The sequence below is a fragment of the Lutjanus erythropterus genome, chromosome 3 (genome assembly GCF_056507025.1).
Source record: "Lutjanus erythropterus isolate fLutEry1 chromosome 3, fLutEry1.hap2, whole genome shotgun sequence".
Taxonomy (NCBI): domain Eukaryota; kingdom Metazoa; phylum Chordata; class Actinopteri; order Lutjaniformes; family Lutjanidae; genus Lutjanus; species Lutjanus erythropterus.
Window position 1 is genome coordinate 13,173,692 of NC_139319.1, and position 144,179 is coordinate 13,317,870.

Below are 144,179 nucleotides of genomic sequence, written 5' to 3' on the forward strand. Positions count from 1 at the left end.
ATGGGTCCAGTGTCTTCAGTCGACATCCTCACGGCTTGATCATAGCAGTGACTTTCCCCTTCAGACGCTCAGATCAAAGTTTGGAGGTTTTGTTTCGTGCAATTTGTGTTGATAGTGTTACTTTGAAGCACTGAGATAAGATGCTGCCTGTTTGTAAAGGCACAAGTATTTATTTTGAAGTGGACTACAAGCCAGACAACTTTGGAAGATATTTCATTTTAAAGTGATTTTTTTTTTTTTCTTCCTTTTTCAATATGCTTCATGTTTACTGTCATCATTCAGCATGTAGCCCACAGATAGCCATGTCTTGATGGAACTCCACTATGTTCACTAGGTCTTTAAAATTCATGGTGTGTGTGACACTCAATTCAACTCAACATGTTTTCCAGTAATTATTTACCATTAGTTTGACAGTGATATGAAAAATAATTAAGATTATATGTTTGGAGGTAAAATGTAAAAGGATACCTGAAGGCTGAGGCACAGCTGTGAGGGTGTTGCACCTTTAAATAGTAAGAAAACAATAAGGAGGATCATATCAGCACCGTGATCACATGAAAGTAGAGGACCCAGCTATTTTCATTTGCCAGAGTTTTACAATAGGAAAAAATCAGGTTTGATTCCTGAATATTTCCTGGCATAGTTTGGTGTGGTTGGCTGCTGCTGGCTTTGATTATTGCAAGAAGTTCCGTGTCTTAAGATGCTGTGGCGAGCTGGAGGCACTGTTTGACAAACTAAGTGGATCATTTAACTCTGGACTGAAGTGCCAGGAGTTCATGTCCTGGGTAAAAGCTAGGTCCAACCTAGCACCAGAATTTTGACTCTCATGCCAGTATGCCATTTCATTATATTTGAGCCAGAGGGTTAAACATTTATTGCTGTTTTTTTTTTTGTTTTTTTTTTTATGAAATACCTGATGATCCTTGAAAAACCCCATAGGTCTGTTAACAACAAGATATTTATAGTATCATCAAATACTTTTCCAAATACTTAAGTGTACAGCATTCACTTGAGGAAATTTTTTTTACCCTGTTTTTTGTGAATTAATAAGATGTTCCAAAATCCTGCTTTCACGTCCATGTAGGACCCTGTATACAGTGTTATATGATTTCAAGTACAGGATCATGACAGGTACGGTATCTAAGCTTTAGGTACGGGGTCAATACAGGTAAGATACCTTGGATCACTTACCTAAGCCTTACATATGGCATCAGTACATGTAAGGTAAGGCATAGACACCTTACCTGTACTGACCCTCTACTTGAAGTCATATAGCTCTGTTGGATGGTCAGGCCAGCCCTGTTCATGTACCTGACAAGTCGTAAAAATGTTCACAGACAACTGTCATATTTTATTTTCTCTGACCATACAGGCAATCTTTCAATACACTATCCGCTTGTAGTCACTATTTCATTATTTAAAAGTGGCCAGTGACTTGAGATATGTGACTTTTTATTAACATTGAACTGAAATCACAATATTACCTTACCTTAAAAATGTTCTCATCTGCAGGAGTCTGTACTTTTTATGCCTGCCACCCCCCCCCCCCCCCCCCCCCCCCCCCAGCCACCTCTTTGACAAGTTGTTGTCACCACAACTTAATTATGAAAACAGTTGAAACAGGGTTGGTCAGGCTGATTCGCAGCAGCAGCTGTACTCCATGCAGGTGAGAGCTTCTCGCAGGATTTTGAGGTATCATTGATTCAGAAAAGCTTTTTTTTTTTTTTTTTTTCATGAAAACCTTTCTTATACTTAGATAATTAATTCAGTAAAATAGAGAAAACACTTTTTTTTCTCTTTTTTCTCAAGTGAATCTAACAATCTGAGTGAAATAAATACTCAAGTTTGCTGCAAAATAATAAAGATTTTGACCGGTATCCCAAATTGAAACTCTTATTTTCTTAAACCTAACAAAGTTGCTAGGCTAAAGTAGCATTTCTCTTTCTGAAATTTTTACTTTTAGTTTTGAATACTAAACTAAATACTAAAAGTATAGAATAGAATACTTTTCTTGTGTCATGCACAACAAGTATGGAGATAATTTATAGCTACCTGGAAGGATTTAGAGCTGCAACTTGGAAAATAGGTTAAATGGTTTTAGTGACAGATGGCAGGTGCAAAGGATCAAAGACCCTTTACTGGAAAGCAAATAAAGAATCCTGTACAGGAGGGCTGCAACTAACAATAAATCTGTTGATTTTTTTTTCTTAATTTTATTGTTTGGTCTATAAAATGCCAGAAATTGTGTCAAAAAAATGGTTAAAAATATTGTTCAGTGATTTTCCAAAGCCCAAGATGACAACCTCAAATGTCTTGTTTCGTCAGCACCCCAAAAATGTTCAGTTTACATCATAAAAGTGTAAAGGAATCAGTGAATTTTGACTTTTTTCCTGAAAAATTGGTCAATCTGATTGATCAGTCAACAGAATAGTTGGTGATTAAATTAATAATCGATTCTTAATTGATTAGTAGTTGCAGCTCTGCCTCATATTTTCTCACACATTGCTGTCTTCCTTAAATAATACAAGATCTTTTCAGGAGTTCTGTAGGATGTTAATTTTAACCATTTCCTCTTCAGTTTTCCAATTGTGTAGAATACACCCTTTCCTAGCTGTGGCTGTTAGTATTCGCTCATTACTAACATTTCAATCCTCACCTTTCGTTTAACAGACCTTCTGAGTTTTTCAAATATTCCCAGGTATTTATTGTTCAGAAAAAAAGATGCTTATCTTAGCTGTGACTCAAATGTAATGGTAATACATGAGAGGCACAAACAAGGTTTGTATCTAGCCTTGGTATAGGAGGACAGTCAATACAGTAAAATAAACTACAGTCTTGTGAAGGAAGGACTCAGAGTGCAGATGCATCATACCAGTGTGATATGCGTGTGTGTGTGCGTGTGTGTGAGAGTGAGAGAGAGGGAGATAATTTGCAGTGCATGGATGGATCTTTTGTTTTTATTTTTCATGTACAACCATCTATGTAACACATCTCCTACATGGTAGAAGGAGAATAAAACAAGATTTTTGTTTTGTAACCCTTTCCGGTGTGATGTGACTGTCTAACACAGTTGGTGTGTGTGTAAGCGGGGGAACAGTGGCGAGTGTTTGACTGAAAGGAGTCACTGCAGGCTCTGTTCACAGGGCAAACACTGCACTCCACTGTTCCCCTTCAATGGGCGCTTGGAGGGGTAGTCTGTCATCACACACATTCACACACACACACAGGGACTTTTTCTGATAAATTATCTGCTTCTGGATACGTGAGCTGTGTTTTCCTAATTACATCGACATACTTCACATTTACATTTAACCTGTGTAGTGTCGTATATCGTGTAAAGTGACGGTGAGCCATGTAAGAGAGGATCAAAGAGAGCACCGCTGACACATCAAAGATTTCAAAGCTATTTGCACAACTTAACCAGGCTGTAACTGAACTCTGGGTTTCCCCTTTTTTGAACTCGAACCTTGTGCACTTGGCAAAATGTCAGTGGCCTTGACCAGATGTTTATTCAGCCTTAGAGCTAAAGGTCAGCTGCTGAGTGACCGCAGTATAGAGTCAATGACTTTCCTCACATTCATGCAGAGATCCAGTGAGACAGATAGGATCATTCAGTTGCTCATTCGCGCGTGCAGTGTTACTGTGTAGCTCAATTAATTGGATATTGGTAAAGACATGGGTAGAGGTAGTACTGAGATTCAAATTTGTAAGTTAGTGGTAATTATTAAGACCTCACTGCAACATAGTTAACCATGAGTAAAAAGTCCTGCACTGGGACTGTTACATAAATAAAATCAGGAAAATGTTCGATTGTTATTGCTCATGCATTATGATGTTAGCAGCATGCTGTTATAGTTGTTTAAGGTGGACTTGAATCTTACTTAAGGCCGCAGCTAATGATTACATTCATCGTGGATGATTGTCCAGATTACATGCTCAATTGATTGATTGATTGACTCGTAAAAAATCTGTAATTAATGAAAAAAAAATGCTGTCACAAAAGCCTGAAGTGACACCCTCACAATGCTTGTTTTGTCCAACCAATAGACCAAACTTTAAATTTCTTGAAGTATTAAAATAACTAAAAAGAAAAACAGCAACTCCTCACATCTGAGAAGCTGCTCTGGAAACATGAATAGTTTAATATTTTTGCATGGACAATGACTTTTCTGTTATCAAAATAATAGCCGACATTTTCTGTCATTGGATTTATTGATTAATTGATCATTACTCGTTTTAATTCTGTTTATAGTGTTACAAAGTTTGATCCAGTGATGCTCATTTTTTTTTCTCAGCTGAAGATCCGTTACAAAAATAATAAACTGGGAATCCCCTCAATCAAATATCATAGCCCTTTTTTTACACAAGGCAAGAGATATTAGACTTTTACCAAGACTTTAATATGATAGGCTAATAAAATTGTTTGTGGAAAGGAAATAGTTTGTGTTAATAAGTATGGCTTGCTAAGTCTAAGCATAAAATAAGTGCAGGCTAAAATAAATAAATAAATACAATAAAATAAAATAAAAACATAAAATAAAATAAATCTAAATGAATACATAAGAATAAATATTTTATATTTATATTTATATCATGATAATTTAAATGAGTGTATTAATTAATCTAGGGCTGGGTTTGATTGATTGCTCAATTATTTTCTCAGTAAATCAATTAATAGTTGTTTTTTTTATGTCAGAAAATAGTGAAAGGTGTTAATCAGTGTTTCCCAAAGATGACGTCCTCCAAAGTCTTGTTTTATTCACCACCCAAAGATATGTTGTTTACTGTCATAGAGGACTAAATAAACAAGAAAATATTCACGTTTAAGAACCTGAAATCAGAAGACAGAATTTTTTAGAATCTTAAATACTGAAACTGATTAATCGATTATAAAAATAGAAGATTTATTTAATAATCGATTACTTGTTGCAGGACTTACTTAACCAGAAAACTTTTCGCAGGTATTATTTGAGAATGACTGGTTTAATTTATAACAACCCATTATATTTCAGAAGATGTTCGTATATATACACATATGAGGAACTTACAAGAAGGCTACGTCATATTTGTAATTAAGTGCAAAAACTACTTGAGTAAATGTACTTCGTTACATTCCACCACAGGCTGTAGCAAACAGAGAGAGCGCGAATGAGGACCTGGGCAGGTGATTGGATCGCAGTGTCGCGCGCCACAGAAGCGCACGGGCGAGTTTTCAACGGTCACGAGCACGAGCGTTCTTGGACTTGCCGTGCACGATGGATTAGGCAGCAGCAGCAGCAGCCGGTGAGAGTGAGGACAGGACACCGAGACAAGGACCACATCCTCGGCCACTGTGTCCCCTCGCAAAAGAAGACCCCTGTCTGTGAAGATGTCTGTGAAGAGTCCGGACCGAGAAACCAGGAGCTAACGGCTGCCAGAAGCTCGACCGTTGGATGTTAAGTTCAAAAGTTTTCTTTGGGACGGTTGTTTGTGAGCTGTTTGTGCGGATTAAAACCACCGAGAGGGAAGGACAGGTGTCCTCTCACGTCAGCAGCCCGGCTCCCTTCTCCATCCCCCGCTAGACTGTAGGACAACCGGGGCTCGGAGTTTTCTTCTCTAGCCTTTCTTTTCTCTTTAAAGCTGGACTTTCTGAGCCATGTTGTGGACACGGTGGCTCGTCCTGTTGCTCTGCTGGGGGGCCACAAGCGGCGAGCAGCAGCGGCAGCAGCAGGCGGAGGAGAGGGACGATGCCTCGGTGGTGGTCCGGGCGGACTCCCGCAGACAACGGTCTCCTCCACCAGTGGAGCCGTTGGATTTTGGGTTTGTACCGTCGGCGGTTTATGATACCCACGCTTACTACGAGCCAGGGGCCGTAGGGATCCTCTTCCACATGGTCCACGCTTTTCTTTACGTTGTTCAACCGAACAGCTTTCCCAAAGGTGAGATTATCTCCATCCCACACCTCCTCCACCCAATCTAGGTATGCCTTTCTGCCCTCATCACTGTTAATATTTCTTTCACATAAGAGTACAGGAAAATATCTGGGCATTATTTTTTCTTCTGAATGCAGGACATTCTGGATGAACACACAACTCAAATTCGTATTAAATATAGGCTAATATAAAATGTGTGTGTGCGCGACCGTAACAGGTGTTAGAGTAAAATCTGTGACCCATCAGATTCAGTGACCCGATTAGGAGGTTTAGCTTTATTGTCGCTGCAAATGTTTAGCAAATGTAGATAGGATCATAATTAAGACAGTGGTAAGCTAAGTAAAGATAAAAAAAAATAGATAAGATACAATAAAAATAGATAGAACTAACCCCAAACATATTTTTGTGCCACAGATGCCAGTAGAAAAATGGCAAAAATGCAGATGATGGTGCAACACATGAATGAAAGTGCACATTATAGATTACAAATTGACAAAAAAATATACTGACAGGTGCATATCCTGTACTGGGTGTTATCATGTTACTATAAAAATGAACGATCAATGCTATTTTACAAAGGAAGTACAGAAATTTAAAGTTTGAATGGACAAAAAAATGTATGGTCTGTACTAAAGGGTCCATTATACTGCAAGCAGGATATGTGGTAAAACAGTGGATTCATTTGAGGTGTATGATGAGGATAATAATGCATGATAATCATCTTTGTCAGTGTCCAGTGCTAGTGTCATTATGAGTTGCTGACCAACTCAAGAGGCTCCAAAATAAAAGTCAGATGGCAACAAGTAGGGATGCATGATATTTTTCAGCTGATACTGATAACCAGTAGTTATCTGCTTGCCATGGTGATACAGAACAGAAAACAGAAATTTTCACGTTTTAGCATTTTAAAGAGATGTTCATGTAACCTGTAGTGTCTGAGGGTGAGAAAGGCCAAGACCAAACTAAATTTAACTGACATCACTTTTAAGGCAAAAACAAAGAACAGCTCTGACTCCTCAAATGTTCATTTATTTTTCTGGTAAAGTACAACAAAAACTTGCCTTTTGAAGGTAATTTGCCTACAAATTCAAATTACATGTTTTGACATAATCTGTCAAATTTCTTCTGTCAGGATAATAAATAATAATATAAGTTTCCCAAAAATTGTATGATCTGTATTAAAGGACCAATCACTCTGCAAGTAGGAGATGCATAAAAAGTAGTAATAGGACTGAACAACATTGGATTCAATTGTGATACATGATAATGATACATGATAATGATACATGATAAAAATCCAAATCAGTGTCCACTGCCAATGTTATGAGTTTGTGGATTGTAGTGGTGCTAGCAGAAACTGGGGCCAGTAGTACAACTCTGTAAAGTGCTAACATCTCACCTGTCTATATTAGGTTACACCATCAGTCTAAAGCTCTAACTAAATGGTTACCAACCTGGGGATTTAAACCCACCAAAAAGGTCCCAAGATAAATTGAGGGATGACACAGTAAAGTGATAATAAGCCAGAAATGTTTAAGAATGTCAAAAAAAATGTTTGTATGACATTCTCCTTTTTTTTTTTTTTTTTGTTAAATTCTGTATATTTTAACATCTTCAGGCATGAAAAAATCCTTCAAATGAAACAATCTGAAAAGAGACAAATTGCTCACCGCTTGTGTCCACACTGGGGCCAAACCCTGTTTTGAGGGGGTAGACTTTGCTTTGTAAGGGGTCACAAGTCATAAAGTTTGGAAACCTCTGACTTAGCTGTCTATCCCACATCACAAACTCTGACTGACCTGTTTGACGTAATAAACTAAACAGCAAAGTCCAAAAAGCATTGAAAACCTCAAAGAGGCTCCTGTGGCAGGAACTATTTGCACACTGCTGCTGTATCCATATTCTCTTTGAGAATATAAATGGGTGACTGAAAGCATGACTTCCAAAAATCACTCCCTTAGCGGCTGCACCTAATTAAAATACTATTGTGGTAGTGGGTCAGAAGAGCGTGTGTACGGAATGACTGCATGCATGGATGGCTTGTGCTTGTTGAGCCCATAAACCAATGTTATGAGCAGATTAAAGGGATCAATAGCTGTCATAGCTCATAAGTGATCCTCTTGGAGTCAATGCTTGAACATTGTTGAAGTGATCAGTTCTGGGATGTGATCAATACGTACATAGTGAATGTTGCTTTCTTGGCCCATGGGTGTAGTACAGTAACGTAATGATGGCTATTCAGAGCTACAACCAACTCAGAGTGGTTTGTTTGTGTGCTGTAACTACAACTATGAGTGTCACGTTGGAGGCTGACACAGTCCAACAGGATTGAAGGGTTTAAGTTGCTGCCATTTTGGTGTCCAGGGTTAGAGCCGCTGCCTGGGTAATCAATTAGCAGATCAGCGATTAGAGGAGGCTTTCTCAGTCACCTGCATCACTGCATAATACCTTAATCCACTGGACCATATGCTGCTACTGCCAGGGACTTTCCAGTATGGTTCACTGTCACACACGCACAGGTAGAGACCACCTGGATGTGACACACTCCCACATCACATATCATGCATACACAAAATCATGCATGTTGCTCACACGTATTGAACACATGCACATACCTTGAGATTAGTTATTACACAGCTTATAGCTGCATTACTGAGGGGGATGAGGTTTGGCAGGTGACCAGCTGCTGACCATGATGAAACCTAAACTACCAGTTCCTCTGAGCCATAAGCAGGTTGATAATTTTACACACATTTAAAGTTAGAAGCAACAGAGTCAAGGAAAACCCTTTGTTTAGGTTGAAAACCTAAATTAATTGCTAAAGGGCAGCACAAGAATCTTCTTTATTAAAAAAAAAAAAGAAAAATAAAATTTAAAACTTCAAATACTGAACAAGCTGAACATCTTTGTTAAGACAGATAAAGCAGTTTAAACTGGGAGTAACTCTGAATAAATAAATTTGATTGAGTTTTACCTCTATGGCTGGGGCAATTTGTCGATGTAATCGATGTCATCAACATCACTGATTACGAAAATACGTCGATTTGCATATTGTGGGGCGACATGTCTATTTGTGCTACTACGCTTGGTCAGAGTGTGGATTCACCCAGAGAACAAGCAGCAGAGAGCAAGACCTGCCGTGATCATCTGAAGTGTGAGAGTATTTTAGACGGAGACACATCAGTTTGGCTCTCTTTAGCTCCACAAACAGGACATATGTTATCACAGCAGGACAAACTGCTCCACAGGAGTGCTGGAAGTGAAGCACCGAGTGACCTGTCCTCGTCCTGTTGTAGCAGCAGCATTGCTCTGTTTACTTTCTGTCAACATGATATATGAGGATTATCAACACATGGAACATGTTTCTGTTAGAGGAAGTCACTTAAGATAGATTCTCTAGAAGTTCCTTCATCACCCTGTATTAAAAGTGATGTCTGAACTTTACACCATGCATCATTAGTGTTATTCTGCTGTTTTGTACTTTCTGTTCACTTTATCAGCCACATATGAGACAGAAATAGAATCTAAAATGCATTTCAGTTGGGAAGAAAAACAACGAAAAGTGTTTTATTTGTTCCATATTCATACAATTTAAGTTTTAAGTCAAAATACTGATTGTCCAGTTCAGTGAAGGGTTGACATTGATTAGTTATTAAACTAATATGCATCACAGTTCCTTTTGAATTTGAGGTCCGGATCAATTTTCTGATCAGGCATCTGACATGAAGTCTATTAAATAGGATGGAAATTATTCAACAAATTATAAGCATGCCACTATTATCATTATTCTAATGTGATTTATGTGTCTATTTTTCAGGATATGATTGAATAAAATATTGAAATATTAATGTGGATTTTTTATATGTGTTTTACGTAAAATAATTGTTATATGATTTCATAATAAAAATATTAATTGCTAAATTAATTGAAAGATTATTTGATTTATTGAAAAAATAATTGATAGATTAATCGTTTAAAGAATAATCATTAGGTGCAGTCCAATTTACTTCTTAATTTAAGATTTATCATTATGCTAATCATATATGCATAATACTAAAAAGTATGGTGTGAGTAGTTTTATAGAAAAATATTTAGCTGGTTTTGGTATTGGTTTTGTTAGGATCTGTTCATCTTGAGAAATGGCATAACTGGTAGCATTTTAATTGTTTTTGTCAGATCAGACAAACAAACAAAAATTATCTTTTGGTATCATTTCTTTAGCTGGAGTTCAGTAATCTAAAGTTCTTCATGGTTCTCTCCTGCAATTTTATTGAATCCTGTCAGATTGGTTCGAACAAAGTGGATCTGTGGAATTAAGTGTTGACTTGCTGAGAATGAACAGCATTAATGTCAGTTGATTCAGGGAATGAATTGATTCATAGCACGCTTTTTAAATAACTTCTGTTTTAATTTTGGGCTTTGGGGGAAGATATCAAGTATTTTCAATTCAAAAGGCTCAAATCCAAGTGAAGTCACAAGTCACTGGTGTTAAAGTCCAAGTTGAGCTGCAAGCCTTCAGTTTTGTCTAAAGTCATCAAATCTGTGACTCAAGTCCACACCTCGATAACTGCCAAAGACTTCTGACTTTATGGAAACACCATTTTTATGACCACGGCTAGTTGGATACATATTCCCAAGCTACTTTTGCAACTGCCTAGATAAATGTAATATTTCTATTTTGAAGATACTCCTATGTGAGATAAAGCTTGCTAAATTATCCTTAGCACCTGTGGCAATGTTGTACGTATGTTATGTTTACAACATTAAACTGTACAAATAGGCTACAAAATTACTACTAAGCAAGCATGATGTGTCCAGTATATATACAATTTATTTAAGAAATATCACATCCACTATGGTTTGAGTGTAAGGCTTGTTTTTATTAATTAATTAATTAATTTATTTATTTATTTTTGCCAAATAGAGATTTGCTCATCACATTTCAGTGTAATTTTAGAAAATGCAGACGTTTCCTTGGGAGGACAGAATGTCACACTCCAGTCTTGCATCAAAAGATGTTTCCCATAGTGATGCAGTCCATGGTTTAGGTAAGGGCTTGAGTTAGGTTATAGTTAGCTTTTGCAAAGGGGGTCAGTTCTAAGGTTGAGTTGAAAAACTCAAATTAATGTTAGGTAAACTGAGGAAAGGTTGATTGAGCTTATCATTCAGTTGGATTGTCTAAGATCTCACAAAACTGAAAGGCATGGTAAATGAGAACGTTCATTGTTGAGTCTCATTCTCAGGTGGTGAAATTACCAACCCTTTGAATTGGGGACCCTGCTCGTCAGATACTCGTGATTTGGAAATGAGACTCAACAGTCAACTATCTTGCCGCCTTGTGACTGACCAAAGTCTCATGCTATGGGCTAGATTTTCTAAAGCCTCAAAACAGAGCCAAGAGGAGGAGTAAAAGTCTAGTTTTCTCTCAGACTCGAGTGACATTATGCTGGAAGATTACTGTGGAAGGTCTGGTCTATCCCAGCTTTAACCATATAATAATGCAGCACAAAGTCAGTGGCAAAATCCCCACAAATCCCTATCATATTATATTACTATATTAATGTAATTAATTTTTCAGGTTTTCAATAGATCTGAATGTCAACAGAAAATGACATGACGTGAGAATGACTACCAAAGTCATCATTATGCTAAAGTACTTGACTGGCTCTCGCTTCTTCTCTCTTCTCTTCTTTTCTGGACTCACTCATCCGTCTTTACAAATCTGAGTGAAGGTTGCTTTTACGGTGAAGAAACATTTTGGATGCAGTGTCTTATCCCTCTGATACACACAGGGTAGATTAGAGGATTAGCATCCGCATGGCTAATGCTAACACTGCGCAGCTACCACTGCTACAGATGGCATTGTCGCACACATACACACATAAATGTGCAAGCACGTACGGCCATGCACACACTGAAACACATACACGTACTGAAAGTGGGTCATAGTCCTGGTATTTGTCTGTTTGCCTTAATTACTGTGATTGGTAGTAGGCAGGATGTTTATCATGTAGCAAATGTCTTAAATCAGATCACACTCCAGAAAAACCCAAATTAGTTATCTGATAAGGATAAGACAAACATGTAAGACAAGGGAGGAATTACTCCCTTCAAAAAGTCTAGTTTAACATTTATTGATGCTTTAAATATGCCTAAACAAACAGACAACAGAGGAACAGCACTGGGTCTCTGTAAATAATGGAGCTGTGCATCTCACATTAGCTGCCATTCATATGTCATGCACCTTTGATTATGTGTATTAATACACATAAGCAAGGAGTTTTCAATATTTATATCCAAAGACCTTAAATTGGTCAGCATATACTTGAAGAGCTGAAACAAGAGACAATTTTGAAGATCACTTATTTAAGTAATTCACTACTTCTTGCGTCAAATATTTGCTTCTTATGATACAATAAATATCTTTGGGTTTTCACTATTTGCTGATATTATATAGACCAAACAGTCACTCAGTTAATCAAGAAAATGATGGAGAAATTAATCATTAATGAAAATAATTGTTGCAGTCTTTTGTCTCTCATTATCTTTTCTTGAAATACAATTTCTTGTGAGCAGTGTCTAAGAAAGTGTCTAGAGCAAAAAGGGAAAAAAGACATTCATAATCCTCTTAGTTATTTTGCTCCAGCTTACAGTGGACTGTGTAGCTTTCTTTAGATCCTGGTGCCATTAAAATACATACTATGTTTACAGTCTTGTGTAATACTAAGAAAAATATACTGTACAGTTAGACGTATTTAGAGTAACACACTGTAAGTGCTACGTAACTGTGCTTTGGCAAACCTGACATGACTTATGTTGTAACACCTTTTGAACCGCATCCCACAACATCACTTCTGATTAACTTTGTGTCTTGTAATGAAAATTGTAGTGAAGGAGTGATCTCTGGCTCTTTTAAATTTTAGAGACACACACTCACTTTGTCACCCCAATGTTATAGACCTCTTTCAACAATCATTCCAGCCAAGGCTATATCTGTCCTATAGACCTTATCAGATGTGGATATAGTCTCTGGCAGCACTCGTAGGTTTCTGAGGAGTCATTGTGAAGTTCACAGTGTGCCGTCGCCATTTGGCAGTGCCTGACTTGGCCAATCCCCAGTCCTAAAATGAGCAAAGAGTTGAGTGAGGGTGGAGCTCATCTTAGGCGACTGCCTGGCAGCCACCGATGATGGTACCCACCCATCAGTCAAAGCTGGCACACCCTTAATTCTGGTATCGTGACAAGTCTACTATAGAGATTACAAACATTTTTATACCAGGCTAGAAAACATTTTTATTTCTGCTGTAAGAGTTGGGCATATTAATATAGGGTCTATGGAGATTGATTTGCTTTTGGAGCTGGCCACAAGTGGCAATTCAAGGAACAGCAGTTTTGACACTGACTGGCACTGGCTTAATTTTTCAGCCCGGGAGGCTGCTGCTTGGTCTGTCCAAATTTTGTCTCATGATAACTTAAAAACAGTGGTTATCAACCTGGTTATCGAGTCCCCTCCCGAAGAGACATATTAAACTTATTAATTATAGCTTTACCAGCTTTTTTCCAGTATTTGTTCTCTACCAGTGAGTCCAACATGGCATGTCTTTTGTTTTAGTTTTTTTCAAATCAATGAATATAATCTAAAACTTTTCTCCTGTGTGATAATTGCAGAGGTGGAAACAGTAGGCTACTAAAAATCTGTATTCAAGTGCTGTTACATTACGGAAATATTACTCAACTACAGGTAAAACTACTAGGGTTAAAATGAACTTTAAAAGTAAGTAAGTATTCTTTTCAATTGCAAAATCTGCTTATTAATTATTTATGTTTGATGCATTTAAATTTAATAGCAGGCATTCAATTCAAAGGGGTTTCTGCTTCTTCAGATCTTCAGTCTCAACTCTGAACCCCTGCACTGGTTTGGTCACCTCTTCAAATATGTGTCTGATGAAAAGTGAGGATATTAATTAAATTTGTAGGCCTACGCAGTATCCAATTATGATTATAAAAGTAGTGAAGCAGATCACATAGTGACATAGTGTAACGCATTACAAACCCACAAATAATACCTACAAAAATGAGTTTATTACAGTAATGTGTGTAGCTGTAATTCGTTATTCCATCTTGTTTCTTTTCTTCTGATTAGTTAGAAAAAAACACAAAAAGCTTGAGTAATTTAAAGTGTTTTTTCTAAAAAAGACCTCATGATAAGTAAGCATTTTAACAGTCAAGTCAAGTTATAGCTGAGTTTTAAGCTTTTCTGTAGGTGAACAAGTTGGCTAATCCATGATTAACCGTGTCACAGAGTGGATGCTGTCATACAAATGCTTGTTCCAGCCCTCTGTGTTTGGTGTATGTGGGGCTGAGAGTTTTACTTTACTTTAAATGAGGGGTATAATGTAAAAAGTAGAGATGGTTGTTGGGTTGCATAAGGCTCTGTCTGTCCACACCTTCCAGTAATCTCTCAGAGGAGGTCAACGTAGAGGATTGGGCTTGCCTATATTTATACTTTACTGTAAGAGGGTTGTAGGTTCTGACTTATATATGACAACAGCTAACTAGCAGCAGTGTGTGATGGTTTGTTGACATTTTCTGGTCTCACAGTGGCCTTTATGAACCTGTATGTGTTTGCTTTGCCTTCTTTAACTTAAGTAGTAAAACACTAATGGTGTTTCTTTAAAGGCCTTTGATTATGAAACAGTCAAGAGACACACAGAAAAATGTTAAAAAACTACAATGATACTAAAAATATTTGGTTAATCAACGGTAGCTCTTCACAAAAGACACTGAAAACGTGAAAATGTCACATTTTCTGTGCAGAAAACGTATATGTGTGTCAGTAAAAATTAGTTTTCCTCCCCGACTGTTGGAGTGGACAAGATTAGTTCAACTTGGGCGGTGGTCTCTTCATCCTTTCAGGTCTAATTCTGATGGTTGTTTATCCCCCGCTCTTCCTTTCGTTTGCAGTAGCTACCTCTTATACTGGGTCACTGAACTAAGCTGTCTAAGCTTAACTGCCCTCGGTGGCTAATGCTAACTAAGTAGCTGAGCAACAGCAGGTGGCACCGACACGACTCAGATGTGCTTGTATGCTGCATCTGCACAGTTAACAGAGGTAGATGTCGTCACCTCACATGACAGACTGAGGTTACCAGCAGGTGAACCAGTTTTTATAAACAATTAGAAAAGATCTGAACGCAGCAACCTCCCAGCAGGAGAGGAAGATGGTCTTGAGAGGATTATCCATATGGTCACAAAAGATATCCAAAATCTCCTTTTACTCACCTCAAAGGCCTATTCAGGGACGTTTTTACTTTCACGAACAAAAGTTTAAAGCACAAACTGAAAATCTCACATAATTAAAGACAGCTGGTTTATGGCCAATCATTCAAAAAAAAAAAAAAAATCTCATTAAACATTCAAAAGACATTGATTGGTATACTAATGAACAAAATGTTAGTTTTTTGTTTTTTTGAATTTGTTTCCATAGCATTGAGTTCACAGACAGAGCTGAATGGATTGCTTGATTGGCAATTATTTTGATAATTGATTTGTTTCAGGGTTTTTCTCAAATGTCATTTATCACTGTGAACTGATTTCCCAGTGACTTTAAATATGTCACCATGGAGTAAGGGAAATGTGTGTTTTTAACATTTCCTGACATTTATTGACAAAAAGAGAATTGATTAATCAGGAAAATAATTGACAGAATATTCTGTGATGAAATATTTATGGAATATTTATATATGTAATGGGGAGAAAAGGGATGTGTAGTGTACAAAGTATGGATATTAACAGTACTTTAATTCATGAAATTTACTAGACCATTTTAATGATGAGAAAAACCAAAGACTACAAACAAATCTAGTCTTAGTACACTAACAGTAACGCGTTTTCTTGCCTCACCTTAGGGTCAGCAGGTGTGCAAGCAGAAGGCAGAGCAGACAAAGAACAGTTCAGTGTTTGTGTGTGTGTCTGCGTCTGTGTGTCAGCTGTGTCAGCATCTACATGCTAAACTGGCCTCCATCTGCTTGTCCACCTACTGCACTGTACCAGTCTGATAATACCTGCTGTATGACAATAGTACATTCAGAAAAAAGAAAAAGAAAAGCTAGCCAGTACCACTTTCTTTTGGTTCGGTGTTAGGGATCTAACAAACTGATAATAAACACTGCACCAGATTGATTTTACTGTCGATGTAGCTTCAAGCAAGTAGTGTCCAGCGGACAGTACTGTATAACTGTATACAGTATGTCCTCATAAAAATGACTGTGTCACTGGAGGAAGTCTTCAGATGTTTTAGTTAAGGCCCGACGTCTTTATGGAGAATATAGAATATATGCATGTATACGCACACACACACACACACACACACACACACATATACTGTATAACACTTGCAACAGAGATATGTAATGAAAGCAGGATATTTTATAAGGCTGATAATATGAGTCAACCAACATATTGTTTGGACTCCAGTTTTTGTTTGTTTCTGTAGTATAAGTATATTAAGTAAAAGTTTCTACATTCTAAGAAAAGGTTTCTAGCACTTCTAAGTGTAAAAGTATTATGAGTAAAAGTGATGCATTCCAAAAATCAACTATTATATTAGTTGCATCAAAATATACTTTATTATGAATTATTAACTATTTATTGATGGATTAATATGGAAGCAGTAATACTATCGTCAGTTACAGTAACCTTTAACGGAATGAAAACAGAAGGGCTTTTTTGCTTAAACAAACATTTTGTTATAATCTCACAAATTATTATGTCTTATATTGCTTTAATAACATTAACACAGTAGAATTCAATACTGTACTGAGAAAATGTATATGGTATGATTACTCATTAATTTTTATACCAAGATATAGAATGATATACTGTTGCAACCCTAAGTAACCCATAACTATAGCTGTCAGATCAATTTAGTGGAGTGAAGAGTAACAATATTTCCCTCTGAAATGTAGTGGCGAAAAGTACAAGTGGGCCACCTCAAAACTGTTCTTAGGTACAGTACTTAATTGAATGTATTTAGTTACATCCCACAAGTACACACATTTGTCTTTTTCAGCTATAGAGTTACGCAAATCTGTTTGTATTTTTATCTTATACTGTACATTTTGTCAATCGGAGCATGGGGTGAAAGCTGAGTAAACTCAGTTTATCCACCTCTTTGAAATGAGGTTGAGAGTTTATTCAGCTATATTCAGATCAACTGTATAATTTAATGAGGGGGAAAGATAAGTAAACTACAGTGTACCTGCAGTTCACCCACCTCTGCATTTACCCCTTCACCCCTGTTGTCACCATTTCGTGCATGCACACAAGTTTTCTTGTTTGTGTGTATGTATAGGAATCAGTGCTTACCTGCTGAGTAACAGCGTGTGTGAGTCACCATCCAGGTAGGCTTAGTGTTAGCTGACCTATATAAACACACAGACAGCTGGACCAGACTGCAGTCCTCATTGGCTGTTCGAACAGCTTCTGCAGAACACGCAGCTGTCAGATACACGAGGAAACAGACTCACAATACTGTCCTCGGAAATTAAAAAACGAATCCCCATAATCTGTGTTGTCTGCTCATGAATACATAAATGGATTTTTCACTCCAGTGTAGTATCCTGCCTGTAAAACACTGTTGTGCAAGTCTTACTGGACAATTTCTGTGGATTGAAAGACTTTAAGTGCTTATCTATCTGTCCTATTTTTTCAGATCTGATTGTTAAAGTCATTCAACAAAACATGGGGGGAATCAAAGTAGAAGAATGGAGAAAGGTATGTTTGATTTAAGTGATAATTGTGATGAGCTTATCAGGATAGTCCTGATTATTTGAAGCGGGGTTGTTCAAGGTACTTTCTGATTATTAGTGTGTTATCTTCAATAGATAGTAGTCAACATGTCCCCATTTTGGAGAATCAGAGAGGAGCATCAGTGTGGAAGCTAAGAAATGTACTGCTATGGACAGGGTTATAAGCAAAACATATTTTAGCCACTTTAAAAAGTCCCACCTAAAAAAATCTATATCACTTTAAGTATACACTGTATTTCTAATGTTGTCACCACTTACCCTTACTGTCAGACAGCCTTTTCTGATGGGAAACCTCAGTTATAAAAACCAAATATCGCTCTCATTCAGCCAAACTCCTTTGGCAATTTTACATCACAAAACATGTCAGTCACTGGTGCACTGCTGCCTTGATCTGTTAGTTTGTGTTATTTTGTGACTTCAGTGAATCCAAACTTTTTTTTTAAAACACAGAAGTCACACAATCCACAAACAAACTAACTGATCAAAAGTGGTAGTGGTACTGACTTTGCCAATGGAGACTGGTTGAGCAAGAGAGAGCAATATTTGGTTTTGGTACTGTGGTTTCCCATCAGCCATCTGACGGCAAGGTAAGGCAGTGAAATTGTTCTAAATACAGTATAAAGTGATATTAATTGTTTTTAGGTGGTGAAAATGTATTTTTCTGCTGACCCTGTCCACAGCAGTACATTGCTTAGCTTCCTACACCAGTACTCCTGCTGCTTCTTCAAACTGGGAGCTGGTCAACAGCCATTTACAGTTGGTAAAACACTTATTATCAATATCAATATCAATTATCAATTGACATTGCAATGCTATGATACTTTACTCAATGGTGATAAATGTATTTGTTGATTTAACACCTTTAAACGATCATGTTCTTGCACATTCTAAAAAAATGTACCTCATGTAGAAATGTTATTTTCATTAGATTTTATGGCCTTAGAATGTGTGTCATTTGAAAACTGAAACTGAAAGAAGAAAAAAAGTTATCTGATAATAAAACTAAAAAATTAAAAAATTAATATTTGTGCAGTATTTGGTCTATCAAATACATTGGACACATAACAGTAAGAATCAGACAGATTATAGCTAGCAACTGTGATGTTAGCAAGATGTTTGGGGTCCCTTTGGGCTGAATTGAACTTGGCAGTGATTTTGTCATTTTTCTTCCTTGACTCTTGATGTTGCCGTCACATCCCACTTTAGAAATTGGAAATCTGCCTCCTAATCTCTTGGCTGTCACACTGACCTTGTTGTGTTTCTCTTTGTTTTCCTTGTGCTACGGTGTTTTGTGTGTGTGTGCACATGCTCTTGTTTTCTGCACTCATTGGCCATGGGATTGTAGCCAGAAAATGTGGTCCTGTTACTACAGGTAAACTCATAACAATGTGCCAAAATCTCACATAATACAAACTACAGTGTCTCAAAATGACTATTTGTACAATGACAATTGTATGAATTCTGTTCTCCTGCAGTGGATCTACTATGAGTCGGGATTCATCATATGTGCGACCATTGGTATCTTGTTCGTGGTCCTCATCCCCATCATAGGCATGTGTTTCTGTGTATGTCGATGCTGTGAGAACTGTGGAGGGGAAATGCACCAGAGACAGAGAAAGAACGCAGACTGTCAGAGAGGTTTCTACACGGCCTCACTCATCGCCACCTCCATCTTCATCATGTGAGTTGGCATCGTCTTATTTTCTGTCTTTATCATCTTGCTTGCCATCTCTTTGAGGATTATGTTTTCTTTTCACCAGAGAAGGTATTGTTAGTGTAATTCTGTTGTCACTGTGTGCATCCTGGATTACTGCCCTCTGATGCGTTGTTGGACGGTTGAGACTGTTAGACATGCCCAAAGCGTTATATACATGTGACCCAAAGCGACCGGTACACAAGTGTTTTCTGAATTTGAATCCACTGTAACATGCTAAAATGAACTATTAGGGGGCGCCCTGTAGGGCTGGGTAACAGTTACACCACCAGTACTAATTCCAGTACCTTTAAACAAAAGAGTACTTTATACAATACATTTTTTTAATTTCATACTCATCACATGAATAGAAGAATTCCTGGAATTCCTGAAATAATCCCTCTGAATTTTTTTTTGTGGTTTTTTTTTTTTTTCATAGTTCAGCCATATTATTGAACGCTTTGCTGGCATTCTGGCACGCTCAACTGCCAACTCTGTCAAATACACCTCACTCAACTTGACCACACCACTGACTGTATGTGTTGCAGCTGCTGTGGTAGTGGGCCAATCAATGTCGCATGAAACTGAACAGTTGCTGTAATTGGCTGCAAGTAAAACCATACAAACATTAATTTATGTCCAGACCTGGGTACTCAAAGGATTGAGTGCAGGTATATTGTTTGACTGGAGAACTTTCAATACAAGTTGGTACTGGATTATTAGTACCAATACTCAGCACTAGTGTACTACAAGGCTTAAGAGGTTAATATGGACAATGAACCACAACATCCCTGGTTGGAGTCAGGCCAGAGACGTATGTTGCATCTCTATCTCCCTTATTTTCTGCCATTTCTGTGCTGTTAGGCACAGTCAACAATAAAATTGACTAAAAATTTAAAATCATTATAATGTTAAATTTATGCTATGCATAGGGATGTCTCATTACTCAGTGGTATCAATTCAAAAGTAAACAACTGTGTTGTAAAATAATTTTGTAGCCCAACAAAATACACAAAACCTACTGTATTTGTTGCATTTTTTTTTTTTTTTTTTCATTTTTATGTTTGTTTATGTTTGGGTTCTTAAAGGAGTATTACATTTATTGAGCATTGCTCTTCTAAAACATTGTCAGACTCATGATGAGCAGAAAGATCAGAATTGCTTGTACAAGGATACAAGGCAATTTATTTAGTAGTGACTAATGCCTCGGGCCAAGCCTCAAGCAGAGATGAGGAGTGGGCCACATACGTCTGGTGAGATCATTTCTTTCTATGTCCACAACCCCCATTTTTTTTTTTACATTTTCAAACTTAGAGTCTTCAGCACCCACTGACTCTATGACATCACTTGAGACAATTTATATAATGTTGTACAGCTCTTTCTGGAGCCACAAAAGGCTTTGTACAACTTTTTTTCACATATGTAAACAGACTTGGGATGCTTTCACACCTACCTTGATTGTTCGGGACTTTTCAGACTTTACGTTTTGATTCAAACCAAAATAACAGGTGTGAAACCTCCCCTGGACCATGGTCCAGATCAAACAGAACCATGGTTCAGTTTGTTTCAAGAGTGAAAACATTTTTTTGGATGGCTCAGACTTTTGAACCAGTTACAGGAAGGTCTGGCAGGCTATTGTCAGAACAAGAAAGAGGAAAAACAGAAAATGTACTGCGATAGCACAAGGAGAGGAGAAGACCAGGTGTTCAACTGACAATTGGTTGATGACTTTATAAAGAGACAATTGGAAAAACTCTTCACTTGCTTTCCAAGAGGATGAAAGAGAGAGGAAGAAATGAAGAAAAAGGAAGGAAGAAAACTGACAAACTTTGCAACTATAGGGATATACAGCTCATGTAGGTAATGGTGACAGGACAGAGGGATGTTATGTATAGTTCTTTGGTACACTTGCATAATTGCAATGTGAAACCAGAACTAACCAGATCAAACAAATACAGTGCAACAAAAACATGAACCTTGGTTCAGACTTTCAGTCGTGAAAGCACCCTCAGATGGTTAAAATCCATTTTAACCTTACCTGCTCACACACAGACTGTAATGTGTGTGCAGTTCACCTGCTGTGGAGGAGACAGGTGCACAGTCTGAGAAATATGATCCAAACTGCAGGACAGTTAGTTGTTACTGATATCACTTGGCTGACTGTTAGAGGCCTCTCTGTCTGAATGAGTGCTTTCACATCACAAACATGCATGCTCACACACACACAAACACACTCATGCACATATGCAAATGCATATGCATAAAGATTTTTGTGTCCATCTGGGAATGTGGCGATATTATCTGATCTAGTTTAGAATTTTTTTTCTTTTTCTTCTTCTATTGATATTCAGTCAAATCTTTGCTTCAGGCTCAACAGAGTAAAAGTTATCTGGCAGCTGAATGAAATACCTGAAAAGGGTATAAGATGATATGGTTCCTGTCATTCAGTTCAGGACTAACACTCAGCCAGAATGTCACTACAACAAAAATGCAGCTGAAATTTTACATGTCATTAACTCGGCACCTTTACAATGAACTGTCACAGCATTATCCATCTTGCTTTCTGACAGGTATGTAGGATAGACACTATTGTGACTGTGAAGAAACCTGTGCACTGTCAGTCACTCACATTTTTACCTGGTGAAGGTCTGAACATTAATGCATCAATACAATATTAACACACACATATAGAAATGGAGCATGTGAAGGATTTGTAAGTATATTCAGGTTATACAGTTTGTAATGAACCTCCTATCTGATTACACTTCATTTATCTGTTCTAAAAGGACAAGCGGAGAGAGACAGGCATGGAGACAACTGTCAAAGATAGAAAGCAAAGACGGAGCCTAATTAAGTAGAGGCTCCATGACCAAAAATCGGTAATCCAAAAGGGATAACCTTTAACACCGTTACACATTCACACCTGGAAGCTGCCCAATGTAACCACCGTTTTATCTGCAGGACACTGAGCAGCTCCACTGGAGTGATTGGGTTTTTTTGGCCTTGCTCAAGGGCACCTCAGTGATGGTAATGAGGGAGGGGCAAGTGCTGGTCTTTCACTTTCCCCACCCAGATTTATCCTGCCAGGTCAGGGGATTGAACCACTGAATTTCTGGTCCAAGCTCGCTTCTCTAACCTTTAGGCCCTGTGGTGTGTCGTCACTGTTTGACCAGTGAGGTTGAGACAGAGATGCACTTCCTCCTGAAATGTATAACATTCTATAAAATGAAGAATATTTACTTTGTGAAGTTGAACAAATATATATAGGTTTATATATAGCTAAAAAAAATCATGATTCTTCTGTTTTATGTATATATTTTGAGAGAATTGAGAGAAACTGTTTCTGTGCCATAGTTTGAGATAGATTTATAATGGAAAAAAAATGTGGCTGAGAATTGACATTCTCCAGGCTGGTCACATGTCCCTGTGAATTCTCTGTCAGTGACTTTAAAAACCCATGCTGCAGGAGTAGATTTTAAAGAAGCAATGCTGCCCTCTGCTGGTGAATACTGATCACTGTGTTTCTATGCTTCACTCATCCTATATGTGTGTATGTGTGTTTCAGTCTGGGAGTACTAATTGCCTATGCTGCAAACCATAATGTCAGCACCCAGATTAAGAGCACTCGGCGGTTCATCAACACCAATATGAGAGACTTGCGGACATTTGCTAATAACACACCTGCGGTAAGCCCTTACACACACAAATGCATTCCCTTGTAAAAGACATGCTGCAAAACTCGTGTCTGAACTTTTGTGGTGCTCTAATGTGCTGTTTGTGTTTTCTGCTGCAGCAAATTGAATACTTGACAGCCCAGTACACCACAGCAAAGAACAAAGTCCTGTCAGAACTCGACAGTAAGTTGAACTTGAGACTGTTTACATACAGTATTTGTCTGATGTCTTTCACTTTGTTTGTATGTGACTCCCTTTGTTTACCTATAAAATGCAGTGTTGTAATTAAACCATCTGATACGTCCTGACAGACATTGGACCTTTGCTTGGTGGGAGGATCCACAGTCAGCTGGAGAAAGAAGTGGTTCCCTCGCTGGACACTGCGCTGCGTATGGCAGGAGGTAACACACATTATCTCGTGTTAACTTTTAATATAACCTCCTCAAACAGCTGAGACAATATCATAATGCAACACTGATGCTGCTGAACTGAAACAGTATCTCCTGTTTCTGTTACCACATCTGATTTGTTACATTTTTTTCCAGGGATTATTTCAAGGATAAAACCCTTCAGCCTTGAGACATTTTTGTTACAAAAAATAAAAATAATAAAATGCTGTTGATGCAGGATATCCCCAGGATTCTCCAAATCTGAATTAAGACTTGTAAAAGACATTTTTAATTTGCTTAGAATGAAATTAATGCTAACTTCACAGCCATACTGGTAAAAGTATGAAGGATGTAATGGAAAATCAGTACTTGAATTTAATATGAATAAGAGATAATGTTCAATGAGCAGGTCATTATTGTGAAATAAACCCAAATGCAACTATACATTACATACACATTATTACATTACTTACATTACTTATTAGACACAAAATATGATTTTAAGTATTATATCATGGATTTAAAATTATTGTATTGCTGCTCTAGTGTCTGTGATCAGAACTGTGTCCCTAGCAGTTGCAGCGGTCTGTTTATGTAGAAATATGCTGCGTTCAAATGGAACTTGTGACCTTGTAATTACCACACAAAGTCGTGAATAGAACGTCGTGAACTTGGAGCTAACAGAAAATTTCCAGTTCACAATGTCATGAACACATGAGGATGCTGTTCAAGTGGGCTCATCTCATAGTAAACACAGCCCCATTTGAATGTACCACAAACATACCTTAGAATGCTCTGACTGACCAATCAAAATTGACCTTTTAACAAAGCTGTTACTACAACATTTTACTGTACTCACTTGAAATTTCTTCAGTATTGCTAACAGTAGCCACTGTGCCAGTTTTACTCGGTGCCATTGGTTAAGAACTGTGCTTTAAGCACCTGCCACTGGTGAGTCTAAGCCATAAGTCCCATCGTCCCAAGCTTATAAGATTTTTAACACAAACAACATCAGGCCCCACAATCATAACCTGGAATAGGTTTAACCAATTTATATTTCGGGTTTGGATTCTGCTGCTACTAAGGATAAAAACAACACTAACTAACATTAGCTTGTTAGTAGCAAGGTGCAGGAAATTTTGTTTTCTTTCCTGACAACAAGCAAAGTCAAAGCAATACACTGATGTAAACAGTGCCTGTTTTGTCGTAAAATCAAAGTCAAAAAAAGTAAGAGTAAGATTAAACACACACAAATCATTTTATGCATTTGACAGTTATTTATTATGTTGCAATATTTATTTAACCAATATAAAATTTATCCTACTTTTTTTAAAGATCTTTGTAAATGACATTAAATACAACTAATTAACAACAAATTTAATAAAGAAAAAAAATATATAAAAATAGTATGTAATTGAATAATAATAATTGATTCAGACTGTTTAATTTCAAATACAAAATAATATACTTTTATGTTGAGTATTACAATAAACTGAAATTGTAAAGTTATCCTCATTTTGCAGAACTGAAAATCAAATTGCAACTTATGTATACCTAATCTTTATCTTTGTGAATTGTTGCCACACTTATTGGATGATGCTACATGATTTCTTGCAGTTTCCTCTCCTGTGGTTTTAGTGCTAAAGAGTCCTGGTGTGTCTTTTTAAGAATACATCTTCACCATTATAACTTTCCTTTTCCCTCTCTGATTTCTTAACATTTCCTTTTATCCAAAGCAAAAGTTGAGAGTGCCATCAAAGGTAATTAGAGCTGATGTGGAGTTTCAGTGCTTGTGACTTGGTGTCAGTGGAAACTGGGTGTTACAAACACTTCAGACTCTGAACCACTGTTATACTGTGAAAAGTCTTCTGTTGTGCTTTTCCTTTGTGGACCGTTGATCTGTGGTCAGTGTTATTGTTATAATTTCATTAGTTCTGTGGTGGTTGTGTGAATTGTGAATGTATAGTAATGTAAATCCTGTGTGTCTCACCACAAAACAACACTATTGTGTTTTTTCTTTAGTAAAAGTGTAGTTTTTGTTTTAAAAATAACTTCTGACTCAACGTTTTTTAATTGACTTTGGATTAAATTTAATCTCTTCCTCTCCTGTAGCCATGCGGGAGACCAAAGAGGCCCTGGAGAACGTCAGCTCCTCCTTAGAGGTTCTTCAGGAGGGGACAGGAAAACTTCAGGCCAGTCTGTCGGGGGAACGTGCCTCTTTGTCCAACACCCTGTCAGACCCCGCCTGTACCAATGGAGCTGTGTCTCACACCTGTAATGCCATCCGCTCCACGCTGTCCCAGCTGGGCATCAACGCTGACTACTCCAAGGTACTAAAGATTGTCAGACTCATGAATCAATGGAAACTGAACCTGATAGTGGATGGAAATAAGCTTTTAATTTTTTTTTTTTTTCTCTGCTGGTCAGCTCCCAGATGTCAGTCATGCTTTGGCCAATGTCAATAACGTCCTGAGAACAGATCTCAGCAACATTGTACAAAAGGTTAGTCTGTGCCCAGCTCAACATTACCTTCATGTTTATTGTCTCATTTTCTCTTTCTCCTACCATATTCTTACAAAACACACCCTGGCTTAAAAAAAGTTATATGTTTTTCTTTATCATGTTTTCTCTCTTACTTTCCACCTCCAGGGTTACTCATCATTCAATGACACACCAAAACTGGTTAAAGAACAAACTAAAAACATTGTCGCAGGTACACAAGTTTGTGTGTGTGTGTTTATACTGTATGTTTATATGTTAAGTTTTTCCTACAAATTAAACTGTTCCCCTCTTACATAGTCTGACTGTAGTATTTCACTCTCATATTTTCTTTTCTTATCTTCATTTGCATTCTTGTGAATGATGAAACTACAGCTCTACCTCGTAAGTCCTGCTTTGTCTCTTGTAATGTTCTGTTAGATCTTCCTTTTCTCAGTTTTGTCACAGGCCTTGTTAATATAGAAAAAAAATGTATGTTGCGTTCTGATTTGTTGTATGTCTCTTTGTTCTTAGGAGTGAAAGGCATGCTGGATAAGATTGGCACAGAGATCAATGGCTTCTCTAAAATGTTCCCAGTGGAAGCTTCTCTGGCCAATTTCACCATTTTCCTCAACCAAGGACAGAAAAACATTGAAGCCTATTACCCACAGATCGACCAAATGGATTTCTACAGGTTTGTGCATGTGTGTTTGTCTGTCTGCATGTATTAATCAGGTTGCGGAAATAGAATTCTGTCAAGCTATGGGAGCATACATCCCATCTCTGGGGCAAAAATGAAAAAATTAGGTAGAATTATGACAAGGCTGTGGTTAGGATAAGACTCTACAAAATTCATATGAATCAATACACCACATATCCTCACAAATGACAGCTCTGTGTGTGTGCTGCAGGTGGATCGGCTGTGTGGCGGTGCTCTGTATGGTCGTCCTGGTTCTGGCCTTCAACATCCTCGGATTGCTGTGTGGCACCTGTGGCTACGACAAGCAAGCTACACCAACAACACGAGGCTGTCTGTCAAACACTGGGGGCAACCTGCTAATGGCGTACGTTATAGTACTACTGTATAGTAAATAGGGAGTGATTTCAGATGCAGCTTAGACCTTTCACATAGTAGTTATTTTGACTTGTAATACAGGTGTAACTAGCAGTGATAATATTGGATGCGGTCCATTTAAGTGTGCCAGTTCTGGGGCTCTGCGATTGCCTTTGCCATTGCAAGTTCCTGCTGTCTCACTGCTTCTTCTTTCTGCTACCGCTAAATGGAATAAAGCCATAATCAGTGCTGTCAGACACACCTGTGTGTTTCCTACTCTGACAAGTCAAAGTGACTGCTTTAAGACAGTTTTATACATAAAAATAGACAATGGGTGAAATATAAAATATTTAGTAACAAGGACTGAGTAATTTGTCAAATCCTGAAAATAAGACACTGAGAAAAAGTAGATATTGAACATTTGTTCCTATCTCTCTACAGACAATTTAACAATGTAGTAGAACAATATCTATACATTACTTAATGTTACCTGAGATGCAGCAGAGGCTTGTTCCTGAAGCATTGTAATCTATTAATAGTAAGGTCTGCATAAATAAACCCTTATGTGCCATAATGTAAATTTTTTTTGCAGCTATTTCCCTTTACCAGTAAAAAAAAGTATTAATAGCAGGTACTTTCTGAGGTTACAGTTAATGAAGTGTGAGCCAGCAATTTAAAAATGGAACTTGAATGTCTGTGAATTAGACTAAAGGAGAAACTTTAAACAAAGGGGAGAAATGAAGCAAACAGTGGGAAGCAAAAGATGAAGACAAGAAAAAGAGAGTATAAGAGAACTGATGTTCCTATATGATTGTGTTTCCCACACTCTGTTGCTCTTTCAGTGGAGTGGGCTTCTCTTTCATCTTTGCCTGGGTGCTGATGGGCATCGTAACCACCTTGTTTGTTGTTGGTGGCAACGTGGAGAAGCTGATGTGTGAACCACTTGCTAACCGACAGCTGTTCAAGGTGCTGAATACAAACTCTCTTCCTTCCCAAATCGTCATATTTTTGCTCTCCTCTCTGTGTTTATCTTGGCTGGAGTTTTATCTGAGCAGGATTGTGTTACATAACTTGACAACACTGTGGCTCTGTGCTGATGAATATGCATATGTGTGTGTGTGTGTGTGTGTGTGTGTGTATGTGTGTGTGTGTGTGTGTGTGTGCGTGCGCGTGCAGATCATAGACACACCATACCTGGTTCATCCTGCCAAGAAGAACTTCCTTCCTGGCATGCTGTTTCAGAATCCGAATATTGACTTGACTTTGGGAAGCATGTACAGGTAACATGCCAACAGCCAATACTGTATATACTGTACTGTGCAAAAAGCTTTTTACTTTAACTGACCTTCCAGCTGGCCTTTATGTGTTTGCACATCCAAAAGATGTTTGCTTTCTGCTCCAAGAAAACACTGTATACTGAGATTTACAGAACAGGCCTCTCGAGTAGAGAGTGAAAAGAAAAATGGAGAAAGAATGCTAATGAACCTACTATTCATCAGAATAATTAAAAAAATAGGTTAACTGTTGTTTCTTCAGCAAATTACATTTTTGAAATCCAATTTCAAACATGATTTTATATTTGTATCATATGTATGTTCAAACACCAATGAATTCTGACATTTTTACAAATAAAAATTAAAATAATGAGCTGTACAGTTCAATTCAAAGGGGCTAAATTGGCATGGGAAACAGATGTTTACATTGTCAAAGCAAGTTTGAAATAGATGCAGTACAACACAAAACAATGAATACAGTATAAATACACATACATTTACACCGCTGAAGTTTTAGTGTACGACCATAATGTATTTGTGTTGCAGGGAGTGCTATGAGAACAACGGTTTGTACCATGCTCTGCAGCTAGAGACTATGTTCAACATCAACTCTTTCCTCAACAGAACTGTGGTAAGTGTCAGTTTACTGTGGAGGAATTGCTGATAAAAGTCTGTCTTACTGATGCATTGGTGAAGCAAGATAAATGACAACCTTCAACGTGTGTTTCACAACAGTACAACAAGGATCTGGCCAAAGTGTTTGAGAGCGTGCAGGTGGACCTGCAGGACATCACACTGCTGGAGCAGGCCGGCAGAGACAGCCTCATCAACTTCGCCAACTCTGGAATCGGACAGATCGGCTATGATGCCTACCTGGCTGAGGTGTGTGTGTGTGTGTGTGTGTGTGTGTGTGTGTGTGTTAAGTTATATACACAGGTGAAAAAAGTTATAGTGTTGTTCTCTTCGTATGAATGAGTGTCTTTGTTTCAAGATTATAATTACCTTAACATAAGTATAACTGTTGTGATATGAAATAATATTAGAAACAATATTTCAGCGAAAAGCAAAGTTTCTGTCTATTTGTATAGTAAATATTTATTTATTATTATCATTAGTTACTGTTTTATTTATTCTTAATGTCTGCCTCCTAGTTGCATTCTTGGTTAAATCAAATGAAACGATTTACAACATGCAGACCAGAAAAGACTATGCTTACATTTTCCAGGCAAAGTTACAGTGAGTAGTACGTTAACCAATTAAAAGGAAGCTGGAGGAGATTTTTCTTCACATAATTGTATTTTTTAAGAAAAACTTTGTCACAAAAAATTACATATGTTTTGATGCTATATTCTGTGGTTATGGCGGTGGAAACACTAGCGCTTTTGTCCACAGGGGCCTCCAAGATTTACACAGCATAAAAGTTTCTTTGTGCCTGCTTAATTCTGTTTCAGGTTATGCACTGAAAACTTTAACAGCAACACTAAATCACAACTGAAACCGACTGAAAACTCAATAAAACAGAAATTGAATTGAAAATTGAAAGTTGTGCAAACTGAGGAACGCCAAAACTAAATTATCCCTGCTTTATGCATAAAATCTTTTGTTTTGTTGTTTTAGGTAAATAAGGGAGTCACACTTGTGGATCTCCTGTCCTTCTCTACTGACCTGGAGGCTCAGGCTGACCAACTGGTGAGTTTCCTCTTTATTGTACCAACAAATCACAGCAATGACGTGATTGCTTTGATCATTCAAATGGTAAAATCATAAAGACATGTCATAAGAAGTGTGATGTTTTACACAGAATGTTATGCACATTTAGTTGAATTACAGTAATTGAGGGTTTCCAGGGTAACAACAATGTAGAAAGCTATGCAGGGTACGTTTACAGTACATAAAGTAACTTGACTAACATGAATTATGATACACTTTTATCTTTGTCAGCTGCAAGGATCCATTGAAGTTCAACTTATACTGCTAAAGTATTGCTAACTACTAAGGAACTCTGATGTTCATCACAGACCAAAACTGAATCATCCAAATCCTGCAATTATATTGTTCGTATGACTGGAAATAATTTGGACCAGGCTGTTGAATTTAGAGATTTTTGTGCCTTCTTTTGTTTCTGCTCTGGCAGTACATCTTTCCACCTTTCCACCAGTCTGCAATTCACTTTCTGCAAAGTATCATTGTTTTGTTCATTTTAAATCATATTGATTTACATGTTGTAGACTGTACAGAATATAAAATTTTCTTAAGCCATCAAGTTCATATGTACAGTCAGATAGCACCTCTGGAAAACTATTTCATTTTAACCTCAGTGATCTGGGTTTTTGGACTGAACAAGCTGCCCATTCACCCTGAATACACAAACACACACACGCACACAAATTTATGGCACATGCACAGTACAGGAAGTGTGCCATTTAAAGACACATGGAACATGCCACAGAAGGATTAATGTGTGTATGTATGTGTAAGGCAGGAAAGAATAATAAATGATTGAAGTCATCACTTCAGAACAATAATTACCTAATTATCCTAAAGATTTGAATCATATAATGTGAGTTATTGTAGCAACTCAATGTTGTGCAACTGGAACAAACTGCTGTATCCTCTGCACTTTGTGTGTTTGTTTGTTTACAGCCACGTGGTGCTCTGGAGAATGCACTGAAAGGACACGCCAGCAGTATCAGACAGATTCACAGAGATCAAGTGGTTCCCATGGAGCAAGCAATGGTAGTCACTTCTTCCACAACACTAATACCACACACATTAAACACCCCATACATATACACAACAAAATACACACAGATACTCTCTTATGTCCAGAAAATACGTTTTTATGTATTGACAAAGTAAATGAACATACACTATATAATTTATAGAGAACAACTCAATGCAGTTTTCTTAGATTCATTTTAAGGCTGGTTGTAACAGCTGAAATAAACAATTGCAGATGATATGCAACAAAAATATATACATAATTTATCATTTCTTTCAAACTACACAAAACATATCTGCAAAATATATGTCATAAAAATCAACAAACAACATTTAATAACAAACAACATGGAAACATACATTTCAATCCAATATTATAGACAAAAGACATAATATTAAATATAATATAATGTGTGTCTTGTTAGCTTCTCAGCTCAACTTTGCTTTTTTCTCTTTTTCTTTCGTTAAATGGTGACAGAAATATGTCAGAGCGCGGGTAAGCCGCTGTTGATTCACAGCTATTGTTAAAGTGTGTGTTTGTTGTAGCAGTGTTGTTGCAGTTGTGACAGCGTTGACGTGATGTGATGGGTTAGTTGTTAATGACTATTTAGACATGTGATAATGCTTCTTTTGGTAACACGTTGTCTTCTCACGCAGAGTACCCTGAGCCAGAGTATCAAGCAGCTGCAGAGGATGTCCAGCGACCTGCCGGTGAGGAAATACACGTCCACAAAAGCACCAGTATAACACTACTGTTATACTATCACAGCAGCGGATAGCCACAGTTTATTACAGTTTATGTTACTTTACATTTTATATCAGTCCACTTGAAACATCAACAAGCCATTAAACATTGTAGGATTAATTTAAAGGTCGTGTCTTATTCCATGTTTTGTTCCACACCAAGTAGTCTTCTATATTAAATAACACCATGTTGTACTGTTGACTTCCACACATACACTGAACAACTTAATGGAACAATCACATGTTATAAATAAATATAATAAATACTGATACTGATATATATTAATGCTGTGTATTAGCACACTGAGAATTTATTTAATGAAGTCCACTAATCAAACTATGCAGAAAACATCTTATTAACTTCTGCAGTGTTAAATGAACAACAAAATACAAACAATTTAACAAACACAATTACCTCCATAATTGTTTGATAAGTACAAAGGTCTCTCTCTCACTCTCTCTCTCTCTCTCTCTCTCTCTCTCTCTGTTTTAGGTCAAAGTCACAAATATCCTGAGTGCAATCGACGCAGCAGAGTACCTCATCACTCATAATGCCTCTCATGTGGTCAGACAGGTAAAAAATTACAAGAAACTCAAAAGGCCACTTGAGGCTGGCTGCAGCAACGAGTCAATACAACACCAAAAACCCCCATATTAAAACGTGCAACTTAACAGCAGAAATAAACATGTTTTCAGCCTGGTGCAAAAAACATTTTAGTCTCTAAAGCTAATTTCTCCATTCATGACAGCTATACACGGGGTGATTTCTTTTTATATAACTCACCAGTTCAAATTATATTGAGGATTAAAGTTTTGGCAGCTTGGAGTGACAAGGGGGTGCCATCACAGGTGGCTAGCTGCAAGGTAGCTGCTTATTCAGGCGTCTCAGGTCCACTTCTTTGCCCATTTGTGGATTAGCTGGGAGTTGAGATAGACTGCCAGGATGATGAGATAAAGTACTGTAGTGCTGCAGAGATTCTCTGGCCTATAAATCTTCTTCTCCAGATGTGGAAAAAAAGTTTTTTTTTTGGTACAGACCAAAACAAATTTAACAAATTATCATTATTCTTACTATATTTTACTATATTGAGCAGCACTAAACCACTTTAAACAATAACCCAAGTTTGATTAACTTGAGAAACAGCACTTAACTGGCAACTTTCTGATATTCTCTATGGACTATATGAAATTACAGAGAATCCACACTTTGATAAGAATGTAAGCATCTCAAGGTTTACGAGAGAAGGTTTATGCTGTAAACCTTTTTCACAGCAGCCATATTGATATGAGATTGTAAACATGGTCGTTACCAGTGAAACTAGTCATTCCATTTAGTGAGCTGACATGCACAATAGCCTGACTCTAGTTGACCTGAATGGAATGGAACCTTTATTATTATTATGCAGTGGACCATTAGCTTGTTTGCAGGTAATCTCGCCTACTATTGGACTGATCAGCTTAATTTTCTTTGCGCAGATTCATGAGTCTATGTTGAAGGACCTCTGCGATTCACAGAAGTCTCAGGTGTTCAAAACTTGGTACAAAAGTCGACTGGGACTCAAGAATGAACTTATCAGATTTTGGTGATCAAAGATTAATGTCATGGCGACCTTACTAACATTAATATGATTGATAACACCTGTGTTAACATGACTATTTCATGTCAAAACGGCTACTGTTGAAAAAGTTAGATAGTACACTAACACCCAACAAACTGCAGTCAGACATTTGCTAACATGTTTTTCTCTCTGTTGCTGTTTAGGAAACAAAAGCCTACATACAGACCTTAGTGGGATACTTCAAACAGTACACAGACTGGGTTAAAAACTCAGTAAGTATACAACCAGTTTTTTTTATGATGTATATGCCTATTTTTAATGATTATAGGTTAAAAATTTACTGTAATTGTAAGGTTCAAACCACTCACTTGAAACCCGAAGTGTTTCTGTAGAGTTGGATTTATACTTCATGATAGTGAATGAACAATAAAACTCTTAGTAATCAAGCTGTATTCGATTACTAATGCGGAGGTTTTACTGAAACCTGCATGTCAGCATGTTGTTCAGATTTCAGTAAATTTACAGAAGCTTCAGAAGTTCTCTGATTGTAACCAGATTATTATAACAGTCCAAGAGGCCACTTTGAGTTAAATCTGAAGACTGTAATAAGAAGGTTGAGGAGAGCTCAGGAACTGAAATATCCATAAGTGAACAATCTTTACGCTCCTACATACATACTGTTAAAGCAAGTTCTGGTTTTACATTTGATGCCATTCATGCATACACTGTAATCTATACTTTAGGTTTTTTGGTGTATACATAAACTGAATGTGTGTTTTCTTCCCCTACAGTTGACTGCAGAGGTGGCCCAGTGTAAACCAATCAGTAACATTGTGGACAGCATGGAGATAGTAGCGTGCAGCTTCGTACTCGATTCAGTGGTAAGGCACCAGAACACTGTGGTTATCTGTGTGTGTGTGTGTGTGTGTGTGTGTGTGTGTGTGTGTGTGTGTGTGTGTGTGTGTGTGTGTGTGTGTCTGTGTGTGAGTGTGAGAGGCTGCTGAGGTGTACTGATTCATTTCCCAGCTGGATGTACAGTATGTGTGTACCCCACATGTATTTGGATTTGAGCTAGAAATATAAACGGCTCTTTGACGGTTTGAGGGAGCCCTGGGTTTTTGGGAACACTGAAGACTGTGGAGTCATTCGGCCCACACATATGATGAGAACAGTATGTTCCCAAGTCTCCCGACACACACACACACACACATACACACACACACACACACACACTGAGATGAGATAGACTCTGTTTAGAGGCAGGGCGGGCGGGGAGTTACATACACATAGGTTCTTCACTGTTTTCACCACGGAGCTGAGGAGTTGTAAAGTTTCATATTTACATATCAGCCATATATCATTCACATTAGTTTGTGAGAATTTAATGAGAGCTCAAACAAGCCACAGACTGTGGTCAGTATAAACAGAGGTTTTATAGATCAATGCTTCAGCAGAGTCTGCAGCCACTGTGCATGTGTGTATGTGTGTCTGTATGTGCACACGTGTTTATATTTTTATGTTCCGGCCTATTTATGTCTGGTAACGTGTACATTTCTGCATCTATGTGTATATGGCTGGAAAACTCTGCAGGACTGCAGCTAACTATATTTTTTATTACTGGTTACTCTGTCCATTATTTATTTTGTCTTTTAAGTCTTTAATGGTCGACTGTGTAAGATTTGGGGGCATCTAATCACAGAATATGGCACAAATGAAACATAATAATCATAAGTAAATTTTCATTAGTGTATAATGACCTGAAAATAAGAATTGTTGTATTTTCATTACATTAAAACAAGCCATTTGTATCTACAGAGGGAACGTGTCCTCCAGGTAGCCATGGTATATCTTCATATTTCTACCATAGCCCAGAATGGACAAAGTAAACGCTAGCTTTAGATACAGCTTTTTGGGTTTTTGTGAGTTTCAGAGCCACTGTAGGGTCTCCTACATGCTTGACAGGGGAGGGTGAGGTAAGCAGTATGCAGTCGGTTGCAATCCCTGCTATATGCCATTAACTCTGGCACTTCGGTCTTTTAAAATGTTCAAAAATTAGGAACGCTTCTAATCACAGTTTCTCAGAGTCCATTAAGGTATCTTCATTTTGCTTCAGTAATCAGTCAAAAGATGTTCAAATTGACAGTTGTCGTTTGAGCACTGGTGGAAAGTACCAAAGTGTTTACTGCAAAGTACTGCACTTACATTTTAGTCACACAGGATTAAGACCACAGACATCCTGCACATTTATAACAAATTGCTGGAAGTTGCCAGGTAATACTAGGCCTTACTTATAATTAATCGACAAATTATTTTAGCTCTAAAAATCTGTTAGCTTAGTTGATTTTGACAGGGATGAAACAACAGGTTAACAGGGGAAAAGTGTGGCAAATTTCTTGTAAATGTGTTTTTCAGAACACATTCTGGTTTGGTCTGGGAGGCTGCTGTATACTGCTGATTCCCAGTATCATCTTCTCCATCAAACTGGCCAAGTACTACAGAAGGATGGACACGGAGGACGTCTTTGAAGAGTGAGTCCAAACACACACATATTTTGTATATTTAGTGTATCCACAAAAAGTAATTTTGTTAGGTTGGCTCCTAGTTTTTCTGAATCTTTTCTGTAGATCAAAAGGAAATTAATTAATCCTCTTCTTTCCTTTTCTCTGTTATTATTTCTCTTCATGGTCCTCAATTCTCCTCGTATTTTCTCCTCCCATTATTTCCGCACTCTGTCCAGCTCCTCTTACCCGTGGCTTGTTGCACTTTGATGTTTGTCTGCCTTTAACGCCTCCTTTCGTCCTCTTCCACATGACCACTCCCTGTTTGGTATGGGATTCTTTACGGCTTCGGATCTCTTCACCTCTGTCTTACTTTTCTTATCAGAAATCACAAGCATGACCTTTGTCTCTTTGCATGGATCTTCATTTCATCATCTTCTCTCTTTGGACTTTATTTGCATCGCTCTTCCAAGGATCACTCCATCCTTGTTGCTCTCATTGGAGTCTCTCCATTCTCTTTTTCACCTGTCCACCCTCGCTCTTGTGTTGCAGTATGGGTAATACAGGTAATCATGGTGAACAAGTGTGCAATGTCCATGGAGACCTCGCTGTGGTCAGGTACGAGCAGTGTCTCCGCTTGCTTGCATGCCGCGGTCTTAATTGGTGAAGGGATAATTTTGTCCATAGGACTGAGAAAGTCAGTGAAACATTTGCAACATTTTGTTTTTAGAGTTTATAAAGAATCCCCGACGTGCATGTATGTATGGTATGTATGTACATGTGTGTGTCTGTGCGTATACATGTAGCTCTCCCTATTGCGACACTCTGACCCGGTTCCCTCGGGCCTCTGCTCCCCCGAGCGACTCCGACTGGTGATCCAAAGGAACTCGTGGATGAGGTACTGATTATCACTTCTGACTTTCTACTAACCCTCATCTAACAATAAACAAAACCATCTGAGAACCACCGGTCATCTAATCATCATGAGTCTGACTTCACCCAGGAGATTTTTTCTGTGTTTCTTCTGTTCTTGTTCTTCATCCTTCATCCTTCATCCATCACCATTGTCTCCTTTAACCACTCAAATCCATTCAAACACTGGGATTCAACAAGAAAAAGGTCATGATGGTGTCGGTTTAAACTGAAGACCCTCTTATACACCGGACACTGCTGTATAATCAGAAAGTTTGATATATTTTTATTCAAGAAATAAATACCATTATAATGTTGCCCACTTACATATTCTGATGATGATGCAATGTGTCTTTGTAATAAACAACATATTATATCATTTATAACACAAAAAATACACATTACGTGTACTGTAAAAATTTGTTTATATGAACTCATTTTATAAATCTTTATGAACACATATTTAATGAATATAACAGAAAAAAAACTTGACCTCTCTACGACAGGCAGCTGATGGAGTTGAAGTCCAGAATTTTTTGACTGGGTGGCCCAAGTGGTGCTTTTTTATTATTATTAAAAAAGTTTTTTTTTAAAGATAAACTGCAATATGTCTCGATAGAATTATATCTGATTATCTGTTATTTTTGCTAGATCTTTAGTAATTTTTTGTTACATTACCTTACACAGAGTATTAAAGGGATAGTTTAGACTTTTTCCATAGTCGGTATGATACCTAGAGTAGATGGTGGGAGTATCAGCGGGGGAAACTGATATATATCACTCTCTCCAGCACAACCAGACTCCTTAAGCAAAAACAGTAGCTTTACCTCGCCGAACTTGGCAGCTGCAGGTTCAATCAGTTATTTTGTTTGTGTTATTATGTGATTTCTGTTAATTTAAACTAACCTTTTAAAACACCAAAAACATACAATAACATAAACAAACCTACAACTCGAGGCAGCGGTAGGCCAGCAACAAGGTAAAATGATTGGTTTTGCTTAAGGAGTCTGATTGCTTTGGGGAGAGAAATACTTGGCTCATATAGCTGCAGTTTTGCATCGGAAAAGGCAAAGTGAAGCCTCTTCACTCAATTTTTTATTTATTTTTTGCTCACATCAAAGTCAATTTCTGCTCATACAGTTTTTCTGTATTTATTTGCACAACTGTGGCGGCTTGTCGCACTCTGAACACTTTGGGAACTTGATGTTTTGAATTTTAACTCAGGCTAAAAAAGGATCTCCTACTACTGTGTATTTATTTGTGTTTGACTCGAACTAACACATTGGCTGTGCTGAAAATAAACACCTCTGTAGGTCTTGGGTAGAGGTCTTGGGACAAAGTAAAGTAGCTGATAAACTGATTTGATTTTTTTGTTTTGTTTTTGTTTACAGCGGGCAAGAGAGCTGGAACTGATATTTCCCTGGTGGTAAGTGCTCATCTGGGTACTGTTCTTGTCATAAGAAAAAAACAAATGCTGTGTGACAATTACAGGTTATTTCTGACATGGCCTCTCTATTTCTAGGGTCACTGGACTTTCCAGCTTTCCTATTCAGATCTTGTAACACTTCCAAGAACCAAAGGGAAGAACAGCAACAATCAGGAACTGTGTGGTGAGGGCATCCCACCCCCCAGTACCCCTTCAAGCCATTCGACATGGACCTCTGATGCCAGCCAACTGTAATTTATCAAGTGTTCTCTCATACACACCAGCATCCAGTCACAGCAGAAGCACAGCAGTCCTTCTAGTTTGTCAGACAGTACATGATCAACTATCAGAGCAAAGTTCCTGCATAGTTAGCATGACCTGTAGAGAATACATTTGGCTGTACCTGCATTATCAGTTTTAACATGGTGACACAAATTTACATTTTTTACGCTTTCAAAACTTTTGAAAGTTTTATATATTTTTTGTTTTATAACATGTAAGTAGTTTTTTTTGTAGTAGTAGCCTTTTTTCTTCCTTTTCTTTGTGAATATTTGTAATATAGCTTGTATCATTTTGGCTCAACATGTTGCATGGACCAGGGAATTAGGGAGAAGTCCAACATTTTGGTAAATACCTTATTTGCTCTCTTGCTGAGAATTAGAAGATAGAAGAAACCACTCACATGATTTTTTGTCTTTACTAGCAGCCGGTGAGGTTAATTTAGCATGAAGACAAAGAAATGTTGCAAAACTTAAGGCTCATTCACATTAAACAATGTGATCGTCCTTGCCCACATACTAACATGTGTCCTTTACGCTGCAGTGGATGACTCAGAGTCAATAGTTAACCTAAAGAAGAGGAAGAAAAGAGAACCAGAGGAAGTCTGCTAACAACAAACATGGTGAAAGGGGTTGTGCAGCCATTAAATACATCACAGCGCGTGGACGGAGAATTTTTTTCAATAATGTTACCAATGAGAGAAACTGATGATGAACATCATTTCCAGTACTTATGAAATGCTTAAACTTCATCTTCGTGTCCCGTGGTCGTGTCTTGAAAATGCTAACATACTTACAATTTACAGTTGCCACAATTTATCCTGTAGGCACCGAGGTTATCTGTAGCAAATCTCATGACAATCCATCCATTATTTTTCATGAAAAAACAAAAATGTCTTCCTCGTGGTGGTGCTAGAAAAAAGTCAGGGGATCACCAAAGCCAGTAAGATTATCATTTGGGGACCATATAGTAAATGTCTGTACAAAATCACACAGCAATCAACCGAGCCTTGTGACTAGCATGTCTGAAAAGAACATTCTGTGTTTTTCACAGAAGAACAAGATGTAACATGCTAATTATTGAGCTTTAGAGGTGCTGGTATGTCTATTTTGTTACCTTTGGTCAGAGCCAGGCTAAGTGTTTTCTTGTTTTTCAGTGTTGCTGAGTTAAGCTAAGCGTCTCTATGTTGTAGTTTCAATGTTAGCGTACAGACATGAGAGTGTTATTGATCTTCTCTGCTTACTTTTAGCAAGAAAACAAAAAATTCCCAAAATGCCAAGTTATTCTTTTATAACACTGATGTAAATAACTTATCTAAATTATTAATATCACTGAGACAGGACGGGATTAATCAAGAGTTTGTCCTGGTCCATTGCAACTACAAGAGGAAAAGTGTTACCAGCTATTCAACACACACACTCACACACACACACACACACACACACACACACACACACACACACACACACACACACACACACGCTACATACACATGCTTTAACAAGGTTTTCAGACAGCTAACAAACAAAATATTGTGTCTTAGGCATTTCTCGCCAGACCATTAGTGAGGGCCTAGTTGCTTGTGGTGTCAGAAGTTTTTTTTTAATTTGCCATCCTGTGGTTTGAGAAATAAAACTCCCAGAAGCCTCAGTGGTGTCAGAGGCCTGGTTGAGGAAGATACACACAAGAAAAATAACAATTCAGCTGGAGCTTCTGGTGAGATGCAAATCTGTGAATAAAAATTTAAGTCCAATAAGTGTCTGCTTTGTTTTTTTTTTCCCTTAACACGTGAAACATGAGCTGGATGGATATGGCTAGACTCACACATACACTAAAGCAAAAATACACAGCCATTGGGGAAACTCTTATCACCTTTTTGTGCGTTTGAAGGCTATAAATCACCCAAATCATCAGGTTTTAAGTATGCTCCTTACATAAGCTCTGAGAGCTTATTGGAATGGAGTTGGAATGAAAAAGACCACATTTGATGATATAAGTGAAGCAAATGTTCAGACAGCCAACCCCCCGGAGCAACTCAGCCCGTCTGGCCAAAACACACAGGAACGCAGAGAACATTCATGTAACATATGCAGCGCTGAGTGCACACACAGCAGCTTGAAAGGTTCATGTCTGTTTAGGGGGACTGACAGGTTTGCAGGGAGCGGTGGGGGGCTTGGCGGTGGTTTAGGTGGCGTGACGCGGTTGCATCCTATCAGAAGAGGACTGCTCTAACTTAATTTAGGAAAACATCTGTTCCAGACACCCCTCACATTCACTCTGCATTCCCAGTGTCCCTAACAGGGGAACTTTTTCTCTTCCCCACCAAACTGATGGCTATAAAAACTTCTAACTTCCTGAATGTACCGGGGGCATACGTGTATTTGTACACACACACGCACGTGACTTTGTACACAGCAGCAGGCTATAGATACACTCTCCTCTTCCCCTGTGTCTGTCTGTGCTGGTTCATATGGAATATTTAAAGGCACCGTCTGGTTTTCTGTTTAGTTTCAAGTTAAAACTCACTGTAGAGTGCAGTCAGGTCTGATTTTGAACACGAGACTCGCATACCAACCTGGCCAATGGAATGACACAGGGCTCTGCCATTGTGCAGTATTTATACTGTGCTGTACATTTAGAGTCAGTATGGCATTTTCTTTAGCTCAGTCACTATTCGGAGATTTCGGTGCTTTTCACTGATTTTTGTTTCTTAACCACCAACTTGAGTGTCTTTATTTCACTTTACTTTCCTTACTGCTTTTATCATTCAGAGTTAGATGAGAAAGTTGATACAGCTCCAGTATCTGTCCAGTAAACAAGCCCAGGGAATAACAGATTACACATAACTGGATTATGTAATCTGGATATAAAATAAGGTAACTGTATTCCCTTATAGTTACAGATAAAGACATAATCGCATTACAGATACATTTAGTAAAAATTTATTAGTAGGATTACATTTTTACCCTGATTGTGACATCAGTGGAAAATGGCAGCCATGTGAAATCATGGTGAGTGGTTTTCTGAGTGCTGTGGTGCCATGCATTGTTGCATTTGTGTCTGAAAGGACATTTTTTAGTTAATGTTGTTTAACGCTATTTAACTCACAAAGGTTTCACTTTCTTACAGCAATGGCTGCAGTGGAGTCCATTTGTCTTATGAACAAAAACACATGAAACATGCTTGATTTTTTTTCAAATGCCAAATAAGAGAACATTATTTAAGCCAAGGCATTTTTATTAGTTATTATTAGCCACCATAAGCTTCAAGTCAGATCAAACTATACCGAAGTAGCAAAACAGTGTGTGTTGTACATAGTCTGAGAGTATTTCTCACTGGACTATAAGCCCATTGTCTGACATCCCCTTGTCCTGAAAACAAACACCCATTGCCCTGAAAATACACACCCTTTCTGCAGTTAAAATGTACCACACAAATTTCAGAATAAATCATTCTAAGTTTTATCTAAGCTGGTTCCTGTCTCTGTCGGATGAGTTAGGTTAGGGTTATTTGCAACTGCAAGGGGAGTTTGCATTTTTGGAGCAATGGGCCAACGGAGCAATCATTTGCAGTAACACAGGCTGTTGGACAAGTGTGCTTTCAGTCTAATGGGACATTTTTCAGGCTACTAAGGTTTTGAATAATGGGCTCTTGAAGCAATGCCATTGTATTTAATTTGGCATCTTTGGAAGCTCTGTGATATCTACCAGAACGTAAAATATATATTATTATTATATTATACAAAAATATGACTGTTTGTAAAGACATTACAGCGAACTATCGGTGCATAAAACTATGTTAGTAGTGCAGCAACAAAGTCTCTGCATCTGAAGACGGACATTCTCAGGTTTTTATTATTACAGGGTCACAGATCAACTTTAAATCCTCAGCAAATAACTTCAGGCTGTAATTTGGCTCAGGACCTTGAGTCCTCTCCTCCTGGTCTCCCCCTCATCAATAGTCAAAGAACCTCCTGTGTAGGATTATATAATGTTTCAGGACTCTTTTTTTTTTTACAATATTTGGCTTCATGTGTGTACCGTCCTTCAGCACGCGTCCCCCCCTCGACTCCCACAGACCCATTGACCGCTTCCCCTCTTCCTTTTCCCTCAGTTTATGTTCTGCCCCTCCTTCCATCCATCTCCACCATCACTTTTTTAGTTTTGACATACCATACAAGGCTCATGTGGTCGCTGTATGTGTGTGTACGTGAGTGTGGTGTGAGGGGGGTCACTGCTGGAGGAGGAGTCCTTCAGCTCACCTGAATAATACCTTCTTTGTGAGCTTGAACCTTATAAAGTCACACTCAGAGGCTCTCGACCCTTGCACACTTTAACCCTCTGTGCAGACGCATCACCCCTCATCCACACATCACTAACACACCTAACGCAGCCATGAGAGGCAGGATGAGGCTGTTGCTGCTATTCCTGGCAGCAGCTGTTTGTGTGTCCAACGCTCAGACCCACAACAGCAGCAGCGACAAAAAGGAACAGCAGCAGCAACAACAGCAGCAACAGCAGCAGCAGCAACAGCAACGCAGCATCTGGGATGAGCCAATCCGATTCAGCACCAAGACCAAAGACTCCTGCACGATGGTGGTGTCCGGAGCCGGGGACTATACTCGCCTGCGCGTCTCCTGCAAAGGTCCAAGCCAGGGCCAGACCGCAGGACGCTCCTACTACTGTGACTTCCAGGGCAAACCCAACTTGTGCCGCGCCTACAACCTCAACCCTCGCCACTACTTCACCCAGATGATGTGGGACATGAGGAAGCTGAGCCACGCCTGCCAGGGACCCAAAATCTATCGCCCCCAGATGTGCAAGAAATACCCCGACGAGGCCCAGATGACCTTCCTCGCCGCCTGGCCCAAGACCACCACCCCCAAGCCCTCCAAGCCCGCCCAGGAGCAACAGCGCAAACCGGTGGCACCAGTCCAGACCAAGCCTGTCACTACTCCTAAACCTGCCAAGCCCCAGCCACAGCCCGCCAAGCCCCAGCCAGGCAAGGGCCCCCAGACCAAGAAGACAACCCCCAAGCCTGGGAAGACCACTACACGTCCCACTGAGCAGCCCGACTCCAAAGCTTCCCGCCTCGCCTCTGAGTACTGCTGGAAGAGCTTCCACGGCGTCTGCACCTACTTCATCAGCTGGTTCCAGAACTGAGGCGATACACAGGTGAGTGACGTAAAAACACAGCAAAAGAAAAGAAAAGAAACAATTTTCGTGGTTGTTTTAGTGTGGAGGAATTAAACAGAAAAACAACTTAAAGCCAGAAATCGTCAGTCCAAATCAAAGTCTGTCTCCAAGTTTATTTCTGATCAGGCTGTCTATATCCAAAACAAACAAACTTCATCTTAAATTAATCACAAAATCCCACATCATTCCATGTTTCAGGTTGGAAACGCCAGCGATGGACCCGGTCAGAACTCTTCTCATCTGTCTTTGACCTCTCCAGGCTCTGTGCGGGAGCTTCTGAAGTCAGGTGCAACTCCCCAACACTGCAGCGTCTAACGGGCTGAGCCAAAAACACTCGACCTGCACCTGTGTATGGTTAGCGGACAACTGCTCGTGCTGTCATGTAGGCAGTGTTTGTGTCAATTTTTTTTAAAAAATCTGTAAAAACACACAGCAAGGCAAAGGAAAAATATGGCAGGCATGTGATTCTCTTTGTGTATGATAAAATTTCCTCCTTGTGTCACATAAATGTTTCAAAGACATTTAAGAAAATGTGAAGGTAAAGAGAATAAAGTCTGAGTGGTGACCTCTCTTCTTCCTCTGTGTCGCTTTTTCACATTCGTTCATTCAAAGGGCTCCTTGTGTCTTTTCATCATCGCCGGCTGTAACAACATGTCTGCTGTCTGGCTGAGGAAGTAGTTAAGGGACAGACACAGTCAGAGTGAACCCAGACTGCAGTAAAGATAATACAGCTCAGGCACAGAAGGCGTCTGAGCAGAGCTAAACACTTCTTTGTACGAGCTGATGAATTGAGTCTTAAGAGCTGCCGTGTGAAGGAACAGAGGGGGTCTGTGAGAGAGGAAACCAATGTGGCTGCAGCACCGTGTTGTCTTCCTACAACACACACACACACACACACACACACACACACATCGTGGAGCAGAATGCTGAAAATCACTTCTCAAGACAAACACATTCATGAAGTTCTTTGAAAATTCTTCTGGAGATCCTTCAGTTTCCAAAAACTACCAAATATGTCGAGTTGAATTTTGTGAGCAAGACACCTAAAAGTTGCTATTAACATTTTTCACCCAAAAATTGATGCACATCAAGCTGCAAACCTGTATGTGATAAGATGTAGATAAAATGTAGTTATTTTATAACCGTCTATACCACAAATCAGCAGTGAAGAGTGTAAAACCTATGAACAAAATATTATTTTTTTATAATTACATTGGGCTAACTTCTAGTTTTTGAAATAGTAGTGAAATTAAAATATTCCCAATATTTCTGTGGACCTCTTGGAACACTCCAAAGGACCTCTGGGGGTCCCCGGACCACAGGTTAAAATGCACTGGCCTAAATTTTTTTTCGTTTGATGGCATGTTGCAGCCACATTTTAAATATTTCACTCAGTTTTAACATCTTTTCAATGAAGAGCTGGAACACAGTGGTACAGAACAAACAATATGTGATATAGCGAGACAGTGTTGAATAAGATGATTTTAACAACCTTAAAGCTACCAACAGAAGAAAATAAAGCTATAATTTGAAAGATATCTGCTTTAAAATCACTAGACATATGTATTTTGTTGAGCTGTTACTTACATTACATTATCCTAGCTGTTGCTAGCTAGTTGCTATAACAGGAAAACACGGGATAGGTCAGAGAGCGAGGAAGTGGTCAGTGAACATGATTAGATGTAACATGAATAAAATTTTAATGAATTACTTTCTCCATGAACATGATTTCTGCTTGAGTCATGTCAACAGATTTTCCTCAGCTACATCAGCTGTTTAAAAGTCAAGATAACAACTCCCATGATCCCACACCAGCGGAAAAATTTCAAATCACCTGACAGAGCTTCTTAAATCACCATAAATGGTAGATAAGATGTAAAATGTGTTCTTCAAATGGCTTACATTTAAACATATTAATTCAAGTTAGAAACTTTAAAGGGAAAATCCACCACTTTTCATGTGGGAGCAATAAATTACTCTACTGACCAAGAAAGCTAGTTCTCCTGCTGCAAAATCTGTTGTTATTCCTGCATCCAGTTAGAGTTCAGGAAAAACTACTACTCAGTTTGGACTTCTAGTCTCCTCTGGGTGGCCAGGGGGACATGCTAGATGAGTATTTCTGTCACCTAAACATAGACATATGTTATGTGCCACAGTGTCTGTGTGGTGCTGTACTCTCCTGTGTCCAGGTTCTGCCCCTCCCCCCCCCTTGCAGGTTGCAGTGATTGGCATCAGGTGCAGCTGCTCTGCAATCAGGACCTGGAGCTTAAAAGCCTGGAGAGTGCAGCCAGTCAGGGCCAGTGGGCCCTTCGGCAGATGGAGGTCTGCATTTTGGCAGACTAGTCCTACAGGGGCAGGCTAGACTGCTAGTAGTTTGTGTTATGTTTGTTGTTTTAATTTAGTAGGTCAAGTTAACCCTTTTGTTTAGTTTAATTTGTTAACTTAATTTGACACATTTGTCCTGAACCTTTGTTTACGTTTTTGTCTCAGTTTTTCTTCATTCCTTTTTCTCCCAGTTAAATTTATTTATTGTTACACCCCTCATCCCCTATCCCAACTTGGGGGTCGTAACAACATATTATACATAAATACTGCATTGACTTAAGCTTATTTTTGCATTACAGCAGTGTTGCTGCCATATTGGACAGAGCAAGACTGCTGATTTGACGGAATTTTAATTTATGGGTGAACTATTCCTTTAAAGGTGCTGCAACCGTTTCTAGAGAAAGAGATCAAAGACTTGATTGTTGGATCTCATTCCCAGATCATGAAATGCTGATGTTTTGGGAGTGTAGACATGTGATGGAAAATCTGGAAGTTAAGACAGACACCAAGGCGAGGTTGTCTTTGCGGTGTTTTAATAGAGCTTTGCAAAGGATCGGTACACAGTCACACAGAAAGTGTATAAGGGACTGATAATGAGTGAAGAACGTACATCTGTCTTACAGGGTTAGGAGACGAAGGAGGTTGGGTCAGGATGGACCTGAAGTGCTTATCAGGAGAGTCAGGATGTGATTGTGTTATCAAAAGTTGTTCTTCTGAAAGGAGAACAGCTGTGTGTTCAAGGAAGAGTAACCAGTTAGTGGCTGACAGAACATGAGAAGCAAATATAAGGGAACAAAATATAACTTCAGCTTATAATTTTCCCACTACAGACACATGAACTAACTATCTTACCCACCTGTAATCTTGGCCAAAATCTCCCGTCACAGGTTACATTTTAAAAGGCTTGAAATCAGAGCCAAGAGGAGAAGTCTAGTTTTCTTACACATCACTGGAATTACATCATGCTTAAGGTTATTATCAAATCATTGCATAATGATGGCAAAATACTCCCTGGTCTTACTTTAATTAAGTAAAAGTCGATGAAACAAAACTTTCTTTTTGATCTCAAAATAAAGAAACCAAAACAAAGGAGCAAATTAACCATAACATGAGGTTTATCTTTTATATCAAGTATGAAATATTTAGACTTCTGACTAGACATGTTGTCTCCTGTGGCCACTCACACACAGCGTCATTAGTCAGTGTTTAGTCAAACCACAAGATGGTGCTGCAGTGAGCAGACAGGAAAGCTCCACATTCACCTCACCTCCTCCTCTTTTCTATCCCCACAATCCCAATTACATCACACACACACACACACACACCCAACCTCGCTACTGTTTAGTTACAGTAAACGCTCTTGTACTATTTCCGTCAGTGACTCAGTGATGAACTACTATCACTTGTGAGGTTGTTGGACTTGTGCCCACAGGAGCCTTATATGGTTTCTTCCTCGTCACCGTGACGTGTTTGTTCGTACCTGCAGCAGCTCCGTCATCACGGGAGTGAAACGTGATCGCAGGGTGGAGTAGATTTATCACAGTACAGAAAATCAGTGGTGTGCTGCAGCCTGCATGTGATATGCAGGTCAACTTCGCTGCATCAAAAAGACCAACATTACAAAATAAAATACAATTTAATTTCAAGTCATGAATGTATGATTTAGTTTATAGTTCCTTCTTTTCATGGATCACAAGCTAAGAACAATCTAAAGACTTACTGTGTGTCTGCATGTTGGCTATGTTGTGACTTTGTGGTGTTGAATTTTTTTTTTTTTCTTCTTTCAAAATACAATGAACTTACTGCAACCCTCATTTTTGTCCTAACATTATACACAACATGGACAAACAATTTCTGATTTCTTCTGGCAGTAGGACCCATTTATCTTTGGACCAAACCCATGTGGTTAAAGAAATATCGCATGAGGAAATATATTGAGGACCTGAAGCTGGTAAACCATTTTGACTTATCACAGCCGGTGAAGCACAGGTGTAACTATTAACATTAATGATTGCTTTGTCCCATCGTGGCAGTGAACCAAAAAAAAAATCACAACAGCGGGATCTTTAACTGGAACACCTGAATGGACAGGAGTTATCTTTAATGATATTATTAATGACACCTGTGTTTGACAAGTAAAAGGAAATTTCCTGTTGGAAAAGTCTCCTGAACAGAGTCTGAGTCATTGACATTTAACAGCACTTGTTTAAGTCTCTGGGCATATTTTATTCATAGTTTTTATTTTATCATGTTGAGACAATCTGCTCAGCTTTGACATATCTTGTTTATGAAGGTATACCATTTCTTTGAATGTTCTATTATGTTAATAGAGATATTGGCAATGTTTGTTGCAACGAAACTGAGGCTGCCGTGAAGACTCCTGACTTCTCTTCTGAGTTGAGTCCATAAAGGCCCTCGTGGAGTTAATGTCAAGAGGAAGGACCGACTGAGAGTTTATGGGGAGACAGGCAGCTGACATCTGGTAAATGTGTTACTGTTGGACAGATAACGTGGCTTAAGACCGAACAAAGGCATGTGAGACTGCGGCCAAGGCGGCCAATGTCAGCATCGAAAACAAATGACAAAGCAAATGCAGTCCGATCAGAAAACAGCCACGGCCAAAATAATTTTTAACTAGAACAACCAGGAAATTGTAGTCTCAATAACTCAGTGGACCTTTTGTAGAAAAACATCTTGACTGGGAGCAACTGTTACTATCACAAGTCAAAATGTCTGCTGTGGAAAAAAAAAATCAGATATTTTAGGATTTTTCCAGGATAAACAGACACCTTTAATTAAAGTGTTTGATTCTCTCCAGTTAAAACAATCCTACATTACCCAACTAAACACTAAGAACCCTGAGGACAAATTTACTTTTTAATTATCATTTGTTTATGAAACAGTAGCTTTGGACACTTTACTATTGCAGCCTTACTGAATATAAATGTACTGTAAGTGTGTTTTTATATTGCTGCAGTACAGCAGGTAAGATAAAGCTGAATCTGTAACAGCTGAGAAGACAAGTTATTTAGGTTGGCTCAACAGCGCGGTATGTGATATAGAGATATTGTTTTTGCAAATGACTTCATTTATAATAAATGAAGTGCATTTATAATAAATGAAGTAATTTGAAGCAGTAAGTCTAAGAGTAGCCGAGCAGGCCGCTTTATGGTCTGAGTAATGTAGCTGCTGGGTAATAATTTCACAATGGAAATGAATTCCTGCACTTTTGCCATTCCTTTTTCCCATGCAGCTGTATCATTACATCCAGGACATGTTTATCAAGTACATTTAATGCTTACAGCAGCCACACACACACACACACACACACACACACACACACACACACACACACACACACACATAACACTGTGGAGCAGAACGGGCTTCCATATTAGCTAACGTTAGCTGAGTTGATGTTAATGTTAAAGCATAAAGCGACATGAAAAAACTGTTACTGGCATGCTCTTGTTTTTAGTTGGCTTCAAATCAGGTTCAGCATTCACACATTTTCTTTTGGCTATCCCTCAATGTTACAACAGTAGTCCAACATCAACAAGTTCACCCAGTAAATACATGCTAAAGCACATAAAACATGGCAAAACTCACAGCTTGTAAAAAACTAAGTCGAAGACAGCACAAGGGTTTGACTGTCTAATATTGCAAAAAAGTAATAGCTTCCCAGTTTAAGTCACAGACAGTCGGAATTGATCCTTGATCCTGAACTGTTAGTGGCTCTCGTATCGCTTGTCACTTTTTTTGAAGCACTGATTCATTCATTTAACACACATTTAAGAGTAAACAAGAGCGGTCTAAAGTTAGCCATGAAAGAGGGAAAATAACATAAGAATGGTGGTTGTTGCATTTGTTTTCCATCCTGTGCATATTTGAAAATCGATGTTACTGCGACAGCCCTATTTATAACAGATTTATGGATGTTAAGACCTCCATTTCTGTGGTGTATGTTGGCTTAAAAGTTGAGACTGAAAGTTCATTCTTAGGAAATGGACGTAAGAAAAGGCAGTAACTCTCTTTTTTGACGGCTCTGTTTTAGACAACCGTTGACAGCTGACTACTCATTCTTCTTAAGCAGCCATTAGGCACTGCAAATGATCAAGAAGTCTTGTTTCAGCTTGGGACAACGTATGTGGGGGTAAACTTAATGTTGTGGCGGCATTGCAGTAGGTTCTTCACCATATGTTGCCTGGTGGACATCTGCACTCTGGGTGCACTCTTCAAGTTTGATTTATTTTTGTTTAGACATTTTAAATATTCCATAAGAATGTACTTCTTCAACTATACTCATTTTTAATAATCATTATCATACATTGTATTTTACAGATTTTATTATTATCAAGTTATCATTATCATAATTATTATTATCTGTTCTCTGCTTTGGCAACACAAGTGAAGCCACGTGCTGGTAAGGAGTTAAAAGAGAGGATCTCCTCAGCAGCTGATTGGTGGAAAGTCAGAGTCGAGCCTCCAAGACTGTGTGAGGTGGGGTTAAAATGTGGTTATCGAGCTTGTTTAACTTCTGCGCAGACACGTAGATCCATCACTCGGATTTACGGTCTCTTTGATCTCTGCCGAAGGCGGGAATTCAGTTTGGGCACGTCAGGTCAGGCCAGAACAAAACACACTCCCTTCCTCCTTCCAAAGAAAAAAAAAAAGATTTCTCTCAATGGATCTGCGTGGAGGTGCGTAAGCTACGTCAGTTGTGTTGTTGGGCGGGAGTGGTGGGCGTGCCGCAGCATCTATGTATGAAAGCCATGTGCGAGACCACAGAGAGCCACAAGACGCAGCTTTTACGCACAGAAACACTGGTCATTAACGGTAAGTTAGACTCGCTGTATGTGACTTTCTTGCATGTAGATCTGTTCTATATATAGTACACTTTAGTATGGCTCCGTTACTTTGCACATCAGGCTTTGAATTTACTGCAGGCACTCAGAAACTCGCAGGAACTCCGTTTTAATTACACCTTTTACGATGCGTAATAGAGTGTTTAAAACTTCATCAGCGGAAAAAGCGTTTATTTCTCGCAAAGTCACAATATAAACATTTAATATTTGTCTGGATGTCGTCTTTGCAAACAGAAAACAAGCAAACAAAAACAACCCAGTAGCCTGTAACTCATTGCAAACACCGTTCTGTACCCGGTGACCTGTTTTACTTCCATCACAGAGGCAAACGTGTGCAGTTACTTTCCATTAAGTTCATCACTTTTTATTATCATGTGCAATATTACTTTCCATTATTATTGTGGACACTTGAGTCTGGGAATCATGGACAATATTATTATGCATTATGTATCCTGCATCCTTTGCATTTACTCCCCATATAGTTTATATTTTATGCTCTATTACTATAATTTTGTGTTACTGTGATTTTGGAGCAAATTCCGAGGTTAATAAAGTTCTATCATATTTTATCTTATCTGATAGAGATATCACTTTCTACTAGATAGAGTAGAAAGCGTTGTTGGTAGTCTTTTTTTTCTGATATTGCCTTTACAGCTTGTCAAGGCAACATCTTCACAGATACCTTTACTTTTTACTTTACTGCCATGAAAAGTGTGTTTGCATGCCTTTTAAAGAGCTGTACAAATAAAATTGATTACTATTTATTTTTATCTTATCTTATCTTATCTTATCTTATCTTATCACCTTGTTTTTTAACCCTCCTCTGTCCTTTCAGATAATAACTTGTGTGCTAAAAGAAGACATGTTGCTGCTGAGGACCTTCGCTCCCTGCTTGCTGTTGTTCTTCCTCGGGCAGCAGGTCTGTCTGAGCTCCGCTGCGCGCAATAAGAGCCGAGGAGGAGGAAGAGGAGGAGGAAGAGGAGCGGACGAGACGGTGACCGGAGCCCCGGGTAGAGCGCAGAGGAGCGGGAACAAGTCCGCAGCGAGCGGCCGGGGGAAGTTCTCCACCAATGAGAACATGCAGTGCTCGTGGACGGCAAAAGACGTCGGGGACACCGTCAGTCTGTCGGTGAAATGTGAGGACCCGGAGGCTCGTGTTAAAGGCGGAGTGACCGACCTGAAGTGTGCATACAACGGTAACCCTCACAAATGTCCGGGGTATCAGTCAAACCCTAAAGGCTTCTGGAAGCAGGTGGCGCGCGCCTTCAGGCGGCTGCACGGGAAGGTGTGCAGGGATGACCGCGCGCTCATCAGGACCAGCGTGTGCAAGCGCGCGCCCCGGGACGCGCACTTCAAGCTGGACATCATGAGCTCCGTGGCGTCCGCGCAGTCCGGAGGAGAGGAGACCCCACAGCTGCTGCCAACCCGCTCCACCACCGCCTCCACCACCTCCACCGCCGCCACTGCGTCTAAGGGTCGACCCACCGCGTGCACAAAGCGCGTGGACCACCGTAAAAAGGCAGAGGAGCACTGCAGCAGCTCGTGGGCCAGTCTGTGCACCTTCTTCTTCTCCATGCTGCAGAGTGACGACTGTTAACTTCAGAGAGGAGGAAGACATGAGTTATTTTTTAGGACTGTCTGTTAAACAACGGTGACATCTATCAATCATTTTTAATCAATAATATTCTGATATTCTCTCCACAGTGTGCCTTTTCAGTCACCACACATACCATCATGCCATGGTTTACGTTACTAATGCAGATGAGGATGTTATCAAGTATTTATCAGATGTTTTGATTGAGTCTGAACTGAAGATACAACTTTATTTCCATTAAATGTGGTAACTTACTGTCAGGTAGCCAACTTATTTCAGTACAGTTGTGAGGCACTTATACTTTACTTGAGTATTTCAGTTAGGGCTGGACAAAATGGACTCAATCAAATATCACAATATTTTTGACTAAATACCTCAATATCAATATTGTGACTATATTATAGGGATGACTATTGGTGCTTTCACAAAGTGGATAAAAGCAAATAATAGAACAGCTAGAAAAGTCTGGTAAGTTCACATCACTTTACTGTAATGCAGCCTATAAAACAAGGTAAAGACAACACTTATGCCATATTACGATACAACAATATGCAAAATCTAAAATGATATCTAGTCTCATATCATGATATCAGTATAATACTGATATATCGCCCAGCCCTGATTTCAATTTTATGCTGCATTATCTGTCAGTTTCAGATTTCAATCATCCAAAACCTGAGATGAGAAAAATATGATTTATTATGACTAAACAGACGAAATTAGCTCCACCATGACCAACATCATCATTGAAATGCTGCTCACACATCAATTCATTAGTAACAAAAAGATTAAATAATTTAATATAATGATATAACACTCCAGAAGTGACCATTCTGTGTAGATAGTACTTTCACCTTTTGATACTTGATGTAAAATTTGCTGAATCTCCTTGAGTAAATTTTTCTTTAAATATTTTGTTTTTGTACTTGTCAGCTTTTTTTAATATAAGAAACATTAAGTTGAAGCAAAAGACATGAAACGATTATAAAACACAACAGCTACAATAAGTCATTGACCGACTCACCACTCTGGGAATCTTTCAAGTGCACATTTGACACCATAACATGAAAACATAAGAAGATACAAACACGCAAAGAAACTGCACGGGAAATTCATGTTTCAAAGTTTTGGATCTTGATGTTTGTTTTGTAGACGGTGAACTTGACTGTTTTTTATTTGTAATAGAGTTTTTTTTTTTAATGTGTTGTTTTATTCAAGCCAACAACCCTGAATACTTCATGCGCCGCTGTTAATCACACAGAACTGGAGATTGATTATTATAGTAGAGTGGTACTTTCTACTACCTCTGGTGAACCCTATCAGTCAACCATGTAAACACCACTGTACTGTATTTATGCACCACAAATAAATATTTTATATTTATATAACGTGTCCTGTTCATTTGAAGAATAAGAGGATTTGTCCTCTCATTGAGTCCTGGTACAATTCAGCTTGTTTGAGATTACCCAGAATCAAGTGTCATTTTTCTCCATTATACTGCAGACACAAGTTTTAACAGGCGTGTTCAACAGTGTTGCAAGTCCTTGGGAGGCAGAAGTCCTCTTGGTTTTTCATATATAAATACATAACCCACTCCACTCCCTCGCATAGACCCAGATTTGTCTTTTTGCAGGGGGGACAGGGGACCTTCATGGGTCAACAGTTATGACTGAAAAATATGATCACCATTCCCATACTTTATTATGTCTCCTGAGTTATAGATATCTGTGGTTTGAGACCATTTATTACACATATTTGTTCAAAATATAATATGACCACTTGAGAAGTGACAAAAATGGTTTAAAACAGGAACATCAGAGAGAAATACTCGCTGTGATCTGGTGTCAAAAACGTGAAAAGACATAACAAGACAAAAAAAACAGTAAAAGACATAAGACAAAAGAGACGTAAGATGAAAAAGACATACCAAGACAAAAGCAATGTAAAAGATGTAACAAGATAAAAACATATAAGACAAAAAACAGCATAAAAGGCAGCTACTTTTAATTTTGTACTTTGAGTTTACTTTCAGAGCCTGTACTTTTTCACTTTTACTTGAGTCAAGAGCTTGAATTGGTACTTCTACTTCTACTTAGACTTTTTTTTTTTTTTTTTTTTACACAAGTATCAGTACTTATACTTGAGTAAAGACTGTGGATTTTTGACACCTCTGCATACTGCATGCAAAAAAACTTAATGGTTCTTGACAAGCTTGCATGACATGGTTGGATTCCTTAGGTCAGAGGTTTTCACAGTGGGAGTGGGGCCTCCCCAGTGGAGCTCCAAACAGTTTCACGGGAGGCTTGATGAATGGAAGTGACAAAATATTACGCAAGTTATCAAAAGGAGATCACATAGAATAGCCTCGATGTGTGAGATTAAATTAAAGAGGCAGTTCAGAGATAAAGACGCTTGGGAGGGAATTTCATTGTTTGTCCCACTTTTCCCACAGTCAGAAACTAATAAATATCTTTGTACAGACCTTTTTGTATGTATTTGGTGTTATGTCAAAAATTGTTTAGTGTCATAAGTGACAAAATGGGCAAATAAAATTAAGTGGGGCATCTTTTACCAAGCTTTATCTGAGGGGAGGCTCACAGTCTCAGACTTTGAAAACCCCTGCCTGAGGACATCTAGGTTCATGATACCAGTATCTTCACTCTGACTTCAAAGTCTGCTACAGCCCCTAGTAATCTCGAGTAATGTTGGCCGATCACGTGGACATCCTATTGGAGTTGAGGAGATTCAAGCATGATGGTTAGATAGTCTGTACTGGCAGATTTTCTGACTTGCTTTGAGAAAAATAAAGACCTTTAAAGATTGAATAAAGCAACAATAAATGTGTATTCTGTATTTGTCATGAGTATATAAAGTTAGGTGTGAAAATCCTGAAAAAATGAGCAGCTGTCTCTGCTCTGAAATGCTGGGGGCGTGTCTGCTCTGCTATCTCAGTGTCAAACACCACTACGACCTGAAAACGACTTGAAACACAGACGCTCGGTCTAGCAGCTTTATTGGACAAGTTTGAGCCACCAGAGCCAAAGGACGGTGACGGGATGGTATTTTTTTTCTTCTTCTGTGTTGGGTTGTTGGAACTGAAGCGAGGTGAAGTGAACTGCTGGTCTGATTTGGACTGAAAGAGTCACTGAGGGTACGTTCATAACTGAGCGCTGAGGAAAGTGAGGGCAGAAATCGTCTTTGCCGGTCTAACTTCACAATTCAGTCCTGCACAGTTCTCAGTCTTTTCACGTTTTCAGCAGCTATTCTCTAAGATTTATAAAGTGTTTAGAAGAAAATTCTGAATTCCTTTTACACAGACTTAATTAATAAACCAAATTTACTTGATTAGTTGGAGATTTGATCAATTTACAGAGTATTCAGAGCAAAAACTCCCAACTGCTTCCCTCTCATTATAAACTTTATGTAAGAATACGCATTTTTTGGCAGATTAAACTGTGTGTATCATCCTGCTTACTCTTTCCCATCCACTGCTGCCATGCCCTCAGGTTACAGCACCACACACTCATGATGAAAGACTCTTTTTCATACACACAAGTGGAGTGATTGTACATGGCATCCAAATATAAGGCTTGTTCCCCTGACTTCCTGCAGCACTCTCTAATTACTTTCTCAGTGACAGCAGCCAGCTGCATTACGGCCCATTTATATATATATAGGAAGACTGGAGGTAAGAACTGCTATGATCCAGCTGTGTGCACGTGTGTGCACATGTGTGATTGTGTGTGTGTGTATAATGTGAACAAGTGCAACCCCAGATGTGAGTTTTATGCTTTCCGGTCTACTCTTGACCTCCCTCACCTCTGACCTGCTGCTCTTTGTCCCCTCTGTCAGACACTTAAAAAAGCCAACTGGAGAGTGATTTCCACCTTTTAACGGAAGTCCGCTCTCTTTGATGGCACAAAGGGGATATTTTTTGTAGACATATTGTTTTACCGACTCATTCTGCAGGGCTCAAGGACACATTCCAGGAAGGAGGAAGTAGTTAGAGGTTAGAGGTCAGGGGTGAAGAAGGAAATGAGGATACCATCCAAGGGTCTGTACTGTCTCCACTCCTACTAGTCATGTGGGTTTATTTATTTTATCTTCAGGCTCCTCGAGGCTTGATTAAAAAAAGAGGAGATCCACTGGCAGAATAATGTACTCCTGGATCAGTTTAGAAAGAGAACAAAAGAACTGCAGCGCTATAAATCAGACTCAGGGTGGGCTTTTAACCTCTCTGTTCTTTACAACATGGAGTTTTGTAGTTTGAGATTCTGATTCTGATATTTGTGCTGAAATGATAGTAATGTATGTAAGTCAGCAATTTAACAGATAAAATTACTAAACATTCCTCTCTTTCATATCATTGTAAACAGAATTTTATTGGTTTTGGACTGTTGGACAGACAAAACAAGCTCTTTGAGCCTTGGAAACTGCAATTAAGCAAACAACCTTCAGAAAAGTTCAGAGGACAACCTGGTAGCTCAGTTGGTAGAGTGTCTATCCTATATACTGAGGTCAGCTGGCCATTCACACTCCCCTGTTTCCACTTCTGGTGACCATTCGGACTCTGCTCTCCTCAGCATTCCCTGCTGCGCCTCCCCCATCCCGAGCCTGAAACATCCTCCTCCTAGCAGTCTAAAGCTCCTGCACTAGTGGTGTGACCATGTCAAGTCAGCTAATATGACTGCTAACTGCATGGCTAACTGAGATAACTGGCTAACTTATTAGTAAACAGTTGCTTATTTACACATCCAGCAGATGAAGCAAACTTGTCATTCATCGGGCGCCCAGTAGCTCAGTTGGTAAAGTGTGCGCCCCATGTATCGAGACTGTCAAACCTCAGCAGCGGCTTTGCTGCATGTCTTCCCCCTCACTGTCTTCCTCCATTTCCATCCATCCATCCATGTTCAACCACTTATCTGAAATCGGGTCACGGAGCTAACAGTTCCAGCAGGGGACCCCAGACATCCCTTTCCCTGGCTACATTAACCAGCTCTGACTGGGGGATCCCAAGGTCAGGCATCCCAAGGTCAGGATCCCAGGCCAGGGTGGAGATATAATCCCGCTACATAGTCCTCAGTCTGCCCTGTGTCCTCCTCCCAGCTGCACATACCTGGAACACCTCCCTAGGGAGGCACCCAGGTGGCATCCTTACAAGATGCCTGAACCACCTCAACTGGCTCCTGTCTACACAAAGGAGCAGTGACTCTACTTTGAGTTCCTCACGGATGACTGAGCTTCTCACCCTTTCCCTAAGGAAGAGTCCAGCCACCCTTCTGAGAAAACCCATTTCGGCCGCTTGTATCTGCGACCTTGTTCTGTCGGTTATGACCCAACCTTTTTTGTCACAACAATGCGGTAAAGCAAACACAATACCCGACTTCCTGTCCTATTAAATAAAGCCTAGTGAATGTCAGATGTCTCTTTTAGCTTTGTTTTTGGTCTCCACCACCTCCTAAGGAAAATTTCTGGCTCTTTAGCTGCTAAATGCGCCTCTATATTCACCAGCTAGTAGTGTCGGTCTGCTGTTTGGTCCTGAACACGTAGTGTGCATACAGTTTATAGAGCTTTTTCACTGAAAAAGAGTTGACTGCTGGGGCTGAAAATTATGCTATGAGAGCAGTCAGAGTGAACCAAAACAAAGACGCTTACAGACAGCTGGACAGCTAAACAATAAACTGAAACTCGCTGCAAAGCTCCTTAAAGGAGAAGGGAGCAGTAGATTCAGGTGATAATTCTCTGATAGTTTATCTCTGACTGAATCTTTTCACATCATTTGATACCTGGTTATTCTACAAAAAAAAAAAAAACATTGATGAAAGCTTCTTTAAAGTGCTCGGGAAAAAGTGGAAATTTGAACGCGGTCAGAAGCTCCAGAACAGTTACCAAAGTAAATGGACTGTTTACTCAAAAGCATTGTGAAGAAGTCACTCTGGGAAATTGTAATGGGCACCATTTGCTGGCCTTTTATGAAATAAATAAATAAATAAAAAAAAATCGATCTGAATCGATTTTCTAAAACTTTGACCGCTCCAACAACTGAAAAGTCCCAAAGATGTAAAGACTGTGTGTGTGTGTGTGTGTGTGTGTGTGTGTGTGTGTGTGTGTGTGGTATGTGAAACCTCTAGAATGTTCTGTGAGAGAAAATGGAAAGTGCTTTAAGTGGTTTAGTGGCAGTTGGATTGTTTTGTTCACTGTAAGGATGTGAAAATCAAGGAGGGTGAGTAACTAGAATAGAATCAAAATAAAAAAAACAGAAATTTCCTCAAACACAAACTCGCCACCCAAGACGTGGTTAGTGAGCTGTTAAATTGTGGGCGGGTGTGGTTAATGGGTGGCTTCCTGTCCGTAATACGAATGCTCGTTTCACACACTCAAAGGCCGACAAATCTGTGGGGCTGATTAAAGATCTTCTAAACAGATATGGGATTGTAGCATTAGTAACATGTTTGCTCATGATAATAGGGTGTGTGTCTGTGTGCAATTTCTGCCTCTATCATTAGTAGGTATTTGCAGTGGAATTTCTTTGTAGGCCGTGCCAACTCTGTTCAGCGTACTATCAAGATAAAAACAACACACAAACGCTCACAGAATTTCCAAACCACATCATCATAGTGAATAAAGATCAGAGTGGAGAAGAGATTTTCATTCACCATCACAATCTCTATTACGAGCTTTGTATGACTTATCTTATTATCTACGTCGGGCATCGGTGTTTGGTCGTGTAAGTGTCTGTATGTCTGTGTGTTCATCTGTCCACAGCTAATCTCACGTATTACTGGACCCATCAGCCTAAAACTTTTTGTGCACATGTATGACTGTGTGCTCAAATACCTCTCATGGTTGCTGTGTCCTCACTGTCTTGCTCCTTATGCTTCTCCTGTCGTGGCGCCTCCTAAAAATAGTTGGAATGAGCTGCTTGCACTTTCGATCAACACATGTTTGGTCTGGTGAGGACTGGCTGGTTTTATACAGACTGCTGACTCCTCACTCCTCTTAACTGGTCTTCAGGGACCACAAGTCATCGACAACTGCTAGGCTGAAAACAAGGCTTACCTAACTAGTCCGTTAGAGGCCAATTATTTCCCTTTGTCGTGTCTAAAAAAACGACATCCCTTGAAAAGTTTGATGTCAGCTTGAACTGGAGAATAATTTCATACCTGATGTTTTGTCATTGACAAAAGTTAGGCACAATATGAGATGAATAAATCCCTGTTTTTGTTTTATTCGCCACCATCTTGACTATAAGGTCCAGAGGAGCTAATTAAGTGAGATTCAGCTCTTCTTTGTTTGGGAAGAGAGAGGAAGGCAGGCAGGGGTTTTATTTTGTGTGGCGCTTTAAATAGATAACAAATTGTTCTAAATAAATAACAGTGTTTAAATTGAAATGTTTGGACTTGTCAAAGTTTCGATCTAAGAAAAAGTTTCAAATAAACAAGCAATTTAAAAAAGAAACCCAAACCAAGATTACTAAACTGTCACTTTTCTCTGGTACTTTTCAAAGCCCCCTCACAGCCACAAAAAAAAAAAAAAAAAAAAAAAAAAAAATGTGTTCACATGCTGAATAGGACTCCCCGTGACTAGTAAATCGACTTTGACATGTGGTGGAGTGCCCCTTTAATGCTCATTGTACAGTTTTCAGTGATGTGTAAAGCCTCTAAGTACACTAGGAACCCAGTCAAGACAAATACTCTCAAACTGTCAGTAATATCTTAATGAGGCAGGGAAATCCCTGAAGGAAAACGTATTATTGACAATAATCATCATCTCATCTGAGTCATATTTAGGTATGTGTGTCCTTTTTCCTACGCTTATATCCACTATAACTAGGTGCATGTCTCATCTTGTCCGGTTTTTTTTCTCACACAGGAAGGTCGAGTCAATGCTTTACAAACTAAACAAACACGTGTGAAAGCACTAACCTTTATCTCCTCGACTCAAAACAGCTTTGAAAAAAAAAACCTTTGAGGTTTCAGGCCTTTCAAGTAAAAGCATGATCCCACAAACAGCAGGTCTACCTCTGATATGATGCTCTCTATCTGCACATTAATCAGGGATTTAGACTGATGGTTTGTTTAGTTTGTCTTTTAACACCGACATTTTTCATGGACACATTTATACTGTAAGACTTTGATGTCAAAGCAGCTTGTCTTTACTAGATCTGGGACACAAAACAGGTTAAAATGCCACACAGATCCCAAGAAAAATATAAGATGTTGAAGTGTTTGCTGGATTTGCTGCTACAGAAAAGTATAAAGCAAAAACACAAGAGAAGGAGACTAAAGTTGAAATGACAACAATAAAGTTAAAGTCGGACTTTCAGTATTTGTGCCAGGCAATTAAGTTGAAATGTTCAGAATAAAGTCAAAATGTTGACAATTAAGTCGCCATATATAGAATTAAGTCGAAATTATGTTAATAAAGTTGAAATGTTGAGAATTAAGTCGAAATTATGTCAATAAAGTTGAAATGTTTAGAATAAAGTCGAGATATTGAGAATAAAATCCAAATCTTGACGATGAAGTGAAAATGTTAACAAAGTCAAAATGTTTAGAATAAAGTTGAGATGTTGATAATAGAGTTGAAATTTTGATGATAAAGACAATGTGTTGAGAATAGAGTTGAAATGTTGCCTGTAAAGTTGAAATATTGAGAATAAAATCATATTGTTGACTCCATGCACTGCCTTGTTTCTCTCGTTGTCGACACTCACTGCCGAGCACACAGGGTGATATTTTGCTTCTTGTGTGAAGGTGTTTATAATGTCATAATGTAACAAAAAGGGATCATATGATGTACATAACAATCGAAGGTCTGTCTGTACTCGGATTTTGCAACTGTGCATCAGTTAAAGGTCAGCTGCCCGCCTCCGAGGGAAACAAACTGTTCTGTGATGTTTGAAAACTGAGGTGGAAAAACTTCTGACAAAAATTCAGCAATCTGCTGCTTTAGAAGCCGTGAGAGTCATTATATTTAAATAAACCTCTGAAAGAAACGTTTAATTTAGGAATTTTTTTGTTGGTTGCCCCAAGTTGGTGCGTATTTTGGTTTTGAGTTCCATGTCTAGTATCTTTTCTTTTTTCAGTTTTCACTGTTACTGTCACAATGCCAGCCAGCTCTCACATTCTCACGTTCTCTTGTCTGCTTTGTTTTCTCTGCCATACACCAAATCTCTCCTCATTTCAGTTTCTGCCACTCCCTCCTGCCCTGCAGTGACTCCTCTTCCCGCCAGTCCCCATCACCTGACCGTCCCCACCGCCCACCTGCACACCAGTTCTCACTCTCTTCATCAGTCCTGCGGTGCAAAACATCAGCTCACTTCATTCATTCAGTTCTCTGATTGATCGTCCTGATTGTTCGTTGTGCTTCAGCCTTTTACAACCTGCCTGCTTCATGAACTTCTGCTCCCCTGTCTGACCCTCAAGTTTACCTGTAAAATGGGATAAGAACATTGAGAAAGAGAAGGAATATTGAACAGTAATACTGAGATAATTTAAAATGTTTTGACATTTTTTCTTCTCTCAGATGACAAACTTCTCTCAGCCCTCATTTTCCCATGTACACATACACCAAAATTATGAAATATGGAATTATGTTGCAAGCAAAAAAAATAAATATTAAGCTCAATCCCAGATCAAATGTATGTTCAAGGGCCTTGAATTTCATCTTCTGTATTTATTTTGTTTCTTGTCCTAATGTTTGTTATTGATGATGTTTCAAACGGAGCTGCTATGAGACAATTCCCAACTTATTATGACAATAAAAGTATTGATCAATCAATTAATAAATGTAAAAACAATGCAAAATAGATTTTTGCTTTCAATTTAAAAGACTCTTGAACACAGTTTTCTGCACTTACAGTCAAAGAATTAATAACATTGCTGTATTTAATCTTTGATTGCAAGTGCAGAAGACAGCGTGCAAGAGTCTTTTTGCACAAGTTTTTTGCTCTTTGATATTTTAGATTCTCCAAAGTAGCCATGCTTCAACAGCTTTTGCACACTGATGGTATAATCTGAACCATTTCTTGTAAAAAAAAAACTAAAGGAAAAAACACTGAATGAGAAAATATGGGGTTGATATATCTTTCTCTAGTAGCAGAAAACCCGCAGTGCCAGAGCACTGCTTTAGGAATTTGGGTATTATGGATTTATTGTAACTACCCACCACCAGATTACTCTCAAATCTATGGATTTGTGGTCATGACTTTATATCAAGTCATTAAAGTAGCTGAGAAAATCAGCTAGGGAGTCATACTCTTTGGCAGAAAACAACATTTGGTGGGAATGTCAGAAAACTGTGGATGCCAGTTCAGACAATCACAGACAAAAGTTTAGCAGGATGATGAAAAGACAGAAAACTTCCCACTAATGAACTTGAACTTGAACTACTATTTGTAGCTCAGCCTGTGTGATGAAGCAGAGGAGGGGCTGCTGGATGTCAAAGAGTGAGGGAAAGAAAAACATCAAAACACGACTCAACGCTCCACTAAGTACTTCAGATCTGACCTACAAAGCTGACCGGACACATGCCCACCCACAGACACCCAAAAACACGCGAGGCAGCAAGGTGGGAGGAGCTGGAGGTATTGTTCTTCCTGTGGCTCGAGGTGGCCTGACCCCACACCCTGCTGTTCAGACCTCGTTATTGGCTGCCTGTTTCTGTGGCAACAATCAATGACAACCGCCTCTGTGAAAAGAATAACAGAAAAGTAGTGTAACAGGACCTGGGATGACCCCTCCTTCAACCCGACTCTGAAACACACAGAGCAAAACATTTCAAGTAATTTTACTGGCAGCAGCCACCTCATCATTCAGCAGCTAGTTAAAGAAAGAGAAGGTCAACACAAGAAGTTAAAATCTAAACGAGGGTATAAAGAAAAGCTGACAAGGTTCTTTAGGTACAAAGACTAAAAGAATTAGACCTCACCACCACCGCCAAGAGATGATCTGCAGAACATCATGAGATGTCTCTACAGTGAATTATAATGCATTCAGAAGGCCTTACAACGGCGCTCATAAACACACATAATGCTTTCTAATGCACCATATCAACAGCCATAAAGCATTATAGATGTGATTTTCAATGACTTATAAGTTCAAGACGCTCCTGAGAGCAGGAGTCTGCAACCTTTACTATCAAAAGAGACATTTCTGAACAAAAAGGAACAAAGAAAATCTGTCTGGAGCTGCAACTATTTAAGTCTGTATTTTCCTCTGAGACTTTTCTTTTAGATTTGGCATCCATAGCTAGCCTAGGGAGACTGAAGACTAGCCACCGGCAAAGTGAAGGGAAAAAGGCACGGAGCTGTAGCAGTAGGATATGACACACTTGCCAATCCTCCCAGTTTTCCCGGGAGACTCCCGTTTTTCATTGACCTCTCCAGGCTTCCTCTTTGGATCACAGTTCTCCTGCATTTCTCCTCATTTATGACAAATTTTCAGACCTTTCTTTTCTTATGGAAAGCTTTGAAGTAAGAGGCATATTTTTTCAAGAGCAGTCTGAAATTATTATATTATTATTATACATGTTATATATTGTTATTGTATTGTATTGTTATTGGCCCCATTGTGTATTCCAGCTACTAACTGTTATTTATAAGTCTTCTGAAAAAAATGTGTAACACTGCTTGTTATGTTATTTTCATTCTTTAAAAGTAAATAAAGTCTATGAAACTCAAATTTTCTTCCCTGCTGTGATTTAGAAATGTTCCACATTTTTGAGGTTTCAAGGTTGGCAAGTGTAGGCTGACATACACTTTAGCTGATGAAAAAACTTTTTTTTGGTGTATAGCCTACACATTTTTACAACTGAAAGAAGGTGAGAATCACTATTGGCCAACAAAAATTATAAATAAAAATTAAAATGTTAAAATTAAGTGTTATTCAAAGATTTTTTTTTTTTTCCACTGGAGCGGGGCAAAATAGACACATGTGGCTCTGGGCCACAGGTTGACTACTGGAGTTGGGACTCAATTATAACAATAATATAATTATCTGCTATAATAATCCACAATGTTGGTTAGTAATTACAGGTTACAGGTTAGATAAGTAACAATTACAAGCCCAAATAACGTTTGAAAACATGTAATTAGATTATACTTGCATAGTCAAGCACTACTTGATTAGATTTTTCATTATGTCTTTAAAATGTGGCAATTATTTTTTATGATATCAAGCCTCTGTCAACTCATGAAAGGCATGTCTGGGTTTCTTAGACAATTGCTCCACTTTGTGGCAGACCTAGTCACAGAATAATGTAATTTAATTTTAGTATAAGGTGCAATGTTCAATGTTTCCTTTTGAAGTCATCCAGAAGTAACCCAAAAATATTTAAATATATATATATATATATATATATATATTTGTAATCCAATGGATGACATTCCTATTTGCAAAAAATGTCACATAATTTGTGTTCAGGAAGTGACTACCTTTCAAAGTAATCTAACCCTGATAGTCCATGCAGTATCATGGACTATTGACTAATAAGTAAAGGCTATTATTAATTACAAAGTTCTTATTGTGTCTCCAGGTCTATCAATTAGACAGAAATCATAATTCATTATAAGTCACATCTATGTTTTCTGTGTTTATAGCATATCAGAAAGAATAATTTGTGTTTATAAGTGTAGTCATAAAGGTTCATGAGAGAACAAATGCGTCCATCAGTTGTTATTGTTAAATCTTTTAGACACATCATGCTATCAGGACTTTGACATAACTGACACACAAAACATCAGGCATCTATGTAACAGGTGTTATGTGTTGTTTCAGCAGTAGATGTTATAAGATCTGTTAGGTTTTTAGTGGTGGTCAGATCCTCTTTTTGACTAGTGACACCATGTAAAACAATGTAAAACTACTCCACTACAAGTTAAAGTCCAGAATGAACAATTTTACAAACATATTATGTGAAGATAGTGTGAAATATATTAAGAAAAGTAAAAGTATAAATCATGATGAATACTGTCTTTCAGAGAGCTGAATACTTTTATGCATTATATTACATAATTATTATTAAAACTGCATTAATGTAAGCTGTATTTTAACATTGTGACTGGTCAGTGGAACTGATTTTAACTTTATACTTTATTTATTATATATAATTTGAAAATGTACCATTTGTTTTGTATGTAAAGTCTTGATTTGCAAAGAAAGCAGCTAATGTAACTGTATTTATACTGAAGTGTGGTATTCACTAAATGTACTTTTACTCAAATACTGTCCACCTCTGTTTACTTGCAATGATGTTGAGGTGCTTTAACTTTCTCCACGACCAACCTCTATTAAAGCTGCTCTATCTCCCTCTAGTGGCTGTGAGGGTTCAGTGCATGGTCGACAGGTACTTTTACATGTATAATAAAGGACAGAAGTGACTGAAACATAGAGACAACACATATTTTATCATTGTACTTCATCAAGTGAAATGTTTATTATTGTATATATTGTTTCTGCAAACAAAACAATTGTGGTCTGATACTTTAGCATTACAAATGAATTATATAATATTCATATTGAAAATGTTAGCTGACCAAAAGCGTGGACATGAACAACATGTTAGCTACCTTTCAAAGACATTATTTGGAATCATAGTTTAAAACACCTGATGGGCCGTCTCTCTCTCTCCCACACTCACACACAAAACAAAGTTTTGATCTGATGAACTTTGACTGTGTGTTAGCTTGTTGTTTCAGCGAGCCGACGGGGCCACAGGGTTGACGTAGAGAAGAGGCACTTCAGGTGTGGTTTCTGTTATTGCTTGTTGCCGTGGTTACGCATCATCTCCACCGCAGAGCAGCAGTAAGGCCTTTCTGTAGTCGCCACCAGTATCTCCCTACAACACAAACACACACACAATTTAAGGAAGGGGAAAAAACTTCACAGGTAGTGCTGCCATACAAAGAAAAGACACAGTATAGTGTTCATGCAGTTTTCAAGCATTTCAATGTGCTATTTTTTCTGTTCCAGCAAGAGCCGATTAATTCTGCCTAAATGCAATTATTTTATCTAATCTGTGAAGTAGGCGAAAATGTCCTACATTGTTTTCCTGATGAGACAAAATAAAAACAATGTGAAAGCCTGTTAACTCAGCCTAAATGCATTTATATCTTGTTCATAAAATATTTAACATGCATATATCTTCTGTAGCAAGCATCAATAATATAATTATATATTATATGTTGTATATAACATACATATATATATATATATACATGTGTGTTGTGGAAAATGGTTAGACATTTTTATTTACTGTATGTACGATTTAACTCGCCTGTTGTGAATTGAGTCACGATGGTTTGCCATTTTTTAAAAGTGGGTCCACAGAAAAAAGGTTTGGGAAACACTGCTCTAAACTATGTCTAAATACCTCACACTCTTTCATTGCTTCTGTAGTTACTGATGTCTGCCGTTACAGAGCAGTTTGGTAACTTGTGTAAGTGCCTGTGTGTAGTTTTGTGTATTTGTTTATTCGTGTGTGTACCTTGACCATGGAAAACAGAGAGCAGGCAAACATTCTCCTGAACTCGGTTCTGATGTCCAACATGTCCACCTCGCAGCGGCTCACCATCACTCTGATCAGGGTGTTGTCATCAGTTCCTGCACCCTGAAACAAACACATTAACACATGATGACTGTACACTACAAAAATGTACAACAATTATCTGAGCGCACAAAGCTAAGGCTCCACAACTCTGTAAATATTTAGAGATATTTAATGTGCATTTGGATTCAGATCTATATGAAAACACACGGTGGTCAACAATTTGATACATGCCCATTTTCATAAGGCAGCTGAAATAAGTTGTGAACACACTTTCATATGCTGATATCGAAATCAGGAAATGAATTTCAATCAAGAAGTTATGGAGTAAGATTATTATTCATTATCACTCCGGCCACCTGGTGGTCTCCACCATCTCCTGAAAGGAAATATCTGGCTCTTAAGCTGCTACATGCTCCACTACTTTTCACCAGCTAGTTGCTAACTGTGTCTTTCTGCTGTTTGGTGCTGTGCAGGTCCACACATACACACTCTGCATCAGGGGAAAAAAACGCCCTGTCTTGTTTGCATTTCTTTAAACTGATAACAAACCTCTTTGGAGTTGCTCAGAATGCAGTGACGGTGCTGCTGCAAAATAGCATTGAGGGAAAACTTGTTTTGGTGGAACATTTGCACATTGGGAGGAAAACTCTGACATTAAAAAGACTATATCAGTGCAAAAGAAAAGGCAGATTTACATTCATACTATTAGCATCCCGGGCGCTAGTTTGCTGTTTTCAGGGTGTAGGCTGCAGCTCGGAGGTTGTTCTTGTTTCCTGGGGAATTTGAAAACGTAGACAGCGGACCCCGTGATGCCACTCGAAACAAGCGAGAGATGGCCAGTGGCAGAATAATACCAGCAGTGTGCATCCGGTCAGTCAAACTAACAGCTATCTGACTTAATTCACTTCAGTGAAAGTGAGCACATTAAACCTACTTAGGGAACTTGATTTAAAGGAATGTGTCCCACCAGTCCCCTGATGCAGAAAAATTAATTATTCTGAGTTTCTGATCTAGATCATGGTGGGTTTTTTTAGCAGCTATGGGTTGCATTTTGGTGTCATTGCAACTGATTTTACAGTAGTTCAACACAGCATTGATTACATTTGTTTCCCATTTCAGACACATTAATGTCTTACCTTCATTGCATAGTAGAGGGTCTCAGCAAAATAGGCTGGAACACTCCTGGCACATTTCACTTAAAAAGAAAAACATAAAAGAAGGCAAAGATTGAAATTTATTATTTTTAGTCACTCAAAGTCACCACCCCTCGAGAAGCTGATGGAGTTTTTCGTACCCACGGCCAGAAGAAGATCTTTCAGGCTTCCAGATGTTTCCCTCTTAATGCTCTCCTCCATCTCATATCCAGTCATCTTCATGTAAGCGTCAAATACTGAAACACACATGTTCAGAATGAATCCTGGCTGTTATGTGAAACTGAAACTGAAATTACAGAGGCTTTCTGCTCGTCACCGCAACTCTCAGACATGGAGACAAACCTCTTCTAAGATGTTCGGCGCTGCGGTTTCCCAGGATGGTGACAAATGATTGTTCATCAGTGCCAAACTTCTGCTCTCCAGCCTTGTAGAGGGCCTGCGACCACAGACACAAATAAAATACACACATCACATCACACACTGTTTGTCCTTCAGAATCAGAGATGCAAACAAACTAGACTCTTAAAGGGCAATGCACCAATTTTACGTGTTTACATACCTGCTGGTATTTGTGATACATTCCAGAGAAAAATAATGATCTTTTTACTTCACAACATCTTTTAAAGCTGTTTATTTTGGATATTTTATGCCTTTATTTGATAGGACAGTTGAAGTAAGGATAGTTAAGGGGGACAGACAGTGAGGAGATAACATGCAGCAATAGGCTCAACAAGCTGGGACTTGTAGTATGTGGTAATAAATCAAGAGTATTCCAATAATATTGCAATGATACAGCAGTCTGAAACAGGTTGTTCTTCTCAAGGAGTAGTTTTACTTTTGAACCTGTTAAAGGTTTGTGATTTAAAATAGTTACTAGTTACAATACAATATCCAAAGTGACAGGTATATATCACTGTATATTTATAGTAAGTATAAAGCAGTAATTTTGACTCAGCTGCATTGCTTGTGGGAATGCACCAGACTGAGTTATTCAGGAGGGCAATATGCTTAAATATCATAACATCAATAGGCCAACAGGTGTCAGCAAATCCACTTTAATGTCTGCTTGGAAATGTCCCTGACTTTCTTACTAAACAATATGAGGAAGTGGGTCAATCGCTTTTAATAGCGGCGAGGAAATCCATCAAGGTGAAGTGAGTCAGGAATGACCTTCTACTTCCATGATGAAATCTCTGAGCTAAAAATAATCTGGACTTGTGACAAATGACTGAATTTGGGACACTGGGCATGAATCTGATCTGTGCATGCAATAATTATCATTTAGGTTCACCATGTTGTGTTGTGCTGTGTTTTTTGTTTGTTTGTTTGTTTGTTTTTTAAAGGAAAGCATGTTTTCTAAACTGGAGCTGTGGAGCTGACACCGGAAAGTACTGTCTAATTAAAGCAGCAAATTAAACTGCCTGACAAATCACTTTCTTGGTCACATTGAAGCAAAGATCACATATTGCTAAAAACAATGGTGCTGATTTGCAGCTTTGCCTGCAAAGGTTAACTACAATTATTTCCATTTTTTCCCTTGTTGCACCTTAACACAAAACAAGTTCTACTTGTTACTCGTCCCTGATTGCATGACAGATTCTTTTCACTTGTTTTATTTGAAAAAAAATTAGAGGCCTCAAATGGGTAAAATACCTTGATGGATCTCTGATGGCAGACACATGTATTTTGCCTCAAATCACTCATCCTTAGTTTGGATTATCTTCTTGTACTAAACTTAAATTGTGCTGAAGAGGAACGAGCTGAACAGGCTCAGCTCTCTCAGAGCATCATCAGACTTTGTGGTCACATGACAGATCAGAGCCAATCTGTCTCAGCAATAATATTGATATAAACTGCAGCTGAGCAAGTTATAGCAGAGTCTCCTCACTACTGGAGATTGATCATGTTCAGACAGATGCCATCCTAGATAAGAAAACATTCAGCAGATTGGCAGCTAGAACTAGAGAGAAATAGTTTATTCATTCTTTAATCCTTTACACTACTGATCCATCTTTTTAACTTCTTTTAAATTAATTCAAGATTATGTTATTGAAAATGTTTCCCTCTCTGTCCACTAGAAGGCGTCATAACAACATATCAGAGTAGCTGTACAAACTGCAACAGGCTTCAAAGGCCAGTATTTAGATCCAGTGCACAAACACATGTGACAGTCACACCCTCAGACAAAAAGACAAAGACACCATTGATGGAAAAGAGCAGGAATATTTACTGATCAGTAACGAACAGCTGACTCACCTGAGCATCACTCTCGATGTTTCCCTCCTGGATCCCCTTCTGCCTGTTCGCCTGAGGACGGACAGAACATTTCTGTTAAGAGACGAGACGAGACGAGGACAGATGAAAGGAGAGGAGTCACTCAGAGAGGAGAGGAGATTTACCTGCAGAAGAATAACCAGGAGCCTCTTGAAGTGACCTGAGGTGTCGCCGGATATGTCCTCCTCCAGGTCGTCGTCATACTCTGGGAAACACAGAAAACACACACGTTAAAGTTTCCTTATATTTCTGTATTTATACACACAAATTTTAACACATTAAACTATAATAGTCTATTGACATGTAAAGTGATTTCATTATGCTTTTTTGTTGAAAGTCCACTGAAAATGTTAATAAATCTGCCTATAAACTAAAAACAACTTTTTAAATTTACAGACAAAAATGAGCTCATGGGTGAAAGCGCGTGTTGTTCGTAGCAGAACAAATCATCACGTAACCATGTTTAATTTGGTATTTTAAAGGAGAACGTTTGCTCGAAGTGCAATCTAGTGGGCTTCAGAGCAAGACATTTTTTATAACTATGAACAAGAATTCACATGAATGTAAAAAATAAAGTGCATAGTTTAAATGACCAGTTTTGATTGAATACCACCTGACAGATTATCAGGTTAGAGACAAACATGACAAAGTGTGAATTTGTGTAATTTGAACATGGTTTTGAGTGTGTGTGCGTGTGTGTGTGTGCGTGTTACCCTGTCTATAAGCAGCGATGATGTCCTTCACCTGCTGGGGTGTTCTGGAGGCGAGGATCTCCACCAGGATTTTCTCATCTGTTCCTGCCCCCTACAGGTCAAAGAGGGTAATGACTGATGACATAACATTTGAGTATTCAGCTGCTCTCACAGATAAAACGTTACAACATCAAAAACTCAAGGCAAAACAATACCATGATAAATGTCCACAATATGATAAAAGGACAACTTGAACAAAAGTCCTTTATCTAATAATTAATCTGATTTGTACAACATGTATACAGTTTGTTTGCATAAAATTGCTTTTTATTTCAAAGTGATTCTCCTTTTCTTCTTTACTAAATAAATCAGAAGTTGCCAGCCATGACCTAAGCATGTGAAAAAAAGTTGATGAAATAAAATAAAAAGAATAAAATAAAAATAACGACTCATGTAATATTGTGGTAGATATCATCACAGTCCTGTACAGTATTGATACATTTTTTTATCACGATATTGTGATATATATTGATATATTGTCAAATCCCTAATATCTCTATACAATAACTCTCCATCCTCAGTACAAAGGAGTCTTTATCTGCCTCATATGTGATAGCAGCTGCAGCACCTTACCTTGATGGCGTTGCGGAGGGATGTCATATCATAGGCGATGGGCGGGGTCATGAGACCCACAATCAGGGTCTCGAATTTGCCACCCAGCTCTCCCTTCAGGTCATCTACCAGATCCTGTCACAGAGATACATTATGTACTTCATTAGTTGTCATGCATCATAAATCCTGTGTGTGACTAAAACACATTCTGAAAGATTTTATGGTTGTCGTGTGTGGCTGGATTATTTTTTTTATGGTTAATGAGTAAACCAGTCATGTCATGTCTCATTTTCTGCATATGATTTGTACTGTAAAGGTTTGACTATGTGAGGTTGGAGCTTTGATGTTGCATGTGGCCATCAGGTTTAAAGGCCTCAGAATGCTTCAAAGAATTTTGGGTAGTCTAACAGCTTCTGCGACCCACTTTCTGACAGTGGATCCAAGAAGCACAGCTTTTCTACGCAGCCATTGGCCAGGTAAGGATATAGCTCAACCTTTTGGGAAATAGCTCACGCTTTCTTGCCAAGAATTAGATGAAAAGATCAATGTCCCCTCATGTCTGTACAGCTGTTAGCTTGGCTTAGCATGAATTCTGGAAACAGGGGCAAGATGGTAGCCTGGCTCTGTCCAACGGTAATCAAATTACAAAATGTCAAACTATTTCTTTAAGTGTGAGTGCAGCTAGGGTAAGTCCAGTTTAGTGATGTTTTCATTACAAAAGGAGCTAATTATGTGTGAGACAGCGAGCAGACAACTGCAAGATATCGCAACAATTTCTTAGCTACTTTGAGAGAGAATTTCTCAGTAGTGTGCACGTGATTGTACTGCCCCAGAATGAGGGGCCTTTCTAAAGGCTTTTCATTGGTTCAACAATGGTGCTTGTCTTTAAAACTCTGTAATTCTTTCCATCCAGTTTTAGCAACAAAAGCTGGGAGATTGTCCTCAGTATCTATTAAGTGAAGTGTTTAGATTTGTGAGTCTCACCTTTGTGTGTGGTGATTCAGAACATAAATGTGGTCAGACAGTAGTTCATTTTGACCATACTGAGACCTTTTTCAAACTGGAGCTCTTGTAAAATGTTTGGTCATGTGGTTTGACAGCTGTTAAATAAATCCAACCTTTCCAAACAGAGTCTTGTAGGAAGCCTTGATCTCCTGCCTCTGGGCGTTGCTGCGCGCACACAACAGCTGCAAGATGGCATCCTCATCGGTTCCTACGACAACAAGCACCATGGTTACTCAGGCAAGCAGCAAGTGTTTGTTTATAACCACTCTTTCATGCTACACATACTGCATTGCATAACGCTGAGCGTGGTCTTTCTTGGTGGACTCTTGATTACAATTTCAGCCACATAACTGCAGCGTTGAGTCGAGGTCAGCAGATGTGTTTGCTCACACTGACTCATCTCTGCTCACGTGGTCGTGACTCACTGCTGTCTGGGTGGAGCTCCGCACAGACGGCAGGGATTACTGCAATAGTGTTCAGAGAGGAACTCCCCCAAAAACGCTCGTTCTTTGGTCTGTTAGAGTTGTACTACAGACTGACACACCTTCTGTGAATCAGACGACACTGTGCTGACAGCAGACATGCACACACACAAGCATCTTACCGAGCCCCTTCATAGCCTTGTACAGGGTCTCAGCATCTGCGCTGGCATTGAAGTTTCCACTGGCTTTCACGGTTCCTCTGCCGGACTGCAACGTGGAAGAAACAGACAGTGGAGGGTTATTATGTTGCAGATTTTCCAGAGTTATGTCTTTTTTTTTTTCTAAAAATACGTTTTTGTAGGGCAGCTAGTACATTCCCCAAATTATCAACCTAAAATGTTCTTCCACCTGCAACATACATATGATACACATCATAACATCACTTGTAGACACTGACAACCTGCAGCATAAGACCATGCAAGCACCTGACAATTACATACACAAGTGTGTGGCAATTTTGACATAGATTGCATCAACTTTAACCACCATATGTAGTCAGAGTGTTGCTTGATTCTTGCCTGGTGGCAACCTCAGCAAGCTCAAACCCTCCAAACACACCAGCAGACAAATTTTACTCTCACTAACTAAAGAAAAAACAAAACAAAAACTAAGCATGTTACTTAAATAATCTCATTATTGAAATATAACTAAGTACATTTACCCAAGTACTGTACTTAAGGACAGTTTTCAGATAATTGCTTCTTTCTACTCCACTCCATTTTAGGGGGAATTATTGTACTTTTTATTCCACTTCAATTATCTGACAGCTCTCACTTCTTGTTACTTTACAAATTAATATTTTGCTTTTATAAATATTTTGTTTTGTTATATATCAGACTACCCAAAAGTTTATACAAGTACGGCTGAAATGATTAGTCAGTTAATCAAGTGACTGACAGAAAATGAATTGGCAACAATAATCTCTTATATAATAATATATAAGTCACATTGAGTACTTTCATAAAGGTACAGCGTATATAGTTTTTTCATTTCATATTTTATACTTTTATTCTTTTATATTCTTCTCTTATTTCTCTTATCTTATTTCTTATATTTTCATTTTTATTTATTTGAATAATTTTTATCACCTGTACATCCAATACTTGAGCTGCTGTAACGAGTGAATCTTACAGAGTGATATTAGTAATTTTTACTTAAGTAAAGAATCCTTCCTCCACCACAGAAAAATGTATATCTCTGCCAGACTGGATATGACCAAAGTTTAATAATGATTAATTGGAAATAGCCAGACATAAACATAGATGTCAAATGAGAAGATGTATCTTCATACTGTAAGCAAAGCAACATTTTTAATGCATGTGAAATTTGTCCCAAAACAAGTACATCTGTCTGCTGTCTGAAGTGTCTTATCAACTATAAAGTAAATGCAATAACATTGCAGATCATGCTTAATCAATCTGTACAGTACTTTCATGTTGACATTAATAAGGTTATGCATGTAAGTAATCTGTAAAAATATATATTAAAGACTTTGACCCTGCATAGCATGAAAATACTTAATCAAACTCTACATACTGTTCATGCATACATTAAAATACCAGATCTCAGATTTGTTATGTGCATCACTTCAGACCGTCTGCCTTTCGCCGTTGCAGAACATACGTAATCAATCTCTACATTCATGCTTTAAAAAACTGTGTATATTTCAAATTCCTCATGTGCATAATGTCATGTAATGTGATGTACTGACTTTCCACCACCTTCTTCCCCTTAATAAAATTACAGAATGCACTTAATCAATCTGTACACTCATGCTTAGATAGTAATAAAATTATATAACTCAGATTCTGTGTGAGTATCGCCATGTAATGTAATGTTCTGACTTTCCCTCTTCTTCCCTTTAATAAAATTACAGAACATACTTAATCAGTCCCTTATGACAGAGAATTAAAAACACATTAAGGGGAAAAAAACAGGTATTTATTTCAATTTGAGAATAAAGTTGAAATGTCGAGATAAAAGTCAAAATGGTAATTTTTCCCACTAAAACTTTACCATAATCTCTAGATTCATGCTCTGATCCATGCATGTCACCTAGTGTAATACACTGACTTTCTCTAGTCTTACCCTTAACACAATTTCAGAATATACTTAATTAATCTCTAGAGTTATGCTTATATTGATATAAATCATTGTATGTCAGATTTGTTATGGTCATCAAATACTTTCCCCCTCTCAGATGTGCTGAATGAACTTAATGACTAACAGACATAGAGCTCCATGAACTGCAGATGTGCTCTCACATCCAGCAGCTTCGTTCATACGCTCCCATTTCATAACATAATGTTCCCACATCATTTTTGCCGCCTACATGTCAGATTTGTTCGGATTTGTTCAAATATGAAGGATGAAGTGAGACAAAATGGCACTTCAGTCTGATTATCAAGCTAATAAATTCGCAGAATGTGGAAAAAATATTTCAAAACGGCACAGTGATCCATACTTAAGACAGTAAGAATGTGATAAGGCTGGAAAAACATTAACTTTCAGATTGATTTTTAGTAAAAGTGTGTTTTTCTCTAACAACGCTGCAATCATGCCAGAGTCGACACTCCCTAAAACTGTGACACATTAACAATAAAATAGCCGAGAGGTTGCTTCTTATTTCAGGAGGAGAGGAGATGTTTAGAGAGGAAAACCACCGGAATGTTTCTGGAATTCTGACCCTGAAAGTGTGGAAGAAAAAAAAAGGGGGCTGGTCCATAGACAAGTTGCTGTGAACAACCAGGATTCTGTCTTTTTCTGCTGGACGGAACGCCAAAATGTCCACGAGCTCTGCGTCCTCATAAACACAGTCATCACCTCAAGCTAAACAAAATCTAATCAGCGTGCAGATGGCTGCTCGGACAAACAGCTCAACAGGGAGATATTTAGAAAACAACTCAACACAATGCAGATCGTTTCCACTGGAATGTTAGAAACGGGTTTAGTTAGGTCCTATATGGAGCGAGTTCAGACATGACCAGAGACTTGGGGCTCCTGGTGGAGGTATGTTGACCCATCATCTGTAAACATCAGCTGTCACATCTGGTATCTCTACTTTAGAACACAGATATAACGTCTTATCACTCTCCTCCTTCATTTATGGACTGTGGTTGCCATGGAGACTGTACACAATCCATGCAGCCATGCCTGTATGAAGGAAAGTCGCCCCATCTACCATAACATCAAAGTATGTGTTTTATTGCTAACCTCACTATTACTGTCCATAAAGTTAAGCTTGAATATCAATATTACTCCCATAAAAGGATCAAAACCAACAATATGTCTCTCATCAGTTCCCCACCATGTTTGTGGCACTTCTCCCTGCAGGCCTGTAGCTGCTCTGTAGAAAAAAAGATCATGTCCTGTGTATTTAAAGTGCAGCTTTACATTTTACATTTTAAAATGTAACATTACACAATAATACTGGAAAGAAACACCGGAGCACACAGCTGTTTTTAAGAGGATAAAAGAGAATGGCTAAATTATTTATATTAGGAAAAAGCATCCAGATTACCAGAACATTTTACAGAACTTCAGGTCTCTTAAAAAATATCTCGGGGTAGGGAGGCTGCTTAGGCTTATGACCTGAGTATTTTCTGAAATTATGGCTACACCGCTGGCCCAAAGCCTATTCCTTCCTACTGAAGACTTACATCTTTAAACAAAAGGTCACAAATACATGACAGGAGTTTTAAAAAGGCCTAATAATTTCCTAAATCTACTGGGCAACGTAGTTGTACTAAAGCACAATGTGTGTATGTGTATTTCCAGCTGAAGGGCAGCGTATAGTATGTAGGATTAACTCAAAATAAACTACAGTGCCCGTGGATATGTCGCTCAGCGTGAAGGGTGTGGCTCATTGATGTGTCTCTAATTCTTTTGGGACAGAAGTTGACGTCTATGGGACAGAGAAACACGCTATATCATACATACTTGTTTAAGGCATAATATGCAACATTCTTCTTAAAAGAAAAATATAGGCTCATATGAACATAATCCTTTTAAGTCATCGCTTATGATGTTTGTGGTGGTGTCTGTATCTGCAGAGTTCCTACACTCTGATGTATTTCCTTGTTTTCTCATTAATCTGCTGTGTTTGGGACACTTTGGTTATGAACATCTGGGGTTGGCAGTCTTATCTTAGCCTCAAATGTATAATAAAGAGCTATTAAACTGACTTTTCTGAGCAGTTCACTCTAAAAAGAAGTTGATTTATAGCCCCAGACGAACTGTCTGCAGAGTGCAACGGTCTAACATCATCACAGCTGACTATCATCACATTTTTCATGTTACATTAATGTACAGCTCCACCCAGTCAGGGAGAAAGAGACTGATTCCCCTTTAAGAGAGGGAGGGCGGCTTTAAACTCCAGGCTAGACGTGGAAATAAGAGTATTAAACACAGAAAGAGGTGGAGAGACAGAGAGAGACCCACCCGAATGGAATAGAGCCCATATGAGTCATACACTTAACTTCCTAACTTCCCCAAATGAAACCTCTTTACAGCCCCACAACCACACACACACACACACACACACTTTAAACTTGACAAACTGGAACGTTTCATCAGTAACAGTGTTCATTTGACCATTTCTATGTTAGAATACGCTTTATTATAGCAGCAAGTTACTTATTAAACTGTACACTCGTCCTTTTCTTTATTTTAAACAGATGTTCTGCCACATCCTCTACATTCACAGAAATTAACAGGCTGTTATGTTTATTTGCAAACTTAAAAGTTATCTAAAGTTTAATCAGCAGTTAAACAGTCACATTTTGTAAACTCCACCTACATTTAGATCAAATCTTGGCATTATATAATATGGAAAAAAGTGGGCGTTGTCTTGGAGTTCAGAGGGTATAAACTATTATGACTCATACATTTGCATAAATAACGGACTTTTGCAAACACTGTTTCAACAACTCATATATAAGTTTTCCGCTAAAGAGAAAGTTTTCCGTGTTTCTTCAGGCTGACAGCTGAAAAAAAAAGTAAACTGAAAATGACTCACCATTTTGACAGTCTGGAAGTTTATTCAGTGGAAAGAAAAAAGTCTGTTGGAGAAAGAAGAAATGTTAGTCCGGATATATTTACTGTAAACCTCTGTAAATAACTTGTTATCTTTGTTTCTTTAGTTTGTCTGACTTTATCTACTCTCTCGAGCGGTGCAGTGGAGCTGTCAAACTTTCCAAAGACCAGACGTGTCTGTCTTTTGTCCTCAGGTAGACCACGTCTGTCTGTCTCACCTGTCTGATGCTGCAGAGTGTAACACAGTAAATATGTCAAAGTTAAAGTCATAAAGATAAACTTACTGTCAGAGGTTTGTTGTTAGATGAAGCTCGGCGTTCAGAGACCCGGCAGAGACAGAACAGAGGAAGAGAAGAAGGACGGAGCCTAAAAACCCACTCGGAAATACTCTCCGCTGCGCGCGTGAGCGTGTGGGTGCGCGTGTGTGGGCCACACCCCGCTGCGCACGGGCTCTGGCACTGCCCTGCTCCCGAAGCACTCTGGGAAATGGTGTTTCAAGTGTGGTGTGATCATTTCAGCTGAAGGACATGTGAACAAAAGACCTGTATGCGTCCATATGCGAGTAGCACCTGACAAATGACGAAATATCACCTGGTGGGTTTCCATGGAGACATTGTTCATTTTACATGTGATGTCACTGAAGGTTAAAGTTTAACAACACAATGCTTAATTTTGAGGTATGTATTCATGGCTACACGTGCCATTATGCAACAAAAAAGTAACAGCAGCCTTAGTTGATTCTGGAAGCCCATTTTGTGATTAAAAATATCCTGTAAGTCATCATAATCACCAGCTTTCTCAAAATAATGACAAACTTTCTCCAAATAAATACTTAGTATCTCAAAATAATGATTTAATTTCTCCTAATAATGAGAAACTTTCTCAAAATTCAATTCTAAGTCATTATTTTGAGTAAGTTTGCCATCAGAATGCACCCTCTGTAGATATAAACAGCTCACTGTTAGGTAACAAAAACACAATGATTCTTATTTTCAGGTGATTGTACACTAATGAAAACATATTTATGAATATTATATTTCTACCATAGTCTGCCAGGAAAACCTCATAAGTCTTACAACTAGAACTTTAAAGCTGTATTGGCTGTTTTTTTTTATTGTTTTTTTTTTTGTTGGGGATAGTGGAACACACTGAAATCACTATCTAATGAAGTTGTGGTGATGCTTTACAATAAGGGTACAAATCATATACTTAAGTAATGCTTAACTAATGCATGAGTCATGATGATTTAATGCATGATTTAGTGCAGGATCATGAAATCCTGTTACTCAACACTAACGATCAGTCACGTGTGTGGCTTCATGTGATTAGTTTACATGTAATAGATCATCACTTGAGAAATGTTAATACACTTCATGCATTAATTGATTTGTGATCAAATAAGTTGAATTCCAGTTACATTAAAAATAATTTCAGTCCCCTATATTTGCTCAGTCTTTCTGAAAGCAGAACACTAACACTTCTTATAGAAATATGGGTGTTCATTTGAATCAAAAACAAGAATATAACAAACATAAAATAAAGTAAAATCAATAAACATGTACTGTTCTTGCATTCCTGCATTAATTGATGCATTAAATCACCATGAGTCATATATTAGTTAAGCATTAGGTGTACTTATGTTTGTTATTGTAAAATGTTACCAAAGTTGTGTTAGCAATTTACAGCTATTGGGAAAAGATATCCTTTTCATTATCCTTTCTGCCAGAAAGCCCTTTTTGGTCAGAGTTTAGGGAAAAAACATGGTTTCAGGCAGAAAGCCCTGAGGGCTAATTTCTCCCCTGTGCCTATTCACACACACAGCAGACACTAACCAAATGAATGCTAATGTTGCTTGTATTTGAGCTCAATATTCTGTCTGTTTTGGTCTCCACCAAATCCTGAGGGAAATTTCTGGACTTTAAGCTGCTAAGTGCTCCACTCTTTTACCAGCTGTAATTGCTAACATTGTGTGTTATTTTGTGTTGGGCAGGGAGCATACAGAGATCTTTGACTTAAAGCAGCTGGCTGCTGCAGCCAGAACATTTGGTTAATGAGACCAAGGTTTAAGTAATGATTAAAGGGTAATAAAACCAAAACAATGAGCTGAAACACAATTTCAACTTCCTAGAACAAAGCAGAATTACAAATTTAAGTGATCATATCTGTGCTTTCGTTGCTACAAGTGACCCCTTGACATTTACATATAGTCATCTGATCCATTGTCAATACTAAAATATTGATTAGTGCAACTTTAAGGTCGGTATCGGAGCACCAAGGTAACAATGAGCTGGCAGACAGCAGGAAAGTCTGTTTACACTGTGCTCACACCTACAAGATAAAGGCAATAAACAACACTCATGCTCCTAATGTCTTGCTATTCCTTTTTGGTCTCCTAGAGAAAATATCCTTTTGTTCTTTTACCTTTATTTAACGAGGCAAGACATTAAAATTTTAATTGAATAAAAAAAATCTCATTTACAATGGCAGCCTGGTAATTGAATCCAAGTGCAACTGAGCACTGTCGAAATAAGTTCAAAGGCAGCAGTAGAGCAGAGAAGGAAACTTATTATTTTGGGGGGATTTGTCAACGGAGTTTGGTCCCTTTAAACTGAGGGATATAGGATCTTACTCTTTCAAAAAAAAAATCACAGTATGACTTTTGTTAGCATATTGTGCAGCCTTAATAGAAATGTATGGATTTGATTAGCTGTGACTGCTATTCATTCTGCCTTTGGCATGTGTGGCATCTTCATACCATGGTAATAAATCACCAAGTAAACTGAACTGAGAGGGACAGATCAATTCAAACAAAGAGCCTTAACAGAGAGAGAGAGATAAGGAGTGAGAGCCAGAATGTGGCTTGGTGCTTTAAAAACACACTCATATAGTTATGAGTGTATTCTGATGACAAAATCATAGACAGGCTTTTTAAGAAGGATGGACAGTCTTTTATTTTGAAAGAGCAATAAATGAAACAGAAAAACAGAAAGAAACCCAAGTGGGTAGTGACAGTCCTGGCCACAGTTGTCCCTCTGTCCCATTCTCATGAACATGATATCTCAAGAACAACTTGATTAAATAAATAAGTGATTAGAATTTGGAGATCAAAGGTCAAGGTACTCAAGAATTCATTGCCTAAAAATTTCATGTAATTTTAAATCCACAAGGTCTAAGGTCAACTTCTCTGTGATGTAATGTTCAGTCCTCTGTACTCCTCTGTAAAAAATAGTCTGTAATACGCAGTACTGGTAGTTTTAAACATGCGTTTCAGTGGAGTTTCACTGATGAACGTTACACATCTGCACATGTTCATTCACACCTGTCGGTACTGCAGGTCCCCAGAACACCCACTGAGCTGTCTGAGCTGTTTATTACTGAGCAGCGCCACTGGGGCAGCTGGGGATTATTTGCCTTGCTCAAGGGAATCTCAGTGGAGATAATAAGGGAGCAGCAAATGCTGCTCTTTCACTTCCCCGTCCTGGTGTCCTGCTCAGCAACTTTCTGATTACAGCTCTAGTTCTTTAACCTGTTGGCCATATTTGCCCCTCATTAGTATTCTTTTCCCCAGAGCTACGTATACATTGCATTTCATAGTGTTTATACCACTTCACCAAAGTTCCATGTTAGGTTATGTGATGACGACTGAGCTATCGCCATGACAACTGAGCAGACTCCATCAGGTGGCATTTACAGACGTTTACATGGCAGCTCGAAACTGTTATCTGGTTAAGATCATATTTAAAGTACACATAAGCAAACCACTTGTAATTGAAGCAATATCGCTCTGAAAACCTTGGTCTGTTTTTGTGTGAAATGTTATCACTTGAGGTGTAAAATGTTTCAAACGTTGTAGTACCCCATGTCAAAAATGTATACATTTTGTTTTATTGGATAAGTGTTTGTATATATAAATATGTATATAATCTATTACAGTCAAACCAGATAAAAAGTCCTCAGTAAATCAGTGTAATATCAAACGTATATGAGTTGGTAAACCATTAATAGTCGTGTCTAAATGGGAACCCAAGATTTGTAAAACCTCCATGAGAATATCAAGTCAAGTCAGTTTATTTATATTATTACAGCACATTTTAAAACAGTGGGTGTTTTCCAGTCAAGGCAAATGGGGTAGTGTCTGTCTCAACACAAGTGAAGAAATAGACACAATAATACAATGTCAGCAATAATACAAAGAAGGCAAAAAAGTACAATAATGCAATAGTACAGAGAAGGCAAGATGCAAAAACAATAACATGGTAAAATCAGAATCAAGGTAATAAAATCAGAAGTTAGATGAAATATGAAACATACCTAATGTTTACTTGATTCATACTTAATTCTAAAAACTGTGTTGAATGACAAAAATGCAAAAATGGCTACTTTCATTAATAAATCTTCGTGTGACACATACAAGTCTTATAAGACATGCCATACATTAAAACAAACATTTAGTATTAGAGGCAATGAATTTTCTCCCCATTTCTTTTCTATATGAGACTATACAATGCATACATGCATATATTAAATATTTAAAATGTTACAGAGTCAATAAAACACATTCAAAGGCGTCCAGTCACACACACTAACTGTCTGTTCTGAGATAGCAGGTGTAGGTCACAGTCCATCGTCACTTTCTGTATCTGTAGCATTGTGATTGTTGAAGTAAGAACCAGAGAAACAGAGTCAGCAGCATGCTGAGTGAGACAAAGAGACAAATGTACACCGCCACGCTCCATCCCCAACCTGCTGGCAAAGGAGGTGTACCGATCGTATCAACAAAATATGCTGGGCCAGGCATGACGGTGTGCACAGGAAGAAGTAGTTCAAAGATCAAAATTAGATTCCTCAAGTTCCTTTTTGACATTTAGGAGATAATAAGTGAACTCCAGTTGTGTTCTGTTGTCCACATGTAAATATTTGGTTTTCCTTATCTTGCGTGGACCACGATCATCACTGTTGCTTTCACCAGCTGTTCATAAACTTTCTGTAGCAGGAAACAATAGTGACAAGTTTCTTCCCAGTCAGATAGATTTCAGAGCAGAGATGCTGATCATAGCAACAAGTGTGAGTTATATTGTCTCCAGGATGCAGCTGAATATCATGTGAGCTAATAAGCATCCAAACTTATCAGTGTCCTCAGTTGTCTGACTGCTTCATCCACATCCGCAATGCAATCGGAGAAAACAAGAAATGAAATAAAGACGGGAGTTCTCACCTTTCTTGTCTTCATCTGCTTCTACAGACCACTGCCTCGCTATTGTTTGTAACAAACCCACAAATATTCTGTTTAAATACCCACACAAACACATGGACACAGACAAAATAAATCAGCAGCTGCTAATATCACGCTGACCCATGAACCCATAAACCTGCAGGTAATCTTTCCCTCTTTCACACACACAGAGCCACTGACATCACCAATACCTCTTGGGATTGTCTGTCTTCACCTCTGATTACCACCCTGCATGAATAAAACATGCATGTTGTAGCTACAGCACAACCCTAATATTTATAGAAAGGGGCCTACTGACTCAATATAAAACATGGCACATTGTTGAGGGAGAAATTATTCAATTAATGTCCACATGCATCACAAAGAAATGTTGCACTGTATAACTGTATTTGGAGAGCCCAGAGAGTTATGGTCTCAAAGGCCTCATTTATTTTACTTCATTTTTTTTTTTAGTATTATCCCAAATTTAAACCTTTAAACGACATAGCTCAAAAGAATCTGAGGTTGCCCTCTTTGGGAATGTCCGGCATGTAATGTGTACTCAGTGTAACAAGGCAAAAACTAGAGGTCAATACAGTGCAGATCTCTGTCAGGCAACAGGTGGTGACGCACCTACTGCAATGCCACCACAACTGCATGACGCAACCAGCTGAGATTTGTGCAAAGTTTTGAATTAAGTGTTTTTGTGCAGCAGGCCTATTCAACTAGCCCTTTATCGACCTAGGTCCAGCCAATTCATCCTTTATGAATAAGAAGAAAAAGCATAAATAAATAATTTCTTCAAATGAGAAAGATGCTAATTTCCCATTCGCTGGTAGTGACTGTACGGAGACCATTTATTAAAATGTTAACTCAGGCTGTTAAAGCAGAGGGACTTAGGGAGAGTCAAACTGAAGAAAAAAGATATTAAATGCAACACTGTGTTTATTAAATCATCAAGCTACTTCTACCATTACAAAGATGCATTGTTTCCCCTGTGCTTTTGTACGTTTCTTTTCAAATTGTGAAAACTAATGAGAAAAAAAGTTAAAAAAAAAAAAAAAAATTGAACTGTTTCACACATTTAAACTTTACTGGTCAAACATAGAAAATCTAAATGTCCTGCACTTCACTTTTTTAATCTGGCCCTTCAAGTAATTGAATAGGCCTGTTGTGCAGGTTTCTTTAAGATCTAGATTCTCTAAGTGTGGTACTAGTACCACACTTTGGTCCTAGCACCATCTAGTGGTACATGGAGGAATGTCTAAAAATTAAAAAAAATGAAATGCATTATTTTAAAAACAATCAAAATACTACAAAATTACAAGGATTACAAAATTACAAGCTAAACTGTGATGGCAGTAAGTCACTCTCAGTGACTCAGCGTTATTTAGTCCCCTTCCTTCTCTCTTACACCTGGCAGACATAATGAAATCTTAACAGAATGCAAAGAGTGTGTGTTTTATAATTATTAAAGTCATCACTGTTCACACTACGATCATCGCCTTAAAAGCAGGTGCAGACAGGTTAAATTGCTACCAGGAGGACGTAATAGTGATGAGCCATGGACCCACAACCAAAAAATAAAACAGACAGGGGAGCACAAAGTGACAGTTCTTCTCACTGTCACACATGTACAAACATGAGCAATCAGGTACTTACACAGACAAATGCTTATACACTAACACGAACAAACAGGTGCAGAAAAACTGGGAAAACAGGACACCAGTCTATAACTGTACCATGAGAGTGAATATGCATGGAATTTTCAACCACACTCTCTCTATATAAAACAGCATATTGCTCTTTACTGGTACAATAGCACCATCTTGGATTATGGTCACATTTCTCAACTGCAGTCTGTTGTGCTTCGGATGATGTTATATTGATTCCAGTAAGCAAGCATGTGATGCCTTGTCCTTGCTTGCATATCATGGTGGACTAAGAAAGATTTCAGTTCCAGTGTTCTTTAAATCCAGAACACCAGGTCAGGATCAGAGTAGATCCTCAAAAGTGAAATGAAAATCCTTTATACACTGTTTAGGGATAAAACAAAGATTTTAGTTAAATTAGCTTACTGCATGCTATTTAGTTCTATATGTGTATGCTAAAACAATTGGTTATGATCCTAAAAAGACAAAAACAACAACAGTAAATTTCCACAGACATTTTCGCATTGGAAAAACATTACCATGTTCTATCTTCTATCATTAAAACAAGTTTACTGAATGCCTGAGTACTGCTTAAAATGTCATCTCAAATCAGAGCTTAAAACATTATTATTTACTGCAGCTTGCCAATAAAGTAGATACATAACCTATTGTTAAAGTAATCTATTACTATTCTCTATACTATATTTCTCTTTTTTATTGTATTTTAAATGCAATTGCTTTAGTCTTTGACCATTTATCTACCTATTTTGGCTTTTTATTGTATTTTAAATGCTTTTTTAATGTATGTATGTGTTTTAATGTATTTCTCTTTATATCTATAGCATTCTGGATGTCTGAGTGGTGCCTGACCATTACAGGGCATACAAACACAGTCCAAAGTACTACAATATTTCTTTATATTGGATGTTATACCTAAGTTACGGAGGAACATTAATATAATGTGCTATCATTGTATTTCCACAAATGGCACAGTTATTTCACTTAAGATGTGGGAATTCTTTTCATACAAGAGCCACTGTATTTTCAAAACAGTCACTAAGTACATGCAGCCACACCAGATGCTAAAGAACTACACAAAAATTAATTGAAAGCTTTTGCATTTACTGCTGTACCTCCGTAGAAGGAGCAACAGCAATTTCTATGGAATAAACACAAGACCTGTCGGCCAAATTTTAAGACGTAAGTCATTTAATGGCCTGACTGATTAACATGTAATCTGCGCATTGCATTTAGCAATGAGATTGACTTCAACTACTAGTCTAAAAAGTCCAATATAAAACTCATGAAGCAGAAGCAGCGTGGTTGATCAAGTTATATCATATTCAATAGGAATTGATAGGGATAGGGAATTATTCTTACGTCACTCCTTTCCTTCTAGAAAAAGCGTGTGTGATTGGAATCATCTCACATTTACCGGTGTGATTTAACTTAAATATGTTTCTTAAAGAGGGTATAGTTCTTCCTAGGCTGTCACTACATAGCTTAACAGTTAGCAAGTAAATTATAGCATTTAAGTCACTCTGATATTTCTCATGAGGTCGGTTGAATATGCGCACCACCGGTTATTTGATCTGAGCCCACCCCCCTGTCTGCCGGTAAGTGGTACGACCGGCAGCATAAAGTGCGGGTACGCTCTGTAACTTCCACTGAACTGACAGCTGCAGGAACCGTCAGAGCACAAAGGCAACAACACATCGTTTAAAACTTGCGAAGTCACGCCGAAACAGTGCCAAAATGGAGTGGACCGCGATGGAAATCAACCCAGAGGTGGGAGATTAACCGTGTTTTCTTAACTTTAAAAAAAAAACTAACGTTTTCACAGGCAGTAAACTCACCTGTCGTCTGTGTTTATGTGTTTTCAGATGCTGAACATGGTGAGTAGCAAACGTAATGGCGACCTGTTGTTAACGGTTCGATTCAACTGTCAGGTAAGTTTTACTGTAGCTAGCTTGCAACTGACACGACCGTTAAAACGCCACCAGGCCACCGTGTCGCAAACCACGCAATCAATACATAGGTTGTATTGGTATTGTGAGCTGTATAGGTAAAAGAAAAAGTGATGGGTAATATCAAAATGAGATGCGACAACAACCAGGAGCAGCTATTATCTCCTCAGCATCATTTCCAGCGCTGTCCCCTGTGTCTAGGCTGAAGGGTGTGGTCGGACTGGACCAATACAACGCAGCATCTTTGAACACCATCATAAAGGATCATTCATACGTGTCGTCTCTGAAGCCTCGATTGTTTCACATCTATTTACGCCACCGTGTTTTGTTTATTGTGTTCCTGGCTGTGTGTTTCAGTTGATGAAATGCCTCGGTGTGGATGAGAGCTGGCGTTTCGTGGACGTGGTGGGGCTGGAGGATGAGCAACTCTCCGCCGTCCCGAAGCCATGCTGTGCCTTGATGCTGCTCTTCCCACTGACACAACAGGTAATAATCAATGGGGTGGTGGTGGTGGAGACTACTTCCTGGAAGAGAAGGACCGAGGGGTGGGGTAAGCTGCTGATACAGGCTGTCTGGGGTGGGGTGAGACTGAGGTGCAGGGAGGGCATGAATGGAGGGGGAGAAAGAGCTGTAATATGTGATGGGTAGGATATGGAGAGAGTGGGATGGTGGCGAAGAGATGAATCAGCAGATGCTCACCTTTTTTTTTGTCAATATGAAGTCTAATTATCTTGTCAAGCACAGACATACAGACTCTAATCTAATGTAGGATTTGTTTGTATTGTCGTTAAGGGTATTGTGATGTACCATTATTGGTGATAACCCTGATATTTAAGTTAAATATTATTTATTTGTTAATTATACTCATATGGCAATTCAGTGCTTCTTAAAACATAATCAGTTTCTTTCCGTTCTTGTTTTCTCCCTCTCCCAACACTCCCTCCTCACACAGACACATTTTCACTATCTATTAAGTGTAATTGCACTTTTTTTTAAATACTTTTTTACAGTTAGTTATAGTAGTTGTGTTGTGAAAATCTGATATCAGTTGATCTACATATCAGAAAACTGTGAAAAATGCCCATCTGAGGAGAGAACAATAGAAGATTGGACGGATCCCTCTTCCAGGACTGGCAACCATGCAATAGATCTTTAGGTGTACAGAATAGATCAGCAAAAAATCACTGTATATAGAACGTTTTATGACAAATATCGATATATGTAGATTGTAAAATTTAAGTGAAGAGTATGGATTCAGTATGACATTGAGTAGCTGATAGGTAGAACCTTAACCAGACAACCTCCTCTCAGCCATGGACACCTGGAAGGAGGACAGACTGTGACCTGAATCCATGTGCGCATTTAAATGGAATAATTGACTGTACTCATGGGTAAATGACCATGATGACTAAGCTCTGTGTTTGTGTGTCTGCCTGTGTATATGTCTGTCTGTGTGTATGGCAGCATGAGTCTTTCAGACAGCAGCAGGCAGACAAGGTTGCAGGAGACTCTGAGGTTTATTTCCTGAAGCAGACAGCAGGCAATTCCTGTGGCACCATTGCCCTGCTGCATGCTGTGGCCAACAACAAAAGCAAACCGATATTTGGTGAGTGCAAATCAAATAAGCATTGGTATCATAGTAAGGAAAAAACAATACAGTTATTAATATATATTTATATATAGAATATTTGTAAAATGAGCTGTTGGTCAGAATCAATGACTCAGCAGTTACTTTTCAAGGTGCAGAGATTTTTTGCTTTCATGGTTCAAATTTCAAGTAATGCATTAATTTTAGTGTAGTTTTAGTTAGTTTTTGGTGTTGGGAAAATGCCCAGATTTCCCCATCTCTGACAGTGACATTTCCCCCAGAATTAAGCTTATAAGCAGGTGTATTATGTACGCATGTATAAACCCGAAATTTAATATTATTAGGGTATGAGAATTGGCACAGAAATGGGTTAAAAATAGATCCACCAGAGTAAATGCTGCACTGTTAGGGCATGGAGCAGAACCCAATTTTTCTGCCAGGTTAAATCACAAATACAGGGTTAGTTCTCCAGTTTATTTCTTAAGAAAAAACAAGTATGTTCAAATGTATTTGTTGAATTGTGCTGGTTGGAGCAGCGAGGATGGCACTAATACGAATTCTCCTTTATTTCAATTGCCCCATGTTGACTGGTTATACAATTATTTGGTGTGGTATGTTGTGAATTTGGATAATTTAATCTTAGATGATGTGAATGAATAAATGAATGGCATCTCTACAATTAACTTGACACTGCATTTGGTCTTTTCAGCCAGTGGCTCTGTCCTGAAGAAGTTTCTTGATGAGACTGCAAACATGTCGGCTGATGACCGTGCCAAACATCTGGAGGAGAACCAGGTTAGATAGACACATACACTGTTGAAGCTGCTATATGTTTTTCTGGCAAAATGGTAAAAATGACAATAAACAGATTTGATTTGATAATTGAATTTGAAGAATGGATATTCAGCTATTAAATAAATTTAGAATTCAATCAGCAGAGGTTTTAATCATTTTAAATGGTATCTGCAAGATTTTAATGTTTATAAGCTAATGATCAGAGGCAGTTAAAAAGGCATCTGCTTGTCAACCAAAATGTGCTTTTTATATCTTTTTTCTCTTTTGTTTGTATATATGGTTACTGTGTTAAATACAAATATAAACTCTATATAAAATGTTGAAATAAACCTAAAACACCTACTTTCTAGAATGAACGAATGTTAGTATTTAATAGTTTACATGTTATCCACTTGGGGGCGCCAAAGACTGCTTAATCCTTGTCTGTGTGAGGGCAGTTTGACAGCTGTTTTAAAGAATGTAAGGTGCTTTTTTTCAAGTTTCACTGCTTAGTTTGTATTTTAAAGAGTAGAATGGTCTGTTTTAGCAGTATTAAAATTACATGTTCTGAATTTCTTGTCTCCAGGCAATTCGTGATGCTCACAATGAGGTTGCAGCACAGGGCCAGTGTAGGGTAAGATTCTTAACCACAATATCAACTACTAATGACTAACATCTTATATCCCTCTCAGGCAGCAGATGTGACGCAGGTGCTCAATATCTGTTTGACCTGCGTTGAACTCATTTATATGAGACAGTTGTCACCTTCCTTGGCACTTTTACTGAGAGTCCATTTGGAATATATTTCCATACATTTAGCTGATAAAAACCTGAGATGCATGTTGACTTATTCAAATAGACCCTTGCAATGACCTGCATCAGTGTGTCTTTGTGAAAGGGGTATTGGACAGATGAGACACTTTGTATTTAAGTTGCATGTGGTGTTGATGACAACAAGTTGCTTTGTTGTGCTATCACAATATTAACTGTGAATATTAATTCCTCATATCTCAACTTTCACAGCCAGAAGCTGACAAAGTCAACTTCCACTTTGTTGCCTTTGTCAATGTAAATGGACAGCTGTATGAATTTGGTAAGCATGTCACCTCCTTCATCTAGACTTGTGTATATGTTTTCATGTTGTGGATTCCTAACTATCTTATTTGTTTTTAAGATGGGAGAATGAACGGGCCAGTGAAGCACGGACCAACTAAAGATGAGTCTTTCATAACGGTAGGTTCAACTGTGGTCATTCAACATTTTGTTTCAGTTCTGGATATGTTGAAATACAATTGTGAGCCAAGTTGCTTTGTGCACATGTCTGTGATGAGTCATGGTATTAAACTGGAAAAGGGAGTGGCTGCTCCTGAGTATCTTGATTCAATCAATAAACTGGGCTAATGCACACTCTCAAATCTCCAGTAGGGTTCACAAAAAAGTGAAGACTGTAAAGAAGACGGTTAACATTAATAAATGGTTTAATACAAATGAAATATCATTGTCTACAATCTTAATGTAAGGATAGTTTGAATTTAAGCAGTGTTGTTTTGTGTTGCAGTGTGTTTACTGGCAGTTGTCGTTCATCTTACACTTGACCTTCAACTCCTCGACCCAAACAAACCAGATCTATTGTTAAATATTAGATAAATAAGCTGCCTAGGAAAGCAGAATGAATATGCTTTCATATCCCACTTTGCTTATGTACTACACAGGTTATTGAGAATCATGCCTGTGCTCAACTCAGAGCCTTTTAGAGTATCACATTTAACTACCACAAGAGGGCTCCAAATGCATTTGTGATAAAATTGCAGCATTAACTGTTAAGATCATTTATTTGATCTCATTTTAAAGAACTACTCGAATCCTTAAGTAAAAGCAGAGCAACCAACATAGATTGATACTACAGTTGAGGGCCCCTATACACAATCCTACTGAAGAGTATGTGTGGGAAATATTAGCAAAATATAATATAATCAGTTGTTCATAATAAGGCTGGGCAATATGGACAATATAAACTGTCAAAAATATTTTTGACCAAATACGCCAATATTGAAGTCTAATGACAATATTGTAGAGATGACTATTGCTGGTTTCACAAAATATTAACACAATGAGATTTCTGAGAAATGATCATTAGTAATGTATTAGCAATTCTGTCTTCCATAGGCCATGATATTTCCTGGGAAAATCATGTCTCCATTATAGACTCAACTGATAACCAAATTCATTGCTTCATTCAATTCATGCTTTTTCTCCTACCAACCGCTGTAGTTACTAGGATAGGATAACATCACTCAAACTATGTTATTAATGTGATGCACATCACAATAATTTACCTCTTTAGTGAACATGCTACTTTCTTCTCTCTTATAATCCAAAGTAGTCTTGATCATTTCTCCATGGAGCTACCTCTGCTGATCGTTGCTATGTACAGGTGTTGTCATTGTGGCAATTACTTGTAAACACAAAGGGGAGTTAAAAAGTTGTCTGCTCCCACTATAAATATCAAAAAACTTTCATCTTTAGGACAGTCTTTCCTACATGATATCTAATCTCAGATTTCAGAAATGGGAGTGTAATTGAAACATTTCAGTTTTTTGTTTATACAGTAGTTTGTGTACATTGGAATAAAAAAAAAAAATAAAAAACTTGGGTCAAAAATTTACACAATAGTATATCTACTTTTCTTTTTTTCTTTTTTATACCTTCCCAGGATGCAGCCAAAGTGTGCCGTGGATTCATGGAGAGAGAGCAAGGCGAGGTCCGTTTTTCTTCCGTGGCTCTTTGTCACAGTTAGATACTTGGTAGGAAGCACCACAACCAAACTGTAAACCAAAATGTCCTGGAGCATTCACACGGCAAACACAATCAGCAGGCACCCATAACAACCTGCAAACACATACATCTGCAGACACTATGCACTATAAAGCACATACTGTTTCCACACACTGTACTCTCATCTCATGAACAAAGCATTCTTTAGCACATGTACACACAAATCCACCATCAAACCTTTTGTTCTGCTGACACTAACTGATACAAGCTTGTCCAAGCGTTTTTATGTGAAATGTCATTCAGCAATGGAAATTGTAAAACATGAGGTCGGGTCTCACCACTGCTTGTGTGCATGTGTTTTTTTTTTGTTTTTTTTTGCTACTTTTTTGTGTGTAGTCATTGGTGCATCTGTGTCAAACTCAAAATACTGATGCTTAATACCTTTTGTGCCAATAAGGATGGTAAAGATAAGTGAGAAGGAAAAGGCAGAAAACTTGTCTGGAGAAACATTTTGCCTGATTCTCTGAATGCCTTCAGTTGCTGTGTGGTTGAGTTTATAAGGATCTGACATTCCTCAGAACAGCCCAAATGTATCCGTAGGAATAATTTAACCATTGTTCGGAACATGCACGCAACCTTTTCAGTGCTGTCCTTGGGTGTCACTGACATTTCTCTGAAAAACTGAAGTTTTCTTTGAGAAGTAAAGTCACTTTCTTTGTTGAGTTTATCTGTTTCCAAAAATGTGTTAATACAATTGTTTGCACTTGCACTTGAAAATGGCTCTTCAGTTAACAATCCACAAATTCTCAAATAGTCAAACACTGTTAGTGTGCAAGTTTAACTTAAATACTCTCCTGACATGATAGGGACCATTGAAATAAGTGCTACTCTATGTTGGGTTGTTGTTGTGCAGTGCAGAGTGATATTGCTGTATGTGCACCAATTGTTTACCTTTCTGCACTTTCTAAATACTATGTTGCTGTAGTTCTACTGGTGATGCAGCTGTGGGAATTAAATAAAGCAAACATTAAACTTATACACTATGTATCTCTGGGTGTGTTTGTATTGGTTAGTACAAAAATGGGATTCCAGCTTGTACCTGCCTACCTGCCAAGGGTGCACTAAGTTATGCTGTGATATAAAAAAGAAAGTGATGTTAAATGTCCCAAGGTGGATGTCAGTGTTATATAGGGTTGTCTTGATGTCCATAACAGCATCAGAAATGCCTTCGATACAGCTTAAAATGCTGGATTGGGTTTCAGCAATTAAGCTAGTCTATGCACAGAACTGATATCATAGAATTTAGCAGATCCTGCTAATTTCCAGCAATTATTCATGAGTCGTCTTTTTTTTTTTTTTTTTTACCTGAGCCAGCCCATATAATAATGATAGCAAATTTTAATGCAGTGTCAGAGTGGTAGTCTGTATTGGCTGATAAGCGAAGTTCAGATATCAGAATCAGCATCAGGAAGGAAAAAATAGTATTTAAACATCTCTAGTATTATTTGTTATATGGTAATGCTGTTAACTGTCTTTATACCTGTTGAAATGATTAATTAATTAATTAATTAATTAATTAATTAGTTGATGGATCGAAAATCAAAGGTATAATATGCAACATTCTCTTTAAAAATAGTGTGGAGACTCATATAAACATAATCCCAATCATCACTGTGAGCCAGTAGATGTGTGTGGTGGTGGCTGTATCTGCAGAGACCCTGCCCACTGCCTGTATTTCCTTAGTTTCCTCATTATTTTGATGTGATCAGGATTCTTTGCCAAACCAAAATGTCAGTGTTTGACATCCTGGTATCTTTCTGTGCGTTGACGAATCTCACCAATTCTACCTTTAATCTGTAACTATTTTGATACAATTGTTTCTTTCATTTTTTGTAGGGTCTAAAAATACGAACAATCCTTTTTGAAATTTATATTTCATAAATTGGATGATTAATCGAGAAAATACTTGAAAGATTAATGTATGATGAAAGTAGTGTTTGGTTGAAGCTCTAAACCTTTCCAACTCTTACTTTAAAACCCACTGATCTATATCCTTGTCTTAGCTTCCCCCAGCCACCAGTGCAGGTTTTAGCTGACACCCATTCATACTTTTGTCACATGAGGTGATGAAGTGTTTAATGTCCTGAGGCCCTCACAGCTTGAGGCTCATCCTGACCGTTCTTGGCTGCAGTTCAGCTGTAACCGGCTAAAACAGGAGGAGGATTAAAGAGCTGTCGATATATTTTCTGGTCACTCTGGATACAGACACAAGACCTTTCTCTGTGGTGCAAAAGAGCAGGCACAGTGTGATATTGACCTAAATGAAAGATTGTGATAAAGAAAAAGTACTCAAGTGTAGCTAGCATTTGCCATCATTTGTCTAAAAGGGCTATTATGTTGCTCAGTGGTGAACACAGATCCTTCCAAAGGCAGGGATGTATACTTAAGTCCTTGTACAAATAAACATAAAGACCGATATCTGTATGTTGAGAAAAGGGTCCTATGCCTTGGTTGTGTCCTTTGTTTAGTACAAGTTTTACTTTGCTATGACCAGCTTGAAAAGGTCACATTTGCATCTAATACTAGAAAACAGGAGCTATAAACCAAGTACACAACTGATATATTAGTTTCAACATTACTGATAACTAAATGGGCTAAATGTATAAATTAATACAGAATTTATTATTTCTCTTCCAGACAATTATACATTGTGTGGTTTAGACTACTATTTTTTTGTCTGTGATAATTTGATTAAACACAACTACGTTTAGGAAAAAAAAGCACCATCTAAGCACAATATCAACCGAAATAATAAAGATATTAAAACTAAATTGACACAGTCATCTAACAAAGTAGTAAAATTACAGTAATAATTCAGTTTAGATTGTGCATATGGTGGTGCATATTCCCACACTAATTTGCAATTAATTAAATTAACAAAACAATAAAACTGTCCTGGGGGCTTTGGGGCTCCTGATGGTCTGAGGGCTCTAGGGTAGTTCCTTTGGGAAGGCTTGAAAACATCATTTAGACCTTACTGTATGCAGAATAAAAATTAAATTGTTTTGGTGTCCTTTGGCTTACATAACATAAATCCTTCCTATAGCTCTGATTGAAGAAGTCACTCCAAGTGGCATAATGATAAACTGTAACTAGATTAGAAGGTATGATTTCCCATTTGTGCTCCCTGTGTGTATCTCAAACTATCTTTGATGGGTTCAAAAAGAGCAACAGTGGTGGAAAGGAACTAAGAACAGTTACTCAAGTTCTGTACATTTTTGATGTACTTGCACTTTAAGTATTTCCATTTTTCTTTACTGTATATTCCACTACATTTCAGAGACAAACATTGTACTTTATATTCCACAACATTTATTTGATGATTTTAGTTGCTAGCTACTTTGCAGACCAAGATTCAAATTAATAATACAAAATATACAACTGTAATCAACAAATAAATTATGATGTATAATTGTAGACAAAGATAAAACTGTATTGAAATTCACACACTACCCAGCAGTAAGTTAGCTCCATATTTATTAGAACCAGACTAGTATCAGTCATCCAATCCAATCCAATCCTTTTTATTTATTTTAAATGTTTTCAGTTTTATAGCTGTTCAAAACACAAGCTGTTCTGTTTGTGTTTTTAAACTTATTTAAAAAACTAGTGAAAGTTTACTGTTTCATTGCCCTGTGTCATTTTGGATTTTATATAAATAAAGAATATCAGCCAATATGATGTTTTACTCCTTTATGTCGTTCTCGGCCCCCAAAATCCAGCATCGATGAGGCTCATTTATCAGCTACATACTGAAGTCATGAACACATTAATGCATCAATAGCTATAATCCAGTGGTTTATGAAATGTGCCAGTCTGCATAATGAGTACTTTAACTTTAAGTTTTCATTCAAGTAGATGTTGAATGCAGGACTTTATACTTGAAACTGTTTTTTAACACTGTGGTATCAACTCAAGTAAATCGTCTTCTTCCACACCTTCAGAGCAATGAATTCCTTAAAGCTCTACTTTTTGACATTGTTTTGCTCTCCATTTTAAAAGCCTGCAGGCTGTCTATTTCTCAGGTAAGCATGAAGCGTATCTGCTCAAACAGCCTCCTCCGGTTGGCGCATGGGAACCGTCAAGTAACGGGACATCTTTTGCAATCCCCCCATCTCTCTCTCTCTGTCCTATCTGTTTCTATCTCTCTCGACCTCCCCCCGCATAGATTCCTGACTGCGCGTTCACGTCTCCTAAATTGCGCGGCAGCGACAGGGACAGTCAGCTTCGCGCAGTCCGGCTGCCAGTGTTCAAGAATCGTTATTTTTAGCGCCTCTTTGGTCGGTTCGTGTTGCAGCGTCGGGGGTCGTGAGGGGCTTCTTCTCCATCTCCGTGCAGCCTCAGTTTGAGCAGGGCTCTCCGACTGCGCAGGACGAGGAGTTGTGGAGTGGTTGACTGTAGAAAGCGAGGATAACATCACACACACGTCTTATCACATATCACCGTGTCCTCATCGTCCGATACTCTCCGGTCCTCGTTGAACGGCCTGCCCGGAGATGGCTACCCCCGCAGCAGGTCGAGATGCCCCGAACGCCTCGCCGCGGGACGACGCGGAGCGGCCGGAGCCGAACCACCCCGAACCAGCCTGTCAGGAGGCTCAGAAATGGATAGAGGTGAGTGAAGTGACCGCTCGGACAGGCCCTGCTGCTGCCACAGCACAGAAAATGGGCCATACTGTCACATACTGCTGGGATATAAATACATACACAGCCCTCCTGGCTCCAGCACCGGTGCATCGTCACCTGTTGTGGGGACGATGCAGTGTCGGGTTACCGTGTAGTGGGACAACGGCTTCACGGCTGCCTGCATGTGTGGACAACCGTGGGCGTATGTGTCAAAAGTTTTCACACATGTGTGGCTGTTAGTGAAATGAAACACCCTGAGCAGCGCCGATGGGACTTTTAAGCGAGAAAATAAGCAACAAACGTGAAGAAAATGCCCAAAGGTAGCCGTTATTTTCCGTTTGTTTGTAGCCCGTTTTCTACTTGCTAGCAGGAGTAACGCCCCCTTTTTCAGGCGCGAGGGGATTCCGGTTGCCATGGTTATGAAACCGGGCCGGCAGCGTTCACACATGAGATACTCCTGTATGTATACTGGACCAGCAGCAGTTGATCGCCTTGGATGAGATTATCATTTGTGGTTTGCTGCATCGCTCCCACCATCATCTGCTCGGCTCAAAACGCCTCCCTCCGTAAGCCTGAGTGGTGAATCATGATTCGCCCGTGGAGCCGCGTTATGACCTATTTTTTTCCCTCTTTCATCACGGTGCTTGTCCCCGCTTCAGGCTAGCTACCTGCCAACTATAATTTCACGTTGGGTAAAAATAGCGTTGGAAGTACAACAAAATGGGTTTTTATATAAAAGTTTTGGCTGTAACTTCAGTGGAGAAGTCCCACAATCCGTACGGCCAGTTTACCACAGGCTGTGCTGGATAGAGAAGATGGAGAGAGAGGTTTGTTTTGACAACTCTAAAGGTAAATAAGAGGCAACAAACAGCCAATTCAGTCCTTGTTGAAAAGATAATAAGATAACAGACAGGTTAAAACAGGCATGATGTCATGCAAAACAGAACAAACAGAAACCTGAACAGACTTAAAGAGATACTTTGGATATTTTGAGGTGGGGTTGTATACATAGATATATTATAATGAACCAGATAGTGAATGCAAACATGGGTTTTATCAGGTATAGAGAAGAAAGTGATGCCCCTTCTGGTGTGTCCCATTGGATCTAACTTAGGAAACAAATGTGAATGGGTGTCTATGGCGAGAGAATGATTTTCACATATGTTGTTTGTCAGTTTAAACATAATTTTACAAGTCAAGAAAGTCTCAGTTTTTTCAGAGCTCCATTTCTCGTCTTGCACAATAACGTCACCACCAATGATCTTGCTGCCCTTTGTGATGTTGTCTTACCTGAAGTATGAGTGTGTGTGAAATCCAGCCATTCCTGGTCCTTTTATCAAACATGAAGAGAAAGAACGAGTAAGATCTGCTCTTGTGTGACTACATCCTGGTACAAAAACACACAGGCGACTTCAGCAGCTAATGTTAGCTTTTGGAGGGAGAAAGTCATGACATCACCTACATGACTTTTGGGTGTATAGTCTCATACTGTCCATCAACCAAAGTTGGCAATAGTCTCCCAGACGCAGGCACAGCAGCAATGTGGGTTTGTTTTGCATCAGTAGAATTACTGACATAGCAAATGACATGAGATTTTAAATGGCTTAGAGATTTTCAACATAAAATTTGGTGAAATGATTGTATCAGTACTTTTAAAAAATGTTCACCACATTATATGCCGTTTCATCTTTAATAAGGTACTTGTCAGGTATTTGTCCATAGGCAGTGTTTTACCTACAGTGGATGGCAGTCATCATGGACCCAGTTTTGAGAAGCAGTAAGCGTACCAGTGTAGAAAGCTAAGCCATGTAATGCTGCGGACAGGGTCAGCGGCAAAACATATTTTTTTGCCAAAAAATTAATATCAGCTTAAGTCCAGCAACTGCTGTGTTCTGCGAGTTAAAATTACTGATTTCTATGGAGTTGGGCTTGTTTGGAGAGAGTGATATTTGGTTTATATAAGGGTGGTTACCTGTTAGAAAAGGATGTCTGATGGCTGGGGAGTTGTTGGCTTTCTGTGCAGAGTTTGCATGTGCTTCCTGTGTCCAAGTTTTCTCCCGGTACTCCAGCTTCCTCCCACAGTCCAAAGACATGCAGCTTAAAAGCTTAATAGGTCAATTGGCGACTCTAAATTGCCTGTAGCTGTGAATGTGAGCATGAATGGGTCTTTGTCTCTGTGTGTCAGCCCTGAGATGAACTTGCAACTTTGCCAGGTTGCACCCCACCTTTGTCAGCTGGGATAGACTCCAGCCACCCTGCAACCCTTCAAACATAAGCAGTTACGGATAATGAATGAATAAAATATGCTTTTCTGCTGACTCTGTCCACAGCAGTTCTTTGCTTAAGTTCTTACACCAGTACTGTATGCTGCTTTTCCAAATTAGGCCCATGTCGACCATCATCTACTTCAGGTAATACACTGACTAAGTACCTCATATAACCCCACTTCAAAATATCTGAGTTATCTCTTTGAGAGGGATTACAAATATATATATATATATATATATTTTACCTAGGAGAAGCTGGATTTCAGTAATGTAATTAATAGTAGACAATTTACCAAAGTGGATATTTTAATTGACAGATAAATGATTAACAGGACAGGAAAGTTAAGTGCCCTGTCTGTCTGTCTGTCTGCCTGCCTGCCTGTCTGTATCTATCAAAGTTAAATAGTTCGCCTGGGGCGGTATCTTTTCTCCATGATTACTTTTAGACTTTCAGAGGCCAGAGAAGTAGATCATTCGTCTCTCATCCACCCAGTTCAGATATGTCAGTGTCCCACATACAGTTCAAGTCCTCAAGTCAAATCAAAATTATCAGCATTTATAAAATGTCTATGTCTGTGGAGAGTTATGACCCATTTAGGTAGCTTTAGAGATATTAATGTGCACAGATAATTTTCTACCAAACTTGCACAATTATCCCTTCAGTGAAAGATGTTGAGCTTAGATGTCTCTTTTTCTCGCCCTTCGTCGATTGGGGAAAAGGATTATAGAAGTTTGCATATGTATTCCAGTTTGAAGAATTAAGTTATCAGCTAGTCTTTTAATAGCCAAATTCCCACACATCTCCATGAAGTATTGTACTGTCCTTTAACCTTTAAAGTTCAAAGCAGGTGAGTGCTTTGTTGTGTTTAGCATACTTTTCCACTCGTATGGTTTTAATTCAGTAATGTTTGAAAATGTTATACAATACGATACTTGCACTTTCAGTATCATGGGTTGAAGGCTATAGATATGTAGTCACAAAATCCCATTAACAAAATACAGTAAAACAAGAAGTACAAACAGTCTTTAGCAATTACCAAAGGTCTGTCAATTTAGATCTGGAAATATCTAATCATAGAGTACGTAAACAAGAACAGAATCTGACCAGACATGTAAATTACATTTTTATATTATGTTAATCAACACTAAGAGTGCAATTAAACATGTCATGCTTTGTTTCACAGTTTTTTGTTTAACTTGCTTCAGTCGTTTTGATCATTTGAGATTGTTTCCAGTTTACTTACATGAAATCGTTTAATCATGTGATTTAAGACATCACTACAAACACCAGATAAATAACAGTACAACCATCTCTTTTCAGAATAGTTTTTACAGAATACAGTATTTCCTCCCAGCTGATGGAAATACTTATGTACAAAAAAGTATGAATAGCAGTAATTATAAGGAAAATATTCTGGGGGAATTTTTCACCTTCATTGGACACAGTGAGGTGAAGAGGCAGACAGGAAATGGGGGAGAGAGAGGGACATGGCATGCAACAAAGGTGGCTGGCTGGAGTCGACATTGCGGTTATATGCAGGGGCGTAGTGGTAAATACAGAGTTGGATAACTGTGGGTAAACTGTGGTTACCCACCTTGTTTCCCCTCATTGATTGATCTGAAAATATGAGTAAACACTCAGCCTCATTTCAAAGAGGTGGATAAACTGAGTTTGTGTGACTTGTATTTATTCCCCTCTATGCCCCTGGTTACATGGCATGTGCTGTGACCATTTGCCTCCCAAGGTGCTCTGTATATACGGATATACAGGATTACAACTTAACACATCACTCTCTAAAGTTCATCTACACTAATCCACTTAAGTCTACAAAAATGGATTAGAAACTTAAAATCATTGACAGTATTCGATACCTGATGCAATGGACACATTTTGGCCAGCACTTAGAGAGATAGTTTTGGTTTATTTATGCAGGGTTGTATGAGCCTTTTTGTAGGAGACATGAACTATCCATCCATAATCTGTGAATTTGAATTAAAACACAAAAGTCACACAATTACGCAAAGTACCAGCAGCAGCTTTGTAGCATCAGTATTGAGCACAAACAGCCTAGTCGAGGTTAATGCTGGCCTCTAAGTCCTAATCTGTCTGCAATGTCTGCACAGTGTTCCTCTTCCTTTGTCATCCTCCTGCCCCTTAATTCTCCGGTTATTTTCAGACGGGTCAGACTGACTCTATTTCTAGTGGTGTATTTACATGATCTCACAGGTGGGGATGATTCAGGGTTAACCATGCCAGCCTGCACTCCCTCCATGCAGCATTTTGAGTCAGCCTGTGCATTGTTAAGTGCATGCAAAGCATATGCACACACACACACACACACACACATACACACGCCGATCAGCTATGCATGATCCTGCTCACACACGCCTCAGACACACCCCGGTTGGGTGACACTGGTCACTATGGGAACATAACATGGACAGGCTCTCAGGTGTCAGTGTTTCCAGGGGGGCAATAGAGCAGTAGGCTATATATCACCACATGACCCGGGCAGGAAGTTAGGCTGGCACAGACAAGACCTTTCTATCTGTTTTTAGATGAGACACGGTGGGATTAGACCGTCTCAAAGCTAATACACACTGCTGAAGGTACTTTAAACCTGTTGGATGTGACACTCAGCAGGTTAAAGTTATACAGGCTTAGAGAAACACAAAGTTAACTTTAGTGACAGCAGTTAACCTCTGCTGTCACCGGCATACAGTACATAGCAAGAGTTAGGGTCTGTCTGTCACACAGAATAAACGAAAGAATGTGTGTGACTGAACAAGTGTGTGTGTTTGTGTGTGTTTGTGTGCCAGATGTCACAGCTGTCCCAGGCAGATTAACTCCAGTGGTCTCAGACAGACAGCCAGCTGTGTCTGCACGAGAGAGAAAGGAGTGTGAGAGCGGAGATTCATGGATTTTCCATGCATCAAATCCTGTATGAAAGAATGTGAAATAATGATGACACAGACTTGCTGTTGGCAGAGATGTCTTTCATGCCCCAGTGAGTTCTGAAGTTTTTGTAAAACCAGGGTAGTCGCATAACACTAAGCATGTTATGCTGTAGTTTTTGTAAAGCATTAGAAGACTGCACACAACTTGCACAAATGGTATATGATTGGTTGGCTCTGATTAGCATTGTGCCGATTTTTCAAGTAGTATTAGTTTGTATTGTGTCAATTTTGACAGTGAGTTGTATAAAAAACGTGGTCCACTAAATTATACTACATTTGGGATGCAAAGTAAGTACAACAACAGCAACTACTATGATCGCACAGTACTTCACAGCATCATAAAACTCAATCTTTTGTAATTGCCTTAATGTGAGAGAGACCCCGTCAAAAGAATTTACCTGTTGTACATTTAGGTATATCAATTAAGTATGACTACATTTTTATATACAGTGTAGAGTGAAATGTAAGTGTTAATTCAGATGTCCCACTTTTAAATGGATTAAAATACCAAAATACCATCCACTGATTACAAGATAATAGATGATAATGATTCATTTTACTGTGATGTAAATGTATATTACAAATATATGTAGCACAGTAAGTGTCCAATAGATATTGGTTGTCAGCAGCTGAAGAGTCTAATGTTGTGGAGTGTCGCATCACTCTGGTTAATTACTTTGATCCAGATTAAACTCATCCTCAATCTGGATTATGACTTTATCTCTCTGCCTTTCACTCTTCTTTCTCAGTTTTCTCTCCTTGTTGTCTTCCATTCTTCTCTATGTGTCACGTGGCCATTAGTGTGCAAAGTGCCTACAGCACATGATAACATTATAACAACAAGGCTAATGCTTCTGCAACACCACAAAATTAAAACACCAGCCTCTCTCAGTGCTCTGTGCACACGCTAACTCTCTAAATCTCCATCAGCTGGCTTTACTGGAAGCACATAGACGGTTCATCATGGACCACTTAGCCCTGGTTTTGTCCCTCTCATACATTCATGTAAAGAAGAGAAGGGCCACCTCTTCTTTACATGAAAATATGCATTTAGGATAACACACCAGATGGCCAGAGTGCAATGATGTCCCCCTCATAAAGGACTATTGCTTCTCATACATCAACATTACGTTTGAGTCACTGAGCCGAGCTTAAGTTTTTCTGAAAAACAAATACCCAGCAATCTTTGAAAAACTCAGAAGGTCGGCAGGTCGTTTAACAACATCTATTTTGTTCTGAAGGTATTTCCAGACTCCTCAAAGACTCCTCCAACCATTTGGACTCTTTTCTTCACAGTTCAAATGATTTTAATTCATATTCCAAGTTGCTACTCTGTTTCTTCATCCAAGCAAAGATGGTAGCAGTAAATGATATACAATCTTGATGTGATAAAAACTGCCTTCTGCTATTTTATATTTTCAATTACACATCTTTTTTTGCTTGTGTATTAAAAAACAGGAAGTAAACATGTCATTGCTGCTGTCTGTGTCAGGTTAGAAGAGCCTTTGGTGATTCTGTCTTTAAAATGATGCCAGCTATTATTAAATGACCTTATTTTTCACTAGGAATTTATTATTTTTGTGAAAAACAGATTATTTGCTCCATGACACGAATAACGTTGGGTACTGAAACACGGTGCCAGTTTGACAGCTACGACATCTACTGGACCGAATCACAACGCAGATTTCGGTGCCTCATTTTGGTTTCGCTTGTGCCTGCTTGTTGAATATTGCCCTCTGGCACTCTAAAACTGACATCAAAGGTAACAGAAGCATCACTCCATGTGCATTTGCTAGTTGACATTACACTTGTTCTGATGGCAGCAGGTAGCTGACTGTTAGCTACTAGCTACCTTAAACATGGCTAAAATGTCTAAAGCTGAACAATCTGTACGGATGGTAAATGGACTCTTTAGCACTTTTCTAGTTTATTGACTGCTTAAGGCACTTGTGCAACTACTCGTCACATTCACCTATTCACGCACACAATCACACGCCGACAGAACAACAATCAAGGGCAATTTGAAGTTTGGTATCTTGCCCAAGGATGCTTCAACCTGTGAACTGGGAACCGCTAATCTTTCAATTATTGGACAGCCCACCCTACCTCCTGAGCCACAGCCACAATTTTCTCAAAATCTCAGACCAGGCATGGTTTAGTAATACTCGAATGATTTAAAAGTATTGTTTTAGCAGAAAACCGAAAACCCAAATGATACCCAGCCCTAGACTCAAATGGTAATAGTGATTCATAAGAAGCAAATTTAGGTTCAGCTCAGAAGAAACATAAACTGCTTGTGTCAGCTGCAGCAGCATGGCCTCATATTATTATCACTTTTAGCCTGGGCCTGCAGAATCCTGGCATTTGTCACTTTAATGCATCATAGCGCATGCTGTGCTCATTAGAAATTACACCACTAACTTGATTTACAGCGCGTTTCTGTTCTTTTGCTTTCTGTTTTTCTAGCCTCTCATTCTTTCCATCTTTCTCCAAAAGTCAAGGCTAGTTTGGCCTACTTCTGCTTCTCCTCTGCTACCCCCCACACAGCCTCACCTCAGGGTTTAAATGGTAGCTGCTGCTGCCATTCACCCAGGCTGAGCTGAGCAGTCTGCCATGAGGACTGAGAGGGAGCGAAGGAGGCTCAAATTACTGTTGCTGGCGCTGAAATACCCCCAAGGCCTTTGGCTTGGTTTTTGTAGGAGACATGAATGCTCAGTTTACACACATATATACATCCTGTCTGTCTTTTTAACACACACTCATGACAATCTTTTCTCCTCTGCTTAAATGTTAGTTTTCTATTCAAAACATATACGCTCACGCTATGCCTAATTGCTGTATTTCAGTTTCAGCATTTTACACGTAACCAATCGTTATCCACCTCCACCCCCGAACCACTGTCTGTGTCCTGCATCCCACACACACACACTACCTACACAAAACTCAGTTGTCCTGCTCTCTCTCAATACAGTACTCTCCTCAGTCAGTAAATTATGCATGACTATGCTGTAAATGTTTCAAAGACCTGGACTCAAACCTTAATAACATGACATATGCCAGCGTGCGTGTGTGTGTGTGTGTGTGTGTGTGTGTGTGTGTGTGTGTGTGTGTGTGTGTGTGTGTGTGTGTGTGTGTATGTGAGAGAGAGAGAGTGTGTGTGTGCGTGTGTGTGACAACAGAATGATGAAAGACAAGAAAAAGAAGAAGATGCCAATGGGAAACATCTGGTCATCACTTATATAACGAAAAACAATAGGCTGTTTTCATCTCTGCAGTTGCACTCTGTGGGTGTGGGTGTGTGAATGTGTCTGTGTGTATTCCTCTCATACATATGGTACATACATATGCACCAGAACTGTACATAAAGAAATAAAAACAAACCATAAATATCACCAGAAAGTCAGAAGAAGACTACAAGGACTCAAATGTTGTGTTACAAGTTTAGATGCCCCAAAAGTATTTGGACTCTGGAGTTGCTGACAAAGAAAATACATTTGCCTCAGATTAAGTTTGTTTCTTTGTGGATATATTAGGAATGCAACTAACGATTAATTCTTTAGTATGAGCTGCAGTAATTAATCTATTAGGAATCAATCATTAAATTAATGGCCATTATGATAATTGACTAATCTATGTGATAAAACAGTTGAAACCACTGATGAGAAAAAAGAGCAACAAATACATTTAAGAAGCAGCAAATATATTTTTGCTTGAGAAATGACTGAAGTGATTAATAGATTATCAAACTAACATGGAAGTGGCAACTTTTTTCTGATTAATCTTATCTTTGCAGCTCTAGGATAGATGTATAAGAGCATATGCTGTATATGAGCAGCAGAAACAGAGAGAGTGTGTGTCCACAGTTTACACTTCTGGTGCTAACTGTAATCTGTGCTAATCTGGATTAGAAGTCTAAACAGTCAAACCTCTCTTCTCCTCGATTCATCTTTGGCTGCTGGTTACACAACAGCTCCAGAGAGCAGCATGTGTGTGAGTGTGTGTGGGTTGATGTTCTGGTAGTATGTCACTGTTGGCTTCCTGACTCCCTCCTCCTCTCCTGCCTGTTCAGGATAGACTGCAAATTGGAGTCCAGGTTAGAGGATTGAGGTTATCGTTGCAGCTCACTCAGGCTAGGATTGCGTGCATCTAAATCAGGGACGTGCGCGTGGGCACATTTTGGGAAAATGGAATGAGGCCACAGAGCAGTGTGTCAGTAGTTTGGCGTCAATCTAATTTGGTTTTCTACTGAAGCAAAATGTTGGGGGAAGGGTGAACCAGGCAGCAGCAGGTTCAGCTGTCAGGGACAATGCAATAGTCTTAAATCACTTAAGTAAATTATATTCATCTAATAAAAAATTTATTCATCTATTGATTATTTTTCATCTTCTTTAAACTAATGAATGTCAGGAACCCCATCATAAGTACCAGGAGTCCAGAATGACATCCGCAAAGTGCTTGTTTAGTTCAGACTCTACCCCAAAATACCCAATTTCTTTGTTTATAAATTTACCATCTAACATCATATTAATCTCAATATATTCATCTATACAATACTAATGGTTTTAATGTCTTTCTAACCTGGCAGCCACATGCATTTGCCGAGATCATGTTTTCTTTTGCTCTGGCAGATAATTCCCATTTGTGAATTAGTCTGATGATGCCAGGCTAATGTTTTTCATGATACTAATAAGAAGAGCAGCATGGCCAAAACAGAAGGTGTTGCTGTTGTTTATGAGGATATTGCAGCACCACAAATGGATGGACTTCAATTAGTTAGATGGTTAGGCTTTGTTAATGCAGGAATGTTCATTGAGATCAAGATCTGTTTTGCAAGCGAGAGGCAGAAAACAAAGTACATATTCACAAAATAAGAGCAAGATTCTGTGTACCACCTTAGGGTGGATGTGAGAGTAGTGTAGCTGCATCTGATGTAATACCAGTGGTTATGTGGTGTGTTATGGTGGCGTAATGGGATTTAAAACGTTGCCTGAATCAATCATGAGTAGTCTGGCTCCTCTGCAATTCTGGCTTTCTCCTTTATGCTGTCTTTAATTCCCTCAACCTGCTTTTATCATCAGCTCTGTCAGGATTGTTTGTGAAGTTTCAAGGCATCAGATTCATGAATGACAGAGACAGACAGAGGTCCCTTCTTTGTACTAGGTGATCATTGCTCAGGCAGGTCTTGTTTCTCTGATGCATCCTCGCCTTAGTCACTATATTTGTGAATGAACATAGCACCAAATACCTCAGTAATTTTTTTTACATTGCATTAAAACAAATGAAAATGCAAATTATGCTCAGCAACAACATGAAACTGACAGGTCTTCACAATATCGTCTTTCCTGTTGATCCTTGAAAGTCTTTTAAAGTCTCTTATCATCTGCTTTGGCTTCAGACATCAATATAACTTTTAATAGCAGAGCCTCGTGAGACGCCTGCTTGGATCCTATACAGTCTCTTAATGAATTCAGTCATAGTGGTACTACAGGGAACGTTAGTTCTGGAGAAGAAATATAAAATATGAAGAATGAACTAATGCATGTGTGGCTATAACATTTACAGTCATCTATGTTACACATCAGATTTAAATTTGAACCCATGCATCAAATAAATTATTCAGTTCTTTATTGTATGAAATAATTAAGTCACTTATGAATCAATTATGTATGTATTATGTATCGTGAACAGCACTTACAGGTAGTGATGCACAAACCCCACATTTTTGATTCAGACCAATACCTGAACTCAGGGTTTTAAGTCTTTTCCTCAGATTTAAAATCTGTACACCTTACTGCATAAAACAATAGAAGTCATTTTCATTGTGTGGTAAAATGAGGACAGTGATTGGTATAAGCTGGTAGTCTGCTGTAACTGATAACTGTGTCCCTGAATTTTTATGTCATTGTCAAAGAAACTATATTGTGAATCAATCATGTCTTGGCCGATGCTCGATTTGCTTAGTAAGGGATAACGTACAGTGAGCAGGTCATTATCACAAAACAAACTCCAACAGGATGATGCAGGACCCTAAGGTGAAATCAGTGAATCATCCTGAAGGGGTTTATTTTGCAATAATAGCTGTACATTTTCCTGCTTGTAATGTGCAGACTATGTGTGCAAATCAGTGGACAGTAACGAAGTGTATGTAATCAAGTGCTGTATTTAACTGTCTGTACTTTTTCTGCACATGTAAATAAATACTGACAAGTACAGATGATAAACTTTTCTAACCTCCAGTGTTTTAGAACAAGCATGTTTTGTTCCCTTAGTTCGCTCCTGCTTCTCCAGTTTGACGACTTGATGGATTGGATTACTTGAAATTTCATGTTGTTTATTGTACTACTCACTATAGCTGTACCTCCAAAATAGCACTTCAGTGACGTCACAGATTAGACACACATGTTACTAACAAAGACTGATTGGATCCTTAGGAAGAAAAATGAAAATGAATCAAAAACAATCATGATTGATTTCCAAGTGTTTAAATTATATTATCAAGCTAAGCATTCTCTGCTTCCACCTTCTCAGTGTACAGATTTTATTCTCTTTTTGGTGTTCTATCTATGTAAACCGAATATTTTTGGATTTTGAACTATTGGTTGGACAAAACAAGCAATTTTAAGACATCAACCTGGACTATAAGAACATCAAATGAACATTTTATATACTGCAACTGTGTTATTCCCATCCACCTCCTTTACATCTGTCTCTTCCTCTCGTCCTTCCGCAGGCTGTAACGGGGAAGAGCTTTGGAGACAAGGACTTCCGCAGCGGATTGGAGAACGGCATCCTGTTATGCGAGTAAGCCTGTGACATCAGTTCCACTCGGTGTTACATGTAGACGTAGAAGTAACATACATTAATACTCCTGTAAGGCTCAATAAATCTCTACGTCTCCCCTCCTCCACGCAGGCTGCTGAGTGCAATCAAACCAGGGCTGGTCAAGAAGATCAACAGACTGCCCACCCCCATCGCTGGCCTGGTAAGGAGACACTTCCCAGTGTGACCACCCTGTTCGTTAAAGTGATGAACTCTGACTGTCTCTGGTCTACTGCTGTCTCTCGTAGGACAACCTGTCAGTCTTCCTGCGGGGCTGTGAGGAGTTGGGCCTGAAGGGCTCCCAGCTGTTTGACCCTGGGGACTTGCAAGACACTTCCATACGGGCCAACCTAAAGTAAATAGGCTTGTGTGGCTTTTTATACCCATTTATGTCCATTTTAGAGCAATATCACATGACAGTAACACACTTCTCTCTCATCAGGGACTCTGACTGCAACCGCAAACTAAAAAATGTGAGTAATTCTTAATTCTTTTTCTTTTGTTGTTCTTGCTTTATCTTCTACGTCAGTGTGTTTAGCATTTATGAATAAACAATAAACCTCTGTATCCATGTTCCTCAGGTGCTGAACACAGTGTTCTGGCTTGGGAAGGCTGCCAGCGGCTGCGCCTCCTACAGCGGCCCTACTCTCAACCTCAAGGAGTTTGAAGGGCTTCTCGCTCAAATGAAGGTGGTGAGTGAACCCAGTGAGGAGGATGGAGCAGGGAGGGGGAGGAGACAGACTGACAGAAGGACAGATAGCGGCACGGAGGAGGTGCGGGGGATGGATTTGTTAGTTTCCTGTCTTTGTTGGGGTGCAGGAGAGACACGCGAGACAGGAGACAAACACATTCTTGTTTTTGTTAGACCACAGCGACTCCTATTTCAGGGAGAGACCAAAACGAGAAACAGGATATGAGTTGAGAAAAAAGATTGGTTGTGCAGGTTTTATCTAATGGATCAATAGGAAATCTATTCAAATAAGTAGGGCTGCAACTAACAATTATTCTCATTGGAGTAAAGAAACTTGAAAATATTTACTTAAAGAAGCTGGAGTAAGAGAATTTTGATTTTTTGTCTTAAAAAAATACTCAAACCAATTAACTGATTATCAAAATTGCTGGCAGTTAATTTAATAGTTGATAACTAATCAATTAGTACTTGCAGCTCTAGAAATAAGTTCTCTTGCTGTTTAGATTTCTTAGATATGTCTGCTTTCTCTGGAATATAATGTAACTAGATGGCACTTGGCTTGAGAGGTTACAGCTCAGCTGGCGAGGACGGCATTATGTTTACATGCTGACAGGAGCACAAGCCTCTTGTCCATGAGTAGATGCACACTTCCTCCTGCGATCTGTGATACGGTTTGAGAGTGTTGCTTGGTAGAGAGAAAGTTTTCCCACTAGGGGTGTTGCAATGAACCACATTGACGATAACCCTGATATTTAAAAAATAAAATATTGAAATCTAGTTAATGGTACAAACATGATAATATCATGTAAATAATCCAGCACCTCTTAAAATACTGTATGCTCTTGAGTATCAGGGTCCTGATTACTGGAAACTGTTGATGTATGTGTGTTTGTAGGAGAGCGAAGAAGGAGGGGAGAGTCCACAGAAGCGCAGTGTTCGAGACAGCGGCTATGACTGCTGGGACTCTGAGAGGAGTGAGTCTCTCTCTCCACCACGACACACTCGCGACAACTCCCTAGACAGGTGAGAGACATCTGTCAGCGCACACACGTGCACACACACACACACACCCCTGTATATATATATACACTCAAATATGTGGATGCACTCACCAGGGTTATATCAGATTATGAGAAGTTAAATACTGCTGACAAAACTGAAACTGTTGACATTTTTAGACCATTAACACTGGTCCTCATGATAGAAACCCTATGTCTGCATTACAGTAAATTCCCCACTTTTTATTTTATAACATTTAACAATAAAATGTTTTTTGTTTTTTTTGTTTTTTTGACAGTCTGGACTCGTTTGGCTCCCGCTCACAGCACAGCCCTTCTCCTGATGTGGTGAATCGAGGCACCAGTGATGGTTAGTTAAATGTCACTCAAATAGGAAATGTTAAAAAGTATCCAGGCTATCTGCTTCCCCCTGCTTTCACTTTTTATGTTAAGCTTAGCTAGTCCCATACTTGACTTACAAACATGACAGTGGATACAGAGCTTCTAACCTAACTCTCAGAATTAACAAAATGAATTGTATTTCCCAAAATCTTGCACTATTCCTTTAAAGCAGCAATACAAAACCACTCATCCATAAATAGTCAGACTGCTGTCCTCTAATATGTTGAGGTTTTAACCTTGGTATGTTTTAGCCAGTCTGGCAGGCTGTGGACAACAGCTGAACGTCTCAGCCACTCTGTGTGTGAGTGTCAGTGTGTGTGTCATTGTGTGTGTGTGCCCCAGATGCAACAGCTGTTAAGTAGCAATCACTAGTGATTTGGACCTGGGAAACTCAGGCTGAGGTCAACATCCTGCCTTTTATCTGTGTGTGTGTGTGCATGTGTGAGTGAGGGGGGGGTATCACAGGCATCCTGTTTGTGTCTTTTATGTTGACAGTGCAATATGTGTGCAGCAGGGTGACAAGAAAAACGCTATTCCAGAGCCAGGAATAGACTCATTCCCTACATTCTCTAGAGGTCACAGAGAACGTTTGGAGCGTTATCATCTAATATTTATTACCTAATAAGAAAAGATGGACAGGAGATATAGTGTAGTTTATCGAAATCCGACTGTATGTCTCTTTGCAGAGTCGATTTATGCACAATAAACCTGCCAAAAGTTTGGCAAGAGAAATTATGAATTGTTTCTCAATGAACAGCCATAATCTGATTGTTGTGGTGACATTAATTGAAAATGTATTCCTTATTACAACTTGGATCATGTTTTTTAGTTTTGTACACTGTACTCACCAAAGTATTTGCTGAGATCTGGGGCCAAATCTGAGAGTGTAAGAAACAAGACAGACTAGATATGCAACAATTAGGTGATTAATACATCAATTGATAGAAAGAAAAGTAGTCGCCAGCTATTTTGATTAATTGTTTCAGACAATATTTAAGCAAAAATGCCAAACATTTGTTGGCATGTCCAATTTCAGTTTTACCTCAAAACAAAATGGCTTAGATGACTCTTTCTTGACAATGGTACAGTATTGTGTGATGATATATTCAGTGACATATTTTTTATGCAAAGAAGACAGGAGAAAACAAACATATGTGGCATAGTGGCAATAACAAAACACACAATTAAAAAAAGAAAACCCTTAATAAATCAAAATAAATTAATAAATCAACTGACAAGATTTAAAGAAATAGTTGGCCATCAGTTATGTGTACATGAAATAAAGAAAACAAAACTTTGGCCAAGTATAGAACTTTACCAAGCAAGCATGACTTTGTCCTTTTGGTGGAACAGCTGGCAATTGAGTTTTGTCTTTGATATATTTAAGGAAGTGATTCTATGCTTCCATACTAAGTCTTTGTGGAGCCCCTTTAACAAGTATTTTATTTGCAATATGTTATTGCTATTATTGCCTAAAATAGTAATGGCCAAAACTATTAAAATAATACCATGATTGTAAAAGTGAATATTGTTTAATTTCTAAAGGGACTCACATAAAACCTTCAAATTATTTTGTGCTGATTAGGAGACATAGTAAGGGACCAAAACACATATATTCTCCCAATAAGACGACATTGTGGGATAGGAAAGGTCATTCTTGTTTAATGTACACATAACTGTCCTGTCAGTCTCTTCAGATTGAATATGTTGGTAGAAGGGCAGCCCTATGAACAAATACAGAGCTGATTTTACTATATGTTGTTACAGTAAATGTCATGAAATGAATATGTCATGTCCCATTTCATGATAATGACTATGTTTACATGCACAAAATATTTTAGTTTGTCCCTCACTCCAAAAAAGACAATACATGGCCAGTGCTGATGATTATTGCAGTAATATTCCCATTTACATGCAGCTGTGCATATTCAGATTAATATAGTGACATATGTCCCTCTGCTGCACCCTGCAGAAAAATTTCATATCAGAACAGAAACGTGGGCCTTTCCTTTGTGCATGCATCTCTACCTCAGCCTCGGGTAGTTGCCTTGTTTGTTTTTGTGACTGGTGTAATGAACATAATAAAGCCGGTGTGTCTTGAGAATCGTTATTATGAAGTTATTATGTAATGACCAATTATATGCAGTTCCTGACATACTTTATAACCATATTCATTCTTTTCTCTTTCACGCTCCATCACTCTTTGTTGCCCAGGGCGAGGCAGCGACTCGGAGGCCGACGCCCCCGGCAGGAGGCCAGATGTGCGTAAAGATGACATGTTGGCCAGACGGACTGCCAGCAGTGAATCAAGAAGCTCCATCCCCTTTAACCAGTTTCTCCCCAACCGAAGCAACGCTAGTTCCTACATCCCAACTCCACGGCGAAAAGCACATACGGAAGAGGGAGAGCAGCGGAGGTAATGACCAACACATCAGCACAATAAATAATTCAGATGTAAATTATGCATTTTTTCCACAAGTTTTGAAAATACAACTGAAGGAAAAGGTAAATCACACACAAAACACACAGACTTCCTTCCTAATCTTTCCCTGCCATTACACACCACTCTCCAGTCACCCTCAAGCCGCTCCCGAGCAGGGCAAAAGAACTGGACTGCACCAAAAAACTCCCAAGACTGTCACTTGGGCACCTGAGAACAATGAGGAAAAACTTAAACAGGAAGAGGAGAAGGTATCCCAGGAAGTGTTGGAGCAGAAGAGGCTGCAGAAGTTGGCAAAAGCAGGAATTAAAGTTCTTCCTGCTGCTGTTCGCTACAGCAGGTCAGAGAGGAGGGGCATGAGAGCTGCTGCTGTTGTGGTTTGATGCTTTTGGTCGTGTTCACTAATGGATCATTAAGATGGTAATTTTGTTTGGGTTTTTTCCCTGGTGCTCCATTCACACCAGTGCTGTGGTTTGATAGTTGGTTTTGTGTAGCTCTTTGGATGCAACGGTCTGGCTTATTAATGATTAGTTTTGTGTGTTGGGATACAGATGCAACAAACTGCTTGCTGGTTTTCTGTGTTCTTAATATGGGAGAGGTTGTTTTAAATCATGTTAGTCATTAAGGCTACAGTTGATAACAGTTGATATGGGACTAACTATAAAAATAACTCTACATCCTGGCAGTAGTACATGAAAGAGATAATATATGAAAAAATCTGGTTCCTCTGGCTCCGAGTGCTCCTAATGGCATTTGAAAGAAACCATCGCACCTTAATGAAAACAACCAGTCAGAGCCAACTTCCAACCCAAAATGTCGGCGTTTGATGTCGGGGGAACGGAAGAAGACGGTCCACCCACTAAGTGACGCTGCCCCTCAGCTGCTGCACTGCAAACTGACAGCTGTCATTGCTAATATTATCCTACAGTTACCTCTGACTGGCTCACAGTTTTAGTTTTGTCATTCATTTAACTGCTGCACATAAGTTCTGTGACTGTATAATCCTGTATATATAAACGTTAGCAAGTATGCTAACTGCTAACGGCTAACTTTGGCTCAACTGGTTTGGGGTCGACGCCTGTCCATCTTTGGTTTTAGACGCACTACATGAGTAATGACTCTTTTTGGGAAGATTTTATTGCACTTACAGTAACGTAACAAGCTGTTGTCAAACTCAGATAACTTGTAATAAATATATATATATTTTTTAAGTTTCTTTCCAGGGGGTCTGGGAGTTCCGTTGGTCGACATTTCGGGTTGGAAGCTGGCTCTGATTGGTTGTCTTTGTTCCAGCGTGGTGGATTCAACACTAGGATGAGCCAGATGAACCTGATTTTTTTTTACATATTATCTGTCTCATTTACTACTGTCAGGATATAGTGACATTTTCAGCAGTTATGGCAAAAAGTTATATTTATAGACATTAACTAGGTTTTTGGACACACACAGTTTGAGTGTGTATTATGACTAATCAACAGGAACTTGCTGGAAATATTTGTGGGCGCATGTCAAATCCAAACTTTGCATGCCAGTACTACTGCTCACCAAATACGACAATGAATTATTAAAATCTCTGAAATGATCTTGCCACGTCATCCCGTCTCCAACCCCAGCCCTCCCGCAATGGAAGAACAGCAAGTGAGGTCGCCGTCCCCAAACATCATCCTCCGCTGTGAAAATGACTTTTTGAGCTCTCAGAAATCTGCGTGGGACTCCTCCTCTGATGGGGAAGATGAGGCAGAGGTGCGGAAAGTTCCAGATGTTCGTAGAGACGACCTAGCGTCCAGACGAGCTCATCGTGCCCCCATCGCTCCCAAGGTGCACCAGTTTATCCCTGCACCTGTGTGTAGCGACAAAGACCGAGAGCGGTGGGAAGGCATTAGACGAGCCTCGCAGCAAACGCTGCAGGAGAAGGAGATCAGGTTAGCCAGTGTGTGTTTGTGTGCTTCTGTTATTTCTTCCATTTTCTCTAACTCACCACTAAATTTACTCTTTCTTTTTTTGGGTGTTGTGATCACTGGTGGTTTGATGTGCGTGTGCTCCACTTTGATCTGAAACGTGTGCTGTGTGATGCCGCTGTACTGGCTCTGTGATTGGACAGTGAAAAGGAAGCAGGTGCTGACATCATTACACGCAGAGACAACACTTTCCTAAAATCCGCCTCTCGCCACGAGGAAGAGGAGGATGAGGAGGAAGAGGCAGAGGTTAAGGCGATGCCTAATAAGCAGAAGGATGACCTGGCTAAAAGGCGGGTTCAGAGTAGGCCCCTCCCTCACAGAGATGGACCAAAGAGCTTTGTCTCTGCCTCCATGAGCCAGGCAGATATACAGAAGTGGGAGAGACTCAAACTAACTGAACCCAGGTGCCCAGCACACACTCTCTGTTTCAGTACACATGCAAAACAAAGCACCTAAATACTGCTGAATGTCAGTGTGTGTGGTTCATGACTGTGCAGTATGTGTGTGTGTGTGTGTGTGTGTGTGTGCACGCTTCTAGTTTTAGTTTCAGTCTTAAGCAGATCATTGCAGTCAGAAGAGGGTCATAAATCTGCAGAGACTTTTAATATGAAGTTCAACACAAATGGTGTCCACTAGATATTTTTTGAACCCTTTTAGTGGCTTGAATACATGGAGTACATTATTTCGAGTGTCATCCAAGTTTAATCCTAACTAAACCACTGCAGAGTACGCATTATTAAGCACAAAGTGTCATGACTATCTGCGTCGGCAATTTTAAAATCTCAGTGCGCCAACAGCTGCTCATTTTTTAACAGGAGTTCATACAAGACAAACAAAAAGATAAAAACAACCTTACATTTTTACTTTACTTAACTTTCTTTACTTTAAATTGAAAAGATATATTCAGAAGAGACCAGGGGCTATATTAAACAAACTTCCTAATTTGCAGATCCTATCTTAACTGTTTGGTAACCATTCCAAAAACCATTATAGATGAATAGCTCCTAAGTCAGTGCTCATCAAGGCATCCCAACTTCGCAAATCTTAACCAACTAACTGTAGGATGAACATTAAGTTGCCATAACTTTCACTTTTTTCCATCAGGCAGTGTTAGAAAACTTGTTAAACCATATGACTGCTCTTTAATTGCTTTTACACAATGGATGCTGGATACAAGATAGACATCTTTAGATTTCTCTACAGATGTTACCAACACCCCTAACTTATGTATCTCAAAGTGTCCGTCATCATTTCTGCTTCATTTATACATGTTTCAGTGAGTTTTAATGATAGAAAATCAACAGTTACTAGTTGTTTAGCTTGGCAAGATGAGAAAAGTAGTGTTGGTTGCTAGGTAACAGACATAAAAGTTTAAAAGTGATGTTGGATTGCGTATTTATGATTTCCTAACCTGAAATGAGATACGATGAAGTCAGATAAGATAGGATTCCTAGTTAGCTAGATTCCTAATTAGTGATCTTCAGAGTTGCGTCTAGGTTGAGTGAAGTTAGATGTTTCCCCATTTTAATTCTCTGTGCTAAACTAAACTAACCAGCTCCTCACTGTCGCTTCATATTCACTGTAGAGACATGACAGTGGTATCAGTCCTCACAGCTAAGTCTTGGCAAGAGTTCATTTGCCAAAATTATTTAATAATTTTACAAAATGTAACATTTTATACAGTAACTTATTCATTGATTAATGAAAAAGATTCTCAACACATAATGCAAATAGTTGTCTCTTGGAGCCTTCAGTTTAAATTTATATTACATAACACAGATCTAAGGTCACATCACAATCTTTTTCTGTTAGAAACACAATCAGAAGTACTTAAAAAACCTCAAAAGGTACCTCCATCATCTGCTTGTCAGTATTCATTTTCAGATCTCTTCTGTCTTAAATCTCTTATATCCTCTTGTAAGCAGCTGCACATCTCCTCAGATTTAGTTCCCCCTCTCTTCTTTTCTCTGTTGCTCCCCATGTTCTCATCTGCTTGTTTATTCTGCTCACTATTGTGCACTTCAGTCCTCTTCAGTCTTCTTTGACAGGCATTGAAACAGAGAAGGGAATTGGCCGGTGTGTATGAGACTGTGTGTGTGACCATAAGAGAGGCGACTGTTGGCTGTGAGCACTGCTTCGTCTTTGTTTTTCTCTTTCCATGCTGATGTCATTAGATAGGATAAAGGGTTTTTTGTCTTCTCAGAGGAGCAGCAGTTACCAGGAAAATTTGGCTACCTAGAGTGGATAATAAGCCTGGTGTGTATGTGTGAATGTACACGTGTGTTGAAAGTATTTAAGACCACAACCACATGCTTTGTCCTCTTCTGTCCATCCACACTACATCCTGCCTCATTCATTATTTCCACCTCATCCTTCCTTTGTCTCCACAGTCTGATCCTCTGCGTCCAGTTGCTCATGATTTCTTTTCCACCCTCTTTCTTTTCCCCTCTGCTCTTCTGCTGGCTGTTGTTGTGTGTGTGTGTGTGTGTGTGCGTTTGTTTGTCTGTCTTCACGTGTGAGATTGTATCTACAGTGAGACTAGCCCGGCCCCTGTGTGTCAGGCTTGTCTGGAGAAAAATTATGGAAGTCCTTTCAGCGGATCAGCAAAGGCTGGACGAGGTCACAGCAAAGTTGTGACCTTTGGGGGCGTGACTGAGATCGAGCAGCCAATAGACACAGTCATGTCAAGTGAAGGGGAGGAGATGGAGTTGCTAAGGCGACTCCTTTCCAAGGCAACTGTAGCCATGCCTACCATTGGCCTGGGCTCCCAGCTTTCAGAGCGGGAACACAGGTATGGACGAGGCCAAATACAACTTAGGCTGCAGCGGCTTGAATCCAAAGTATCTTGCATTTGTATGGACTGCATTTAGGAATAAATTGGTGCCTTTTTATTCCATTAGTTATTAAGATATTGAATTTAATTGCTTGTCACTGTCATTTTGGAAAAAAATTTAAATGTCAGCCCTATTTGAATGAGTAAATTAGGTAGTTTGGATGTACCTCTCTGCATTGAACTTATTTGCTTGTAGTTTTAATAGGAAACAAACACACACACACACACACACTCACACACACATGCATGCACATGCTTCTGTGACAAGTAGAGATAGATAAATGGCCTAATACTAACTCATCACAGTACTGGACAGGCAGTAGTACAAGTAAATTGAAGTTGAGAAATACCATGTTTAAGGTAGTTTTTAAACAGTGTCTAAGGGACATAGTTGATGAAAAAGTAAGCTATCAAACAAATAAGGGATATTATTATAAAAAAAGAAATGTATTATATGCAATGTAAAAAAGAGTATTTTGGCCATTATGTAAGAATATTTAAAGCTGCAATGTTTAAGATATAGCCAGAATTGTATGTACTTGTGTACTAAGAGTTATAACTTTATTTCATAAACATCTATGTATTGTGTTTAAGAGATATTACTGAACTTAGCATGCTAACCAACTGGCCCAGCTAACTCTTTGTACCTCATGAGACATTTGTCTGATCCCACTGTAGTATCAGCTGGAAGGTGTGTGCAAGCGGTGAGTTTGCTACTTTCACAAGCTGGCTTAGCTTTTATAGTCTGATAAATAAACAAAATAAACTCACAAAATGCCAAGAAAGGAAAATACTTACAGTCTTACAACTGTTGTCGTGATAATGCACAAACCTAATGTAAAACTTCACTTCAAACTCAACAGAAACCAAATAAAACTTACTAAAGCATCTTGGTTAGTCTTTCTACTGTTCAACAATCACCAGTTCTGGTTAGGTTGAAAATAAATCCTTATTCTCTGCATTAAATGTGAAAATATTCGCTGCTCCTCTCCGCTTCACATCTCCTCTGTCCCCACCATCCGTCTTCATCGCCTCCAGAGTCAGAGTCCTGGTTGGAGCTGCTGTAAATCCCCTCAGTACAGTATTCCCTGTCGTCTAGCTGGCCTCTGTTGGTCTCGGAGGCTGTGTTCAGTTATGGTCCGGCCGTGTTCACTGAGATGCTGCTGAGCCTGGTTCCATTGCCTGTGATGTAAACAACAACACTCACCCAGGGCTCTAAGCAGCAGGTCTGGCTGGACTAAAGTCAGCTAAGGGTCACTAGCTACAGTACTAACTGAGCTCATGGCAATTAGGAGGATAGCTACAGCTAAAGAAAGTTACAACAAGGAGTATAGTGAACAGCAGTTACTGGTTACTCTGGTGATTTCCTTTTTGGAACTACCTTCTACTACTAACTACTACACATTACCGCTTCAAATCTCAAATATCAGTGACTATATCAACCTGAAAAAGTCCTATTCAGGCCACATCACTTTAAAAATGTACAGTTCATGCGTTTTTGGTTTATCTCAACCTTTCCTTTCCCTGAGATATTCCAATATCTGTTCACTACCGATACATTTGTTTCAGAATTTGTCCATAAAATCAAAACATTCCCCTTTAAAGATGGACGTTATAACATAACTCTGATGGTCAAAGTGTTTGTTGTGGCTCAGAGTGTCATCACATGTCGTTTTTATAGATTTGCATTAGTTTTGCATGTTTTTTCTAACCCTTATCTATTTGTTGCTAAGACACTCTCTTGAATGGTTTTCAGGTGTTCTTCCTTATTCACACTCTGTATTTTGCACTCCTAGTAACCATTTGTGTCCCACTTCTTTGCATGTGACTGCCTGGATTTAAGACCGTAGTTGCAACTTTGGGTATAAATTATCCATCTTTGTTGCTGCGATTTGAGCTCTATGTGCTGCTCTCACAGCCAGGTAGATGGAGCTGACCTCAGTCAAACTTCCCCTCCCTCTGCTGACCTCCCACCCTGTGCCCCCGAAACACCTCCCGCTCCTGCTGAGCTGGATGCGCGTCTGGCTCAGTATGAACGGAGAACAGAGGAGGAGGAGGATGAGGAGGAAGAGGACAGGATCCCAGATCTTCAGAAAGACGACATGATGGCGAGGAGGACAGGAGTTTTCCATAAACAAAGCACTGCCACAGTGACTTACAACCGTTTCCTGCCTCTGCCCGCCTCCAAACGCTGCACACAAGGGGAGGTCACCACAGATGCTGCTCCGCGGAGTAAAAGGGCAGTGCAGGAAGAGCGGAGCAAGAAACTGAATGTCAGGTGGGCTCAGATTTGTGTGGAAACTAACGGAGTGCGGAGGAACTAACACGCTTGGTGTGGTTTGCATCCTCAAAGAAATTCTCCAGCTTGATGTTTAGTGATTTCAATGATAGGAGTTTCTCTCACAGAGTGGAGCAACAGCAACCAAGAGTTCCCATGGAAACACCTCAACCACACCCTGACACGACTGTGGTCCGAGCAACATCTCACAGAGAACGTGAATATGACGATGATGAGGATGATATTGATGAAAACGGGCCTGCACCTGACCCGGAGAAGGATGATATGATGGCTCGAAGGACGAGATCATTTCAAAAAACAACTGCAGCCAGAGCAAACCAGTCTGTCAAACAGTTCCTACCAGTACCTGGATCAGTTAAATACAGCGTCGCTCCAGTTTCTGCTATGAAGCCGCTACACAACAGACCTAAACTCACAGAGAAGATGGCTAGTGAAAGGTATTTACTGTGTTTCAATAGTTGGAGATTGTGGTGTTGGTCAACTACTGCAACTAACAAAGTACATTTTATGGCGAGGATGAAGGTTTAATTATGTTGACGAGTTGTATGGCCTGCAGCACTAACATTAATAAGCCTCTGTGGATTATTTATAGTTGATCTGAGTTGACTGTGTTGTTGTTGTTTTGGCTCCATGCCAGCGTGTTTGAGTGCCTGCAGCTGGATGCTTGATGTGGTTACATTTGTGTTATTTGAATATGAAAGGACGGGTCCACTTTGATTTGCTGTTGTGGTTGGATTCTTGGAACTCTGGTTCTCATATGGTTTGGCAAAGATTGTGCTTGGTTTGAATTAACTTCTTGTTATTGTTGAGGTTTAACCATTGCTTTGTTTGGCATGACTTTGGTTGTGATTCTAATTGAGCATGGAGCGTTTGTCTATCTTTGTATTGTGAGTGTAAATCACTGCTGAATCACTCGAGGGGCAGAGACAGTTGCTGCTCTACTCTCTAGTGTTTGAAATTCTTGGGTTGGATCGAATTAGAGAAAAAAAAGACTAATTTTCTAATAATGCCTTGGAAGTTTTTTGGAAATAGCTATGTAATTTGGTACTAGTTATAGGGATAATAAAATGTCTTTGAACAAACTGCTCAATTCTTTAATTCTCCTCATATGATGAATTGTATGTTTGCCTGAAGACAAAGTCCACGCATTTGATGGTTCAGTTGATGTGCCATATCACTAGCAGTGTACAACTTTTTTTTCCAATAACTACAACCCTGAAAAAAAGTTAAGACAATGTGTAAAAAGTAAATAAAACCAAAATGCATTGATTTGTGAAACCTTTTCAACCTACATAAAATTGAATACAATACAAAGACAAGATATTTAATGTGTTTAATGCAAATAATATGCTTAATTTGAATTTGATTGCAATCTGTTTTTATTTAAGATTTACACAGCACCCCAACATTTGTGGAATCTGGTTTGTGGTACCAAAGAACAGTTGTTTCTCCATGAAACATCCAAGTTCATTATTTGGGAATCATAGACATGTGAAATAAAGCGTTTCCAGAAATATATTTTTGCCTTTCCTCAAGTGATATCTAGCCAGACAAATAGTTTTGGTTTTATTTGCCAGGTGTTGTCAGTTAAAGTGTGCAAAGGCCCAAGATACAAGTAACTAGAGACTGTTATGCAATGGGATCACACCAGCCACGACACCCGACAACATGTTGACATTCGGAACAATGAGTGCTCTGTAGTTATAAGTACATTATCGCATGACACACACCTGTGAATTTTCATGACTCCATCTTGCACGGTTATCACACTATCAAGTTGACAAAATCTGTCCACAGATAAGTAGATAAACACCTTGCAAAGTACTCAGAATCTCCTCAGTGGCAGTTCCCGCTGCGGTAGGTTTCCCCAGGACCACATTTTGTCATGCTCACACACACACAAGATGAAAAAAAAAAATACCAACCACATGCTGTCATGGCCGATTAATTTTGCTGAAGCAATCAGAGGCAGATAATTATTTGTCAACAATTTTTTTTAACTGGTTAGCGGTACTCCAGCAACTTAGTAATGTTCTCACATACAGAAGGGGGACCAAAACACTATAAAAAGGGGAAGAAGAGAGAGACAAATTATATATCTTATTATATATCTTCAGAAATAGGTAGTTCCAATAAAAACTGATCACAATAAGATCTGTGGATTATCCAGACAACTGTTTCCGGAAAGATATGTTGCTTTTGATTTTCATACATGTTATTTTTGACTGTTTTAAACACCACAAACAAAATTTCATTCACCTCTATTGTTTTGGAGTTCAGGCAGAATCTCAGACACATTGCTGATATCTCACAAGCTCAGCAAATAAAACCAAAACCATCTGCATGAGATACCATAAGAGAAAATATTTTTGAAACCAACTCGGTGTGTTTTCAAAAGTTAAAAGTTTCAGCAAACAGAGAGCAGATCAGCTGTTGCCTGTGATTCAGTCTTGATTTAACCTTTGAGCCGTATTTCCTGGTAATCTTGGCTTTGTCACTGGATTTTAGCAGCATCGTTACCGTGGCAGCAGAACCTCTGGGCCCGCCCTCCAAAGCCCCAACCCTTTCTAAGCGTGCAGGGCTGATGGAGAGGCAGGAGGAGGATGGAAAGCATGAGGGACCCATGAAAGTCCCTGACTCCTCTGTCACAAATGTGACTGAGCCCCTCTCTCCTCCATCGCCCACCCCTCCACCCAGTCCTGCTGCTGCCCAGACCTGCAAGGTGGAGGCAAAGCAGAGCGTGGAGGAAAGAGTTGAGGAAAAGGTGGAGGAGAGAAAAAGGGATGTGCATGAAGAACCACGAAAGAAACCCTTCTGGCTGGAGGACGATGATCTGCCTCCCATGATGTGAGATGCCAGCTGAGATCTTTTTGCATGTGTCTTCATTATGCCACGTGTCAGATTTAGCTCTGCCATTCATCCAGTCTGCGGTTATTTCACTTAACGTCTTTGAATAGAAGTCAGTGGGAGCCAGAGCGATTACTCAGTTACTCAAATGATTATTTTCTTGGGCTGAAGTGATGACAGATCTTAAGTAGATGCCTCCCTTTGGGATATGAAGTGCAACATTAACATCCTGCTACCCATTCATTCACTCTGTCACAGCGCTTTCCTCTCATTCACTTTACTCTGTTATTGTTTTAGGATGAGCCGGCGAGTTGCTTTTATGTCTGAGGACACTGAGTAAGTCTTTCAGTGTGAGCCTGGATGAGCTTCTGCATGAAAACAATATATACACGCTGTGCACGTTTGATTTCAAGAGTACGATCCAGAAATATACGAGACATTATTTTATAACATTATTTTCTGCTGTACATATTCACATGTTTACTAACATCCATCTTTTTATTGTCATATTTTACTTTAATGTATTTCTTCTTGTAATTCTTATCTTTGCTTTTTTTGGTTTAAAAATACTTAAAGGGATAGTTTGTTTTTTCTTGCAGTGAGGTTGCATGAGAAACTTAATAGTCAGTAAGTCAGTAGTCAGTGTTTTACCTACAGAAGCTGGCAGTCGGCATCCTAGGAGTTGCTGGACTGATGCTACCTCAATCGATTAGTTTGTTTATGTTATTGTGACTTTGGTGAATCTGAACTAACCCTTTAAATCTCTTAAGTCGCATGATAACACAAACAACTTAGCCAGTCGATGAGCGGCAGGACACCATCTCCTTTGTCCTGTGATATAAAATGAACGCAGTCTGGTTGCTTTGGAGATATCAGTTTTTGGCTTATGTAAATGCAGTTTCCCAATGGAAAAGGATGTCTGGCGGTAAGATAAAGTGGTGAAAATCCTTAATGTAGTGTACACTTTTTAGGTGGCCATTTTTTAGGTGGCAAAAAATCGTTTTGCTGCTGACCCTGTCTGCAGCAGTACTGCCATCTAGTGTAGGTAATACATTGACTTTTGATAAGTATGTTATCCAACCGGACTTCAAAAAATCCAAACTATCCCTCTAATTATTGAAATATACACACACCAATATAACCTACTCAACTAATAACTTATTATTGAGTTGAATTATTGTTTTGCCTGCCAAAATAAGTTAGTTATGTTTGCTCAGTTGCTTGTTTTATTGCTTTTTGATTAATTTATGGAAACAGTAGAATATTTTTTGTTGCTGTGTGGAGGTGTGGGACATACACAACTACTACAATAAGAACTGTAGTATTTATGTTTAGTGGACTTGTATTGGTTGTGTATGTCTTGCTTTGTGATCATATCTTGTAGAAATCAGTAGTAATTTCTGGCAGACCATTTTTGTTTAAGATGTTTATTTTTTTTTCATCTGTACATTTAAAAATTGACTTTTCTTTTTCCCTCCTTTTTGTACAGAAGCTCTGAAAGACAAGTGAAGAAAAAGTATTCTGGTGATGCATTTTCTATGTCTGATCTAAATAGTTTTCTTTGCTGCTTACACTTGACGTGTGGCATATGACGCAATGCTGTGTTTTCCACTTCAGGGAAGGGATCACCTGAATTGTTTTCCTCACTTGCCTCTCAGGGCTGCCATATTTTTGTTTATGGAATGTGTATTATTTTTATTACAGTGTATATTGTTGAAATGTTGTGTTGGAAATAAACAATGAATTCATTAAAATGAAATATTTGCTTTTCTTCAGAACCAACTTCGATAAACTGAATATGTTTGATCAAATGATTCAGTAATTTATCTGAGATTTTACTGTCTTGTTCCTCTCTAGGAGTGTGAGCATGGGTGACATGCTTAACGAGGAGGAGGTGGGACACTTACCACCACTGAGCCAATCACGATATGAGCGCATGCATGAACAGTACAACAGCTTTATGGAAGATGAGGACCACTGGCAAGACGTAAGAGACTTCTTATATGTTTAGATAGAGTGAGAGCGCATGTAGTGTCCATAGATATAGAAACATGCATAGATTTGAGGTGCTTCTTCCTGTCTGTCACATTATGGAGGTCATGATCCATGAGTAAATAATACAGTGTGACTTGAGAGTTGCAGCCTTTATGACAGAATCAACTGTAACTCACTTAATTCTGAACTGATTTTCATTCAATTTGGTTTGTTATAAACATGAGAAATTGAGTTTAGCCAAAAATTTAATTGTATGTGTCAGTGTCAAAAGTGAATAAATAAATAAATAAATAAATAAAAATATTTGATGTTTGCAAACTCTCCAGCCTGCAGAAGTGAAATTATCATACGTATCTTTGGGAGTCTGGGGAACAAAATTAGTCTTGTTAGTTTTATTAATGAAAGGATCTAATGATTAATATAATAATAAGCAACCAGGCAGCTTTGCAACAGCATAATAGATTTGGAAATCTACATTTTTGGAGAAACTGAGAAAAGCTGAAATTCTAAATAAGTTAAATATAAATTGATCTTGCCTATTCATCAGAGCCTGCAGGTGTAAAGGTAATGGTTTGGCATAGATTTGTTTATATCCGCCCCCAATGACTGAATTCAATTCCAGCAAAACACCTCTATCATGTTGCATTTTTCACATTTATAACAAACCAAATTTCATGACAGATTAATTCAGAGTTAAGTGAGTTACAGTTGAATGTGTGGTGAAGTCTATATTTCAATTAGCTGCATCATAGGATTTACTAGCAGATCTTGACCTCCCCAATATGGCAACCACGCAGATGCATTGCAGAGATATACAGCAGCGACCAATGAGGTATTTACGTTTCTATATCTATGGTAGTGTCAATATCACTGGTAAAAGGCTATGTATTTGACACTATGAACCTGTGACAGGATTTGGCTCGCTGGAAGAATCGCCGTCGCAGCGCATCCCAGGAACTGATCAAGAAAGAAGAAGAGAGGAAGAGGATAGAGAAACAGATGAAGGATGAGGGACGCAATAGTAACAAGAGGAAAAGTATCAAGACCTACAAAGAGATCGTTGAGGAGAAGTAAGGATGAGGCCTCGATCATGTACAATGAAGTAATATGCAATGTCACAAACACTATGTAGAACCAAATGCTTTGGATTTCTCTACTTTCTTTTCTTTTTTAGGGAGCGCAGAGAGGCAGAGCTGTGTGAAGCCTACAGGAATGCAGCGACTCCAGAGGAGGCTGCCATGGTTTTACAGCGCTACGCTCTTCGTTTTACAATCAGTGATGCAACACTAGACAGCCTAAAACTACCCAGATCCACTTCAAAACCCAAACAGGACCCAAATCAGATGGACAAGGAGCACAAAAGTGCACCACCGGTTAATGACTCTGAAACATCAGAACCTCTGGACAAACCAGAACCAGCTGTTATAACAGACCAGACACCCACAACACCCGAAGACATGGAGACAGATACGACTCCTGAGCAGGAGATGTCAGTTTCTGTTTCCTCCAGCACCCCCACAGCTGGCAGTCCCCTCACCCCGGTCACAAACTCTGAAAAAGTGCCACCTCAGTCGTTACAACTTGATGAACCTCAGTCCACAGAGATGGAGTCTCCAACCACACATCAACAACAGCCGATTACAGAAGATGCAAAGCCTCAAACCAAACACGCGCCGCCTCAGACTGCACAAGCACAGCCTCACACCACGCAGCCTGTACACACACTCCCCTCCCCTCCATCCGTATCACCCAGACCCGTCCCCCTGCTGGCAGCCAAACCCTACTGCCAGCCCCGAAGCACACAGCCTGGACACAAACCTGTCAAGGTGAGGGCTCCGGGTCAGGCAGTCATATCAATCAGCGTCATCTGATACTTCATTGTTCCATCTCAACACCTCATCTTATGCTTGAATGAAAGGAGGTGTTTGTTTTGTTGAGGAAGTTTGAGCATTTCAACTTCTCACCCAGTGACATAGATACCATTTTTAGTTTAGGGAAAGTATTTTGAATAATATGTCAAACTTAGTCACTAACAACTAGAGATATAACAGTATGAATCATTTCCAGTTTTATATTGAAAACCTCTCAACAATTTAAAATGTTTAATGTTTAAAATGCAGTAATCAAACGTGGTTTTAATGATAATTAAAATTTGAAACAGTAAAACTAACCACGGTTTATCATGAAACCATATCTGCTCTCAAAAAGCTTTGCGCCTCTCCAGAGGACGACTGCTCATCTTACTGACCCGCATGTGATTCAGATATTAATGTAGATACATTTCTAGAGCTGCAACAATTAGTGAATTAGTTGTGAACTATCAAATCAGTTGCTAATTATTTTGACAGTGGACTAATTTGTTTGAGTAGTTTTTTAAGAAAGTTAAAATTCTTTGTTTTCAGCTTCAGTATTTTCTAGTTCCTTTACTCCTCTGTGAAAGCAAACAAAACAACAAACAAGACATCTGAGGACGTCTCCTTGGGCTTTGGGAAACACTGCTTAATGTTTTTAATTTTTTTTTTAGACCGAACAACTAATTGATCAATCAAGAAAATAATCAACAATGAACATAATCTTCAGTTGCAGCCCTATTCATTTCTCTACTGACAGAGGTCAAACCTCTGATCCATTTTCGTTTCATTATGTGTAATTTGGCTTCGGGTTGTTGCTTGTGTGGTTGTAATTTTTCCCATGTTCTCTAATCAATGTTGGATTGCATCTTAATTTCTATAATTTTGTGGATAACTAAATTTCAGTTTAAACTGAACCTATAAAATGTAGTTCCAGGCAATTCTATATGAGGGAGAATTTTATATTTATTTTCAAGGGAATTTGTGAAGAAAATATTAAGATCAGAGGAAAATTAATCAAAGTGATAGGAGTGGGATTCAACAGGAGCTGCAACTGATTCTTTAAACATCATCTGAGCAAGACGAGACTTTAAGAACTCTTATCTATATCTTTGAACTGCCCACAGACACAGTCTTTGAGTGTTTGTCACTCTCAGTAAACAAAAGAAACAAACAAACAAAAAATTCAAAACTAAACTATTCCTGTAATCCTGACTTCTCTGCTTGTGTCCCACTCAGATGGACGGGTTGGTGCGTGTGAATGGAGAGGTGACAGAGGATTTATCTGTTTCCAGTCCACCTCCCTCTGCTCTGCACTCAACACAGGAGATCAAAGACGTTCCCTCCAAACAGACGGAGAAAGATCACGTTCCCTCCTCTGAGCAGACTGCGACCTATCAGGAGACAGCAGAGCAGACGGTGCCTCCACAGACAGAAAAATCAACAACGTCTTCAGCCTCAGCCATCAGCTCCCTGATTGGAGGCCGAAACTGTATCATCACGACAACTATCGTGACAGAGCTCACACAGACTGTCGTGGAGCCATATCACCCAGATGTCCAAAGCAACGGACAGGTAATATTACAAGTGACACATTAAAGGACCATACCTGTGTTTCATGGGGGTTAGTCAGCTAATGTTGTTTGTGTGAACGGTTCTCATGATTTTTCCATCTTGGTCATAGACTGTAGATTTCCGGGTCTGAAAAGTGAAGCCAATGCAGAAGTGCACCTTATCTGTGCCGTTTATGTAAGAGGGCCGCACTGCTGAGGGTTCAACTGTGTGTACACTTACAAAAGAAACTCATCACTTTGTCAGGGTCAGCCATGTTTTTTGTTTACTTTTGACATTGTGCACCAGGAATGCTTTGAGGTTGGAAGTTAGATATTTCATCTGGGAAATTCCAACCGCCGACGTTGTCTGGAATGCAGCCCCCAGTTCACAGCGTTTCATTGTACTAGGAGGTTGGAAATTTTCAAGTTACCAGTTGTCTGGCGTCAGATCCAATCAGGATAGTAGCGTAGCAATGTACCCTCTCCAGCTCGTCCAAATATGGTCACTTCAGGTTAAAAAAAACTAGGATGCTGACAGCCATAATGCCAAACTTGAGGCTTTAAAACTATCATCCATAAACCAGTGGGTGGCATCACGGTAGATTCACACCTGATCCTTTTGCATTCAAGTGTTTATGGAAAGCCTTGACACCTGAGACATGGGAGTCAGCTGTTGGTTCTATCTTTTCATGAGCTGTTAGTGGAAAATTAAACTCAGGGGATAAACTGAAAGCAAACATGGGTGCTGTTAAAAAAAGGATACTGTGAATTTAGTTGCATTAAATTGTTACAGCTCTGCAGCTGACTATGGTCTTGGAAGCAGTTGACACCAACGCAGTGGAATTTTTCCCACATGAAATCACTGCTTCATCTTTATTACCACAAAATGAGAACAGAAATAGAAGGATGTGAGAAGAGAATAGAGTTTCCTCTAATGTGCCCACGGGGAAATTTGTCTTAGACTCGACACTGCAGTACAGAAACAATTAATACAGTAATTCAGTTCAGACATAAAGCAAACAACAGCCATTAAAAATGATTAAAATTAATAAAGTCACACAAGTACATTCAGCGCTATGCACAACCATATGTTGCATTTAACACCAAATTATATCCAGATGAAGGCTTTGTTGTAGAACTTATATCTTGTCTTAAAGAGAAGCTGAGGAGAGACATGAGCCTGACCTCTTCAGCTGTTCACTGTGATGGACGACCTATGTAAAGCAAGTTTCTCATCAAGTTGATTTTAATATTGCATTTACATGAACTGAAGCCAGCGACTGCCTGGAAAAATCCAAAATAATGTTCGGGATTTGGGACTTGAAACAATAAGATCTGATCATTTAAGTGCAAGTGATTTATGCTACAACCTTCAAAAACACAGGCTTGGTCCATTCATTTTTAATAAATATATATATAAATAGAGACAGATCCACTTCCCAGTTGATGTTTTATTCATTAAGTTGAACATTTGACTTTCAGGTCAATGGTGCAACAGTGTCATCTGAGAGACTGGTGGAGGAAAAAAAGGCTGAGCCAGCTACATCACCAAACAGCATGCAAGATTATTCTCCTACTGTCACAGGTAAAACCAGAAATAACAAAGAAGCATACTGTCCTACAGAGAGCAGTAACTACAGACAAGCTGAAGTTGGGAATAAAGGGTTTAAAGTTCAGGGTTATTAGATAAACTGCAGCAGATGGATGTAGGATGTAACACCTTCATTTTATGTCTTACTAGACCAAGTATTTTAGGACAAAAATCATTGACTTAGACCATAGATACAACTAAAAAACTGCACTCTACCTTTTGGAAAAACTAAATATGAGGAAAACAGCATCAGCCAATAATGTGTTCTTTTAGCTTTGCATCTACCATTTGTAAATAATTACCTTGAAAAATCAATATAATTTATTCAGTTACAATTGAATACATCTGAATACGTGAATTAAAAGTAGCTTAGCCACATCAAATGAATGAATTCAACTAGACTCACAAACTGAGGTGGCAATTTCTGCTACTTCACTAAGCTATGCCTATTATCCTATGTTTAGCATGACTAGTTTCAAGGGACAATTCATTCCAAAATACGTTTTTCTATAGAAGGATCAACTGAAACTACTTTCTTTTCTACCAGAAAGAAAGTAGCTCCTACATGAAACTGCAGCTGATATCTCCCAAACCCTTCAACTCACAAAACAAAATAGCACTACAGGCCAGAAGGAAAATATGTTCCTCAAAATTGATTTATTCTAATTACAGGAAACAGGTAACATAAGGGGTAAAAAAAAAAAAAAGTAAATGTAGCTTTATCCATATCTAGTAACTATCCTATCAGTTTCAACAGAATTTAACTATTTTGTATGATTTGTATCTTTTTTGTTTGAAATTAAACAGGTCTTTGCCATAAAAGGTTATATATTACTGCAAATTTCAACTCAGCTTGGTCTCAACTAAATTTTGACTTAATATGAGGTTACTGCATTTTGTCTTAGTGTGACAGTATCGTTTACAGCATGATTTTTGCTACAGATGTTCTGTATCATTTCCTTTAGTAGATGTCAATTTAATATGTGTGAGTGTTTCTCTTCCACAGAGGGAATTGAAGAGAGCAGTGTGACTGTGAGTATCTCAGCAGTTCCAGCTCTTTATGTTTTTTCTGTTTCTCCTTCATCCTTAAATTTGACCCTGTCCTGACCCTTCGTCTCCAGTAGTCGCTGTAGTCAGACTTGTCCTCTCACCTTTCCTCTTTTTCTGTCCTTTTGGTCCGTATACGTGTGTGTGTTTGTGTGTGTGTGTGTGTGTGATTGTTGATCGGGTCTGGGTAGATTGAGACCCCCATGTTGAACTTGGCTAAACGTGTTAATCACTGGGTCTGGGACCCCAATGAGGAGCGTAAACGCCTGGAAAGTTGGCAACAGGAGCAGGAGCGCCTCCTACAGGTACACTGGTGGAATGGCGTGTATGTGCATGGCTCCACGAATGTTCTGGCACAGGATGTACTGGATGTGTGTATTCATGTATATATGCGTTTATGTGTGTGCGTTGTGTGTGTGTTTTTGTGCACACAGTGTTTAACATGTTCAGTATTCCTCTGCAGGAGCAATACCAGAAAGAACAGGAGAAGCTGAAGAAGGAGTGGGAGAAAGCACAGCTGGAGGTTGAGGAGGAGGAGAGAAAACACAATGAAGAGGTACAATCACACACAGACTGACAAACACATGAAATCAGAAGCATTACTTACTGCTTTGTATGTCTAAAACACTTTACAGCTGACGTAGGCAGTCTCTACTGGCTGCAAGAGATCATGATCCAGTTTAAATTGATTGAATTGGAAAATAAAAACCAAAAAAAAAGCTAAGGCCTCTGTCTTAACATTTCAGTACAAAATGTGAAGACAACACTAGGTGGTGCTATGAAGAACAGGAGCACAGAAGCAGATCTGTAATTCATGTCAGAGACAGGAGAAATAGTAGTCTGGACCTTAGGTTGTACATATTTTAGTGATGTGAAGCATTTGAAAATATCCAAAAATGACAATAATCACAATAAGCAAAAATACCAATGTAGGCATTTCTATTGCAGACTTCATATGTTGTCTCTTTATTTTATGTGTTAATCATCCAGGAGAGAAGGATTCTCGAGGAGACTGTAACACCCCTCACTCCCACCAGTTTGTTAACCCAGCAGTCGGGTCAGACAGGGAAAATCTCTTCAGCTCCAGAAAACAACAAGACAGAAGGAGGAAATGCTCCTCTACAGCAAAACGGCCAAAGAATCTCCACAGGGAACGAGGATCAGCATGCATCAAAGCTGCATTTTTTCCAGGGTGAGATGCGTGCAGAAATGCACACTGATATGCAGGAGTTGACCACATGTGTGTGTGCACAGCTCATTATTATGTGATAGGCTGTGTGTGTGCGTGTGTGCATGACCAGTGGGGCTGGAGCTGCTGTCTACAGTTTGTCTCGGATACTGCTGAACTCATCACAAAAAACTGTTTTATTGACTGCTCTGTTTTATACTGACTGCTGACTCCTCAATAAGTCATCACCAACTGCTCGGCTAAAAACAAGTCTTACCTACTAGACTGTTGCAGGCCAGTTTCCACTGGGACATGCATTGCAATCTATTGAGTGCACTCTTTTAGTTCAGTCTCAGTTAAGTCATGTATTCCTCAGAGTTTCTGTGAGAAAAAAAAAAAAATTTGTAATGTATTTTTGCAGATTCTGCATGTGATGGTGAACCTGCAAAGAAACAGGAACTGTGGAAGACGGCCTCTCTGGACCGCAACCCTCAGCTAAACCAGCCACATATTGTTAAAAGGTATTCCAGGATGCTTTGTGTGTGTGTGTGTGTGTATGAAGTGGTTGCCTTACTGTAGTTGCCTTTCTGTTATTTTTCTTATTTCACATCTGAACTGACCAAGTAATGTCCTTCTCCCAGCGAGGCTGATCAAATGTGTGGGGTCTTTAACACCCTCTTTCATGTAACTGGTTATTTGGTAGCATATAAAGTAATACTTAAGGTAACAGTTAAAGTATAACAGTCGCACAAGTGGAGAAGAGCCATTGTAGAGTATTGTGTGTTATACAGCAATACACTAAATGACTGCTGACACTAACGTTAACTGATAATCAAATACATGTTCACTAATCACATAAACTCATAGTGCCTTTATCATTTCCTGATGGTGAGCAGCACGATAACAGCCTGCATTAATTCATCTATTAAATCATCATATGAATGTCAAACATTTGTGCTGGCCATGCTGTCTTATTGAAACGAATGCCAAGATTTTAACTGAGAACAAATGACAGGAAGTATTGCATGAATGTGTTTTAAGTCCACATGGCAACCATTTGAATTGTGGATCATTCTACCGTACAGATGACAAAAAATGTCTCAGAATTTGTGAACCTGTGTTTCAAGGTGCAAAATGTGCATGTTTTAAGCAGCATTTTATTTTTTGCACAAACACTGAAAAATGCAGGTTTTGGGTTGTTTTTTTCATCCCAAGTGACTTTTCTGACTTTTTCAAAAGATGTTACAGAAATGTTTCTGCTTCTTTTCTTGTTTTTTTAAAACCACAGGTCAGAATCACATGACGCTGTAACAGGCAAACAGCAGCCCTCTCCTTCGTCACCTCAGCCTCCCTCACCCAGCAGGTAATCATGTACACACAAAACAACATGTCAGAAAGAATCCTTGCCATCCATCTGCACCGTTTAACTGAGTGAAGATGTTTTTAAAGTGGGAAAGTAGAGCTTGTATCTGAATAACTCATCCATTTTCTTCTTGCTGCCTGTGTGTGTGTAGGTGTGTTAGTGGGAAGAGATTATGTTCTGGTTGTTCTCAACCTCTGGGAAAAGGAGCGGCGATGATCATCGATACGCTGGGACTGTTTTTCCACATGCAGTGTTTCAAGGTACTTTATTATTCGACTGTAGTGCACACATGCACATTATGCTTTATTTTATTTTACACAGAGGCAGCATTTGTCTTCTGTATAAAGGTTTTTGGAGGTTTACTTAAGCACATATACTCTGTCACAGTTATCTCCGGAGCAGCATCATGCTTACATAAAAATCAAAGACAGGTGACTGATATAGTGTAGGAGTAAAAAGGAAACATTATTGTCAGTAATCCTCATATTTAGTGTTTTAAGACATATTTAGATATTTGATAGCTAGATATTTGATTTAAAACTGCCCTTTCTGCGTTTAATATTAACTGTTCATTGTATTTGTCTTCCTCAGTGTGGAGTGTGTAAGGGGCAGCTGGGTGACGCCACTGCAGGGACTGACGTACGGATTCGTAATGGACTGTTGAGCTGTCATGAGTGCTACATTGCATCTCGGGGTGAGAACACATATACACACACACACACACACACACACACACATTTGAACACACATATATTGATTATATTTGTTGTAAGAAGCTACTATTAACTACACTAATATACTTAAGAGTCAAAAGAAGAGAAGTGCGCAAAACTTGAGCAGCTTCTTACTCCACATTCAGGGATGCAGCAAGAAGCTGTCATCATAGTGAGGGAGGATAATAAAGTGTAGGTAGTAGGTAGACACAACTAACTACTTTTTTTTTAAATAATTTCAATTATGTGGAATTCATATATTTATTAGAAGTGTTTTTAGAAATACAACACTGGTGACAGCAGGAATTTGAGGAATAAGGACAGAACAGAAGTTTTGCACCTGTGTGGATCTTGCTAAATGCTGCAGAAAGCCAGTTTAAAAAAAATGGAAAAACTTTTTGATGCAGCCTGCCTTGTCTGATTTCCTAAAATGAGCTTTTTCAGACTTTCCCAAATGCTCTTATTTTGAAGTTTGTATTAGCTTTAGTCACTGGTGGAAAGTAACTGAATACATTTACTGTACAGTGCTGTACTTCTGCACAATTATGCTACTTTATACTTATATCCCACTACATTCCTGAGGGAAATATTGTACTTTTTACTACAGACATACTTTTTACTATATTTTGCGCCATGTTTATCTCACTGCTTTGCTTACTAGCTACTGCAAATTGAGCTTTTTAAAACATTTATGAAATAGGATATATAGTTATAGATTTAAGTACCCAACGGTATACAGTATAAAAGAATTAGATCTAGCTTTACCTCGACCATCTGTGACATTAAAATGCTGCTTATGTGCTAATATATAACAATACAACACTCTGAAAAAGGCCAGTCTACCCATTGAATACTTTTACTTTTTTTACTTTTAGTTTTGATGTGGTTCCCTGAAGGAAAGTACTGTGTGGCTCAAATGCAGTTTTTCTTTTTCCCCTTGCAGCACCTCGAGTATCTCTGTTTGTGGTAGATTTGAACTTGATGAAACCAGACAGAGAAAGAGGAGCTAAATCATGCATAATCTTATAAAATGGGCCAACATTTTTTATATTTGATGAGGTTTTTCCAGCTAAACAGATTGAACTTCTTTAGAATATTGAAGTGATGAGAACAGAATGGCTTCAGTTTTAAGTGCTTTCAGGCCGTAGAGTGTGTATTAAACCAGGGCTTTTCAACCTTTTTTTAACTTGGGGTCCACTTCTAACTGTAAAAAGAATCCAAGGACCATGTTCCCAAACAGATAAAAGAAAAGCAGAGCTTAACGAAAAAAATGATTTCACCACATTTAACACACTGTGCTTTCGGCTCAGCATCACTGCCTGCTATCGTGAATCCAGATTTAATGGACTGATGGTCTTATTTCCTCACCACACACTTCAGAGCTTTAACTGTTGCGGTTTTCTCCCACATCACTTTTTGTTCAAAAACATCCATTTGAGCATCCAAAGGAATGTTAGCAAGCCTCTAGTGTACCCATGGAAACCGGAATGCCGATGTGCTGTATTATGACAGTAGCTGCCGTGAAATCCTTAGTCTAATCACGCTACACTTAGGCAAGGAGAAAATTTAAGAAGCTTTATGCAACACTCCTAGGTGAACCCCTTAGCTTTAAGGAAACATTTTGCTCAGGAGACAAACTTGAGTTTGAAACTTATACTGGTTTATGCATTTGGGCACAGGCCTTTAAAAAGTCTGTCTAACAAGAATAACAAACTGTATTAAAAGTAATGATTTCAGACTGCAACACATTTCCACATGTTTGTTTGCAGGCAGAGGTCAGCCCACCACACTATGATGACCTGCATTTGAACTGGAACCCCTGACGGTCGACGTCAACGATTGGGCGGAGAAGAATTCTTGGACCTTGAATCATATTCTGGAATATTCTGGAAAACTTTCGGAATCTCCTCGGAGCTTTGGAATCATCATGTTTTCCTTGAAATGCACAAACAGCTTTATGGACGTTACTGAGAGCGAAAACTGGACCGACATGTGGACTGAGTGACACAACATCACACACACACATACAGCACATTTTGTGTGTGTGTGTGTGTGTGTGCTTCCTAACTGTACACATGTATACACTTCTTTTAATATGTGTAGCATGGAATTAATCAAGAAATCAGTGTGTATAAGCCTTTGCACATCCATACTTAGCACAGTCAAGACACTAAAATAAGGGTCTGTTAACGCTAAAAGCTGAACACTACAGTCTTTAACACATCAGTCTCAAAGATCTTGATCCATTAACCCCCGCTCTGCTTCTGCACTGATCATGTGACTCCAATCTTTCTGAGTGTGACATAAAGTGGGTTTTGGGTTGGACGACCTGAAGTAGCTTGACCATTATAATGCCTTACTCATCATCATCATCATCATCATACCTTCTGGTTCATTTTTGGTTTTGTGTTTACAGTTTTTTGCATGAAAGAAGAACATATATAAGTTATTATAAGTGAGTATTGCTCAGATGTGAGTTTGATGTAGGTTGTTATCTTCTCTGCAGCTGAACTTTAACTTTCCTCTGCTATGTTGTACATCATCATGATATTTTTGAATTTTTTGGGGCATCTGGCTAACTTACACAAGCTTTTTCTTTATAATTCATTTTACAGGAATGACAATGCATGTTATTAATTATTATACTCGTTATTTGGATTTTAAATATTTTCCCTTTAAGATGTTTTAGCCATTGTTTATTCTCATAGACTGACTGCATCCGAATCAGTGCCTTATGTAATGAATGCGAGGGCTAGTTTATGTGCAGGAGTATTTCACACTCACACAGACCTCAGGGTCTTGGCACATTGTGTGTGTGTGTGTGGGCGTGCGTGAGTGAGAGTGTGTGCGTATGAAGTAACGCATGTGCAGGTATGAATGCAGTGTGTGTTTTGACTTGAAGCACAGTTCCATACCAGCAAAAACATTTGAAATGGATCAGCCTCTCCTTATCACCCGCTGTTCTCTTCTCTTCCAGTCCTTCCCATGAGCTAAACCAATGACACTAAGTGATTTGCTGCTTCCCTCGTTAATTATTCCCCCTCTATATTATGACAGTAAACAATGTCCTGCAATCTCTCCTCGTCTGCCTCTATCACAAGTGTTGCCTCCCCAGAGTCAGAGCTGAACGCCTCTTTCCCCTCTGTGTGTCATTGTTGCCTCTATCTGGACATCTGAAAGCGGCTTCGTCATTTAGAGGAATAGAGCACTCAGTTCATCATCTTTTATAGCAAGTGTATGTTTATCAATAAAATATTTTAAATGGGATGCTGTCTGTTTATTTAATGGGTTTTATTTTAATTAAAATGCACCTTATGCACCTCAAGTTGGCAGCTAAAGAAATGAATTGACGCTTCACTAGAGCTGCAACAATTCGTTGATTAATTGATTAGTTTTTAACTGTTTATTATTGATTAATTTGTTTGGAATTTATTTTGATAATTGATTTATTGATTTGTGAATGTTTTCTGGTTTCTTCAGTCCTTTATGACAATAAACTAAATATCTTTGTTTTGTGGACAAAGCAAGACATTTGAGGATGTCATCATAGACTTTGGGAAACAGTGATCAACACTTTTTGTGATTTTTTATTTATTTATTTATTTATTTATTTATTTTAAGAACCAAACAGCTAATCAAGCAATCTAATCGAACCTGATTTGAAAGATTATGTCAAAGCATTTAATTTGAATTCTTAAAGAAAATGCTCTGTGAAAGCCAATGTAGGCAATACTTGATATAATTTAACTTAAAAAATGCAAATGCAAAGACAGAAAACAAAAATAAAAACAAAAAACATACACAAGACTGAAATACTATTAAGGAAAATCTAAAAGGAAATTTTAAAAAGAAAAAGAAAATTTGAAGGTACATTGCTTATTTTGTGACTTATATTCTATAATGCTATAGTTCTGTTGCATTGTTATTTTTCATTACTTTAAGAGGTTTGATATAAGAAAGAAGTTCATTGTGAACTAAACATAGAATTCACATCCATATATATTTGGATTTTTGTGTATATAAAATCTTCATCATCCTTGAAGAGTCATCCTTACAGTTGTCCATAAATTATGTCATTTTGAGAGACGGTGTAAAAGTTGAAGAATGTTTGGCTGAAGCCAGTCATGTACATACACTGCAAAAATAAATGATCCGTGGTTTCAGTATGATCACAAAATACACAATTATTATGTCATCTTTGTCTGCACAATCCATTCAATGAAGATTTGATTTAATCAGAGCTGGAATATTATATTAAAATTATATTATATTATATTATATTATATTATATTATATTATATTATATTATATTATATTATATATTATAACAAAATAAGTTAAAAAAGATACAATGTATTGTCATTATGATCAAATTGTCGGATGTATTGTGCCCGGAACCAAATTTAAAGAGGCACCGGCGCCATAAAGAAAGAGAAACCGGAAGTGTACCAATATTTACTTCCCCGCCTCTTTTTATAGCATGCTAAGCTAATGGTTGTTTGTTGTTGTTTTGTCGTGTCTTCTTTGAAAACGTCGGGCATTAAAACAAAATGGACTCAAAGGGACCTTCGCTTTATGCAGTACGTATTTGTCATTAACCGTTAACTGGTTGCCATGTCAACGGTTAGCTTGTTCGGTAAAGAGAAATAAATACTCTGTGACAGTTAGCCTGGGTTAGCTAGCTGTCAGTTGTCTTTACAGCTAGGTACGAAACAGCAGGATATACGAATGTATTTCTGTCGTGTAGCAACAATTATCTTTTACAAATAACAAGACAAGTCTAAAGACCCTCTATGAATATCGTTTATTTTTCTTTATATTTTTGTCATTGCTTGTGTTCATTCTTACTTGTCTGACCCTAATCCATATCACTTGAGTGTCTATTAACGATAGATACTTCTATATATTATGTATGAGTGTTCTTAGTGTGTAGACTCATCATACTACTGAATTATACTCGGTGTTTATGGGATGCGTTGTTGTGAGGTACTACTCTGAACCATTTCTCAGTTTTTCACTGTGTAAAATTAGTGATACATACTTACAAATTATGTAAACTCTATTACTGTAACTATGTCCTGTAATGTGCTGCCTGGATAATGCCCCTTTGCAAGCCCCTGGAGAGTTTTTAGGCACTTCTCCTCAACATTAGCCTATCAAATATTATCTATTGTTTATTATCTATCAAACAAGATGAGCTAAACATTAGCTCTTCACACCTCAACCACGTTGGAAAACCTTCATCTGTGGTCGGTTATCCCGTGGTTTCTCAGCTGTTTCCTGTTTTCAGTGTGAGTGTTGACATAAGATTATTGGAATCCAAGCACAGCAAACATTGATTTGTTTCACTTCTCTTTCTCTCTGAGAACACTTAATCACGTATGTTAACCTTTATCCATGAATTGACTAATGGTGGTTTGGGTCAGTTTTTGTCAGAGAGAAATGTGGTATTAGAATATCACTAGAAATAGGTAGGAATAGCCAGGATACAGTTTAAAATAAAAATAATATACAAACAGGATTGGGTCAAATTACCTTAAAATGTAGCCAGTAACAGAACACAAATTAATCGGTAGTTCTGGTAATAAATAGTGTAATCCATTGGATTATACTACTAAAATGTTATGTAACAATGGCTATCTTTAGAAAAAGTTTATTTATTCTAGATTACATTATCCAGATTACATGTAATCTGCACTAATCAACTCTGCATAAAAATCACAATTGGTGGAAACTTATATAAATTGCACCTCAGCAGCCAGGCACCTCAGTAGACATGTCACGTAGCCTGGATGAAGACTCTATGGTGGACGGACCTCTGATCTCTGCTGACGCCCTCCACTCTGCCATCAGGAGAGAGTTTCAGACTGTACCAACGCCCTGCCATGCTGGCCTGCTGTCGCTGCTGCATGTATGATATGCACAGACTTACACACACAGACACACACATTATGTTTACTGTGTATCAGCAGCAACATGACTTTGGAAACACTTGTGCGTATATGAAATCCAGCTAAAACAGAAAAAGCTTAATTTTGCCTGCTAAGGAAAATTGATTATTTGTGATTTGGAGTTTGCAGTTTGGTAGTGTGTATATAAACTGCTGAAAGCCCGATAAATATATAAACTGAATATATGATACCATTTCATCATCATTATTGTGTGATAATAGTCAGTATGTGCAGGTCATCTATCACATCCATCTCTCTCACTCCCAGTCCTCTCTTTTGTGTTTCAGGTTGTGTATGTGGTGTTGTCAGCATGTCTGGCAGTGCTGTGTGTGTTGAAAGTTGGCCAAGAGGAGGTGTGTGCAAGTATTTTGGGTAATGTGCCAGGTGACAGTGTCATCTTGTTTGGGAAGGTATGTTTATGGGTGCTGGTGGTGTTGTTCACGGGGTGTGTGCAGCACCACCACAGCCGGGCCAGAAGCAGAGGATACTTGAGATTCTACAGACAGATGCAGGGCCTGAAACATCTGCCGCTCACCGTGCACTCTGCAGGTACACACACATGCTGTCAGGGAGCTGCAGTATAAATATGTTTACTGCACATTGCAGAGGGCAGTTTTGTCCACAAGGTGTCAGTAGTGCTAAAGGAAGAACGTGTTTGTGCTTCTGTGTGCATGTGTGTAGGAAATGTCCTGCTGCTGGTCGTTCTGGCTGCTCAATTACAACTGAAGGTGTACATCTACACGCTGCTCAGCATCCTCGGGGTGGAGCTCCTGGTGGCGCTGCCATGTCTGCTGTATTACACAGGTAAACTCATCTCAGTTATGATATTTAACATAGAGTAAGATCATTTCACTCTGGGGTCGCAGATTGACTCTTTTGTTGGACAGCAGACCTTTATGTAGTTGACTGGGTTTGATATCATACTAAATATCAAGCTTTCAATGCACAAATGCACACACAGGCCCGCTCTCTCCCGTAAAAAAAAAAACCTTAACCCCGTGCCTTGAACCCACAAACCCACCTGACCGTTAACGTACCATCAATTTCCCCAGTTCCTCCCTTCTTTCTCTTGCAACAAAAGACTCACTTAATAAAATCTAAGCTGCAAAATAAAAATATAGAGGCAATATATACCTTAGAAAATTAAATAAAAAATTAAAATTAAATTAGTAAAAGAAATACATCTTTACAACATGAACAGTTTGGTTACAATCTGGATATCAGTGTCACTTTCTTTACTTTCAGTCCAGCTCAATTTTAATTGTCATCATATTATATAACATAATGCCATGATCACACTTTTGGACCTCACACTATGCAACTTTCTCTCCTGTAATCAGGAATAGTGACTTTTTTTTTTTTTTTTTTTTTTGCTTTGTACACCACATGGCTTCTCAGCAGCAGGGAGTCACATTAAACAAGATCTTTACCAGGAGGAATCCTGAACAAGTCTGTCTGGTTTTGTTCTTTGTCATGAAAACACATGTGACACATGTGTCAGAAATGACATTACGTTGTTAATATTGAAACATCAGTGTGCAGCATGTTACTGTTATAGTATTCTCAAAAGCAAGACCGATCTTCACAGCACTGCTGCAGATGGAGTTAGTTTGAACTACTTCAGAAACTTATATCCACTTCTTCTTTGCAACTTTTTTTTTGCTAACTTTTCTGGCTGCTGCTCCTGTGTTCTTTCGTCTTTCGATCTCGACTCCTGTCTTCACCCAGCCTTTGTCTGCTCTATCTTTTTTCCAGTCCTGGTGGTACGCACAGAAAAAAACCCTACACAGGCAGGTGCGCAGGATGGCATACCAAGCAGTCAGCCTGCAGTCTGCAATTTATATTTGTGTTCAAATTTCTTTCCTGCGGTAGATTCAAGACTTGAAACAAAGTGATCACAAGGAGAGGATGACTTTATGAGTTGGATGTATTGCATAAAAATAAGCCATGTGAGCTGTGACATTTACAAAACAGTAGAACTTCATGAACACAGTGTGCATGAAATGTAGATCAAATACAAATCATTGATTTCCAAATTAATGAATATTATTCTCTCAAAAATTGGAATTAAAAAACGTTTTTGAGGCCTGCTGGGAGTTCTCATTGGTCTGGTGTCCCACCAGGCCTGTACAGTCATAGAGGAAACACTGAACTTTCCCCCCATTAGTTCACATTTAATAGTTTGTAAGCTGAGTTTGTTTTCATTCCAGTGTTATAAGAACAATGCAGCGTCATTTATGCTAAACTACTGGCAGTAATATCAGTGGTGATATATGGAGACACACCCTGTAGATTACATGACACACACACACACACACTACCCCCACTCTCTATCTGAGCACATTCGCATCACAATACCTGCCCTGCCCTTTTCAGACTCGACAGCATGACAATCAACCATTCAGCCCTCTGTCCTCCCTCTGTCCCTCTCTCACTGCTGATCTGCTGATGTTTTTTTTTGCTGCTAATAAAAGCATCATGCAAACTTTGTTGGATGATACCCACACTTATCTATGTATATATATATATTTTTCTTTGCCTTATCAGGAACCAGTTGGTTAAATTTACAATTAAATCCCTCTGGCCCACTAAGTCAGTATCTTTGGTGAAATGGCCTTAAGCTGCAAAAACTTACCAGAGGAATTCAGTAACTTTGCAAAACAACAAAACGTACTGCCTGCATTATAACCCTTTAATTAGCTGGCTGTGAAAAAGTTTGAGAAAACAAAGAAGCTAAGTTTATGTTGGAAAGCAATGAAACTCATTTGCATCCTTTATGTGGATGGCTTTCCCAAGTTTTCCCAAGCATTTTTCACGATTTATCATCATTATTTGCAGCCTTAGAGGATATGTTCCTGACATGCTCTCTGCACAGGTGACATCTCATATTCAGGTTGTGGTTGTCAGCGGTGTCACCCAGTAGGTTCGGCCAAATTAGAAGTTATTGCTGTTTTCACAGATCGCTCCCTGATTTGACTCGGCTTAATGTCTTGTTTGTATCAATGTTTACTTTTTGTTAAATGTCACCTCTTGAACATTTTCACAGTCCACCACTTTGGTCCAAACTGAAATATCTTAACTATCAGATGAATTGCCATGAACTTTGCTGCACACATTCAAGCTGCCATCAGGATCATTTGTAATTGTATGAATTGCATTCCCATCAGCTTCAGCTGCAGCAAATGTCAGCAAGCTAACATGCTAAGCTAAGATGGTGAACATGATATAAACACTGTACCTACTAAACATCAGTGTATTGTAATTTCGAGAATATTAGCATGCTGACATTAACATTTAATTCAAAGCACTGCTTCATAGTGCTGCTGGCTTGGCTTTATTTTGGCAACTTTTTCAGGATAAGCACACACTCTGTAGCATCCCTAGATTCCTTACCACACACTGTTCTGAAAAATTAGTGGATATGCAAAACTATGCAAGTGGCTGGTAGATTTGTTTCACTCACCAGACAAAAAAAAGCATAATCAGTTGAGTGGCTGGTACAATTTGATCATTCACTAGCCATTTGGCTGGTGGACAAAAAAGTTGATTTTGGACCCTGGTCAAAGACTAACATTGTG

General features: G+C 38.8%; 7 protein-coding genes across 23 annotated transcripts in view; 6 read left to right on the forward strand and 1 right to left on the reverse strand.

The window, feature by feature from the left end:
- The first annotated feature begins 5,073 nt into the window (after positions 1–5,073).
- prom1b (prominin 1 b) lies at positions 5,074–38,380 on the forward strand. Of its 8 annotated transcripts, XM_084715088.1 has the most exons (29): positions 5,074–5,918; positions 17,626–17,687; positions 19,068–19,094; positions 19,198–19,403; positions 22,981–23,101; positions 23,209–23,272; positions 23,401–23,490; positions 25,215–25,238; positions 25,591–25,808; positions 25,906–25,980; positions 26,128–26,191; positions 26,491–26,650; positions 26,868–27,020; positions 27,853–27,976; positions 28,187–28,290; positions 28,831–28,915; positions 29,020–29,166; positions 29,902–29,973; positions 30,928–31,020; positions 31,484–31,501; positions 31,663–31,716; positions 32,243–32,323; positions 33,512–33,580; positions 34,100–34,189; positions 35,721–35,836; positions 36,359–36,424; positions 36,613–36,704; positions 38,110–38,144; positions 38,241–38,344. In XM_084715088.1, exons 1-27 carry the CDS (start codon positions 5,636–5,638, stop codon positions 36,680–36,682), a joined length of 2,736 nt encoding a protein of 911 aa, XP_084571214.1. In that variant the 5' UTR covers positions 5,074–5,635; the 3' UTR covers positions 36,683–36,704; positions 38,110–38,144; positions 38,241–38,344. The 8 variants fall into 8 exon arrangements, with proteins under 8 accessions (XP_084571214.1, XP_084571215.1, XP_084571216.1 ...); XM_084715089.1 differs by lacking the exon at positions 31,484–31,501; XM_084715090.1 differs by lacking the exon at positions 25,215–25,238.
- Positions 38,381–42,733: 4,353 nt separating this feature from the next.
- fgfbp2b (fibroblast growth factor binding protein 2b) lies at positions 42,734–44,188 on the forward strand. The gene is made up of 2 exons (XM_084712661.1): positions 42,734–43,597; positions 43,817–44,188. Exon 1 carries the CDS (start codon positions 42,818–42,820, stop codon positions 43,583–43,585), a length of 768 nt encoding a protein of 255 aa, XP_084568787.1. The 5' UTR covers positions 42,734–42,817; the 3' UTR covers positions 43,586–43,597; positions 43,817–44,188.
- Positions 44,189–50,651: 6,463 nt separating this feature from the next.
- Positions 50,652–53,301, forward strand: LOC146329768 (fibroblast growth factor-binding protein 1-like). Its single transcript, XM_084712673.1, has 2 exons — positions 50,652–50,779; positions 51,644–53,301. The coding sequence occupies exon 2, from the start codon at positions 51,671–51,673 to the stop codon at positions 52,403–52,405; it is 735 nt and encodes a 244-aa protein (XP_084568799.1). The 5' UTR covers positions 50,652–50,779; positions 51,644–51,670; the 3' UTR covers positions 52,406–53,301.
- Positions 53,302–65,806: 12,505 nt separating this feature from the next.
- Positions 65,807–78,333, reverse strand: anxa5b (annexin A5b). Its single transcript, XM_084715096.1, has 12 exons — positions 78,189–78,333; positions 73,294–73,378; positions 72,803–72,897; positions 71,706–71,819; positions 71,094–71,184; positions 70,506–70,585; positions 70,363–70,413; positions 68,449–68,542; positions 68,247–68,342; positions 68,089–68,147; positions 66,890–67,012; positions 65,807–66,241 (listed from the first exon to the last, which is right to left on the reverse strand). Exons 1-12 carry the CDS (start codon positions 78,189–78,191, stop codon positions 66,179–66,181), a joined length of 954 nt encoding a protein of 317 aa, XP_084571222.1. The 5' UTR covers positions 78,192–78,333; the 3' UTR covers positions 65,807–66,178.
- An 8,382-nt stretch (positions 78,334–86,715) lies between these two features.
- Positions 86,716–93,209, forward strand: uchl1 (ubiquitin carboxyl-terminal esterase L1 (ubiquitin thiolesterase)). 2 transcript variants are annotated; one of them, XM_084715098.1, is made up of 9 exons: positions 86,716–86,857; positions 86,953–87,018; positions 87,394–87,522; positions 88,501–88,642; positions 89,334–89,419; positions 89,985–90,032; positions 90,422–90,491; positions 90,573–90,631; positions 92,112–93,209. In XM_084715098.1, exons 1-9 carry the CDS (start codon positions 86,825–86,827, stop codon positions 92,193–92,195), a joined length of 717 nt encoding a protein of 238 aa, XP_084571224.1. In that variant the 5' UTR covers positions 86,716–86,824; the 3' UTR covers positions 92,196–93,209. The 2 variants fall into 2 exon arrangements, with proteins under 2 accessions (XP_084571224.1, XP_084571225.1); XM_084715099.1 differs by having other exon boundaries at positions 86,723–86,857; positions 86,953–86,964.
- A 3,436-nt stretch (positions 93,210–96,645) lies between these two features.
- limch1a (LIM and calponin homology domains 1a) lies at positions 96,646–137,917 on the forward strand. Of its 8 annotated transcripts, none has more exons than XM_084715100.1 (31): positions 96,646–96,846; positions 108,814–108,884; positions 108,996–109,065; positions 109,151–109,257; positions 109,345–109,375; positions 109,484–109,594; positions 110,489–110,616; positions 110,891–110,961; positions 113,208–113,409; positions 113,567–113,773; positions 115,047–115,355; positions 115,535–115,795; positions 117,925–118,182; positions 120,143–120,502; positions 120,616–120,960; positions 123,032–123,370; positions 123,668–123,706; positions 125,228–125,357; positions 126,278–126,435; positions 126,540–127,191; positions 128,455–128,790; positions 130,251–130,353; positions 131,366–131,391; positions 131,598–131,711; positions 131,870–131,962; positions 132,397–132,598; positions 132,996–133,095; positions 133,863–133,937; positions 134,089–134,197; positions 134,529–134,631; positions 136,420–137,917. In XM_084715100.1, the coding sequence occupies exons 1-31, from the start codon at positions 96,730–96,732 to the stop codon at positions 136,443–136,445; spliced, it is 5,253 nt and encodes a 1,750-aa protein (XP_084571226.1). In that variant the 5' UTR covers positions 96,646–96,729; the 3' UTR covers positions 136,446–137,917. The 8 variants fall into 8 exon arrangements, with proteins under 8 accessions (XP_084571226.1, XP_084571227.1, XP_084571228.1 ...); XM_084715101.1 differs by having other exon boundaries at positions 123,035–123,370; XM_084715102.1 differs by having other exon boundaries at positions 120,631–120,960.
- Positions 137,918–139,096: 1,179 nt separating this feature from the next.
- Positions 139,097–144,179, forward strand: part of tmem192 (transmembrane protein 192) — a 13,587-nt gene continuing 8,504 nt past the window's right edge. The window contains exons 1-4 of one of the 2 annotated variants that reach the window (XM_084715109.1): positions 139,097–139,230; positions 140,406–140,561; positions 140,889–141,150; positions 141,283–141,405. In XM_084715109.1, coding sequence (XP_084571235.1) covers positions 139,201–139,230; positions 140,406–140,561; positions 140,889–141,150; positions 141,283–141,405 — 571 coding nt within the window. In that variant the 5' untranslated portion in view covers positions 139,097–139,200. The remainder of the gene's footprint in view (positions 139,231–140,405; positions 140,562–140,888; positions 141,151–141,282; positions 141,406–144,179) is intronic. The other variant, XM_084715110.1, reaches the window with a different exon arrangement.

Coding starts and splice junctions, on each gene's coding strand:
- LOC146329768 (XM_084712673.1), top strand. CDS start 51,671: ATGTTGCTGCTGAGGACCTTCGCTCCCTGCTTGCTGTTGTTCTTCCTC.
- prom1b (XM_084715088.1), top strand. CDS start 5,636: ATGTTGTGGACACGGTGGCTCGTCCTGTTGCTCTGCTGGGGGGCCACA. Junction 35,837..36,358: donor ACGGAGGACGTCTTTGAAGA/GTGAGTCCAAAC, acceptor CTTGTGTTGCAG/TATGGGTAATACAGGTAATC. Junction 36,425..36,612: donor GGAGACCTCGCTGTGGTCAG/GTACGAGCAGTG, acceptor GTATACATGTAG/CTCTCCCTATTGCGACACTC.
- fgfbp2b (XM_084712661.1), top strand. CDS start 42,818: ATGAGAGGCAGGATGAGGCTGTTGCTGCTATTCCTGGCAGCAGCTGTT.
- anxa5b (XM_084715096.1), bottom strand. Junction 71,820..72,802: donor ACAAGACTCTGTTTGGAAAG/GTTGGATTTATT, acceptor TCTCTGTGACAG/GATCTGGTAGATGACCTGAA. Junction 66,242..66,889: donor CTCTGTTTTCCATGGTCAAG/GTACACACACGA, acceptor TTTGTGTTGTAG/GGAGATACTGGTGGCGACTA.
- uchl1 (XM_084715098.1), top strand. CDS start 86,825: ATGGAGTGGACCGCGATGGAAATCAACCCAGAG. Junction 87,019..87,393: donor CGGTTCGATTCAACTGTCAG/GTAAGTTTTACT, acceptor TGTGTGTTTCAG/TTGATGAAATGCCTCGGTGT. Junction 90,033..90,421: donor CAGCACAGGGCCAGTGTAGG/GTAAGATTCTTA, acceptor CAACTTTCACAG/CCAGAAGCTGACAAAGTCAA.
- limch1a (XM_084715100.1), top strand. CDS start 96,730: ATGGCTACCCCCGCAGCAGGTCGAGATGCCCCGAACGCCTCGCCGCGG. Junction 110,617..110,890: donor CGCGACAACTCCCTAGACAG/GTGAGAGACATC, acceptor TTTTTTTGACAG/TCTGGACTCGTTTGGCTCCC. Junction 132,599..132,995: donor AAAGCTGCATTTTTTCCAGG/GTGAGATGCGTG, acceptor GTATTTTTGCAG/ATTCTGCATGTGATGGTGAA.